At 41.8% G+C, this 143,261-nt stretch overlaps 8 protein-coding genes across 8 annotated transcripts in view; 4 read left to right on the forward strand and 4 right to left on the reverse strand.

Annotated features, from left to right (window-relative positions):
• The first annotated feature begins 3,368 nt into the window (after positions 1–3,368).
• On the forward strand, positions 3,369–37,774 carry ADCY4 (adenylate cyclase 4). Its single transcript, XM_063301491.1, has 25 exons — positions 3,369–3,803; positions 7,094–7,291; positions 8,551–8,712; positions 9,378–9,527; positions 12,002–12,156; positions 12,320–12,431; positions 13,037–13,164; positions 14,545–14,703; positions 15,815–15,947; positions 16,792–16,974; positions 17,759–17,790; positions 18,791–18,877; positions 19,969–20,038; positions 22,377–22,474; positions 23,055–23,139; positions 23,589–23,726; positions 24,500–24,607; positions 24,723–24,907; positions 28,149–28,233; positions 29,533–29,691; positions 30,307–30,453; positions 32,140–32,247; positions 33,123–33,237; positions 33,747–33,871; positions 35,818–37,774. The coding sequence occupies exons 1-25, from the start codon at positions 3,639–3,641 to the stop codon at positions 35,968–35,970; spliced, it is 3,240 nt and encodes a 1,079-aa protein (XP_063157561.1). The 5' UTR covers positions 3,369–3,638; the 3' UTR covers positions 35,971–37,774.
• Positions 37,775–39,065: 1,291 nt separating this feature from the next.
• Positions 39,066–41,180, reverse strand: LTB4R (leukotriene B4 receptor). The gene has a single exon (XM_063301492.1). The coding sequence runs from the start codon at positions 41,023–41,025 to the stop codon at positions 39,940–39,942; it is 1,086 nt and encodes a 361-aa protein (XP_063157562.1). The 5' UTR covers positions 41,026–41,180; the 3' UTR covers positions 39,066–39,939.
• Positions 41,181–50,660: 9,480 nt separating this feature from the next.
• On the reverse strand, positions 50,661–54,756 carry LTB4R2 (leukotriene B4 receptor 2). The gene is made up of 2 exons (XM_063301493.1): positions 54,304–54,756; positions 50,661–53,088 (listed from the first exon to the last, which is right to left on the reverse strand). Coding segments are annotated over exons 1-2 (1,140 nt in total). The 5' UTR covers positions 54,306–54,756; the 3' UTR covers positions 50,661–51,950.
• Positions 54,757–59,571: 4,815 nt separating this feature from the next.
• On the reverse strand, positions 59,572–68,340 carry LOC134497441 (uncharacterized). The gene is made up of 6 exons (XM_063303101.1): positions 68,251–68,340; positions 67,785–67,842; positions 66,856–66,894; positions 63,559–63,873; positions 60,439–60,729; positions 59,572–60,118 (listed from the first exon to the last, which is right to left on the reverse strand). The coding sequence occupies exons 2-6, from the start codon at positions 67,813–67,815 to the stop codon at positions 60,018–60,020; spliced, it is 777 nt and encodes a 258-aa protein (XP_063159171.1). The 5' UTR covers positions 67,816–67,842; positions 68,251–68,340; the 3' UTR covers positions 59,572–60,017.
• Positions 68,341–73,095: 4,755 nt separating this feature from the next.
• Positions 73,096–76,408, reverse strand: LOC134497442 (vomeronasal type-2 receptor 26-like). The gene is made up of 4 exons (XM_063303102.1): positions 75,614–76,408; positions 75,250–75,477; positions 74,433–74,559; positions 73,096–73,997 (listed from the first exon to the last, which is right to left on the reverse strand). The coding sequence occupies exons 1-4, from the start codon at positions 76,406–76,408 to the stop codon at positions 73,096–73,098; spliced, it is 2,052 nt and encodes a 683-aa protein (XP_063159172.1).
• A 37,160-nt stretch (positions 76,409–113,568) lies between these two features.
• Positions 113,569–120,524, forward strand: LOC134496906 (vomeronasal type-2 receptor 26-like). Its single transcript, XM_063302622.1, has 6 exons — positions 113,569–113,574; positions 114,431–114,703; positions 116,145–116,999; positions 117,843–118,070; positions 118,998–119,124; positions 119,623–120,524. The coding sequence occupies exons 1-6, from the start codon at positions 113,569–113,571 to the stop codon at positions 120,522–120,524; spliced, it is 2,391 nt and encodes a 796-aa protein (XP_063158692.1).
• Positions 120,525–130,294: 9,770 nt separating this feature from the next.
• LOC134496907 (vomeronasal type-2 receptor 26-like) lies at positions 130,295–137,624 on the forward strand. Its single transcript, XM_063302623.1, has 6 exons — positions 130,295–130,302; positions 132,643–132,928; positions 134,030–134,878; positions 135,710–135,937; positions 136,505–136,631; positions 136,723–137,624. Exons 1-6 carry the CDS (start codon positions 130,295–130,297, stop codon positions 137,622–137,624), a joined length of 2,400 nt encoding a protein of 799 aa, XP_063158693.1.
• A 5,009-nt stretch (positions 137,625–142,633) lies between these two features.
• The window catches only part of LOC134496909 (vomeronasal type-2 receptor 26-like), a 14,045-nt gene continuing 13,417 nt past the window's right edge, over positions 142,634–143,261 (forward strand). Inside the window, exon 1 of the mRNA XM_063302624.1 lies at positions 142,634–142,771. Coding sequence (XP_063158694.1) covers positions 142,634–142,771 — 138 coding nt within the window. The remainder of the gene's footprint in view (positions 142,772–143,261) is intronic.

The raw sequence follows: 143,261 nt of genomic DNA on the forward strand, positions 1-143,261 counted from the left end.
TCCATTATTCTGCCTCTTGCTCTCTGGAATGATGGAAAATTGGTCTTTGTCTTCTTTTGGGGACCACCTGTCAGAGATGTGAAGAGTGCTGGGACATCTCCCCTCATTCTTCTCAAGACTCAACATACCAGCTTCTTCAGTCTCACCTTTTCAGGTTTTGTTTCTAGGCTCCCTGATCATCCTCACTGTCCTTCTCTGGACCTGCTCAGTGTAGGAATCCACATTAAAACATTCCAGCCAGATGGTCATCCATCCTCCACCTGAACATATCCAGTGAAGAGGAGCCCACCACCACTTTGGAACTTTGGTTCCACCAATGAACTGCTTTTATGGTTAGGCAATTGTTTCTATTAGTCAATGGGATTCTGCTCTCTGCAGGGAAGGAGAAGGAGAGGGAGAGGGAGAAGGAAAGGGAGAGGGAGAAGGAGAAGGAGAAGGAGAAGGAGAAGGAGAAGGAGAAGGAGAAGATACACCAAGATTAAAACAGTTTCCTTTGCTCTAAGGCTGAGATTCTGTCCTTACAGTCTATATCAATAAGTTCCAGCATTTCTTGTGGAGTCTGACTCCTGACCTGGCCAACTCTGCAGGGCTGACACTTACCTCACAAGGTTGTTGTCCTGGGGGAAAAATAGGAGGAGAGAGCGCTATGTATGAGCTCCTGGACAAACAGTGGGATATACTGTACGTCCAACCGACTAAGAAATAATTGCACCTACTCTTGGATTTTGGAATGCCAAACTGAGAGCCAGGAGGGGGTGTCAGGAGCCAAGCCGTGAGCATCACCAATTTTGCTAGGAAGCTGGTGCTACGTTGCCTACTTGACCCTCCTGATTAGGGCATCCCTCTCGGGCCTCTCTTGCATCCGTTCCGGTTGCTGATGTCTCTCCAAGTGAGTAACTTTGACTCACTTTGGATAGTGTTGGGAGAAGAGGAAAGGCACTGCTTGAACTCTGGTACAGCCAAGGATGACTTGGTCGGTCTTGCTCCTGTTGGAAGTCCTGGCAAATCCAGCATGCCTCATTAGCATGTGAATTAGCATGTAAATTAAGTTGTCTCACAATGCAACTCTGAGGAAGCTGTTTGTTGCCACTCCCACTTCCTCTTTCTCTCTTTCCCCTTCTTCCACCCTTGCTGCTCTGCTCTCCATTCATCAGGGCCATGTGCTCGGGCCTTGATGAAGGATTCTGCCCCCTTTCTTCCACACAGCTCTTGGCAGCTGTAGGGCTGAGGGTTTAGGACAAACTAAGTATTTAGAAAGAAAAGAAGAACAAAGGAACTTCATCTTTTCCACCAAGATGGATGTAACAGAAGCAACAATAAAGTCAATAAAACTCTTTTTTACTTATCCTAACCTAATCTATCTAAGCGTGTTATTCTTTCTGCTTGGGAGGGCTGAATGTGTAAGATCCATAACCTGTATTTCTCTGGCATGCTCATTGAAGCTATCTAAGATAATTTTCTTTTTCTGTGCGAGCTTCTCAGTTGTGTTATAAGCTCTGCTCCATTTCAGTGGCTCTAGCAGGCCACTAAATTGGCTTCAGCTTCTGGGCTGGGGATGAGATGAAGGCAATAGTATGCAGACAGAGAAAAATAAAGGAACTGCCAGGGCATGTCTATGGAAAAAGGCCCTTTATGGGCTTATTCTGTACCTTCCTGCAAAATGCATGCACAGCCATTTCCAGTGTGAAAAACTGCAAAATATTCCTTTGGGCCCTTTGTTTGGCTTCTTCTACCTCCAAGCAAGTGTTCTTCATTCTCCATTTTAAAAGTAGTCAAAGACACTTATGAAGTGGAAAGAGATGTCTTCTTGGGTGGGAGGGGGAGAGAAACCCTGGGCTTTCAAACCTTAAAGATGAAAAACACTGTGTAAAGGACTGTTGGGGACAGTCTTTGTACTAGCACTGTAGAAGTAAGAAAGTATGAGAAAGAGGAAATAAATCAGGGGTTATTTGTCCACCATTGGGGTGTTAGAGATCAGATTGTGGATGACGCGGGAAGAGGCCTTGATTAGGATTTTCACCAATTTTTCTCTTTCTCTTACTTAGCAGGGCTATTGGAGGCTACAGCTCTGAAGGTGGGAGGGCTGTGATAAAAACATAATTAAAATAAGTGGTTATTTAGCAATGCAATTAAATCTAGCAAAGCAGTCTTTTAAATCTTTCTGTCTACTTCACACCCACACACCCTCACTCTGGGTGTTTCTGGCAATGGTAGGTACCTTCCTTCCTTACCTGTCCTCCCTCCCTCCTCCCCCTCCCCCTTCCCTCTCCCTCTCCCTTTCCCTTTCCCCTTCTCCTTCCTCTTCCCCTTCCCCTCCCTCCCTTCCTTTTGTGGAAAATGCTAGAACATTTGCTGAAAGGTTTTTGTTGGAGCATCTCCTTCTCTCCCACCCCAGCTGTGGTTGGAGAGGAAAAGGTTAAAGCCGGCAGGCACTTTTTAGTCTCAAATTCAGGGACTGGGTTGGGCTTTGGGGAAGGCAGACTTCCTGCAAGGGCAGAAAGAGAGAACAGGGTGCTGAGTAAAAGAAGGATTCTGGGCCGGCAGATGTGAGCACACCGTGCAAACAGGTGAGGTGCAGGGAAACAAGTTTCGGCTGGGAAAACCAATCCTGGGCATGGGGGGATTTGTGGCAAGGAAGGGAGGATCTGGACAGGGAGAAACCTTTGCCGGTTTCATCCTGGTGATGAAAAAAGTATTTGCTTACCAGAACACCAGGCAGTCAAAAGGAAAGCCTGGTGATTTATGCTAGGATGAAGCATAGGGTCTCCTGGAGACCACCCCGTCTGCCTGCATTTGTCTTGACTTAGCAAAGGGCTTTGATCTCCGAGAGAATGAGAGGGACAAAGGAGTGCCAGGGTATTTCAAGGCTGGTTGGTCCAACTAAGTGTGGGGAGATCTGAATTCAAGTCCTCCTTCAGATACAAAGTTCCATAGACAATCTACCTCACCATGCTGTGAAGAGCTTTAAAAAGGGGGGAAATTTATCAGAAGAAGTAGGAGAGAAATAGGATCGTCCATAATTTGGGAAGTGGGAAAGGAAAAAAATACATAGGATTCCTACTTTCAGATTATTTTTAATTTCACCTATCTGCCCTGCTTTGCCCTTTTATTTTTTTTTCCTTACTCAATGGTTATAACATAACTCTCTTCTTTCTATAACCAATCCTGTCTAATCATCAAAACCATAAATCCTAAGTTCATTTTTTTTCTGTTTCACACAGAAAATCTATAAGGGGTTAGATAAAGGAAAGAACTTCAAAGGCAGACTAAATTAATCTCTAATCACAGTCTCTCCTTCTGCTGTTTTCTTACCTAGTTCTTTCTGTTTCACGTTTTCAGCACTGAAGCTACCAATGTGTTTTTTGGCGTGGGTTTTTGTCACTGCTCCGTGTTATGACTACTTCTTATCATCTGGCTGAACTTTTTTCCCCCTCTTCTGTTCAGTTGAGTTTTTCCTCCTTCCTTGAAGAGTATACATCTGTTTCCCAGTTACTGGATGCCATGGCCTGGAATGGATGTAGGAGTTTTTCATATCTGATGGATCAAGAAGAGGATGCTTGTTCACCATGCTGACCTCCCGCAGATGAGGAGTGAGTGACACCTCTTCCAAAGTGGGACTTCACAGGAGCGAGTGAGCCATGCCCTGCCAGCGTCCGCGGGCAGCCAGTGACACCCCCCGAGAAGACCTCTTCTACCAAACCTATTACTGCTTAAGCCAACAATACCCTCTGATTCTCCTCCTCCTGGTCATCGTATTGAGCATCTGTGTGGCTCTCATTGCTACAACTTTTGGCAGTAGTAGGGTAAGTTTGCATATAGGGAGCAGGGGAAGGTGTGGTGTCTTTGGAAAGAACATCTGAAAGATCTGGTGTTTTAGAAGCAGAGCAAACCAGGAGAAGACCTTTCTTGAGGTCCAATCACCCATACAATCTGCATTTAGGAAGTCTTAGCTTCGATCCCTGGGAATCTCCACTAAAATGAGCAGGCAGCAAGTGATGGCAAAAATGTTTCCCTGTCTGGAAAACTGCTTCCAGTTTGTCCAGCCAGCTGTGGGCTGGGTGAATAAACAGGTCCAAGCCAGTTTCCCCAGCTTCCCCACCTTCTTCCTCAACCAAAAGATAGCAGCAAACAAATGGGGAAAAAAACAGAGATCAGCAGTTGGGATGACCAAGAAAAATCTGCCCATCAAGGAAAATGCAAATATTGGGGTCTTTAAAACAAATGCAGAGGCTGATCCAGAAGGATGGAATTGTACAGTTGGAGGGAACTCAAGGATTATCTAGTCCAGCTCTGCAATATGCAGGAGAACCAATTAACTCATCAGTGAGACGTGGTTGTTCAGCTTCTTCTTAAAAACCTTCATAGGTGGAGAACCTAGTCTCCATGAGTAGACTGTTCCGCCATTGTACAGAACTTCGGAAGGTTTTTCCTTATACCTGAATGAACTTTAGGTGGCTGTGAGTTATACCTTTATATTTCTGGTCCTTGTTTCTAGTTTCTATCTTCCCTTAGTTTTGCTTTATGTACCTGAACATGGCTAGCATATCTCCTCTCAGTCTTCTTTTCCCCAGACTGAACGCCTCCAGTTTCTTCACCTTGTCCTATCAGACGTTGTCCTGAAGTCCCTGTAAGCTCTTTGTTGCTCTCATCTAAACCCTACGGAAATGTACTGCCCACAATCATAGATAGTCCTCCAAATGTGGCCTCACTGGTGCCAAGCAGAGAGGAACGATGACCTCACATATCTTTGATACAATGCTTCTAATGCAGCCCAGAACTGTTAGCTCTTCTAACAGCTCTTGATAAACCTGAAGACAGCAGTGGGGGAAGTTTATAAAGTTATAAATGGCAAGGAGTCAGGCACCCAGTGGAATGGAAAAGAAATCAGGTGGAGTCTGGTAGTACGTTTTCCAACGTTGTTAATCAGAAAAGGTGCCACCAGACTCCTTCTGATGTTTTTTGCTACTGTAGACGAACATGACTCTTCTCCTGCAAGCACTTCAGTGGAATGGAGTCATCATCCATCTAAGGATAATGTTTCTTGGGAGTTCCAGCACTGTCAAAAGAAAGGGCTTTTCCACTCTCTCACTGGAAAAGGATTTTAAAAGAATTATCTAAATTAGTGAAATACTGTCTGAGGCTGTAGTGCTGAATGTGATCTTAGAATTGTTGCAGTTAATCCCTGGTCATCTCTAAAATCTGCCATTGAGCTGTAAGCTTTAATACATTTTTTTAAATACATGGAAGTTTTATTTCTTTCTTGGGCTTCTGTTTATATGCTGCCTCAGGCCAGCATATAAACAGCATATTAACGTTAGATTTAAATTTAATATAGTAATTAAACTGAAATTAAGCTTTCCAAGGGGGAGGCATCTATAACAATTCCTCTTTATTGGCTTTTACTGGATGGGCAAATTTCACTCAGAGCAGGCAATCTCATAGATAACTAGGTTTCAAGCAATCCTGAACTGCACCTGGAAATCAATTGAAAACCAAGGTAGCTTTCCCTGTAATGTTGTTATATAGTTAAATCAGTCTTGGTCCATAACCACATGGGCAGTTATACTTGGAACCAGCTGCGGGTTCTGAATGGTCTTCAAGGGCAGCCCATGCAGAGTGAATTACAGTAGTCTAGTTGTGAAGTACCAGGTGATAACTGCATAACTAAAACTTCCTGTTCTAAGAATGGCTGCAACTGGCACACCATCCAAAGCTGTGCAAAGTCTCTTTGGCCACAAAGTCCCCAAACAGTGGGCTTGTTCTCTGCAGGGGAGCATAATTCTATCTACAAAGTTAGAATGTTGATGGCATCAGGTTCTGAATCAACAATAATTTTGTCTTTTGGGAATTAAGACTTAGCCTTTGCCTTCCCATCCAGACACTTAAAGCTTGTAGATACCAAGTCAGGACTTTAATAACAGTTCTTGATTGGCCAGGGGTGGAGATATGCAACTGGGTGTCATCAGCATACTGATCCTGGTGGCCAGTGGATGATCTCCCCCAGCAGCTGCAGGTCGATATTCAACAATAAGGGAGAAAGGGCTGAGTCTCATGGAACCCTATGTTGGTGTGCCTAAGAACTCAACATCTCCTCCCCCTTGACCATAAACGCTCACTAAGGAAGGAGGAGAACTGTTGCCTCCAAGTGCCTCCAAGCTTCATTCTCTGCAGAAGGTGCAGCGGGATATCAGGACTGATGGCACTGATGGCCATTTAGAGGTCCTACAAGACTGAAAGGGACACCTTTCCCTACACAAGTCTCATAATTTATCTACAAGAGTGCCTATGTAACTTAATTCCCATCTTTGGGCCTGAATCCAGACTGAACCGGATTTAGAAAATTGCTTCTTCCAGGGTCCTTATTGTGTTCCCCTATCACCTTCTCAATAACTGTCCTCCAAAAGGGGAGATTGGAGACAAAGTGATAGTCTCCTAGAAGAGCTGGGTGAAAGGATGACATCTTGGGGAAGAAGGTGCACTGCCTCCTTCAAGGTGAATGCCGTAACCCCCTCCCTCAAGAAGCATTCATCACAACTCGAACCAGCCCCTCCTGATAGAACTCATTAAATTGTCTTTTAATTTCATTTACATTTAATCAAATTGAATTTCTTTGTCCTAAAAACATCTATTTTGAGAAGATCTACCACCATTTGGCACCACTATTGGAGAGATTTGGCCCCCGAGCTTTTGTAAAACTTCACATTGCTGGGGTAAGTCCCCTGGGGGATTTATGGTTCTGATTGGAGGCCTGAAGAGAGGTGCCAATTATTGGTTGCTGGGATGCCATCTGGACATTTAAAGAGCCACAATCCTAATTTCATTGGTCTGTGAAATAGCATTTTGTTGAACTAAAAAACTTCCTCCATTGGAGCTCTGATTCCTGGGTTGCTGTAATCCACATGAGGTTTTTGCGGTTCCTGCTGAGGATCTTCCCTGCCCTTTTATGTTCAGCCCTTTGGCTGTAGATACCAACCTCTGACCTTCTGTTTGCCAAGCCTATGCTTCTCACTGAGCATAGTTGGACCTTCCAGTGGCACATTAGGACAGGTGTTGCAACCCGATTAACAAAGGCCCTTTTTTCTCTCTTCCCCAGGATATCTCTTCCAACTTGGGCTTCCTGATTGCAATATTCATTGCTCTGCTTGTCTTCAGCCTCATCTTGGTCTTTGTGTGCACGGAAAGCATCTTCCAGCGATGCACCCGCCTCTTCTCAGCTGTGATTTGGACCTGCCTGATCACAATGGGTTACATATTTGTCTTTCTTGGTGGAGTGGTTTGTGCTTGGGACCAGGTGAGGTACCAAGGTTGGGTCACCTGCTGTCATGCCTGAACATAAAAATAGGAAATGGGGATTTACAGAAGAAAGCTTGTCACAACCGTTTTAGCATCAAAGCCAATATGCTGAATGATCCCAGGCATAGGCACCTGTGAAATGTATGTTGTGATATCATGACACAAGTTCTCCTCTTTTGTATCTGCATCACAATGAACAGAAATATGAAAGGGGCATCATGCAACATCATGATGCATGTCTTATCTCTGGTGCCATCCCCACCTTGCCTCACTATGTAGAGGCTCACAATTCCAGTGGTCCTCCAAGGACCTGGCAGTGCTTACCAAATACCAGATGTTCAGTATTTTGTCAAAAAATTGAATTTTTCTACAAATAGAGTCTGTATTTCTATTTGATGGGATAAAAGGAGAACAGATTCTCAGTTCTGACTTAGTCTATTATGGATAATTATTTTATTTGGTGATTTATACTGTGCTGACTAGGTTTCTTGAGATTTATCTTAGCTTCAGAGCTTAATAGCAATGTCTGGTCATTTAATGTGATATATTCAATCACTCATAATTAACTATTGATATAGTGGAGGAAAACCATAACTTCTTTGACATTTTTAGATCCCTTGTTTACTCCTTGGTACTTTATTCTTTTAATCGGTTTTCTATTTGTGTTGTGTTTTCTTAAAAAGAAGTTTAATGAAATAAATAAATTAAAGGGCTGGCTCAAACACACACACACACACATGCAAAATGCCAGATGTTGGTGCTACTTGGTTTTGGGTTTGCTGCTCTAGAATGCAACTACTATTCCATTTTTTTTTTTTTAATGAACAGAATGTCTTATATGTAAAAAGGCAAAATGCCTCTGTTTCACTGTTCTAGTCAACATCTTTCCCTGATCTCTCGTTTTCATTATTTTTAAGCATGGAGAAGTGTTCACCCCCACAGATAGAGGTTTATAGAGGGGTGTTTTTGGGGAAGTAACTCTGTGTGTGAGAGGGAAAAGGAGAGGGGAGACATCCAGATTTTCAGAAGGGAGGAAGGAACTTTCTGAAGAGCTGCCAAGTTTTTTGAGAAATTGGTGCTGAACATGGAAGAACCAGGTTCAATATAATGCATGTATTGGGAGCTGGATGCTTCCTTTGTTCTGTTCCAAAGTGGAATCTTTGAGGAATGGCTTCAGTTTGAATTTGTTCTATCCATACATTTTCATGATATGGCTCTTTATGGAAAGCTTACTGACATGGAGTGTTTTTCTCCAAGGTCTCCTTCTTCCTCTTCATAATCTTCATTGTCTACACCATGTTGCCTGTTGGCATGAAAGATGCAGTGGCTGCGGGTGTAGTCACCTCTCTCTCGCACATCATAGTTCTGAGTGTCTACCTCTCAATGGGCCACAGTTCACATTTACAACTGGCCGTGCAGGTAAGCCTTTCTATCCAATCCTTTCTGCCCAACTCATCTGGACTAATGGGATATCTATGATAAACGCTTTCAAACAAATTCTTCCTCTATCTATCCCAGTATTGTCTGATTCCTTCATTCAGATTCCTTGGGTTCTCTCCAGGAGATACCATCTTACATTAGCTTCATCACATTGCCTCCTTGTAAGCTCTGTCTTACCAAGGCCAGGTCTCATCATAAAGTTTGTGCTTCAAGTGAATGGAAACTCAGAGGCATCTAACTGAAATTTGCCCTAATTTTTGGTGCAATGATGTCACAGTGCAGAAACATCCTATCTGTCTGAACCTTAGCCAAGGTTCTTGTCCAGTGCAAGGCCCTTGTCCAAGTGCAAGAATCCAACCCTAGAGCCCCACAAGAGATGGCTGATCAGGTTTCCGAGTCATTTATTCAGTGAGGAAGAACCTTAATTTGCCCCAAGCTGTTGGATCCATTTGGCAAATTGCTGCTTCATCGATACGTTTCTTATAACATTCATCCAAGTGTGTCTCCCTGCAATTAAAGCCCATCCCATTTAACTTGGAGTTTGGAGCAGCAGAAAAGAGGAATAGTTCCTGGACTTTTTCCTACCTGAACTGCCACCATCCCATCACAATCATGACTCATTTTGTCTTTGTGTCTGCTTCCAGCAACTGGCTAATCTAATCATCTTTGTCTGTGGTAACTTGGTGGGTGCCTATCACAAGCATCTGATGGAGGTGGCCCTGGGGGAGACCTTCCATGAGACCTTCAACCTCATCCAATCTCGAGTTAAGCTAGAGTCAGAGAAGCGACACCAGGTGAGTGTGGAAGACAATATGGAGAGATACACAGTTACTCAGCTCTAGTCACCCTTGTTTGATTTTGAAAAAGCTAAGCAGGTTAGACTTACTACTTGAATGGAAGTTTAAAATCCCAGGGTATAGATTGGCTGGGAAGTTGAAAGAACATTCTGGATGAAACTGATGGCAAATCATTTCCATGTCGCTGCCAAGAAAACAGCTTGGATGTGTCTACATAGTTGCCAGAAACTGAGTTCAGCTCAAGGGAGACTACCTTTTCTACTATAGATTTATTTTTTTCAAGTAATTTTATTAAAGATTATAATTACAATAGTAAAAACTAATACAAACTAAAAGAAACGTAGAAAAAATGAAAGAAAGAGTAAAAGGTGCAAAGGGAAAAAAAGGAAAGTTGTAAAGAACAGAAAGAAAAAAGTATAGTAAATATACTTTCTTTTATTGTATATTTATAAAAGAAATATACTATAGTAAAGAAATATAAATATAGTAAAGAAAAAGAAATAAACATATATAAAGAAGTGACATTCAACCTTTATCACAACACGTATAAACAATTTTAATAACTTTTCACCTATGCTTAAATTACAACAAATGATCTCTTCTTCCCATGTCCCATCTCTTATCTATAAACAAATTCATAAAGCATCATCATTTCAGTCCTGGTGTCAGCAAAAGTTCCTTAGGTGTTACCAGAAATAACAACATATCTATGTTAACCTCAATCAAATAAACCAACTTCATATCCTTCCTCTTACTTCTAACAATCTTAATCTTTCGTCCATTCAATAATGTTGTAGAGCTTGATTTCTGTGCATTTCTTCTTTGTCCCTTCTCACAAGATTCTCCAAAGCTTTAACAAGTCTATTTTGTAAGTACAGTATAGAAAAATTATCCAGGTCACTTTCTTGGATTATTGTTTGCATGTCCCTTTTAATTATTAAAATATCAGATGGTTTATTTTGTTTGTCCAGTGTAACATCTTTTTCCATGTCATTCTTGTAGCCTGTCATTTGTAAATCTACTTTCACCTCAGTCTATGTCTTCTCAGGTAAAACTTGTTCTTCTTCTATAACATCTTTTAGACACAGTCTATCCATAGAGGCAGATATCACTGTCGACATTGTTAATATTAACTTCTGACTCCATTTTTCAAAAGACTCCTATAATATTTCTAGTGTTAGAATATTTTGTGCCATTCTGTAACTGTTAGTCAAATTTATGCCTTGTTCTCCTTTAACTGAAATCTTTAGTTCCCTCTAGTGTCTGATTTTTAAAATCTTATTATGTTTTTTTTTTTTTTTAAATCCAAAACAAAAGCATTTTCCCTTGGGAAGGATTCTTTATAATTAATTCTAAAACCATATTCCAAATTTATCTGGGCCCCTAGTCCATTTGTAGCTTTCTAAAATCAAAGTTTTAATAAACTTTTTGCTGTTTATTAAAAAAAAAAAGTTCTCAAGCTTGTAGTTAAAACTTTATTTCATTAAGAACAGAAGGCAAACTCACCTGGTGCTTTCAAACTTGTTGAGCCAAAGGTTTCTAATAGCTGAAAAGTAGTTAACAAGCAATTTCTGAAAGTGATTATAAAAGGAAGCATGCAAACTTAGTGGCCTTTCAAAGGCACTGACCACAGTTTGAGCAAGATAACTATTCCTTTGTCTCCCAGTGCTCAAAACCCACTGGAGACTGCTATCTTGCGGTCTCCTCACAAGGAGCAACTGCTGAGCGCTTGTGGGTCATCTCTCATCCTCTCCTTTGTCCAAAGATGTTCGAAGAGCCGGTCTACTTGCTGGCTCTTCAATCTTCACTGCAATTGTCAGCTCCACGTTTTGTGGAGCTCTCTTCAGTCCTCCATTCTTCCTCCAGAAGTCTCTAGTATAATTTACATACAGAAAATCACAGATTTAATTTCTAGAGCTGAGAGGTAGAACTAGGAACACCCACTTTCTAATCCTTCCAGTTATATTAGTAATAGTACTGAACTACATGGACCAATGATATGATTTGATAGAAGACAATGGGTGATATTCCTAATTAAATGAACCCTTTAATTATAATCAGGAAGACCAGGTGTTGGCTGTAGAGATAATGCTGATGCTGATGTTGATGATTTAATGACTGGGCTTTATATAAGGCAGCTTTCTATTGTTCCTATGAAGTAGATAGGGCCCCTCTAACCTATGTCTATTCCTCCAGACTTTAATTTAAACACAGATATGCATTGCATTTTGTGTGGTTGCCCTTTGAAGACAGATGGATACTCACATAACTTTTCTCCATCCAAAGAAGGGTTCTGTCAAACAGTGACTGAGAGATGTTCAAGATCTGAATGAACTGTAGTTTGAAAACAGCTCAGCAGCCAGTGGATTAAAGCTGGGGTCCACCTGAGTTTAGGTTCTACATTTGTGAGAAGGTTACACAACTCATTCCGTTGATGTTTTTTTTCTCCCCAATCTTCTTTTTACTCCTAGGAGCATTTGCTCCTCTCCATCCTTCCTGCTTACATTGCCTTGGAGATGAAGGCTGAGATCATCGAGCGGCTACGGGATGGAGGCCAGCCACAGCGCCAGCATGAAAGTACCAACAACTTCCACAATCTTTATGTCAAGAGGCACCAGAATGTCAGGTACTTGATTTGAAGGCCATCTGCCACATGGAGGATTGCTTGATGGGACTTTGTGGTTGGGGGCAGTGAAGAGTGGTGAATTTGGAGGACTTCCTAGTCCTCCCTGTATACAATGCTTTGAAACATCTCTTCCTCTCTTTCCTTCACCGTTTTGCTCCCACAGCATCCTCTATGCAGATATTGTTGGCTTCACACTTTTGGCCAGTGAATGCTCTCCCAAAGAGCTGGTCCTGATGCTCAATGAACTCTTTGGCAAGTTTGATCAGATTGCCAAGGTGAGTAAAAGTCCCTCTTTTACTCCCTCCAAATAATCGGGTAACTCACAAAGGTCATGCGTGTCTTGGTTACAACCTGTCTTGACTATCTTTGAAAAGTGTCTGTAAGTTGCTGTTGGTCCAAAATGTACCATCTGATTCTAATATCCTATGATGCCTGCAAAGCAAGTTCTGAACTGGATGCCAGTGGCTTCCTCAGCACAATTTCAGATATTGACTTTTAAGCAGTTTGGGCTTAACTACAGAATCATCTCTCCTGTTATGAGCCTGTACAATCATTAAGAACTTCAAGAGCAGCTGTTCTGTAGAGGCCCTCACTGTCTGAAGCCCATGACAGAAATGCACTTCTTCTAAAGCTCTGTTGGGCCTCCATTCTCTCAAATTTTAGAAAATCTTTAAATCTGGAGGCTTGTCATTCTTGGTGGTCTGTACAATGATTAATTTTAATGTGTTTTATCTTCTTAGATTCTATTTTCATTCTGAAAGCTTGTTTGCTGCCCTGAGTCTCTTCCGGAGTGGTCTATAAACCAAAATTGAATACCCCTCTTGCCAAGGTGACTGAGATGGTGGCTTTAGAGTGGCATTACTTTTCTGTCCCCCCGTAGGATAATGAATGCATGCGGATCAAGATCTTGGGTGATTGCTACTATTGCGTGTCTGGATTGCCTGTATCTTTGCCAAACCATGCCCAGAACTGTGTCAAGATGGGCCTTGACATGTGTCGGGCCATAAAGTGAGTATGAGAGTTCATGATTGGTAATGCTGCTTCTAGGAAGGACAATGTCTGGCTCTGTTGGTCTAGGAAAAGAACTTTGATGTTGGGGAGACTCAACTTGAAATTAAGCTGGGAATAGTTATTTTTAATTAGACAAAAATATTTTGCAAGGATGTGACATTGGAAGGGCTGTCCCAAGTATCAGAGGAAGGTCAAGTTGTAAACACAACAACAAAATCACACATTAAGTTAGAAACAACTTGCCATTTTTTTATGACAAAAGGGAGACATTATTCAATACATGGCAGGGGGTTAGCCATATTAACTATATTTAATTTAATTTAAGCACAAATGGAATAAAATCAAATTAAGCCTTCCACCTCACCCGACCCATTACTTTTTGGAATGTGGCTCTTCAACATCACTCAGAAGGCTACTTGTGGCTGTTGGCTCAGAAGAAGCTGTGCACACTTCCTGAACAGGAATGAAATCCTAAACATTTGGGCTGATATGTATGTATGTGTATACATATATTCATATGTACATATGTGCATATACACACATACACATATACATACAGTACATATACACATACATATTGAGAGCCAATTTAGTGTAGTGGTTAAGCCACTGGGCTAGAAACTGGGAGACTGTGACTCTAGATTAGCCAGCTGGGTGATTTTGGGCCAGACACTCTCTCTCAGCCCTAGGAAGCAGGCAATGACAAACCATTTCCGAAATCTTGCCAAGAAAACTGCAGGGACTAGTCCAGGCAGTTTCCAGGAGTCAACAATGACTCAAAGGTACATTCAGCCAGTGTTGTTATATCTTAATTCAGACTTCCTGTTTCCAAACAGGGATACAGAAGATTGCCTATCTTCAGTCCATGGGTTCTTCTTGCTGCTAATACCTGTAGAACATTATCTCTCTGTCTCTATATCTATTTACCTCCCTGACTACTTATCAGTCTAGATCAGTGTGTTTCAAACTTGGCAACGTTAAGGTGTTGGACTTCAACTCCTGGAATTCCCCAGTCAGCATGGGAGTTGAAGTCCACACATTTTAAAGCTGCCAAGTTTGAAAAACACTGATCTAGATGTATACAAGATAAGTGTCCTTTGAATCAGTGGTGATGATGTCATGGACAATTCCATGTTTTCATGTCAATAGTACAGGAGTAGTTTGCCATTGTCCTACTGTGGATTTATTTTCTATGTCTTATTCTAGCCTTCAGCCCTAGGATTTCCAATTATGAAGTCCAACTCTGCTTAGCTTTTGGAGATCAGCTTCGGTTGGCTGGGTGCTGTTATCTAGTGAGGCTTGGGCATATAACCTTTTTAGAAACTTGATTTAGACTTCTTAATGAAACAGAACAACTCTGAAACATTTTTCCCCCAGGAAACTGCGTGATGCCACCGGAGTGGACATCAATATGAGAGTTGGAGTCCATTCGGGAAATGTCCTCTGTGGGGTGATTGGTCTCCAAAAGTGGCAATATGATGTCTGGTCTGATGATGTGACATTAGCCAATCACATGGAAGCAGGAGGCGTGCCAGGGTGAGAGGAATCAGAGGGTGAGCTGGGTGCCCCCAAGTGTTACAGACAGTGTTTATGTTAACCCCTGCACATTCAGACTCAAATATAGGCCAGAAGTTACAAAATTATTATGTTTGTTTCTTGTGTAGCCCTGTATATATGCATTAATAGTGTTCTTAAACTAAAAATAAAGAACAAAGTGTACCTCTTTAATGTGAACTTGCCGAATTTGAAATATTTTTTTAAAATAAATCATGATCTCCCAGGGAAGCCCCATTGACCTCTCATGGAACCCAAGGTTCTACAGATCCCTGGTTGAGAAACCCTGGTCTTGCAAAATGACTAAGAAATCTCATCGGTATTTCTCAGAATATGGGCAGTGCTGCTCCCAAGAGGAGAAAAGAAGAATTACACAAGCAAATGTGCAAATATGTAAAATATATGTGCAATATATTTCAATTCAATCTCACAGAGATTTTATTTGGCAAACAGACAGAGGTAATCCAACCAGATCTCCAGATTTAATCATCTTCCCAGTGTGGATCATCAATTTGGATTGAATCCTTGAATTGGTCACCTCCACACTGATGTGATGATTTGATGTTTTTTGCTCATGCACAGAAAAACATTTTTATTTTATCGTACTGAATAAATTGACTTTCTGAACTGGATGGACCTACTTCAGCAGTCTAGTGACCCAAATCAACAATTTGATTTGGATCTGAGCTTTAGTGAAAAATGGATTCTGTACAGTGAGCAATCAGAGGGACGCGGTGGCGCTGCGGGTTAAACCGCTGAGCTGTCGATCGGAAGGTCGGCGGTTCGAAACCGCGCGGCGGGGTGAGCTCCCGTTGCTCGTCCCAGCTTCTGCACACCAAGCAGTTCGAAAACATGCAAATGTGAGTAGATTAATTGGTACCGCTTCGGCGGGAAGGTAACGGCGTTCCGTGAGTCATACTGGCCACATGACCCGGAAGTGTCTATGACAACGCCGGCTCCAAGGCTTTGAAACGGAGATGAGCACCGCCCCCTAGAGTCGGACACGACTGGACTTTACGTCAAGGGAAACCTTTACCTTTACCTACAGTGAGCAATAATTTGTGGTCTCACTACTACAACCTTTCTCTTTCAGGAGAGTTCATATCACAGAAGCCACCTTGTCACACCTGGGTGGAATGTACACGGTGGAGGAAGTTTGCTGTGTGCAGCGAGACTCTTACTTGAGGGAGAACCGCATCCAGACCTTCTTAGTTGTTGATCCCAGAGTAAGGAGCTTCCAAACGACATTGCAGCCTAGTAGACTAATTCCGTGTGATGATCATTTACAACTTGGTTGAAAGGTGCATGTTTTGTATGGAGAAGATCCCCATGTCATCTTTTGGTCCTTTCAAGAAGTCATAATGGGAAGAGCCTTAATGTCAGAGATCTGCTGTGGCATAATAATGGCCAGATGGGACCAGTATCAGATCCAGTGGAAAGCAAGTTCCTATTTACACAGGAAGTTCTCTTTCCCAATAGGCTTGAATATTTTCCTAATATAATTTGCATCTTCTGAGCACAGTCAAGATGAATCTAAGATAAGCCTCAATTTTTTATGAGCCGATCCATAACTCGGAGATGCAATACCTATTCCAAACCCTGCGATTTCCAAGTTGGCCTCTAGAGACTAGACGTTATTAAGTACAAATCCCAGAAACCCCAATCAGCCTGGTCAGTGATGAGGGATGCTGGGAATTGTAGTTCAAGAATTTTTTTTCAAGTCACACAGCCCAATCTTGAGTAAAATAATTAGGCAATAGGTGATGGGATAACAGCATTGTAAGGTCCCGGAGAAATATTAGGCTAGGTGAAACAAAAATGATCTGACCTTATGTATGGCACCTTCCTGGGAGATTCTGTCATAAGGGCCAGAAACTTCATTATGCAACAAAACCAGGCAAGGTTCTTGGGGCACTTTATCACCATCTCAGTGTTATAGCTTGCCCTTGCGCAGCATGACTATAGCACACAGAAATCCATGCAGGACTGTAAATAGATACACTTTCCCTAACTGGGTGGGATTTGCTATTCATGAGCCTTCCTTGCATTTCTGGTTCCTATGATGTTTAGGCTGAAGAAGAAAGCTCAAGTGACATTCTCTCACCTGTGCCAGGAGAGAGCTTCATGATGAGGGCATCTGTCCGGATGACTCGCTACCTGGAATCTTGGGGAGCTGCCAAACCCTTTGCCAACCTCAAGCATCTGGATGATCTCCCAGCAGACCCACCAGGATTTGTTCGGAACAACCACTCGGTATGTTTAGCAGGAGGAACACTGTTTTTGGCTACCCAACCTGATTGGTGTTCCACTCTCTGAGGCATAGTAGGATTGGAACAAAATGTAGGAAAACCTGATGTCTGTGAACTTCAGACTATTTCACATTTCAGTATACTCTTGGATACATTTAAATAAGAAATTAGTGGGTTGCATAATTTACAACAACTGTACGAGTAACATCCAAAAATATTAAGGCTAAATTGAGAATTTTATATTTTTTTGTGCTTTACTAACCACATATAAACACGTATCTGTAAAAACAAGTGAGGAATAAGAGAGGGGGAAGGAAGGAAGGAAGGAAGGAAGGAAGGAAGGAAGGAAGGAAGGAAGGAAGGGAAATTGTTATTATAAACCAAAGTACTTCAGTCAATCAATCAATTAATCAATTCATGACCATATTGTTCAAAAGTCTTTTTCTCTGCCCATTTGTCAAAAAATCTTAATTCAGATGTTTACAAATAACGCAGGTAAGCAATTATTACTGTAAATTAGAATGTGTGCTAAATTTGTGTTGATTTTAAACCAAACATGTTGTAGTAGTAGATAGGTCCAAGCAATACGTTCCAACTCCTAAATTAGTTCTTCAGAAACAAGGCAATTACAACCAATCCTTACTGAACATTTCTTGAATAGACATGAAGCAGTATTTTCCAGATTATTAATCTGGCATATGCTACCTAATTGTCAACTGTGTTCTTACATTATCATAAGTGAAAAATGTCTCTGATGCATTGTGGTCCCCTTTTTTGTCTTCTTGCAGGATATCTCTTTGGGGTCTTTGACTATGGAACGGTAAGAAAAAGTATTGGTTTTAAGCCAGACTTTTCCAGCCTGGTGCCCTTCAAATGCATTGGATATTCACCAATAACCTTTCCCAGCTAATGCAACATCTGGAGGACATCAAGTTAGAGAAGACTGCTTTACAGAGTGAAATGAAAAATGAATCAGTGAACCAAAAGATTGCTGAAAAAAGAAATTGAAGAAATATTAGGAAATCACACTCTTCATTTGTGTGGGTATCATGATGCTAGTAATTTGTAGATTCTAGAGATGGAAAAGCTGGCAAGCTCAGAGATATAAATCCAACAGTGACACAATGGAAAGTGTGTAGGAATTATAAAGGCTTTGTGGAATTGATAACAGGTATCTTGCAAGGCTTAGGTGTTGATAGGATGGTTCATGTTTGCCTAACTCAACAGCACAGAAGGCTCAAAAATCTGTAAATAAATTTTAGAAAGTTTAGTGGCCAACATCTGGATGGAAAAAACTAAATGAGCTAAGTTTTTTTTAGAGTGGAATCTGAGTTCTGTCATCTGCAACACTTGTGTCACTGTTAGATCATTCTGAACATGTTTCTTGAGACATTAAGAACCTTCTAAGACTTCTTCCCTTTCCATTTACTGTATTTATTTATTCAGTTCATATAGCCACCCATCTCAAATATATGACTGTAGCCATTTGGTTTATAACACATAGCATGTTCTCAATTATTTGATACCAGTGCCTAGTTAGATTTGGCTGATCTTAAAAAGTTGAGCAGGGTTGGATCTGATCAGTGCTTGGATGGGTTACCACCTGGAGATGGCAGAACTTTAACATAGACACACATACATCAGAATAAGACAATACCAACCTTTTTCTGCCTTGTTGCCAAAAAAATACATGGATATGTCCATAAAGTCACCAGGAGTTAAGCTCACTTTGAGGGAGTCGCCTTCTTTTACCTTGTTTGATTTAAATTCTCTTCTGTGTTCCTTAAATGGCCTAGTTTCTTTTCCACATTGGATTTCAGGTGCCGTGCCCCCAGGAGTCCAGATGAAGACTTGGAAGGTGTGGATGAGAAGTTCTTCCAATTGATTGAGCAGCTTAACTCCCAGAAGTGCGTTTTTGGGTCAATGGAAAGACAACCAAGAGCTTGGGTTGGTTGGGTAGAAATTAGATAGGAGGAAAGAACCTCCTTAGAGGATCCTTAGAGATGAGAAATGTCTCCACTTCCTACCAGAGGTGTCCATTGCAAAACAAGTAACACCAAAAGGCTTTGTGATCCATGACACACGCCCTACTCTCTTAACTTTGTGTGCAAGTTTGTAAGGGGTGAAGTTTGCATCACAATGTTGCAATGCACATTTCTTCACTGAGGTTGTCTATATTTCCCCTTCTGTGATTTAATTTCAAGACATTTTGGAGAGGAGCCTAGAGGAAGTTCTAGAAATTATCATGCTAAATTTTAGGCAAGGAATCTCCAAAACATCAAAACTGGAGATATAAAGTTTTGTGTGCTTGTTTACTTCCTTGGCAAGGGCAGGTTTTAAAACAATCAAGGATTATCTTTAGTAAATAGAGATGAAGAAACGGGAAGGGACAAGTACTGAGGAAGGGCAAGCCTCAAGAAAGTGACTGTTGGCATTTGGGTGTGATATTTGTACTTTTAGGCTATGGATTTAATGCACTTGAAATCCTACTGAGTTGAGCCTTCAAGAAGAATCCTATTGGGGAAAGCAAGTGCAGAAATGCTCAGCAGAAATGTCTCCTCAAAATTCTCAGCTCCATTTCTAGGCAGAGAAACTGGATGGTCCATTTCTCTGATTTTTTTCAGGGGAGGGGAGACTTTCTAACCATATCTCAAGGATAGGACGTGGATAAACGTACCACTGCTGGAAAAAACAAACAAACCAAAAAAAGTGAATGGAAGTGTGGGAGGCCCGGGAGATTGTAGGCTTCCAGAATGAGAACTGTCTAATCGAAGAGGGGACATTTGCAAATTTATACCCTTTAGCCATCTTGGCATAAAAGGAACACAGTAATACCACAGTCCACTTGTGAAAATTTCACGGAAGTCTCTTCTCATTCAAAGGGATTGAGAGAGCAGCTATTCTTTAATCAATGAAGGAGACCTAATAGAACTATTTATTGTTGTGGCAATAGGTGGAAATCTCACTCGTGATGTTCTTGTCCTCTTCACCTCCGTAGGCAATGGAAAAAATCCGAAGACTTCAATTGCATCACATTGTACTTCAAGGAGGAATCTCTGGAGAAGGAAGTAAACTATAAAGGGCTGGAGGGGGATTATTTCTTTTTTTATTTCTTTAATGGCATTGTTATAAGACAAGCATAATACATTATATTATTTTGATACAGCGATATATTTACAGTGTTGACTGGAGATCACTAGCACTTTGTTTAGATTTAGACCATTAAAGATAAAACGGGTATCATATCAGTATAAACTATGATTTAAAACATCAGTGTTAACAAGCATAAACTTATTTAGCTTTTACATCCAAAGCTGAATATAGCATTAAGAAGCAGCTGCAAATTACATCAAAGTATTTGTTACACAATAAAGGTGTAATGGTTGCCTATTCTAACATACTCAGGTCCACAAGTAGGTTCTGAATGAAAACTGATTTATTGAAAGAATAGTATGCAATACAGAGAAAGCTGAGAATGAGTAAAAGCGCGCCAAATACAAATTAAAAACCCTCGCTCCAAACCCGATCACGCCCCTCGCCCCAGCATAGCAACCACCCCCTCCCAGGTGTTGGTGAGCGTTAGACACTGGCCTGGGAAAGTAACCTTGAACACATGCAATAACCCAAACACACATTCCAGAGTAACAGTAAGGAGATTACAGCCCGGCACGGCTGAAATACTCCTCCCAGCAAATGACAGACACGGATCAAGAAACTGACATGCGAAACGTTACGATGGACCCAGAACATTGAAACGGTGAACATGACAAAAGGTTTCTGTCTTAAGCTGATTTCTTAAGACTAAGGTTTTCACTGTATTGTTACTTATGAGTATTTGTCCATGCTGAGAAGAAGAAAAAAAAAAGAATATAGACAAAGCAAAATAGGCAACAACTGGAAAAAAAAAAAAAAAGGGAAATAAGGCTATTTGATTCCTAATTTATTTATTTATTTCATTTATTTATTATTCACATTTTGTTACCACCCAACTCCCCCAAAAGAGGGACTCTGGGTGGTTTACAATAAAATTCCTACCATAACAATAAACATTAAAATACGATAAAAATAAAAACAAATTGCCAATATAAAATACAATATAAAATACAATTTCTCCCTTTTTGTGCTTCTGCCAATTTACAATGTTTATAAACAATTAGGTCCCCTTAGAAGCCAAACTGTGCTGTGTGATATATTGTATGTGTGGGAACCATTCTTGCTTAAATTGGTGAAGCTGCTGTTGTGAATACATACCGTTAGTTTTGTGGAGTCCTTGGTGCCCTTTGAGTGTTATTCATGGAAACTTGGCATTCAGACACATCAGCCATCAACAGACACATAGAGATAAACCACATTTACATACCATTCAAAGAGACAACAAAAAAGCTAAGAAGGAAACAAATAGGCCAGAACACTTCCTTTCCAGCAGCCTACACCCAGTTAAACAGGGATTAACAAAAGACAAACAATCAAGTAGAAAATACCCTAATCCAGGAGCTACCAAGGAGAAAACCACACACCCACCAACACTGGCAGAGCAAGCTATTGTATATAAACAGGGAGCAAACCCCACACTCCCTCGCACTGAAGATGTTACCTAATTGGGTAACGAAATGTCTGCAAGCAAACAACCAAGCTCAGAGAGCACCAAGGTCTACATAGTTTAACCCTGGAACTGTTAGTTTTGCCATTGCTGCATATTTCCCAAGTCTAAGTTCCCAATCAAATATTGTTGGAATTGTATCTTTCTTCCAGTGTTGGGCAAAATGTATTCTCGCTGCCATGAGCAGGTATCTCAGTAAATTAGGATATTTTTTGTTGACCTTTCCAGGGATTACACCTAGTAAGAAGAATTGTTACTTCAAATTTAATTTCCAAAGTTTTCTGCATTGTGTTATGTACAGTATATCTTTTCAGTACTTTTGAGGTTTTTTTTTAACATGTCCACCACAGGGTGGGATTATTTCTGTGCCTTGACCTGAAGCTCTTTTTTTGTGGGGAGGGAATATGTCTGTTCCTGGTGGGATCTGAGGCCCTAAAAATGTGCCTGCTTGCTTAGATATTCATACCTCCAGTTCCTACACCACCTGAGACCGTTTTCAATTTTTTTTTAGCTATTTAGTTATACATCACTATATCAATTTACCCTAAAAGTAGCAGCCGATAAATGCTGACAATAAATTTTGTTATGTATCCCTGCTTAAAGCAATTAATAAAACCATATAAAATTATAACAAAGCAAAACAAAGTGGTTGGAGAATGCCCCCCTTTTCAGCCAAAACAGCATAAACTAAAAGGGAAAAAGGGATTGTACTAGAAAGGCATTTCTCAGGATAACCTAGAACCAATGTTTCTGTTTGCTGATTATAGTTTCTTTAAATTTCTCTTCTGTTTGTTTTTGTTTTGCAGTACCGGCTTTCACCGCTCCCATCTTTTAACTACTATACAGCCTGCAGCTTCCTGGTCTTTGTTTCCAACTTTCTCATCCAGATCCTTGTTGTTTATAAGTAAGGAGGAATTGAGTGATGAGGGAGAGGGTGGTTAATCCAGGCAGGATGGCCCAAACTATAGATGATTCTACCTGTAGAGGTAGGAACATTCTGCTTAAAATGTAGTGAAGCTTATTCCCAGAAAGTGCACTAAGGCCAAAGCCTTAGACTTCCATAATTTTCTTTGGATCACAACTCTGAGAATCCCCCAGTCAGCGTGGCCATTGGAATCCTTTTAGTTCCAGTTTTTTGGAGGGAACCAGGTTGGAGATGTTTGGGGCAGAATATGTGGACTAAAAAGAGTAATAGGTTTGTTGTAAGGCATACTGGGACAAAATGATCAAAGGCCACTTTCTATTTGAAGATATATGAGGCAGCAGATATTTGAGACTGAAAATGAATGGGTTTCTAGTTCTCATGGGTGCTCAAGTAAATTTGAAAATGAATGCATAACTCTGGTAAGATTGAACCAGCATAGAACACCAGGAGATCATTATTTCAGACTGTGGTTGCTCTCCAAGATCAATAAAACCAAAATTAAACATTGAATTATGCAAATGTCAGCCAACTGGGTTCCTTATATATTCTTTCCATCCAGAACAGAAGCACTGGGGATATCCTATGGAATTTCTTTCTTCCTCTTTCTCCTCCTCCTTCTCACCTGCTTTGCTGCTCACCTGGCGGTAAGTCTCTGGAGGGGATATTTCAGAGGATAAACTTATGGGGACCTTTAATCAGACTATGAGCAGGGCCATCCTGAGATGATGTGGTTTTGTAGTCCTGGCTGGCTGAGTCACAGCTACTGCAGACAAATTTAAATGACGCTCCTATTCTTGTTGGAAGCTGTTTCTAGAATTGAATTTTGAAGTTGATTGTATTTATGGGTTTGGGCCATTATTTTTAATGTGAGCTCAGTTTTGTTTTGTTTTGTTTAATGAAAGGTAAAGTACAATTCCTATACATAAACAAATGATATACTATATTAAAATAGTATAAGCAATTTGGCTTTTGCTGTTGGGATTTTTTTTTAAAGACTTTCCAAGTTCAGGAGAACATTGGTGGAGTGGTAAGGGAAAGGAATCCAAGATTTTGGCTCCATGGATGCTCATATCTCTTTCTTTGCTGCACACAGAAGTGTTTCCTGAAAGGTCCCAAGGTCTTGTACTGGGTTCCATCCATCTTGGCCAATCTTTGCACTCAGCCATGGCTACGTGTCTCCTTGGGCATCATCACCATTCTTGTGGTTCTCACCATGTCAGTGTTGAACTTGGTATGTTGCTAGTGAATGGGAAGGAGAGAGAAAGAGAGAGAGAGACAGAAAGAAAGAGGATATTTTGGGGAGGAGGAGGAGGAAAAGTTCAAGATACATGGGAAGAACTCCTTGTAACCCAGGAGAGCCAAAACCATTTTAACTTTAATGCTGGATTCTTGAGAAGTTAATGAAAAAACCTGAATGTGTGGAACTGTCAGTCAGTGGTAACAGTCTTTGTGGATGAAAGAATGAATTGCATTAGCAGATTTTTCAAAAGCAAAGTTTCCTCCAAGCTGTGCTTGAGTCCTGGACATTATTTTTTGACATTGGGACAACAGTGATTTGCCCCTGCCTTATTTTAGGATGCTTCTTCAACTTCCCAGGCTAGCCAATATCTCTGGGACCTCCTGTTGGTCTCCCATTTAAGGATAACTTAGTCTGACCCTGTTTCAGCCAACATTGGCTAGATGTGCAATCAATTCATTCTGCATGGGGGTAAAAGTGTTGATTCCCAGCCTGACCTTTGTTCCTCTACTCCAAAAGCAAGAGGTACTGGAAGGGTTCAGGATGAAAGAGAGTGAAGTACTTCCTCTTCTCTGGCCATTGATGGGGGCTACTGTGGCATATTGCTCTTACTGCATTGGTGTTATTCCTGAGAAACAGAAAAGAGTCTCAGAATCTTTGGCTGATAGCCAAACCTAAGTCATGCTTCCCTTCTGCTTCCCAGTCCAGATCAGAGGAATTTCTAAACCTTCTTCCCTTCTAATATGCTGTCTAATTCTGCTTCCTAGTTCTTTATGCCAGAGACCTCATACTTTTTGAAACTTGAAAATTCTACCTTATCAGGCATGAATACTGTACAGGAATTCTCTCAGTTTAACTCCCTCTTCAGTGTGCCGGTAAGGTTGAGCTTTTTAATCAATACTCTCTTATGTTCTTTTGACTAGTGGGTCTATGAATCTCACCAAACAGCTTCTCTTCTTCCTCCTCCTGCTTTCTCTCTCTCTCCCTCAGTATTATATCTACTGCTGTGTCCTGGGATTCCTCTCATGTTCCCTTTTCCTCCACATGAACTTCGAGCTCAAGTTGACCATGCTGATACTCTGCCTCGTTGTCTACAATGTGCTGTTCCTTCACACCCATTCATGGCTCTCTGACTGCTATGTCTCTCAGCTCTACCATAACCAAACTGCGCTCAGGTAATTAGTCCTCATGGACTATATAACCTTCTCCCAGAATAAGAAGTAAAGACTACCAGTTATCCTTTTATGTTAGATTTCCCTCCTGGTTGCTAAGTTGGATGGACTTCCATTTTAATGCACCAGGATATAAGTGATGCAGAAAAGAATAACAAAAATGATCAAGGGGCTGTAGCAACTTCTTTCCAATGGTATTACCACCACCATCGCCAATTTAAAAAATAGTTACAGGAGGACTATTATGCTTTGCGAGATGTTTAAAGATTATGCCCATACTTATGTGGCTTTAAAGGGAAGATTAGATCAATGCTCAGATATCAGTTGAGGTCTTTATCTCTGAAGGTTTCATAGAAGGTCCTGGTCCAAAGAAGAGTACCATGAATACCCATTGTTGGAGGGTAATGACATAATTTTGTTGGCTCATTATCTGTTTAAGAGCTTCCCCAAAACATCTGGCTAGAGAACTTTTGGAAATCTGATTCTGGATTAGAAGGGCCTTTGGTCTCATCCAAGAAGTGTCTTCTTGTATTCCTATGTTTTTATGGGTGCTGTAGAACTGAAGCAAATACTCTTGAGATTATGTGATTTTGATGGTTCCTTCTGGATGCTCATCTTGCATGGATGTTGAAGGAACCATACTATCACATCCAAGAATTTAATTGCCGTACAATAAACATTTTGGCTATGTTTGGATGAAAAGTTACTTTCATATCAAAAGCTCCTAGCAGACATGGATCACCTGAAGTTGATTTCATTGAGGAGCAAATTCAGATGACCAGGAACTACTTAGACATTTAGTATATTATCACATCAGGTAGCTTTTAGCTGTACCTTTTGGGGTTTAGGTAATGCTAGATGTTCTTACTTTGTTCTTTATTAGATAAGAATTAAGGGAAATAGTAGTTCTTGAATATATTATTTGTTCCACACTTGGAAAGCTAATGAGCATGATTCATAGCCTTAAACTATTGTAGATTGGAATAGTTAACATTACTGTTTATATTGCTCATAAAATTGCAAAGGATACGTATTTTTGTGCTGTTGTTCTAAAAAACAAACAAAAACCCCCAAGTTTCCAGCAGAAACAACATGTGAAACAAACACTAATGAAACTGACACAGGGCAGAAATGTTTTGATCCATCTGGCCCTCATTTTCAGAAAAAAGGAGAAGTACAATTTCTTCTGTAAAATGGGCTATCTAAATTAAGGCAGTCACAAAACCCACAAATCCCAGTAAGAGACATATTTTTCCCTTTCACAGGGACTATGTAAGTTCTGCTTACAATGATAGGGAGTGAAGGTTGAATTACCTTGATGGGACCTTTAAAAAAAAAAGAGAGAGCATCATGCATGTTGCAGTGATGAAATGATTCTTGGTTCCTCCATTTTTCTTCTTCATACAATAATTAAATGTTTCATTGTATAACTTGGTAGTGATAGGATTTGGGTGTCCTTGTTGACCACAAGTTAAACATGAGCCAGCAGTGTGATGCAGTTGCTAAAAAGGCAAATGCTATCTCAGAGTCCATAGGAGCTTAGAGTCCAGATCACAGGAAGCCATTGTTCCAACTTTAGTCTGCTCTGGCCAAACTCCATTTGGAGTTCTGTGTCAAATTCTGGGCATGTTTAATCTATTAGAAAGATGACTGAAAGGAGCTTTGATGGTCATCTTCAACTAGCTAAAAGACTGTCAAACAGAAGGAGGAGTAGACTTACTCTCTGTTGCCCCGAGAGTAGGCTTAAAAGTGGGTTAAAAGTACAAGGAAATAGGTTCAGGCTAGATATCAGGAGTTCTCTTTGCCAGATGTCTTTAAAACAAAGCCTAGATGGTCATCGGTCAGAGATGCTCCAGAAAATCCTTCACTGAACAGGGAGGTGGTCTAGATGACTTTTATAGTACCTTTCAAGACTGATTCTATGATCCGCTGATTACAGGATGGTCAGATGACCATTCAATTTTATGTGGTTAGGTGATAATTGTAAAAAACTTAAAATAAAAAAAATGAAGGAACACAAGGAAAGAGACAATGCAGACATGGCCATGTTAAAGCTTTTACAAAAGAAAAAAAAAAAAGAACTACTGGCCACTGGAAAATGTACAGTGTTTTATTTGTTTATTTATTTATCTATCTAATTTGTCCCCACCCATCTCCTCCCATCGGGGGACTTTTGGTGGTTTACAGTAATCAATTAAAACAACAATAATAAAATTCACAATATAAAATTACAATAAAAAAATATAAATAAGAATAAAAAATAAAAAAGTCCAAGTGGCAAAAGAATCTAAAGCAGTCCAAGTGTGGGAGGAGTGGTCTATAGCAGCCATCCCCTATTCCCCTCTCTGCCCCAAGCGAGGCAGCAGAGCCAGGTCTTCAGACTCCTCCGAAAGGCCAGGAGCGATGGGGCCAATCTCACCTCCTGGGGCAGCATGTTCCATAGGGCGGGCGCCACTGCAGAGAAGCCCTGCTTCCTGGACCCCGCCAAACAAAGTTGTCTTAGAGACGGGGTCCGCAGCATGCCCTCTCTGCACGATCGGGTGGGATGGGCTGATGTAATGGGGAAGAGGCAGTCCCTCAGGTAACCTGGCCCCATGCCATGTAGGGCTTTAAAGGTAATAACCAACACCTTGAATTGGACCCGGAAGCAAACTGGTACCCAATGCAGCTCGCACAGCAGCGATGTTACATGTGCCTTCTGGGGGCACCAAAGACAGCTCGCGCGGCTGCATTCTGGACCAGCTGAAGCTTCCGGATACTTCCAGTTTTGTCCATCATCTTCCATTTGATTTTGGTCCCCCCTGCCAAATAAGGCAAAACTGAACAGGAGGCAATATTTAACACAGCACCAGTCTGAATAAGGACCCGATGTCATGAGTAAGGATGGTGAGCAGGGGGCTCCCATCCAGGCTGTAAAGCGCATGCGTAGTACTGAGGAATTAGGTAGCCATTCAAAGAGACACAGATCAGGCCCGCCTTAGCCTTTGGGGTTTATATGTCTGGGTTTTTCCCACGCTTCTTCAGTTTGTTAGGATTTTCTGTCATGTAGCAGTAATAAACATTAGAGACCTACTCCTCGTCTCAGCGTGATTTCTGACTGTTAGGACACCCAGCTTGTCTAGAAATGACTCCCCTTTACTCCAACAAAGATCACCTGAGCAATTTGTATTGCAACTCCAGATGAACATATTTGGGGGAATGGACCCGGAGTGATGCTCTCTTTTCTTCAACTCCATCCTTGCAGGCCTGGGGTGCTGAAGGAGCCCAAGGTGATGGGAGCATTCTCGTTCTTCGTCTTCTTCTTCACCCTCTTGGGTCTGGCTAGGCAGGTAATTTCCTTCCAGTTCCCACTCTGACTAAGCTTGTGAGACCTTCCTTTTTGTTTAGTGCCCTCCATGTCTCATAAACTTAGGGTTGGGTGACAAACCTATGCTTGCATTGGTAATACTAGGAAGTTCTCCACTATTACACATGAGAAATGGGGCAGGTTCTGTATTGTACCCACGAAATGCATCTTGGGGAAGTTGGTTTGGCTCAAACTGCAATGCAAATTTCCCATCACTCTTTCAAGGTCACCTCCTCACATCCTGCCTCCCTTTCGTCTTTATGGTTTGAGGCTTCGCAAATCTTTAGAAATGCTTATCCAGTAGAATGAGAAAAGCTGTTTAATGTGGTTAAAGCAGCGGTGTGTTACAGGAATCTAGCTTTGCCCTTGTTAGTTGTGAATGAGAGAGTTTTCATGCAGATTGTAGCTGATTTGGTGAAAAATAGAGCACAGCAGAAAAAATGTTCCAGATATGATCATGTTTAAACATTGGTTTATAAAACTACGAAGTTCTTAAGACTGTTTTTCCTGGAACTTAGACTTGTATATCATTGGGAAAAAAAGCATAACTCAACCCCCCTGTTTTTCCCCTGTAATCATTTTACCACTTAATAAAAACCGCAAGTTTGCCATATTATATACCACATTCGCAGTTCATACCACATTGGTGCAGCCTTGCTCTGGGTGTGTCTTCCCTGACACGAAACCTTGAAAAGGGGTAGAAGAGAATCGGGAAAAAAGTTTCCATTTGATGCAGTGGGACCATTTTCCCCCATGCAAAAAGCTGGCATGGAACCTCTGGATCAAGACTGCAGCCAGAGCAAAGAATTCATGTCTCCCTATACTGTCCTCCAAACTCACATATTCAGAGCCTCGAGTCTTACTTAGCTTTGTACTGAACTTTATATTAGTAGCTGATATAAACATTATAGGAAAGACATTGCTTTTCCTCCTGTGTTTGATTCTGAATGATTGGAAAGAGCTTATATTTCTATATTAAGAGTTACAGTACTTTTATGGAACTCATTTGATAACCACAAGCAGCCTTTCTATGGAGAGTCTCAACCCTTGCTTCTTCTTTTTTAACGACCTGAGATTATTTGTGGTGCAGAGTGGGGGAGGGATACGTGGCTTAAGTCCCTACTTTCCAGGAGTGTATGAGGTTTGAGAACTTGCTGATAACTTCCAAGAGTTTGTGACCTTGTATACTCCATCCTTAAAGTCGTTGGATAATGCTTAATATTTATTCATTGTTTACAAAAGAGAAGGTCCTCACTGCACGATCTAATCTTCTTGCCCTCAGAATGAGTACTACTGCCGCTTAGATTTTCTCTGGAAGAAGAAGTTCAAGAAAGAACGTGAAGAGATTGAAACCATGGAGAACCTCAATCGGGTCCTGCTGGAAAATGTTCTCCCAGCTGATGTAGCTCAGCAGTTCATTCGCCAAAACCGGCGCAATACGGTGAGCCTTGAAGCTTGACATCTCATTGGTGATGCCAGAGAGGGAGGTGAGGCAGAACCACACCTGACCCAGTGCTACCTGGCCAGGTTCTTGACACAGAGCCAACAGAGGTTGGAAGGGCAGGAAGGAAGATGGCAGAAGAAAGATTTTGCTCATCTATGAGAATTTTATCTGTCTCCCTGGGAAACCAATCAAACTAGGAGTGGCTGCCAAGGTTTGTACTGCAGAAACAAACTAAAAATCTTGTTGGTGGGTTGCCCATCCTGCTGTTCAGCATTTTCCCTACCTGAGCTGGTGAAGGTAGCTTCTTGGACTTCTCAGCTGCCATGACAGCCATGAGACTGTCCCAGAACATCACAGCCCAACATGTATTAAAAGACATTCTCTCAGGTTGGTTTTATGGATAAGACAACCATATCCAAAGACTTGGAACTTTTGTAGCTATGTTGCAATGGTTAAGCCGCCCTTCCTGATCTTCCAGGAAGGTGACAGGAAGTTGAAGATCCTTTCCTGTCCCTCTGTTTTTAGGAGGCAGAGTTTGAATATCTTTGGTGTGGGTTTTTAAGGGTTATGATTGCAGAATTTGGATGATCCTCACTCTTTCTCTGCCAGCAGGATCTATATCACCAGTCATATGACTGTGTCTGTGTTCTCTTCGCTTCTATTCCGGACTTCAAAGAATTTTATTCTGAATCCAACGTCAACCATGAAGGACTTGAGTGCCTTCGACTGCTCAACGAGATCATTGCTGACTTTGATGAGGTATTGGGATAAATATCATCTCATCTCATCTCATTTCATCTCATCTCATTATATCATATATCATATCATATCATATCATAATCATATATCTGCTCTTTCTTTCTTCTCCCTCTGTGTGTATGTGTGTTCATGTATTCTCACATACATGCAGCTAAATATATACACTTGCAGGATTTTTATACTGCTTTCCAACTGTTCTCAACTGCTCACACTTGTAAAAATGTCAGTAAAACAAACAGTAAAAAAGTCCCAACAAAGCAAACATCAGAATACATAAAATGCATCTTATTTTAGCAGAAATTCCATACAAAATGCAATAAAATGCGACGGTTAAATTAAATACAGATGGATGCAGAGAGGAGATGGGACAGATTTCTGAATAAGTGAAAGAATATCCTGACTCCCACTGACAGAAATCCCTCTCAATTGCTTTTTTTTTCTCCAGTTCACATAAAAAGTATTTGCAGTTCTGAGCAGCTTATACTTAATATATTCTCTCTTCCTTACCTGGCCTCTTCCTTTCTTAAGACAGAGAAATCATCATATAGACAATCAGAGTTAATCATGCCATGAGGGAAAACTGTACTTATAGGCAATGCCCTCACTCTAAATAAGCTGGTTTTGCCTTAATCTAATCAAAGCCAATAGGTGTCATGACAGCTCTGTTTATTTCTGAAGTAGAACGTTTAAATAAATAAATAATACTCAAGGGACCAAACATTAGCCAATCACAGCCAGCAGCCAATGATCATTAAAAGCATGAGTGGTCCACCTTTTGAGTCATCAAGGGTCACAGTTAACACCTGGTGGGGGGAGGGGTTGAGGGCCAAAAGCTTGTTGGAGCTGCATCACTTGTGGACCAGTCTGGAGTTTGAAAGGAAGTATTTGGGGGGGCAGGGATATTTTTTATTGTGATATTCCTTATTTTGGGCTTAAACTGTAATTTTCGTCTGTTTCCTACCTCAAAATGGAGGAAACTGTATTCCAGCAATGATGATCAAAGAGGGTTCTATAGACTGCAAAAAGCTGGCTTTTAGCCCCTGATTAAAAAAAATAAGATGTAGGATAGTGATGGGATTTAAGGAATCTATGATCTGGAGAAATTTTAGCACAACCCTAGGTTAGGAAGTAGAAACATACCATGTGGTTATACCATTCTGATTAGTATCAAATGGTTAGGGTAAGCATATATTCAGGATGAAAAGATGGGGAGGTAGAAATGTGCTAGGTGGAAAAAATTAAAGGGGCTAGAAGATACATTAAGAAAACTGGCTCAGTACAGTCCTTCTTCAACTGAACTGCTTCAGATTGCAAACAGAAAATGGCAGATTATTATTACCTTTTATGTGCAATACTACTTGTAGAAAGTTAATATTACTGTGGCTGAGATCTAGTTGGATGATCAATACAATGTTCATTTGGCTCTCAGAGCCAAATTTGGCTCTCATTTGTTGGAATGTTCATTTGGCTCTCAGAGTTGTGAGAAATATCCATGCTTGGAGATAACATCTGCCTGATTGGACCTCCATCGTACTTCAGATTCATGTTGTAAATTCCCTGAGTGCGTCTGACTAAATATCTTTCAGAGAAAAATTCTAGGCTAGATAAATGATTGATATGATCCTGCAAGAATGTCTTAGCTTTTGAACTACCAGAATAAACAATTTCCTGTCTCTCTTTTAACAGCTCCTCCTGAAACCCAAGTTCAGTGGGGTTGAGAAGATCAAAACCATTGGTAGCACTTACATGGCAGCTACTGGCTTAAATGTGGCAGCTGGCCAGGACAACCAACAGGTGGTGTCTTCCTTCAGGGTGACTCTACTCATCCCAAATCTATCAGTGGGACTGAGATTTAATGTCCTGTTTCCAAGGGGTGTGTGCCTACATTAGCTTCTTCAGGGCCATAGTATTGGTGCTTATTAGTTACATCTTTTTTGTATAAATTGTGTGGGCTACAGGATCCTTTAATTTTGGAACTGTTCCATAATTTTGCTCTTCAGGATCATGCTGTGTGTGTGTGTGAAAGAGTATATGCATATGAATGGGATGTGTATGGCAAGGAATCTGTAGAGGGAAGAAGGAATGGCCTTGAGGGACAGGAGGAAGAGCTGCTACCGAGGTAAGGGTCAGATTAGAGGTGGCTGAGTCCAGAGTTGGAATGTAACATGAGTAAATGTCTTGACTGGTCCTTCCCTAGTTCACATGAAGATAAAGGGAGGGAAAGGAGAAGCTTATTCAAACTTGCAAAATTCTGTTATTATAGTGCAAACTTGCAAGATTTAAAAGTAGCACTGAAATACATGGTTTGGTGGAGTCCTTGGTGCTCTCTGAGCCTTGTTTTCTTGCAGACGTTTCATTGCCAGACTAGGCAACATCTTCAGTGCAAAGAGGGAGTGGGCCTTGCTCTCAGTTTATAAGGACTCCACAGTTCAACCCTGAGCTACAATATTCGCTTTGATTGATACATGGTTTTGGTTTCCAAGTCTGATCTACCTTGAAGGGCTGACTTTGACTTTGCAGTAGGAGAATAAGGGGGAAAGAAACCTTTTCAGTTTGTGCTAAGTCACTTTCCTCTGATATTTACCTGTGCGTTTTTTTGCTCCTGTTCTTTACATTCTCTGTCCACTGGTTTGTGCTGATACATATATCTTTATGGATGATTTGTGCAGGACACCGAGCAGAGCTACACCCACCTGGGAACCATGGTGGAGTTTGCCATGGCTTTGGTGGCCAAATTGGACATTATCAACAAGCACTCTTTCAACACTTTCAAACTCCGTGTTGGTGAGTGCTAGCAGATTGAGCATGATCTAAGAAAAGTCCTCTCTGAAACATACTTCAGCTATTAATTCATTATATGATGAAAACATGACATTTTTAGAGAAAAAGGGGAGCTGGTGTCCAAATCTAATTATTTCCCTTCTGGGACTGAGCTATGAAAAATGCTGGTCCTTGCTCAACATGAATTTAATTTTTAGCTTTACAACATTTTTTTTTAAAGTCCTATGTTGCAATTGAATGAATAAAGTTTTAAAAATTCACATGGTGCTCTAGGGGAGCATCCTCCTCAAAGCATAGAAAAGACAGAAAGGCCAGATTCTTGGATCAGTGCTGGATTGCTGGTACGCATGCCTGTCGGTTCACTTTATGGAATGTAGTAATGAAAGAGATAGCAACAGGAACGTGAGAAGAGAATTGAACATAAGGAACTTGTATGAACTTTTGACCTAAACTATTTGTATCCTTGCTTAATTCCATCAATGGCCACTGTTAAGCTCTGGAAACTCTTGCAGGTATAAATCATGGACCAGTTGTTGCTGGGGTCATTGGAGCCCAGAAACCCCAATATGATATTTGGGGAAACACTGTGAATGTGGCCAGTCGAATGGAGAGCACAGGAGTTCTGGGGAAGATACAGGTAGATACAGAACCTTCCTGTCTGTATGGCCTCCTTTCTATGTGTTGTGTCCTAGCACTCCTGATTCTATCTCTGCAACCATCCAACAGATTTAAATGAATTACATCTATAGAAAGCAACTGCAGTTGGAAGTTGCTGAAAGGAACATTTGTCACGGCTCTTCCTCGTGATAGTAATATGGACAGGCAGTGCCCTTCTCTTTGTTTCTGGAATTCATACAAAAAGTGATGGGAGATAAAGACCTGCATGCATTTTTCCCAAAGACATCTGGCTGAACACTGGTGGAGACAGGATGCCAGGCTGTTGAAAATGTCTATCTTACACAATGAAATGGTGATAGGAAAATGATCTTGTTCTCCCTATCCTAAACCCGCTAGTGCTGGAGCTTGATTGTAGTAAGTGCAGTAAAACCTGGTGGAAGGATTTTTTTTTTCACCCTGTTGATTGATTTACCCATTAATTAATTTTTTGTGGAGTTCTTGGTACTCTCTGACATTGGTGGTTTACTTGCAGATGTTTCATTACCTAACTAGGTAACATCATCAGTGCCAAGTTCAAAGAATACCAAGAACCCTAAAGTAAACATTTTAATGTACCTTTTTGCAATATATGGCTATTTTTGTATGCCGTTTTCCCCTCATTCATGCTTTTGGTTCACAGTTTCTGAGCTGAATGCCAGTAGATTCCAGGAATGTTATGCCTGTTCACGCTGGGGCAGATTGCATCAAGTGGACCGCACCATTTGGCTAGGAGAGAAAATAATTTATGCCTGATTTTTCTGACATGCCTAGTAAGAGTCGCACACCCTCCTGGAATCACATATCAAGGGCCAGGACAGTTCCAGCTCCTGGCCTTGTTTGTGGCCTTCACTCATTTTTGCTGTGGCTCCAAATCAGAACTGTGTCAATTCCTTGCCATCATTTGACATCCTGCACAATAACCCAGATTCACTGTAGTTCTGGGGCACTTGTGGATAGACTGAAGGCTGTTTACCACATATCTGTGCTCATGCTTGCAAATGGTAGAAGATATGCAGAGAAAATACTGCAAAATGGTCTGCCTTTCAATTCAGATGAGAACAATATCTTTAGGAAAGTACCCCCCAAAAGAGATACATCTTCTGCAGAAAAAAATATGCCTTGTTTCCTGTTTGATACAGGGAAGACAAAAGAAGGACCTTGTCTGAAATGCATTGAAATTATTATTATTATTATTATTATTATTAATAATAATAGTTTTAGCAGTGTATCTAACACGCCCAAGTTCAATAGCTTTCCTTTCCCTTTTTCATTCAGTTCTAATTTAAACCAACAGCAATATATTTAAGTCACTCTTTGGTTGTCTTTGAAATCACAGTAGAGCCCCAGTCAATCTCTTGGTGGTTCTGGGGCTGCCCTTCATTTTGGGGAGAGGGGCAAAATCTTCAGAGATGATTCTGCATTATACATCAAGTTCAGGTCATGATTTTCCATTTTGAGCTTATCTTTAGCAACTGCTGCTGAAATTCAGTAGGGGGAGGTCAGAGGGGTTCTAGAGACTGCAGAAAGGTGACACAAGGGCCACCTATGGCTCTGGGACCAAATAGTTACCTACACTCTCCCACCCCACTGTAACAAATCAATTCGATTCTATGTCAGCTTTACCTTGTTTAATCTGGTTGAAACCAACCTAACAAAGAGAACAGCTATGTTGATGATTGTTCTAGGTAACATTTGGAATGCTGAGCCCCCTTTCATTTTTCTGTTAAGGCACTTCAGCTGAAACTTTCGAAGTCTTCTTGGGCCAAAAAAAAAAAAAATCCAAACTATCTTCTCCCATTAATAATATTATGCCATTCCTTTGGGAAAGGAACAGTAATAAATAAGTTAAAATTGGGGAACAAGGGAGGAAAAAAACCAGCTGTAGCTTATCAACCACCTTTATGCTCTCCTTCTTCCTTCGCACAGGTAACAGAAGAAACAGCTAAAGCTTTGGAGACATTAGGCTATACTTGCTCCCTGCGTGGGGTTATCAAGGTGAAGGGCAAAGGTGAACTGAGAACTTACTTTGTCTGTACGGAGACGGCCCGCTCTTGCTCCCAGGCACCGATGTTGAGCTAAATCTCTTGGAATGAAACTAAGACTCTTGAGGGCTGGGATTTTCACTGAAGAGTTACAGACTGCTGCTCCTGGCACTTGGGGGAGCAGGTGGCTTATTTTGATAAAGCCTTCTAGTTCTGTAGGAAGAGGCACATGCAGTGGGAATTGGGAGAAACAGAGCCTAAGGAGGCACCATTTTGTTTTCTATGAGAAAGCCTCTAGCTCCATCACCACAGCAAACCCATGTTATCCTGTCATTGCAAGGTTGGAATCTGAGCATTTGGTCTTGGTCTTGAGAAGAGGAGATAGAGCTTTCTCCTGATCTGCAGAAAGAAGGCTACAATTCATCAGTCAGCTTGGAGGTGATGGATCCTCCTTTGAGGAACTTCAGTGTTCAGAATGTTTACTCAGCTGCAGTGCTTGATGATGACTCATTTTCCACATTCTTTCAATCTGGGCTGTACTAATATTACCAATCCCCAACCATCATGTCCAAAAGACCCTTAAGCCCAAACCACTCTCAAGCAAAATTGAGGCTTGGCTTTATAGAGCCTCTGAAGATTGAGAGCATGAGATTGGTAATGTTATTGGTTGTGCAGATATCTCAACAGGCAGGTCATATCTAGAATTAAGGATAATTTGAGAATGAGGGCAGCAAAGAAGTCGTTGTACTGGTATTACTGGAGCATTCTCTAGTTGCATAGGGCTAGTTGGGTATTGACTCTCTCAGATATATCAATGGAAATAGGTTAAGTTGGCAACAGAAAATGCTACCGTTTCCTGCCATTCTTTCTAGGCCAACTTCCTGCTGGGTGATCAATTTCCACTTCTTCTTTCTGTTGTGGTTTGAGTGGTTTGCAATGCTGGCATATGCTCTGCCTGGCTAAGTTTAAAAGCTGGTTTCATGTGGTTAAAGGAGCTGAACAGCTACAGAGTCCCCCCACACCTCCTCTCTATCTCCCTTTTTCTTTCTGTCTCTCTGTTTCTTTTCTCAGTCACTGAACTCATGCCTGTCAATGGAGATTTAGGAAAAAGGGATGGCAAATGGGTTCTAAAAAAATGCAGCATAAACTTTACAAGAAGGTGAGCCTATGGCATTGAGACTTAACCTCTGCATTGTGATTTTAAAGCAGGAATGGAAAACCCATGAGCCTCCAGATGTTAATCTACAACTTCCAGCATCCTTTAGCCAAAGGGAAAAGGAAAACCTGGGAAAGGCATTGCCAGACAGTTGAGAGGTGCAACATTCAACACTTCCTACCTTTCTTCCCTAAAACATTGCATTTAATAAGTTAGGCCCATTCTGGGCATTAGAAAACTCTCTCTGCCACATTGCTAAGCTCATACTTTGCTTTGGTGTTGCCCTGAATGCAATTGGAGTAACTATTCCCTGAAATCCTCTTAGCTGAGATTTACAGTAATAGTAGGGCAATGAGTAAATGCAAAGCCTTGGTCAAAATCCTTTGTAAGTTTGCAGGGATTGATGGCATGCAGTGTCTTCTGCTGATGTAAAAGGAGGCCTTGCCAGAAGAAATGTTCCTCTTTTCTGTCTGCGTGTGCGCACGTGTGTGTGTGGGTAAGAAGGCTCCCCTTAACAGCCAAAGCTGGCATATTTAAATTCTTGCAAAAATAAACAGTGTTATCTATTTTATTTGTACATCATTAAGTCTCCCAAGGACTTCTTGGGTTGGTTTTGTGCTGCCTCTTTTCTGTTAACAATTGCATGGTTGCCAACATTTCTCCTGAGAACTGCAATTCCCTGCTGGTTGTTTCATCATTTATTGGCAAGAGTATAAAAGCGTTGCCTTTACCAGAAAAAAAGAGAGAGAGAGAGAGAAAACAACCCCTAAATGCTGCCTTAAAGAGGTACAAATGTGTTATATGAGAACCTGAAGTGTGCCAAAAGAAATACATTCCTGGAAAACCACTCTGAATTCAATATACCCGTGCAGGGTGAGGTGGTCCAGTATACACAGCCTTTGCATGAATTTCTGCTTGTTTCTTACCAGGAAGTTAATTTTGCAGTGGCCAGCTTCAAACATTCCTTCTGACAATCTCTTCTGATTACACAACCGCGACAGAATTACTCACCTGCTGATGAAGTTACGCACTGAATCTCTACTAATGTGCATGACTCACACAACAATCTGGGAGGTGCCAAAAAATATTCCCTTTTCCCCCTTTCAGAATCTACAAATTGTTAGTGCAGAAACAGATGCCAAATTTCAAAAGGGCCTCTTGTGTTAATTTAGACAGGAAAATAAACATTTCTTAGTTTTGATAAAATTGGAATGTGCTGCAGGCAAACTTGAGGGCTGTGCAGGGTTTGGAAATAATTTGGAAAGTATGTTTTGCAGTGCACAGGAATGGAAAGATAGGCCCTAACTGCAACTCTTGAATACAGATGTGTCTTTTCCAGGACTGCATAGCTACCTTCTGTGGCTGTCACATGATCCTGGGAAATGACACAGCTGCTTTCAAGAGTTGCATTACAGTATCTCTTTGTATTCTGAAGCACCTTTGTGGAATCAAAAATACTACTCAAGCCCAAAAGCACCCTTAGCCTCCTTGAAAGACTAAGAAGAGAGCTCTTATCCCTTTTGTTCAGGGAGTCAGGGCTGTCCTAAGGCCTGCTGCCAAGCAAAGAACAAGAAGGCAGTCCAAGCTGGTAAGCTGAACCATGTTTCAGTGGTCTTTATGGGACAGCATCCCTCCACTCCTCCCTGAGGACACTAATTTAGAAAGTGGAAAGATGGTAGATCTTGTGGCCTAAACAGATTTGTTCTCCAACCTTTTTGTCTCCTGCCCCTTCAAAAATTTAAATTACCATTAAGCAAACCTTCCTTTGATCGTAGTCATAACAAGCAAATGAAAAGTTTGTATATGAAAGTCCACCATAAGATCCCATTACAGTGCATCCCAAATTTCAAATGCATGTGGTGCCCAACATTTGCCCAACATATCACACATTTTAAACATTTGCCCTTGCACACAGTTCTATGGTCATGAGTTAATTATATATAAACGTCTTTATTGCAATGTCCTGCAATGAAATACAGGTTAAAATGCTGGACCGTTCCCTTCTCCCATTGGCCACAATAATGATTTCTTTTGAAGATATCAGGACTTTAGCCTGTTATGACCCCTCTTTCTCTGGCTAATCGCTTCCCAAAAGAAGCAAATTCCAAACCTCTTCATGGTATCTCAAAGCTCCTTTTTATCCCTACAAGCAGGGATATATATGAAAAAAAAAAGAAATGTGTATTTTTTCTTTTTTTCTTTTTCTGTTATTATCTAAAAAAGCAATAAAAATTAATAATAAAAAAAATGAAAAGATACAGGGCAACAAAACAGTTCAAGAATACTAACAGAAGTAGTTAAATGGAAAAAGAAAAGAGGAAAGTTTCAAGGGGGAATATCAGCGGTAAGCACATTTTTCTTCTCCCAAGACAATTGCAAATTGATGCATAAAAACAGAGAGGGGAGCTTTCTGCAAAGGCTTGTGTGAATTGATTTGAAAGGGGAAAAAGAGGAAATCCAGGGTTTCTGGGTACTAATAGTGAAACTGGACGAACCTTGCTCCGATTTTAGATATATAGAATTAGGTTGCATACAGATTGTATACAAGCCTGGTGTTTCATGGTTTCTAAATGTTGGCACTTAACGGACACAAAGTCATTGATTCATCTCACATGTTCAGCAAGGACTTCACAGTACTTGCAACAATCCTTGGGGATGCTTGCTAAACATAATGCCAAATAGTTTGTTCAAGGATAGGTAAAAGAAGTTCATATTTAGTCCCTGGAATTCTATGCCCCAAAGTCCAATCAAGTTGCAGAATGAAACTAGTGAGAAATGGAACTGCCTACCTCATACAAAAGGTCACTGAAGAGGATATAGAGAAAGGTAAGAGAGATCATTTCTACAGTGCTCTAGAAGACCTCAGAAGGCTGACAATAAAACTCTGAATGTTCACACTTGCCCATAGTTTCAAGCTGATGTGAGCAGCTTCAAAGATTTTCCACCTTCTTGAGCTGATCCACTGTCTGTTGGGTTAGTAGACATAGTTAACGACTCAGGTTTCCCATTATTTAAGGGTTCAGTCTTGACATCTCGGTCCCGGACGGTACCGTGTCTTAGGCTGGACACCTCTGAGGCTGTTCCTTCAAAGAGTTTGGCCATGAAACCAAAACCAAATGATCGGATAAAGGAGCCCCCACTGAAAGCATAAAGGATGGGGTTGACACTGCTACTGAAGAAGGCAAGAGCCACCAAAATGGGCCTAGCCATCTTCGCCACTTGTCCAACCTTTGAGGAGCCACTCCATAGAGCAATCACATCTAAAAGGTTGATGATATGGTAAGGAAGCCAGAAGAGAGCAAAAGCTACCACGATGAGGCTAATGAGTCGGCTTGTCCGGCGTTTCTGACGGAAACGGGTTTCCTTGAGTCGTTGGCTAATTGTCCCATAGCTGTAGACAACAATAACAAAAGGCAGCAGAAATCCAGTGATGGTTTCAAAGAGGTTGTGGAAGATCAGATCCTTTCTTTCTTCATGGCACAACTTGCAGTAAGCTACGCCATTATGAGCAACTACCTTCCGGTAGACGAGGGAAGGCGCGGCTAAGAAAAGACTTGAGACCCAAATAGTGAAAACCAAAAGCCGGATGGTGCGCCTGGTACGGATTTTCTGTGAGATGAAGGGTTTGGAAACAGCTAGGCAGCGGTCGAGGCTCATGAGGGCAATAAGGTAAACACTGGTGTACATGCTGACCCCACAGATATAATAGCAAATTTGGCAGATGGCCTCACCCATTTCCCATTTCTTGACACTTAGGAATCGCAGGAATATGGGGGCTGTGAGGAGCACTGCCAAGTCAGCAATGGCTAAGTGAAGGATGAGGAGGCAGGTGACTGTTCGCTTGCGGACCCAGCAGACTGCAGTCCACACTACAAAGGCGTTTCCAGGGAACCCCAGGATGAAGGCAAGCGAGAGTACCGCTATGCCTATTGATGCTCCTGGCAGAGGACCACTTGTGGAAGATGTTGCATTTTGGCTTTCAATACAACTATTCATGGTTTCGCTAGAAGTCAGAAGGTGGAGTAGTAACTGTGCCTAAAGAAGAGAAGCAGAAAACATTATTAGAATAAGATGTTCTTTGCCTCCATCTTAAAACCCTCAGAGTTCTTAGCTTGTCATCAACTAACATAAACCAGTCCTCTGCAATGGTAATTTTTGGGCTTCCTATCCAAGAGCCTTCAAAAGAAGCCTATGGTAGGAATAAGTCCAGCTGTCTTAATGAAGTGGGTCAAGACTTAACTAGAGGAGGAACTGAGAGAAGAAACAACAATGCCCCCCTCCCCAAAAAAATCAAGGTTCCTTCTTCTGCCCAATTATAATACTCTATTTTATTCTCCACCAACATTAAACCTTTGTTTGAACATGTGTAGGGCTTCTATGCTTTTCCTTGAAACCGCAAGGATAGAAGAGTCAGGGCCAACTCCAAGTGTGAGGAGCCCCTGAGATAGGCCTACCAGACCTAAACTGAAAAAATCTGGATGACCACCAGTTGGCAAAGAAAGAAAGACCCAAAAATCTTACTTTCCTAGCATCTAATGGCTGTCTGGATATTTGCAGCTCAGATCTGATAGTTCTCATTGAGTAAGATAACTTCTGGTGCGTCATATCTCTTCTTTGTAGGTTTTATAGGCTTATCAGATATTGGGGACAGACTACTGTGTCAAGAGCTACCATGTTAATTTCTCACAATTTTCTAGAGAGGCACCCCATCAAGGGAAATTAAAATGGTGCTAGACTCATTTGTTTGATACTGCTCAGAAGACCTAATTGGAGGGGAGAAAAAAAGTAAAAATGAAAAGAAGGGTTGGTAAGCTAAAAGTACTTATTGGGCAGCTCATGGAAAGCAAGTTCTGAGGTTACTCCTGGGCAAGAGGGGAAAGGGTGTTGAGATATTTGTAGGGATAAATGTCACGGTGGGTATAAACATCTGACCTTGAACATTAATCCTATTTATTATTTGGGAGTTAGAAATATCCAAGTTCTTAATCACATTCAACTGAATGTGTCTTAAAGCAAAGATATTCTTTTTAAAAATCCATTGTGCTATCAGTAAATTTGGATTTTGTTTGTAGCAGCATGAACAATAGTCTCCAAGTCTAGCAGTGGTCATCTTTCTGCAATAAAAAATCCTTTTTAAAAAAAGATACACTACTGAAAGTTACACACAAACAGTGGGAATTACATTTTCAATGACAGACTTACCGTGGGGGAATTTCCTTTTTAAAAGCCCACATCAGGGAAACGTGTGTCTCAAAGGGTGAAAGGAGGGCAATTTCCATACCAAGGCATTACATTATGGGAAGAGGGTTATAAAGCTTCTAAATGGAATGTGATGTAAATGTAACAGCAATAGCTACAATTTTCAATTAAACAAAAATCTGTAGAATGGGAAAAAAGCGAGGCCTTTATTTCTTTTTTATTTCTTTCATAATTATTGCACTGTATTTTTATTCTGTTTGGTTTTATTGTACGCTGCCCAGAGTCAGTTCAGAACTGGGTGGTGACTAAATTGAGGAAATGAAATGAAATGAATACTGTTCCACTGATGTAAAGAATAAAAAAATCAAAGATGCTTTCTAGCTGAACTTCTGTGATTTCATGGACAGATCTATGTAGTTCTCTTGGCAGCAATATACAAGTGGTTTGCTGTTCACTTCTTGTAGGGTGTCCCCACCCCATCATCCCAGTCTAGCATCCCAGCTTCAGTATTCCTGGTGGTTTCCCATGTAAGTACTAATCATGCCTGAACCTGCTTAACTTTCAAGACCAGACAAAGATAGACAGGAACTTCCATTTTTTGAGGTAATCAAAATATGGGCAGAATTTTTAGCAAGTTGTATGTCCCTAGCTCAAAGCATATGGAGGAGGAGGAGGAGGAGGAGGAGGAATTATTCTAGCACCAGTAAGTCGACCAGAGTGCTAATGAAGCTGCTTACTGGTTTCAGCTGTCACCTATGGATTCATCAGACAAAAAAATCATGCGGAACTGTTTTACTCAGCACTGTTAATTTGACTGCTTTTGTTCTACTTGTATGATACTATGGCCTGCTTTTAGTTTGTTCTTTCAGTCCTATTCTATCAGCAGATTCTCCATACAGGGTAGGCTTCATGTCCAAGTAGCAGTTTAGACTTATTTATTTATTTATTTAATTAATTCACCGCCCATCTCATTCAAGGAGCGCCTCTGGGCGGTTTACCAAAAAACAAACAAAACAAAACCCCAAGAATAAATAACGATTAAAATGCCACAGAACAATATTCTTACATAAAAGTATAAAAGTACCACCTAAGACAGAGGTGTTAAGAAGATCTTAATATATGGGGGCATCTTCAGGCAGCTAACCACCCCCAGGTATTATGATGAGCAGTGGCACCCAACCTCTCCTTGAGCTAAAAGTACAAAAACTTCTAGCTCCCCTATGCTGGTGGAGCAATTTCCTTTGCAGTTGTTACATAAATTGTGGCACAACAATTTAGTGATGGGGAAATAATGGGAAGCAGATCTATCGGTGAATTTTTACCTCCCAAACTGGAGAAGAGACTTTGGATATGAAATTTCTGCTCAGAAAGACATTCAATATTTCCTCCCTCCCTCCCTCCCTCCCTCCCTTCCTTCCTTCCATAAAGCAGGTAAAATCAAGTGGGAGGGGACACATTATGGTTTTGTGATTTCAACAAAAAGATGATGCATCCTTTCCCTTCAGTCAAGGTCAGAATAATAGGAACTGCATTTTTTTTTTTTTTAGGGCATGTAAAACCTTTGGTTTGTATCTTATTGTGGTTTTATGCTTGTGGAACAGATTGTTCTTCTGTTGCATAACCCAGCGATAAGCAACAACTCATCTGGGCTGCAACATCTGGACAAGTACTCGTCATCAGTGAAAAGATACCAAAAATTCTGCCTCTTTGTTGCCAACCAGTGGGCTTCTGGACAATTGAAGCCCTTGTAACCATAGGCAACCATAGGCAATGTAAGCTGCTTTTCATTAAAAAAAAGGGGTGGTGGGGTGGTGGGACAGGCAAAGGAAAGTTTGTGGAAAGAAAGCTTAGAATGAGGAGGAGGAATAGAACATAATAATAATAATAATAATAATAATACCATAATAATATCGGTTGCTTAATAATGGCAAATTCTGCACTTCGTGTTTCAATCTGTGGAACAGAATATGTACCAGCTAATGTAAAGAATTTTTAGTAGTACAACATTAGATTCTTGGCGGCATTGCGAAAGGAAAATACATCGTCCAAGGCTGAGGAATCTGCAGACTCCTTGTCTAAAATCAGCGAGGACATATATTTTGTTCCTTCGGAGCCCAATTTCCCTCCCATGCCCATTTATGTAGATTGAACAGATTATCTGCACAAAGCAAGCCAAGTAATTGCTGAATCAGAACAAAACTATCTTCTGTGGGAGAGCAGAAAAATCAGCTTTTCAAGTACTTTGCAAACTGCCTCATTTTGAAATTCTCCAACATTTCTGTGTGCAAAGAAAGCACCCCATTTTCTAGGGAATTGGAAGAAGTTTTCCAACAGTTTCTCAAAGATGGGGATCACCTCAGCCAAGAAAGAAAGACAGAAAGACAGACAGACAGACCTTTATGTTTTATTGGACCCCTAACAAATACTGTTCCTCATCCTTTCTATGTTGGAGATGTAACAAATTTGCTCTTTTAGCTATCAAATATAATAAAAACAAATCCAAACATGTCTCATGTCACTGGCTGAGCTCACTGTGAAGCCAAGAAGTCAAATCAATCTGAATTTGCAAATGTTTCCCTCAAAATCTCAGCTATGTGAACTTGGCTGTGGAAATGTAGAAACAAGGACAATTGCAGTGGAAGAAACAGGTCAAATCTTCCCTCACTTTGTAATCCACATGGACTTTCAGGATACCCTGGACTAATCTACCTCACAAAGTTGTCATGGGGTCAAATGAGAGAAGGCACCATGACTGATTCATAGCCTGCCACACATCCAGAGGAACGTTGTTGGTCATCCTTACGCATCTTCCAACAGCAGACAAGTCCTTGTTCAGGCTAAGCTTGGTTAGAAAGTCTTCCTCTGGGCTCATCCTTGCCTTCCCAACCAGGAACCCAGCACATGATCCAGGCTGCCACACCACTTCTTCAAATCGGGACGAGAATAGCACACTTACCTTCACCGGCTGCCAAATCCTTTTCTCAGGTACTCTTTCTGCTTCTGTCTCTGCCTTGAGACTAGCCTCTCTCTTCGCCTTGTTCTTTGAGGAGCTTCTTCTTCTTCTTTTTTTTTTTTGCTCGATCTCTTTTTTTGGTCATAGCACCTTCCACAATCTCAAAGAGGAAGTAATAGCAACTTTCAGAAAAGTTGGGTAAGAAATTTAAAAAAAAACAGTATGTTATCTGATGACTTGGGTTTGGCAATGTGAGCTACTGGGGTTGGCTGGTGTGTGTGTGTGTGTGTGTGTGTGTGTGTGTGTGAATGTGCACACATGCCTTGATGTTATCTTCTTTCTTGCCCTTGTTCGCTTCTGGATTTTATGCACTCACACTGCTTTTTTCTTTTTTTTCTTTTTAACTTTAAAGTGTATACAGATATATGAATCTAGATTGATAGAGATACTGCATATGTCCATTGCCCTCTTTAAACGTGCATCAACAGTAATCTGTTTTCATGGAGAAAATCTATCTATGTGGTCCTTAGAAGTCGAAAACAACTTGATGGCACATAATCAATTGCTCTGTGCTTGCTTTATTCTTATTCTCATTTAGTCTTATTATGATCTTTTTATTTTATTTAAAACAAAGGTATACTGTATTTTCAAGAAAGATGTTATCTATGAATAAACGGATCATTGCTGAGGTCATGCAATTATTACTCTTAATAATACTTAATTATTTAAAGTTATTATTATAACTTTAAAGTGTATACAGATATATGAATCTAGATTGATAGAGATACTGCATATGTCCATTGCCCTCTTTAAACGTGCATCAACAGTAATCTGTTTTCATGGAGAAAATCTATCTATGTGGTCCTTAGAAGTCGAAAACAACTTGATGGCACATAATCAATTGCTCTGTGCTTGCTTTATTCTTATTCTCATTTAGTCTTATTATGATCTTTTTATTTTATTTAAAACAAAGGTATACTGTATTTTCAAGAAAGATGTTATCTATGAATAAACGGATCATTGCTGAGGTCATGCAATTATTACTCAGTATGACAGCAGTAAAGGTTCCAAGCGGAGTATATTAAGTTATTTTCTGGATATCAAAAAGAAGTATACATTTTGAGTTTAATGCCAAAACCTCCACTATATTATTGTTTATAAATATGAAAAAGAAAAAGGAAAAGAAAAAACCCTTCAAAATAATATAAGTAAATACAGTATTTAATTTCTGACTTTCCCCTTTGTACTCCAACCAATTTCCAGTGCCTGTTGGTGTAAGCTTTAGAGACCATATTCTAAATATTTGTAGTGATCTTGCTGCGTAATATATAATTCATATGGAAGCCATTCTTGCTTAAATTTAGTTAAACTACTGTTATGTATATATACTGTAAGTTTTGCCATTGCTGCACATTCTCCAAGTTTCAATTCCCAGTCTGATATTGTCGGTACTATGTCTTTTTTCCAGTATTTTGCAAAATTTATCCAAAATTTATTAAGCATGTATCTTAATAAAGAATAGTACTTTTAAAAATATATGTTCTGGAATTATTTTTTGCTCTGTTTGAGACTGATGTCAGCATTGTCAGCTTTTAAGGGGTTGTGGGTGGCTGATCCTTATTATTCCATGATACTCTACAATGTTAGACTAGAGAGAACCATGTTTGAGTCTCCTGCCGCCTTTGGCTCTGTTGTGCTTTGAGGTGACACTTGGGATTTTGTTTCAGCATCTGTGATAGTTCTCCTTGTTCTGGATCCCTCTAGCTGAGTTGGGATTGGAACTTCTGTCTCCAAAGTATGCTTGTAGAAGGCTGATCTAGGCCATCAACAACATCTCAAGGTCTACTCCATAATGCATAGGATTTTAAAGTTGAAAGTGGAGGAAATCAGGGTAGAGAAGAATAAGACAGTCTAGTGCAGTGGTTAAGGTGAAGGATTGGGGCTGGAGAGAGCCAGGTTCAACTCAACCTATGAAAATGATGAGGAGATTTGGGCCACTTCTCTGTCTCTTAGCCTAATCTATCTCTATGGGTTGTTGGGATGATACAATGATGGAAGACTTCATGCATGCTACCTTGATTTCCTTAAAGCAGGGGTCCCCAACCCCCAGGCCGTGGACTGGTACCAGTCCGTGGCCTGTTAGGAACTGGGCCGCACAGCAGGAGGTGAGTGATGGGCGAGCGAGTGAATTTACAGCCTGTTTACAGCCGCTCCCCATTGCTCACATTACTGCCTGAGCTCCTCCTCCTGTCAGAGAAAGCAAGCCCATTGGCTATCTCCAAATGGCGCAAAGAAAAAAGAATAAAAGGTTAGGAAAAAGAGGAAGCACTTGAATCATCCCAAAACCATCCCCATCCCCCCCCACCCCACCCCACCCCGTCCCTGGAAAAATTGTCTTCCATGAAACTGGTCCCTGGTGCCAAAAAGGTTGGGAACTGCTGCCTTAAAGGACAGGCGAGGTATTAATGTAACGACTAAATATGCAGGTCCAACTTTACTGAGAACAATCTTTTCCTTAGAAGCTTCCTTTATCTGCAAGGGCCCCTGGTCCAAATTAATAAACCTGAGGAGGGAAACAAAGGGAAGAAAGTGGATTTGTGAATCCATGCTTAGAAGCAGAAGGGAGAAGCAAGCATCTCCACTGTTTTTGCCAATGTAGTTTGAGAAATTTGGAAATGAGTGTATTATATACTATATATAAACTAAATCTAGAAAATTAAGACATGCACAGTTGATGGACTCTGCATCCTTTTCCTTTTGCTTGTTTGAAGGGGAGAAGCCTGAATGGCAGAGAACATGGTTGCATAATTGACCAGGCTTTATATTCAAAAAGTCAAAGAGAACTGCAGACCCACGAGGCATCTTCTTCCAGGAACTGCAAGGCCAGGATTCCTCTTACACGAGAAGAAGGAAGGGACAGATGGCAGGAGAGAATGAGCAACATGATAACCACGGACATTGATCCTAGGGGCAGTGAAAGCCAGTGCTGTTAGTGGGATTTACCAGTCTAAAATATATGGGAGTAAATGGGAGTATATGGGGGAGGGGTGTTGTTTGGGGGGAGGTAGCAGAGAAGTCCCAATATGGACCACAGTGTGATTTCAGAATTAAAACCCAATCCTTTTCTTCCATGGTACAAGGCGTAGCTTGCATGGAATGAACAAGTGATCTCCTACAAGTTTCTACTTGGTTTTTCAAAGTGATGCCAGACAGGTCCTGACATTTGCAGCATAAGTGAGTGTGTGTGTAGTGCTGATGTGTTTGCCCTCTTTTTCAGCCGGGAGGAGCTGTTTAGCCTATCCGAGAAGCACAGTGTGGGTTATTTTATTTTTATGTTGTTGGCTTAGAAATCACCCTGCTTGTTTACAGTGCGATCTCTCTTCTTGTCATGCTGACCTTTTGACAGTGAAAGTAAGAAACCCATCTCCCTGGATGACCCAGGTCAGAAAATCCCTTACTGAACATCATGGAGCAGCTGGATTGTGACCAGTTCCCTCTGCTGGTGTCCTGTCACAGCTTGGCAGACTCATTTCCTGTTCTGGGGACAAGTCCCCCTATTGGTCTGGCACAGCAGACCTTCACAAAGAGCTTTATAGCACTTCAGGCCATCATGGAATCTGCGGTGGGCGCGCAGAGATGTGGGCCCTGTTGAAACGGCCCGGAGGGGTGCAGAAACTCAACCGAAAATGAAATGCAAAAAGTGCAGGCTGTGATCATTCCCTTCAAGTCAAAATATAGGCATTTATGCTGGCTGGAAAGAAAGAAACAGGCAAGAAGACCCAAATCAGGAAACGGCGGGAAAAGTAGATTTTTCTTCCAAACAAATCAGCTTGTTATCACCTAATGGTAGGGCAGAAACAGTGAGGTTTTTCTCTCCTACAGTATCTATCCCCCTCTTTTTAAAATTCATCCCCAGCAGCCTTTTTCTTCTTTACCAGCATTGCATATATGGATTAGAATAGGATTTGTGCAATGACAGTTCAATTAATTTAGGACAGTGTTTCTCAACCTTGGCAACTTCAAGATTCCCAGACTTCAGCTCCCAGAATTCCCCATCCAGCATGCTGACAGGGGAATTCTGGGAGTTGAAGTCCACACATCTTAAGGATGCTAAGGTTGATTTAGGAAATAGTTGTATGTTTGTAAGACCAGCATTCCAAATCACACAAAGTGCAGGTGCATTTGGGCAACTCACAAACATGGATAAAAAAGTGATTTCCTCTATTGCTGCTCCTACACAGCTGCTTCTTCAGCTCTGCTGCCTGTGATTCCAGAGTTTACAAGCAAACATCAGAATTAATAGTCGTGGCCTAATGGTCTATGAATTTTTCCAGATCCCCTTAAGACCAGCCAAATGGGAGGTTGTCTTAGCAGGTGACAGGATCTGGCTGACACCATCTGGGCCTGCAAGCGAAGCTGTGTTGGGTCTGGTTTCTACTTAGATGGTGGGCCCATTAGGGAATCCTAAACTAGACCAGAAAATTGATTTAAAAAAAAAATCAGAAGAAGGCAAGAATAAACCACATCCTTGTGACCAAGAAAACTACAGGCACTTGCTTATGAAGTCACCAGCTCAGTTTGATCATACCATTTAATTAGCCTTCTCTGAACTATACATCTAAGCAGGATTGACCAACTGAAAAGTCTAAGGAAGTTGACAAATTAGGGAGGGTCGTGTGTGCGCGGAGGTATGAATGCATTAATGAAATCCACAGGTGTCTCTCCCCATAATTAGGTAAGGTGAATTAGGGTTGAAGCACCCGATCAAGAAAGAAATCTTGCCTTATCTTGTCTGGACCTACAGTACTTTTAACAGACATTTTGGACAAATATCCCCATCATAAAAAAGGGTTGAATACTATTTTTTTTTTTTAAATACAGATCCCCTTGCAACAAAAGCATATATGTCAAATACAAGCATGCTGTAGGCTCCAGCCCTATTTTATTCATTTGGTTATTAGAATTTTCCCACTGGCTTTTCCTTAAAAGGACACAAGGACAGATATGGAGCAAGCACAATCATTTGTATATAATAAGTGGTTTATTATTTTAAACAACCCGAGACAAACATTGTCGGCCTGTTTACTTATACACTCTTGATTTTCAGCCGCACTTCCTCCATTCCTATTGGCTGCTGTATCACACAGGAAGAGGTTGAAATGAAAAGAGATTCCAATTTTGTTTTTTGCCCTTCTTCCTTTCCTCCTCCAACAACTCCTCCTCCTCCTCCTCTTCTCCTTCTCCTCCTCCTTCTCCTTCTCCTTCTCCTTCTCCCTCTCCCTTTCCTTCTCCTTCTCCTTCTCCTTCTCCCTCTCCCTTTCCTTCTCCTTCTCCTTCTCCTTCTCCTTCTCCCTTTCCTTCTCCTTCTCCTTCTCCTTCTCCTTCTCCCTTTCCTTCTCCTTCTCCTTCTCCTTCTCCTTCTCCTTCTCCTTCTCCTTCTCCTTCTCCTTCTCCTTCTCCCTTTCCTTCTCCTTCTCCTTCTCCTTCTCCTTTTCTAAGACAAGCGCTTTACTCTATTTTCAGAAAATGAGCATGTTGGAGGGATTATGCCTGCAAACAGATAACGAAGGAATTCACTGCAGAAATTCTTTGATCCCTTTTAGCTTATCAGAAGCAGGACTGCAAATATTCTGTGGTAATAACATAATACGGTCTCTTATCATAAACTTATAACAACCCCCTGCCACATGAAAGACTCAAAACCCAGCGCCACCCCTTACCGATCAAGAATGTATAAATTATCATGGGGAGGTATATGTACATATATATAATTTTTTTTTAAGCTATTCAATCATGTCCAGTTCTTGGAGACTGCCTGGACAAGTCCCTGTACTTTTCTTGGCAAGGTTTTTCAGAAGTGGTTTGCCATTGCCTCCTTCCTAGGGCTGAGAGAAAATGATTGGCCCAAGGTCACTCAGTTGGCTTTGTGCCTAAAGGCAGGACTAAAACTCACAGGTCTCCGGGTTTCTAGCCCGGGGCCTTAAAAATGGCTCTCCTATATCCAACTAGCTGCCTGGTTTTATAAGCATTGCATAGGCGACACACATAAAACATGTGCGATGACGCCCAGTGGACCTCCTCCCCCAAACTGTTGTTCCTCTTCATGGGTCATTACAGATGCCCCAAAATTCAGTGAATTTTCAAGAGTTTTGCTTTACTTTAACCTTAAGGTATTTGAGAAATTGCATTTATTTTTTAGTACCCAAATATTCCCTGAAAGGAACCTATGTATAATTGTTAAGGAGAGAGAGGCAGTGGATCCTGGCATCTAATCATTCATGGACAACTTATTTACTAGCAGGGACACACTCTGTACTGATCAACAGCAGACTCAACCTAAAGCCTAGCTATGAAAATAAAAACAGAACCAAAATCAGGGTATTGGATTTCTCCAAGTGGATGTGGCAACAGGGGAAAATGCAGCCATGAAAAAAACAACCAACCAACCAAGCAACAAACAACACTTGCAGTAATTTAGGTACAAAGGGAAAAGGGGAGGAGAGAAAAGAATAGTTGTGCATGTCATGTAGTGTAGAAGTGTTACTGATGCCTTTTCTTTGAACCTCAGTTTCACATGAAGGGCAGGCAAGTAGCACAGAGTCAGAATTCATACTTTGCATGCAAATGATCCTGGTTGCAATCCTTCACTTGGATAAGACCTCTGCATGATGTTCTGAAGAACATTTGCCCAGTCAGTATTGACAATCACATGCTGGAGGAGCTGGTCCAGCATAAGGCAGTTCTAGAGTTCCCCATGTTGTGACTCAGTCTAAGAAATGTTATATGTTGTGCCATCAATGACTCTGCAATCTGTGTCCTTCTCGACCCCATCACAATTTCCCAATGGTTGCTGGTCCAGGTTTACAGATGCCCCAGCTGCTGCTACTAAGACTTTGTCCAGGTTTTTCTGAGACTGAGACCTCCGTCCAAGCCCATCGGATGCTCCCTCGAAGAACTGGGCAATGAAATTGGCACCTGAAGTCTTGATGAGGTTCCCAGCAGCAAAGACATAGAGCACGGGATTGATGCTGCTGCTCAAGAATGCTAAGGCCGTGGCCCCTGCTCGCCCACTCTTCCAGGCCTGCCCCAGTCGCTCTGCTGCTTGCCCTGAGGTTAGATTGGAAGCCACCTGGATCATGTTGATGATGTGGTAGGGCATCCAGAGGACAGCAAAACAGATCACAATGGCAACAATCAATTTCTCGGTCCGAGCACCTTTTCTCTTCCGCACTCCCCTGAGGCGGATCAGAATGGCAGAGTAACAGCCAACAATAATGGTGAATGGAATCACAAAGGCCACCACTGTCTCCATGGTGAAGTGGAAGATGGCCAGGCTTGGCCTGGAGTGACAAGGCTCACAAATGTGATGTCCCAATGAGCGTTCCTTCAAAACCTGGCGGAAGAAGAAGGCTGGCAAAGATAACAAAATGGCCACCAGCCAAATCCCCACCAAGATCTTGACCACCAGATTCTTCTTCCGGATGGCTTGGGAATAATAGGGCTGGTTGACAGCCAAGCAGCGGTCTGCACTCATGAGGGTGATGATGAAGATGCTAGCAAACATGTTGATGCAACACAAATAGTACACCCCTTTGCAAATGGCCCAGCCAAACAGCCAGTTCTTGAAGACAAGGAAGAGGATGAAGAAAGGTGTCAGGAGAAGAACCAGTCCATCTGCCACTGCCAAGTTTAGGACAAGAAGGCAGGTGACTGAGCGATGGCTTGGCTTCATTTTCCAAAGGATGCTCCAAATCACAAAGAAGTTCCCAGGCAGCCCAATCAGGGCAGCCAGGAGGAGAAACACAATTCCGGTCATGCTGGAGGTTGAGGAACTCAGGAGGGTGCTGTTTCCTGATGTGAGGAGGCAATGATTGGTGGTAGCATTAGGCAGATGGAATGGGGACGCCCTGTTAGGAAGGAACACATGGAAAAGTTTGAGATGCAATGAGCTGTATTATGCCTGCACCCCACCACTAAAACTCAGTTTTGTTCAGCATGCTGCTACCTAGTTGCAATGGGTTAGAGGTGGACTTGAAATCACTGATTTCAAGAGGTCTAAGTCCTGCTGCACGTTGACCATATTCCTTTCTTGTTCTGTTTGCATTTCCAGTAACTGCTACCTCTCATATTGGCCTCCTTGCCCAAATGGGTGATCTTGGGTTGCTCCTTGAATTTTGCCTCCATTCCTTTTTAAAAATTCTGGCTATTGCATGTCCAGCAGCAGTGAGTTCCATGCCTCAGAAAGTACTGTGTGAGACAATAGGTACTCTGTTTTATCTCGCCTGATTATTTCTTTGCCAATCATTTGTGTTTGACAGCTGTCAAGTTCTTTGACCAGGGAGGAAAACACCTCACCCACCATTTTCTCTCTACTTTTTATTCACTTTGTCTACTTTCTTCACCATTTGACTAATATTATAAACCATACTAGATCTTCTTTCCAAAATCTCTTTAGTGTTCCCACCTATAAAAGACGATCCAGCAATTTTCTGAGCTGAATCCCTTTTGAAATAGAGTAATCAAAGAACAGCACAATATTCCACCACTTTATTATGTACCAAGCAGGTACATCCTTACTAATGCTGGTTATTTAATTTTCAGGTCCTTTCCTCCCAAAGCCTGAATCTTCCATTGAAATTTTCCACTGCAGTGGAATGTCAGTCTCTGTCTTTCTGCATCTGTCAGATGAAATGCACAAAATAAATGATAACTCTAACCAGAATCTAAAAAAAACATAGCTTTCTTTCTCCTTCTTTCCTTGCTTCCTTGCTTCCTTGCTTCCTTGCTTCCTTCCTTCCTTTTTTCTATCATCATCATCATCATCATCATGATCTTCATCTTCATCTATACAAGATTAATAGTGACACATTGGTTGCTTAGATAGCAGCATAGGCAGACAGATGTATAAATATTGTCCTGGGGTCTTATCATACATTTCTGCTAACTGCTTTCACTTCCAAATTCCCAAACAGAATGATTCAAGGATCCCCAAACATCTCATATAATGGAGCTGCTTCTCTACCTGCCTGAGTCCCCCTCTATTTCCAACTTGGACTCCTGAGAGCTGGCCCTCGAAGGCCACTTACAATCATCCCCCCCAGATCCAAAGAGAAAACACTTACATGGGGGAATAGCCATCCACTTCAGGTCACAGATGGGTCAGTGTCTCCTGCCTTTGCTGGATTAGTGCCTTCATACCCAGTCCTTTTCATGCAAAGTCTTTGCTTCTCTTACTGCTCTTTCTTTGCTTGTCTAGACTGGAAGCTGGAATGAGATTGAGAAATGGAAGAGCAGGGGAGTGGCAGACAGGCCGGCTCTGTTTGCATGCACAAACACACAACCTGGGTTTCTCCAGTCAACTTCCAAGTTGGGACTTGTTGGAGGAAGGAAGACCACACCCCTGGTTGTCCTTCCTCCAGCAAGTCCCAGCTTGGAGGTTGAGCATGCATTTGTATCCTTCTTTTTCTTTTCATTCTTCCTCCTCTCTCTTTCAGCCTTAGGCTTCTGCTCAGCTGTCAACCTTCCCTTCCTGTGTCATCGCTTCATTCACAGAAATCTCCCTCTGCCTTGCTTCAAAGGGAAGGGACTAAACCACAGGGCTTTGGCTGGGGGAAGCTGATAACTAAAACCATCAAGCATGCAGGCAAATATTTATCCGCCCTCCCCCCACTGTGCAGTTTACATGATGCAGCGGGTGACTTGCTAAGTTTTGTGCAAAGGACCAATACTTTTGTTTTTTGTCCTATAGATACAGCGACCATACTGTACGTCCTTTATTACAAAGGACAGTCCTCTATTTCAGAAAGCTGTCCTTTAGATTTATTTATTTATTCTTCAAAAACTCACTTTTGTCCTTTATTTTGGGCCCTTTCACTTTTATCATACAAAAGGTACCCCTTAATGGGTGTGTCTTTCCCATTCACGTGAAAAATATGGAAACTGAATTGTCTTTTTAAAATACATTTACGTATACTGTTTGATTTTAGATAATTTTATTAGAACATGCGTTTTTGTAAAGCGTTTCTTGGTTTTGCTCCTGAGCTTTCTTTTGTAAAGCAAAATTAGAAACATAAACCGTTATTATGATTTTTTTTTATCCTTATGAACCTCTTTCAGATCTATTTACTATTTTATTTATTTATTTATTACATTTTGCCACTGCCCAAAATGGGGACTCTGGGCGGTTTACAACAAGAAAACCCGTTTCAGGTTTGTCCATTATTTTTCAAGAAAATATGGTCAACATACCTATAGATGATGATGATGATGATGATGGCCACATGAAGATTTGAAGTCCCCTTAAAATCCACACTACCTCTGCTAAAAAAAAAAAACATGGCATATTTTGCTCCTATTTTGAGGTGGAAAAGGGAAAACATGGGAGGTGTAAGTAGGCCTGTCAGTGAAAAATAAAAATAAAAAGGATATGCCCATCTCTCATTTGCAGTATTAGCCCAGCTGTCATGTTGGATGTAGTAGTACCTTCCCATTTTGCCATCCTGCTCAGCAACACACACACACACCAATTTTAAATGCAGCCCTTAACTGCCAATAGTTTGCCACTCTTGCGCCAAGTCCCAGTTTGCTTAACTACTCTTTACCAAGTCACAACGGCTAGGTTTACCAACCGTTCTGAGTCAAAACGAAAGAAAATGAGTTCTCATTTAGCTCAATGTGTACCTTGACACACTGGGTTTCATGTGGGCCAGAAAAGAGTTGCTCTTCTTCTTCTAAATTTAGGGAAGGAATATGCAACTGCAAAAGGGAAAACTGTACGGGTTAACTTTCTGCCTGAGATGGCCACTAATGGGCTGAAAGTTTTGACGTCTCTTATTTCAAAGGTTGAGCCTGAATCTGATGGACGTTTCAGGAGTAGGAAGGGTATTATGTGTGTTTCATTTCCCTTTGCTGCTATTGTAGCTTGTGCTTTGCAGAGCTCTTGGTCCAAAAATGTTAACTTAGTGGTATGCATGAGGGAGGAAACAAGGCAGCCCCATCCCCCTTTGGAAACTACATCCTCTCCCCGGCATAGCATTAGCATCGTGCAGGGTTGCAGGGTGCATCCTAGCAAGGAACGGCAGCTACCCCCTGCCCCGGAAAGCTTCAGTTCTGCCAGCTGTGAACTTTCCTACCCCAACAAATTTACCCCTATCCTTGGAAAAAAAAAAATGCCCCAGTGCCATCCTCTTTGTTTTCCTGCTTGCAGTTAGGATGCAAAGGGCAGGTTTTACTTTGATACTAAACCCTGTACAATTTCCCCTAATGGTCATATTCAAGTCCATCGGATCCAGATTGGCCAACTTCCCCTTCCTCCCGGCAAAGCCTGTGAGCTTTCCAAGATGAAATCCACAATATTTTCACAATAGCGAATCTTACTGGAAACTAGTGCTTACAATGGCAACATCATGTTTTACAGCATAGATATATGTTGTTCTAACTCTGCACCCCTTTGCAGTTGGCTAAACTAATGTGTTAGCTTCTAGGGTAGGTGGATGTCATGCGCTGCCTACCGCTGAGTGAAACACAGACACTGATTCAGGGGAGATCAGGTTCAGGTTTATTTCAGCATAGTGCATAGCTAGAAAAAGCTGAGAGTGAAGGGAGCGCGCCGGTGCGGGGTTTAAATAGCCCGCGCCGGTCAGCGCCCCTCCCACTTTGGGTTGCGTCATCCCCCCCTAGTCCTGCATGCTTCCATGCCGATAGGTGAAGGATTGCGGGGCCCCTGCTGGTGCCCCGGGCTTCGCCCATAATCGGTTTCTTTCTCCGGCCGGTGATTGCTGTCAGCTGGGCGATCTCCGTTGCGCTTTGCTGACAGCTTCAGGTGTGCCTCGTGATCCGCCCTGTCTTTGTCTTTCCTTCTTCCTCTTTTGTGTCCTGATGGCTGGGTCATCCGGCCGGGGTCATTCCCTTCTCCTCGGGGTCTATGTCTGTTGTTGTGCGTGCTTTGCTTATCTTAAGTCCCTTCCTCTGCTTCCTAGGTATTGTCATGTGTGCCGTTGTGCTGATGCCTTCAGCTCAACGGTACTCATGACAGTGGATGAATGGATTTATGGATGGATGGATTTTTCAAGGATACTGATTGGTTGATGATGAGCCAATGGCAAAAGTGTTCTGCCCTCTCTCCTAGGGTAGGGCCACCCCATCATGTAAGATCCCTGGATCAGGGAAGGTGGTGGTGGAGATTGTCCAACCGGCATTAATGCAAATTAATATAAATAATTAATGAAGAAAGGCTCAGTGTTTGATTGTGGAAGACAAATTGCATTTATTAATGCTTTCACAGGAAGACATGCATTCAGACTAGGGGCAAACATCTCTAGGCATCTTAAAACATGACGGAATGGCCTAACTTTTGCGGACTGAATTCATTTCCTCACAAGGACACATACTGTATGCTTCAGTGAGGGAAACAAAACTCTGGTGATACAGGCAGCGATAGTTACCTTATTAAAGTGACCGTACACAATATCTCTGGGTGCTAAACAGAAAACTTTGCATAAGTAGTAATGACACTTACAATACGTTTAGAAAGCAAAGTGTTCCATTTGTGGAGAATGACTATTTTCCCCTAAATTAAAAGAACGGGTTAAATTAACTACAGTAGTATTGGTTCTTCTCCACCCCTTCCACTTGTCTCTTTATTTTGTCCACATTCACTAAAATGTGAACCAAAAAAAAAAAAAATCAAACAGGAGGATATTGAAAGGGAAACACCCTGATTTATTTAAAACAGCAACAGCAGCAACAGCAATTTGCAAAAGTCAGAACTTCTTGCTGAGGTTCTTAATATATTTCTGAGAAACTTCAAACTACAGAATAACCTCAGGTGAAAAGGCAGGACTGCAGAAATATCATGTTTTTTGGGTTATTTGAAGAGAGAAAGTTGTCATATTCTGCCAGTGTCTTGAGGGGACATCTAATATATTGGCTGAGCCACCTGATGAAGAGTATCAATTCAACAGCACATCAATCGAATAGAAGCTGATGAGGGTAGACCACGGTCAGATGGCTCTTCTGGTCTTCTGAAGAGGAGATCTGAAAATAATTTTTTAAAATAGCAATAGCCAAAGATTAGAGTTAGTTCATTTAAGGCAGCAAAATCATGATAGGGCAATGCTTTAGATCAGTTGGCAGCTTGAAGATGTGTGGACTCCCAGAACTCCCCAGTCCGCACATCTTCAAACTGCCAAGCTGAGAAACACTGATTTAGAAGTTTAGATAAAGACTGACAATAGATAATAGGGGAGGGGGGGAATCTTTCATAGATTTCCAGCCTGTGGAAAGCTCGCAGTCTAGGGGACCACCATTTCCTGTTGTTTGTCCACTATCTGGTTGGTGAACTATCCAAGATATACTATCTCTGAACATGGAGCTTCTATCTGGCTCCTCAACTCTGAGCCTGTAATAGAGTTTCCAGTTTTAAACCTTGTTCAAGGGGGCAGACTGTTGACAAGGGTTTTGCTCTTCCTCCTCCCCTGGACAGTCTGATCACAATTAAGATGGGCGGTGGCAAAATTCGAAAAATAAATAAATAAATAAATAAGTGAATCAACAGGTTGCAACACAACATCTGGGGTCATGCCCAGGGTCAAACAACCGCATCCAGTCTGTTGTATTGCAAAAATACCTAAACCCAGACAACTTATTCATTTTGCAAACTTAATCATCCAAGAAAAGGAGTGGGAGGGAAAGAGTGACCAAAGCCTCTCTATTACAGAACTCACTGCCAAGTCAGGGCAGGACAAGAACATACCTCCCAAGTGCTGATTGGCTGCAGCAGCCAAGTCTCACCTACTCCTACTTGCCAGGCCAATGGAGGGAGAGAGGGACTAAAGATGCCATGAAGACTTACCAGGAATCTGGCACAGGGGTTTAAAGAATATCAGCCTGTTCTTGGAAAAGTGGGTAAAGATTCCATAATCCCTCAACTAGGGATTCAAAACCCTGGCCAACAAAGAGAGGGCAGCAAGGAGGTAGAATTTTCTCTGCCTCTTTGGTGCCATCTACTGGCTATTTAGATTCTTGCAGCCTAGACCTTTTTGACCTAGTTCCTGTGATTGTGTCCTTCCAGTGGGCCACCAGTAGAGATCTGACTCAGTGAGTGGCTGAATGGGTTTAGATATTGTAGGAACAGGGGCATTGTCCCTGTACCACATCCTCTGTCATGCCATCAAGACCAGAAATTAAAAGCTTGACTAATTCTTTTTAAGGGCATGTTTCTAGTCTGAGTACATCATGGTATGCAAAAGAAGAAAAGTAGACCTTAAAATATTGTGGTCCTAGATTGCTAAAGGCAGCAGTGGGGAACTTGACTTCAGGATCACACACAGAATCTTGGGTGTGGCCCCTGACAGCCTTTTCCAACAGTTGATGGAGATTATCCAAGATGTAGGAAGTTATCACAGGGAACACATTTAATTTATTTTAATCATATCTAAGCTTTCATAGCTCCACCAGCATCCTCTGGCCTTTCTCACTTTTTTGGAATATACCAATCTTTGCAAAGGTCAAATTTAGCTCGTGGGTCAAGAAACTCATGCTTTAAGTCCTAAATGGGAAAAAGTGGCCCTTTAGATGTTGGCCTATAGTTCCCATCATCCTTAGCCATGGCTCATGATCAGATAATGGGAACTAGAGTCCTTGCTTATCAGGAACAAGACTCTGAAAATCGAGGCAAATATTTTGGAGATAAAACAAGATTTCTATGCTTGTCTTTCCCTCGGTGGGTGTATTAAGTCCCACCTTTATCAATATATCTTCTCAAAGGTATAGGGATAATGAAAACCCCAAATCTCTGAGATATTACCCTTCTACCATCCCTCCCCCCAAATCTGCCTTACCTTTGTCTTAAAAGAAGACAATGAAAGATTAAGAAGATGAGACCATTGATGCTGAAGAAAGACCCACCGACAGCCAACAATCGAACCCATCTGACACCTAAATATGAAGAGAGAAAAGAAGTGCTGATTGTTTTCTTAACACAAACTTGCCACATCCGTCTCTTCTTTCGATAAATAGGCAAGTATTCTTGTTCAGAATCAGATAACACTGATGGCTTTTCTACCAAAAAGTGCTTATACATCATTCAGAACACAGCTTTGATGTGCTCTGTGGTCTTCCTTTCATTCTTGATCTCACTGCAATCTATGAAATAGAACAGCTTCTCCTACACCTTCTAGGCCCCAAGTTTCCTGAGGCAACTTCTCAGCAGCATGTTGGAGGAAAATAGAACAAGGGAACCGTAGAAACAAGATTACCTTGCCCAAGGATGAGGACTGGATTGCTCATCTGGGAATTTACAGTTCTTCCATAGAGATGCTGACTGTAGGCACACCTGAATGTTCCCACAGTCTTGTCTTCCATGACGGTTAGGTTGTATCTATAGAAGCTACTGTGTGCAGCTATGACTAAGCCAGCCATTTTGTCTCCAATGAAGCGAAACTGCACAATTTCGTTAGCCTTAGGTGGAGCTAAGCATTCCAGGCTGACGGAGTCTCCCGGGTTGGAAAATGTGGAATTCATAGACAGCGATGGAGCTAATGGAGCCTCTGAAAGAGAAAGATAAATGTCCAGCATTGAAAGTCTTCCTTTTGCTTGCTCTTCAGCCTCTTCTCAACGCCCAAATAATGCTTCTATGTGTTTGTGTGTGGAGGGAAGGAATGAGATACCCATTTTTACTTTCAATTTCAGACACTAATTAAAACATCTTATGTGACCTGAATATATTATTCCTTTGGAATCCTTCCCAGAATTCACTGCCATGGTGGTTCCCACAGAAGAATTTGAGTTAATCCCTTGTTATGAAATCAATAAGGAACCGTTCTTGTCATACCTTAAACATTCCCTTGAAGCTAGACTTTTCTTATCACACAGGCAGGGCTAATGACACCAGAGCAAGCTTTGGTGTTATTTGTTACAAAACTCAGCAGCGCTTTTGTAAATAATCACTATTAGCAATTATCACCGTCTGCGCCTCTTCTCTCTGACCTTACATTTGCTACTCTACCTGCCTGCTGAAACATGAGTTGACATGCATATGTGCATACACAAACACACATGCAGATGTATGAAAACACCTTGTCTGAATGAAGGTATGTCTAGGTCCATGCTATTGTAGAAGGGGGTTCTATAGGAGACCTAGAACAGGATTCTGGGTTCTGGAATGAATCTGGATGACTGTTGGGATGAATAGGGGTGTTGATCTGATGGACTAGGAGCTTGCCTGTTAGGAAGATCTTGCTCTGTATGCTGTAACATCTATCCAACTGAGTTATCAGGTAAGAATGCTAAGACAGGCAGTCCTTGGAAGTAGCTGTTAGAGAATTTCCATTCCCTCCCTCCCTCCCTCCCTCCCTCCCTCCCTCCCTCCCTCCTTTCTTTCTTTCTTTCTTTCTTTCTTTCTTTCTTTCTTTCTTTCTTTCTTTCTTTCTTTCTTTCTTTCTTTCTTTCTTTCTTTCTTTCTTTCTTTCTTTCGACAGTTTGTTCCCAAATCTATCTATCATCTATTTCTCTATCTCTCTATCTCTCATCATCTCTCATCAGCCACCTTCCCAGCATGGCCCACATCTGAGGGATTCATAATCTCCCATCCAAGTGCTGATCCTCGTTGTGCTGACACTGACAGATTGTAATATCTCTTGAATGCTATTCGTATTTAATTTCTTTGTGTATTGTGCTTAACTGTTTTATTAATTACTTAATTATTATCATTATTATTAGGCACCCTGAATCACTGGTTTGAGATGGGCAGCTATACAAATTGAATGAATAAATAAATAAGCCCCGACCAGGTCAGCTTTCCCCAGTAGTAAGGGGGAAAAAAAAGTATGACATAAATTTGTAGTTTCCTGCCATCTTGTGCTCAGAATGTACTAGTACAACTTCATCTTTCTCACACACACTATATGTATATAGACACAATCATGTGTATATATCCACACACATAAATATACACACATGTGTATACTTATATACACACACACATATTTATACACACATGTACGCACACACACACACACACCAAATTTAGTTTTTTTAACCAGAAAGCTACTTGCTAATATAGCGACTTATCACTCAGAAAAGAAGTTACCCAACAGACAGATTTTTTTTTCTTGGCTGACTGGGGCATTCTCTTCAACTAAGTGCATTACAAGTCAGCATTTATCTTCTCTGCAGTATTTCCAGACTAGATCAGTTTATAGGGGGCTTTTAATATACTGTATTCTCCCCAAGCCTTTTAATCTATGAACATGTTTATTATTTTAAATGTGTATGCTGCAGCTAAGCTGTTTACACCAGTCTGTTTCTGCTGGGTATGTTCTTATTGTTTATAAGCTGTGTTTATAATTCAGTCCTCCCTTGCGTTTGGTTTTCTTAAAAAGAAGTAGTTTTTTTTTTTGTTTTTTTTTATCACCTTACAAAATGCCCTGGGAAACTTCCATCTTCAAGAGAAGGAAGACATCTAAAAAAAATAAATAAATACATCCCTGGCTAGCAGGCTTAGAAAGAAGGCAGTCTCTTCTTCACCCCAATTTTCACCCCCAGCTGCCTGGCTTCTCTCCAGTGCTGTTGCAGCAAGTGACTCAACAGCCCCAAGTTACTTCTGCAATTTTGGGTCTAGAGCCCCAGGCTGATCTTCAGATGCTTAGCAAGGTTGGAGCTGGTTAGGACTTGGAGGGGAGATCACAAGGAGACCTTAGGCTGCAGGCTTGGCTGGGAAATAAATAAACAAACAAGTAAAACCAAGAGATAAAACTAGATAAAAGCCATAAAGAGCCCAACCTCCTGCTCAGTGCAGAAACCCAGATAAAAACATCCCAGACAGCCTCTGTTTGAGCAACTCCACAACAGAGGAGAGCCTACCACCTCTCTGGTCACTGATTCTACCACTAACTATTCTTACTGTTAGTATTTGAATAACATTCAAGCAGAACCTACTTCTCTGGAACTGCATCATGGAAGCTGAATCTTTACTAAGCGTCCCTCCCTTTTTTTCTCTCTTTCTCTTTCTCTTCCTCTTCCTCTCTCTCTCTCTCTCACACACACACACATACACACCTATCTATATCTATAACAGGCACCAGGGTCTGTGGCCCAGCACTTGGTTGGAAAGGATGCTCAAGTGCCCAGGAAAGCAAACCATAGTAAAGGGACTTGGTGGTGCGGAGGGTGGCACGCAGCCAACAGACCTCCTGTGGCTTCTGGGAAACGGGCGCACTAACTCTGGCTGCTAAAATAGACAGCTTTCTCCTAGACTACAATAGGGGACCTGTCACAGTGCTGTAGCTCTTTAAATTTCCCCAGCTGGTGATGTGGAAATGGGAGAAGGGTTTCCCAGAGTCTTCCCTGTGCTCTCCGGGACCAGAAACATGCCCTACCATTCACTTGGATGCTGGTGGCTTTGCTTTGGGGCGACTGAACCTTCTTGCCTGCTTCTTCCAGCCAGTAAGCACAGCTGTAATTTCCAGTGTTGTTCATTTGTGCCCGAAAATCCATTTTGCCCTCTCCAGTAGGGTCTGGGGCCATTTGGAAGATTTGCTGCCCACCCTCTCGGAAGAATCGGTAACCTTGCACCGTCACGTTTTGAAGCACAGTCAGGTTTCGAAATGCCCAGCAGATAAGCCTGACTGTCTCGCCTTCAAAGTACTTCTGGTATGCGGGCTGCACGGAAAGTGTGGGTGCAAAGGGAGGCTCTGCAATTAAAAACAAGCCGACTGACAAATGAATACATACAAAATAGACGGGTCCAGAGGGCAGACCGTTGAGTAAGCAAGAGAGGAGACAATCTCAAAGCCAGCTTCAAAACTCAGCCTGAGATACAGTCAAAATAAAAATTATATTGTTTATATTTATATAGTGTTGGTGTTTAATGTTGCATGGTTTGGGGAGGTTAAGGGGTTTATTGTTTGTTTGCTTTTTGTGGTGTACCCAGAGTCACATTGTTTGAGTTGGGTGGCCTTATAAATCTTATAAATAAACAAACAAACTTGGGAAAATTCATGCATTATGCAGGAAGGGTGCATGGTACGGTAGTACAGGTTGTCCTCGTCTAGCAACTGCCTCGTTTAGTGACTGATACAACGGTGATGAAAAAGTAACTTTGTGACCAATCCTCACATTTACGACCTTTGCAGGTCTGTAAAGCAAAGGAAAGCTGAAGTCAGATCATAAGCACAGTTGCAGTTTCACTTAGTGACCACTTCACTTAATGACCAAGTTACTGGTCCCCATTGTGGTTGTTAAATGAGAACTACCTGTATGAGGCAAAATCTCACCTTGCTTTTGAAATGATAAAACTTACACATTGGTTTAATTAAAAAAAATAATAATAAAAATGCTCAGAGCGGTAGCTCGGAGCTAAAACTTAGGAAAAATCTGGGTGTCAATAAACAGAGCATGAGTTGCAAATCCAAGTAGGAAAGCTTACATAATGTAACAAATGGCCAGATTGGTAAACAGTTGAATTTGGTTCCTGACTCATCAGCAGTCTTATATTTTGGGGTATATGACATCTGATTATGACCATTGCTAGCGGAGCATTTTTTTCTCTTTTTCTCTCAGAAATTCCCACTACCTGAGATACATAGAAGATTGGGCAGACTCCAAGAATTCAAGTCTACGAATTCAAGCAGCCCTTCTATTTTCAAGCTTCCATGTGAAGCTGAAAAAAAAGTTAAGTCTGACTGAAGTGTTTCATGGCCTTTAATAAATCCATTCCTTAAAGCAGCCACATTCTCTTCCAAGGCTTGCAGAAGCCTAAAAGAAGACATAAGTAAAGGCAGAATGCTTGTGGAACACTAGAAGAACCTTCTGGATGCTTTTTCAAGCATGCACAACCCTTGGGTATGCCCTTGCCTTAGTGAATTCAGGAGCCCATACTGTGTGTCATTTCCACTCTTCTCATCCGGTGGAGAATTGGCTTTTGGTGTTGGTGATGGTGGTTTGTTTGGTTTACTGAACAAACAAAAGATCAAGAAAAAGCAAAAGATTGCAGAGTTAAAAGGAACAGCCCCACCCAGGGGTGAGGGGAATAAAGCAATGAGAAATGCATGCTATACACGCCATCTTAGAGAGATGAAAGCGTTCTAAAGTAAGGCTGTGCAGTGTTTTGGATTCAAAGATAAAAAGTGTGCAGGCAGGCAATTCCCACAACTCCTTAAAACAAACACATCTTTTCCTGGGTTTCAGGGCAATTGCAGTGTGCAATCCTCATCTACATATTTGTGTGTGTTGTGGTATAGCTTCTGATCTTTGGTCGTAATAAAGATTTGACTGAATCCAGTGATAAGGCCCAGCTCCTTTAAGGAGTTGCCAGCAAGGTCTCCATGAGACCTTCCTTGAGTATTTTGAAGCATATTTTGCCCATAAATTTGAAGCTTGTCGGTAAACAGCCATTTTCAATATTTTTAGCCTGAGCTGAGTTGGTATGACGTGGGTGAGGTATGCAGGGCTGCAACTACAGGGGGGAGGCAAGTGGGGCATGTGCCCTGGGCGCCGCGCTGGGGGGGGGTGCCAAAATGAGTGCTGGGAGGGGTGCCAAAATGGGCGCAGTATCCATGTTTGCCCCAAGTGACACAGACCCTAGTTACGGGCCTGGAGGTATAAGGGAAATATTGTTAACAAAGTAAGAACTGACCAGATTCAATCTATTTGTTAAATGTATTAAAACTCTTTGTTGTTTTAGGAATTAGAAATTAGGAATTAGAAATTATTAGAAATTAAGAATTAGAAAAGGTTTAGGAATTTTCTGTTGCACGGTGAGACTTTTTATACAGTGAAGAGAACTAAACTTTCTCTTCTTTTAAGTATAATGGTTGCATGATGCAGATACTGGAACATGTGAGATGATTTCCAGAAGATTATTAGCTACCAAGCAGCAATGAAACAAAAGAAATCAATAGCATGTCTGCAGAAATTACAGGAAGGGCTGGTTAGAAGACGGAAGGAAGAAGGAAACCAGAGATTCTTGCACATGTCAAGATTCTTTCCATTAATTGAAGAACGGTTTGATGAAAAAAAAAATTCTCCCTCCCCAACACGCCCTGCAGAAGTGCTGAGTCAGGTTCTGAAAAGAGCTGTTCGTGAAAAAGCTTTGCAAGTGTAATTGAGTGAAAACAGAAAGGAATAAGCCAACATTCCTATTCCCATTGATGCAAGAAACAGATCATTGGTTTTTGGAAAGGCTTGGTTTCTGTTACTGCACATAAAGATAGAGTAACCACTTACTGAGTCAAAGCAGCAATGATTTTTTCACCCTGGCGCATCACAAGTTGGATGATGTCGCAATCCATGAAACAAGCACCAGATGTTGGTGTTACTTGTCCACACAAACTCCTTTTACATGTCAATAGGATGACATGAAGCCCTGATGCCATTCATTGGCAAAGATAGGCACGGGTCAGAAAAATCTGAAGGGGCGGGGGCAACCCTGTTTCTCAGAACTGCATGTGACAAGCATACAACATGCTTTGTGTGAGATTAACGTGGCAGAGTAATAGTGAGTTAGTTTCGCTTTTATCTAATTCCCTGTCATTGGGAGGTTCTAAGGATAAAAAGTACATGGGGTGTGTTAGTAAATAGGTAGATGGGTATATACATAAGCTATTCATCCTTCACTCTGGTATATTATGGTATATTATGAGGGAGGAAGGAAAGGAGGAAGGGAGGAAGGTTACCTGAAGATGAGGGTACTTGGAACACAATATGAAGCAAAGCTACAAAAGAATAAGAAATATATAAGGATTCTTAATTAAGGATGACCAGTTTCACTGACTGCAGTCCTTTAAATATCTACTTAGAAATACATTCTTAGCTAAGTAATTGTTTAGTTTTTAAATAATGCATGTTAACGTGCTGCAACTAATTAAGAAAACTAGATATACATACAACAAAGTTAAGGAAACAGCATAGCTTCAGACATAACAATTATCATCATAAGTTAAAAAGAGAGGGGAAAAAAAAGGAGGGAGGAGAAAATGAGATGGTTCACTAATTATCTTTTAAATGGAATAACTCCAAAAAATTTTGTGGTATTGATCAAAAACTCATTGGTTAAAAAGCAAATCATTACAATTCCTCATCCCAAAATAATTCAGCTGATCCCTCCCAGTCCAACCCAGCCCTCCCAAAGGAATTCAAATATCGATATGCAACACATATCAACAATTCACTGCTGCAAATCTGTAGCTGAATTCAACATGTCTTCTTCTCTGTGTAGTTTGCATAGGAAATTGCAGCCTTCCTTTGCAGGTGTGTTGTATTTATTTGAAGATACACCATATAGGATTTTCACATATTACATATTTCACATTATCGCAGGTATAGAAGAGAAATGAATCTGCTTTCTGCTGTTAGCAAGGTTGTAACATCAGGTGCCTTGAAATTCTGGCGTAGATAAATATTTTACCTAAAGAAAATTCATCTAGGCAAGCTTCAAAGTAGGTGGGCTAAACCGTAGGGGGCTTTTTAAAGTCTTTTGTTCATAGAAAGGTAATAAAAATACATGGTTATCTGCAATTTTACATATTTCATTTCATTTCATTTAAAAACAAAAAACCCAGCAAGAGTTGAGGAAAATAAAAAGTTTGAGGAAACGATAACTTACTTAGCGTAGGGACCAGGCCAAAGACATCCATACTGAGTGGGATGAATCTTCTTCCAACCTTTGATTTGGAATTAACGTTTCTCAGAAATTACTGTTCTTCAGAAACTGTACTTAAGCATCTCTACTTCTAAAATGAACCTTCTCCTTTGAAACAGATAATCTAAATGCCTTCAATGGGAAGTCAAAACAGTTATCAAGGGAAGCCCACTCTTGCACAATCAGACTGCAGAAAAACACTACACTTCACAGGAACTCAGCCACAGATCTGTGGGATCTTGCTGCTAGAAACAGAAAGCTTAAATCAGAGGTCTCAGCAGGCATTTTGCATTGCTTACCACATAAACTTTTTTTTTAAATCATTATTTAATATCCCTTCTACCCTCAACAATAGGAAGAAAATGACACTTCTGTTTGTTATAATGGATGCTGGTTTAGAGCACCTCAGAATATCAAATATCAGACCCACCTGGTGCAGCACTGTGAGGGGTAGCTGGGGTGGGGTGGAGAGCCCTGGACATGATCCACCCTGGGGTCCATTTGGTGTAGGAATCTTACCCCCAAGGCGGCCACTTTCATCAGTTGCTACTCAATAGACGTGTCAGGAAAAATCGACAGAATAGCTGCTGTGAGTTTAACATGAGTCACACTTTGAGAGTAATACGAAGTGTTGAAAACACCACCAACTGCTCTCTAAGAAGGATGTTTTTGTTTTGTTAATGATTGTCATTGTATTTTTGTTTACGTTGCTTATAAGCTGCATTGGGAAGATAATTATCCTAAAGAAGTTGGTAAGAAATAATTCAGACAGCAATAGAAGAAATCACGCAATACAGGCATGTTTCCCAATCAGTATGCCACAAGTACTGAGGGAGCTACATCCTCCAAACATGTTTTCAGTAGTGCATGGAAGGTGTCACTGCTTGAAAGTTGTAAAATTTCTTCAAAAGTAGCCTTCAGGAGAATGGGTTGGAGCATGCATCATGTGTTTCGTCAGTAAGAAAGGCATCATTCTGACTGCAATATTTATGAAGGTCCATCCTACTTCTGTATCATTATGTAACTGGGAGAGGCTTGCGGGCAGCAATATTTCATCTAGCTTTTCTTAGCCTGGGTTGCTACAGACGTATTAGCTAATAGACCTTATTACATTTGTAGAGTCGTTGCTATACGAGATGGGCGGTGAAGAAAGATAGATAGATAGATAGATAGATAGATAGATAGATAGATAGATAGATAGATAGATAGATAGATATTCAAGAAACAGGTCAACAATCTTGCTGGCATAAGGTGACCTTGACGGTCCAGTCCCTGTGGAGAAACTAAGCTGGGAAAATGGAGCAATGGTTTTCTGCTTCTTGTAAAAAAGACTATATATGCTCAGGTGGCACAGTCAACATGACCCACAAATCTGGTCTACAGGTTGATTCTGGGCTTTTAGTGATGTGACTATGGAAAGTAAGCTCATGCCCAGATGCAGAGCGAGCACTTTAAAGCAACAGTTAACAAAAGTTCCAGTTAGAAACCTTTCAATAGCCCTTTAATTCGTAAACACCTACTTAGAAACTTTGTAGAAAGGGAACCCCAAGGATGTACAGGAAGGATGTGGTCACAGGAAATTGTAATAACCAAGGGTAGGACCTTAGGATGAAATATAAGGAGTCTCTTCCCTTCTTCCCCAAGAATCCTCTGGGTTTTACACACCCTGACCTGCTTTCCTGCCTTGCCATAGCAGTTTTGTGGTACTTGCTGCTATCCACTCCCCCCAACCCCGCCCGCCATCTCTAGTGTATAGGACAGGGAGGAAACCAACAGCCTGCACTCACAAATCACAGAAATACAAGAATGATAAAAATGGAGTAGGGCCTATCATGCCTCTTCCTGTAACTATACAGGTAGTCCTCAGTTAATGACTGCCCTGTTTAGTGGCCTTTTGAAGTTACAACAGTGCTGAAAAAGTAACTTTATGACTGGTCCTCGAACTTAAGACTGTTACAGCATCCTTCAGTCATGTGATTGCCATTTGCGAAACTCACAGCTGCCAAGCAAAGTCAATGGAGAATCGGGCAGTAAAATTGCAAGTTGTATAATGTGAGCTTGAGGGATGTGCTAAAAGAAAGACCTGCTTCCCGCTTTGGAGTCAAAACAGTATAACAAGTTGTACTGAGTTGTAAATTAAGTTTTATTATAAATAAGAAGAGAAGAAGATGTATAACTTACCTTTCCACTCTAAATAGCCCCTTGTGATAGCCGTAGTGTTTGGAGAAATTACTCCTAAGGTGTTGCTAAAATCAGAGGCGGTCTGTTAAAAATAATTTGCCGTAGAGTAGTTCAAAGGAGAAGTAAGATTGCAGGGCAGACCATGTGATGGTTTCCTAAGAGTGCAGAAATCATGAACTTCCAAGGTATGTAAAAAGTTGAGTGATACAAGTTCTCATGCTTGGGCAGAGAACAGGAAACTGCAGCCAGTTAGCATAAATACTGTACTAGTATCTCAGAGACCTTAAAGCATTTAAAGAATGAGAGACATTAAAATAAAGAATAAAATCTTGAATGAGAGTTTTAACTGGTTACCTATATTTACTGAAACAACAGGTCCTGGAGTTAGAAACATTGGTTCAATGTTATCTTGACTTGCTTACAGTTTTCTTGGAACACCCAAGGTTATGTTTTGAGACTCAGGAGACATGATAAAGCCCAACTACTGTCAACTTCTGCTTCAGGATCTTCTTTATGGCTCTTACCTCAGAGTTCTCTCCTTGTTCCTTTCCAAACTTGTGTTTTTAAATTGCCTACTTTTTCCTTTAGCGTGGGAAGTGGCTGAGATGCTTCAATTTGATCTTGCCTGGGCAAATTTGGACTTATCTCCTTGCCTGCCCCTAAGTTCCTGCCATTGCATGTTTGCTTAAATGAAGATGATAGAATCATAGGGTTGGAAAGGACCTTCGATGTCTACTTCCTCATACCATCTCAGACAAATGACTGTCCAACGTTTGCTTGAAAACTTCTAGTGATGGAACCCCCATGACTCCAGGAGGGAGACTGTCTCATTACTTTGTAGCTCTCTCAGTCAGGAAATTCCTCCTTAGTTCAGGTTGGGATTTCTCACTGAAAAGCTTCCACCCATTGGTTCTTGTCTTACCCTCAGGTGTTAAGGAGAATAAATCTATTCCTTCTTCCCTGTGACATCTCTTCATGTCCCAGAAGACTGCTATCATGTGTCCTCTTCTCTTCTTTAAGCTAAACATGCCAAGTTCCTTTAACTGGCCTTCATAGGATTTAGCCTCCAAGTCCTTCAATGTCTTTGTGGCTCTTTGCGCTCTTTCCAGTTTTTCAACATACTTTTTCTATTGTGAGGACCAGTACTGGACACAGTGTCCCAGGTGCAATTTGACCAGTGCAGCATGGAGCAGAACCATCTCTTGGGATGTTGATTCCATGTCATCAATCTTGAGATGGCTGAAGTGAGCAAAGTTAGTGAATGGGTGGAGGAATGCTTGACCATTCACTACAGAAAAAATGTAACTCTGTGTACACATCTAGTACATCACTGACACCTTGTGGCATTACTAGCATTTCATCACAACCTGTTACAGAGCCCAGCGTTTCTAGTCTACCTCCTAGCCAATATTACCATTCACCAGTTTTTGCTTGAACCTCTTCACTGTTTTACATGATATCAGATGAAGCATGAAAGTTTGTCAGGGATTGATGAATGCCACTGAGATGTTTTAACTACAGTATTGCAAAACTAGGCATTCCAGAGTAAATGTGGACCTCAAAAATGAGATCACAGACATGCCTTAGAGGAAAGGTGTTGGACATTATTGAGAGGCAACATAATGAAGGAGAAAATAACATTCAGTGGGGAAATATCATTCCATGGGCAACAAGCTTTTAAGACAATACATAGAGCTGAGGGAACAGCAATGAAATGTTATCAAAGATTTTTTTCAAAGATATAGAATTCTTTCCCATTCTGATTGCTTAAAAAAACACACTACCCCTTTTCTCCTGCATTCAAGGGGATCAGCACTGATGAGATCTGTAACCCAGTCAACCTTTCAACAGGACACCTATACTTTCTATCTCCCCAGAATGGATCTTTATCCCTATAGGCAACATTGGCATTAATTGTGAGCAAAGAATCCCATTTAAAAGTGTGTGTGCATGCATATGTGGATGTGTGTGTAGGGGGAAGTAAGATCACTGCCCTGTACTAACTCTGTGTAACTTCCCACCAAGTTGAGAAGGTTTCTCATCCTGTAGAAGCCCAAAATGGGGACGTATTGTCTCTCAGTACAAACATAAAGGAAGGGGAATTAAGATCAAATTGGGGGCTTCATTACATTGTTCAGATGTATTCAGAACTTGGCTTCCAGCATCTTGGGAAAAATGAATGAGGTTCCTGTGTGATTGCAACATACTATGAATGAAGATTGACTGAGCAGCCACAATAATGAAACACTTACTGTGGCTTTTCAGTCACCCTCCATTCACAGTACATCCCAATCACACATAAAGCTCATTCGTTCTTCCCGGGACATTTGTGGGTTACTCCTCCTCACTCCATATGATCCATAAGATGATGATAAGCTTATGATCACTGACCATGAGGTAGGAGTCTCAATCATGTAGCCGTTGTAGGGTCACTTCTGAATTGTGACTCTGGTTTACATGTTTGTTGGAGAAAAGAACAGAGTGGGATATGGTGCAGAAAATGTTACAGATGTGAAGGAGATGCCCCATCTACACAGAACCTCTTAGCTGATTTTGTCCTTTTATCTTTGCTCTCGGTTCTCCAACTTCCTACCACTGACTTCCCGTTTGAAGGATGGAAGAGAAGATTGATCAGCATTTTAACAGACCAGGTAGATTTATTCTTTACAAATCATCTCACAAATAAAAAGTAACCAGGAGGAAAATAGGATATTAAAAGGTATATCCTGAGGATTGTTATAGAAAGTGAAATATGGATAATAAATACAAATAATAAAACTGTAGAAAGATCTGCTATTACTTTTGCATGCAACATTCCCTGGTACACACTTTTGTATTGAATGTAGAGTGACCCTAAAAATACAGTTTGGTATAAATCTCTTAACATTCACTTAACTTATTACAACTGTTCCCAAAATATGCTCCTCTGCATTCAATTTCTGCACTATATATTTCTGTTAGCAAATTTCCCAGGGTATGAAATTTTGAAACTCAAAATGATAGAGAGTAGAAAAAGTTTATTCTGTGGTTCCACCCCAAGATGCTCAGTCTTCATCTAACGGGGAGAAAATATAATTCTTTTATACTGTACCATTCATTTCCTTTTCTTTATTAGATGCTCCCTGATATTCAGATCAGGTCTCAGTAAAATCACATAGCATTTGGGGAAAAAGATACAACTTAGCAAGCCAGTACTAGAGGTCAAGATAGAGAAGACCTCCACAATTACCATGTATTTTCCTTTGGTACTCATGTAGGTTGGAACAAAAGACAGCCAGACACTACAGAAGACCAACATGCTAAAGATGATGAACTTGGCTTCATTAAAACTGTCAGGTAAGTTTTTGGCTAAAAAGGCCACAAAGAAAGATACAATGGAAAGGAAGCCCATATATCCTAAAACACAATAAAACATTTTAGTTGAACCTTCATTACACTCCAGGACTATCTCTCTGTCCAATGTGTGCATGTCAACATCTGGGAATGGTGGTGAGGATCCCAGCCAGGTGGCCAAAATACCTGCTTGAACAAGGGAACAGGAAAAAACAATAAAAATTGTCAGTCTTCTCCCCACCCACTTACTCATCTTGGAATGGGGCTGGATGGCCAAGAAAGCCAGGATCACCGTGATGGTTTTTGCTAATATACACGAAATTGCCACTGAGAAGATGATGCCAAAGGATGTCTGTCGAAGAAGACAAGTTATTTGTATGGGCCGGTCAAAGAAGAAGAATGCACAAAGGAAGGAGAGGATGAGGGAGATAAGCAGACTGTAGCTGAGATTCTGGTTGTTGGCTTTGACGATGGGTGTATGCTGGTGCTTCATAAAAACTCCTAGCACAAAAGATGCAGTCAGTGAAAGGGTGATAGCAAATGAAGCCAACGTGATCCCCAAAGGTTCTTTATAGGAGAGAAAATGTATAACTTTAGGAGTGCATCCATTTCCTTCATCATTTGGATAGTGATCTTCTGGGCATTTGATACAATTATCCATATCTGTAAAAGGAAGAGGTGAAGAGTCTCAGTACTAAGTCATGGATCTTTTTGCAGTTGAGAGCCCTGAGATAGTTTGGTAGTTGGTTCTATCAGACACCGGAAAAGAAGATTTCTGTCTTAAAGTAAGAAGGTGGTGAGGGAAAGAAAGTCACCTCCATTTGTCACATGGTCAAAGTTTTATAGCCCCCCCCCCCCTCTGAAGCAGCCCTTAAAGAGCTCTTACTTAATCATATATGTCTCAGAAATTTTTACCCTTAATTCATTACCCTGCTTTTTCTCTTGCTGATGATTCTAAATTGACAAATAGACATTTTAAAAGTGAGAGTTAGTGAGTCTTCTGTTTCCACAATGAATACTGTACAAGGAGGAAGAGGCAGTCAAGCAATGATTGAATAGCTCTCAGTTTTGGCTTGCTTGAAACTGGGACAGACCTACCCATCAGAGAGGAAATCTTCCCTTCTTCACATGGAAGACAATCATAGCAGCAGAAGGGCTCAGCCTCCTTCTTGATCTTCTGAAAACCAGGCTGGCAGGGATCATTGCACAGAGAAGTAGGCGGTACCTGTCCAAAAACATTAGGATGGAGAAAATGTCCATTTTTTTTTCCATTTTATTAAGAATTTTATTCAATTTCAACATATATAGTGGCAATACAGTAAAAAAAAATATGGAAAGGCAAGAAAAGATAGCTAAAGAACAAAGAAGAGGCTATAAAAGTACAGGAACGAAAGATGTTTTCCGATTACTCCAATGCAGGTATAAATACAATCTGAGATATAATATCTTACCTGTAATTAGACTATATTAACATTGTTCCCTTCAAAGCAAACCCTTTAGTCACTAAAACCTACAATTAAAGCTTCATTTTTTTCCATCACACGCAAGTAGTCTAAAGGTGGTTGTCAAGTGGTGATTAATCCAGAGGAAGTATTCTCTCTTATTAAGGCTGTTAGCTTTGCCATTTTTTGATTTTCATCTCTCAGCTGCTGAGAATAATGGACTGAATGTTCTTGGCTCTAAGCATTTGCAGGGTTTTGCATGCAACTTCCTTGCTTCATTATCTATCTGCCTCCCCAAAATCCACTTACTGACTAATAATTTGCTCCTTAAAATATACTAGTGGGCACCTATAATGTATCTCAAAGTTCTTACAGCGATTTGAAACCTGCTTTTATTCTTCTGTTAATCTGAAAACTGCTGCTACTCAGTTCAACGGATAGCCCTTAGTTCAGCACTATGGTCTTTTTCCTACCCGAGTGAAATCTCCATGCCACTGGATTCTTTCCTCAGTCACCATTAATTCTTTCTCTAAAAGTGTCTTAGGGTTCAGTCTTCCCACTTTCACTCTGGTGTAGGAGTTATTTGGAAAAGTGATCAAGTTGATAAGATCAAATCCATCTATAACTTCTCCATGTTCATTCAAAGTAACTTTATCTCCAACACTGTTGTTGAAAGAGAGTTTTTGAAGAAATGAATGGAGCTTGGGGAAAAAATAGTCAATTATAAAGTCAATATAGTCAATTATTAACTTCTGTTAATAGTCAATTATTAACTTCTGTTAAGTAGCATAATAAACACTGCACTTCATAACAGTAAGGTTAGGAAGGAATTGTTACCTGCCAGGGTTCAATGTCTAGAGGCATTGGCACTGCCATAGCATTGTGGTTGGATGAGTACATCATATCTAAGGCATGTGCCATGGCATAGACTGCATTGTAAATGCTGTAGCTGTGGCCAGTCATGCTCATTTCAAAGGAAGGCGTAGGAAGATTCTGCAGCTTCTCTTCTCCAGTACATAGGCCTGTTGTGGCTGAGTTTGAAATTAAACAATTGAAAGCATTTTCCCAAAAATTGTTGATGAAACTGTCTTCATTTGCTGAAGAAGGCTTTACTTTCTGAAGAAATTCTTCGAAAGCTAAAATTCTCTTTGAGTGGATTGAGAAGGAAAGGGTGCCGTAGAAGATTGGTATACTGAAATGTGTCTGAAAAGCATTAAATATGAAATCAATTTGGGCTGTCATAATCCACACCTTTCCTGAAGAATTTTTGAACTTAGGTTCTGAAGCAAGTATGGGCATCCCAACGTCATTCCACCATAAAAGATCTGCCAGCCACAACAAGGTTACGCTTTCTCCATATACAACCACTGCATTGGCTCTGCTGTTTTGGAACATTGCAATATCACTGGGAAGATTTTCCAAAATGTCATGGATGTTGCACATTGGATGATCTTTTGGAACTCTTTTTGTGAAGGCTGAACATATTCCCTGCTGGGAAAGCATTGACTGGAAAACCTCCAAGAAATGGTCTCCACTTTTGTCATCAATACTGACGAGGCCAACCCATTTCCACCTGAAATACAGAAGTAACTGGACTATCCCCCAAAGTTGAAGGGCTTCATTTGGAACCATGCGATAAAAGGAAGGGAACTCAGTTTCACCATTCACTGTTGGTTCAAATGAACCATATGAAAGCTAAGGGAAAAAGACAAATGTTTCAAAGAGGAACGAAATGGAAAAATAAGAAAATGATGTGGAATAATAATAATAATAATAATAATAAGTTGTATCAGCTTGAATGGATCACAGTCCATTTCAACAGATGCCAAGAATATAGTCATCTTTAATAGTCATCTTGAATCAGGTATTATATATAAACACAAATATCCAAGACACACTGTTTTTGACATCAAGGTCCACAATTTCATAATGAAACAGTTGAGGTGGAATTTAATGGAATATTGAACACCAGATTAAAAAGAAGTGCAAAGGCAATTGTTCTACTACATATGTTGATGAGTTATTTGATGGAAAAATCCATTTGTTGTGGGTTGATGTTTTAGGTCTCATCAATTCAAGAGCAATTCTTTGTCTTATCATTCCTCACCATTACCCTCTTTCCACTGCTGCTGGACTAGGATCAGGGAGACTCAGATACCAGTCCTCCCTTAGGTATGGAAGCTGGATGGTGACTTGGGCCAGTCAGCCTCTCTCAATCCTAGACTGGAAGGACAAAGAGCAATTATCTAGCAACCTATACTGGACCAGTGTGATAGATTATAGTTCATAATCTTTAGTGAAGAAGACTTCATCCTGTAGTGCAACAGCAATAACAACTCAATCACAGACTTGCACTCCATGCATCTGGAGAATTGGAATGTAATTCATAAAAGATGGTCATGGCACAGAATTTGAGAAATATGGATACTTGAATAACTTCCCATCTTACATGCGTGTGTCTGTACTAGTCTGCTGTACCCATATAATAAAGTTTTCCATGTCACTTAATGACTCAAGAAATTCATGATGGAATAAGCTTTGTGAACTAAAGTTCATCAGTGGGTTGTAGTATAATTTATAAAATGTTATACTGTACTACTACTTTTTAAAGGCTTAAATATACCACAGAAGTGTCTTCATTGGTTGTAATTAAGGTAGAATTTCTCAATTACTGAGTATTTCTGCAAAAGGAATGAACCTGAACAAAAAAACACATATTCTAGGGGCCATGGTATACTTGTTTAAGTTCTTTATATTTCAAATCCTTTTTCTTAAATCATGCCTCCCTCAGATTCTTAATGGTCAATTTGTACCAGAAGGACATGAGAAGAAAGAATTAAGTGTCAGATTATGGGAAATATCATGGTGTCCATCCATAGATCTTACCTGGGGAAGCTTGTAAAGGGCTAAGACATCTGCCATACATGAGGAGGTATCAGCACTAAGTCCACCAATAACACCTATGAACTTTTCTTGGCTTCCACACTTGTAGTTGGGAAGAAACTGATGCAATCTGAAGAGCAGGTCCAAAGTCACATGGTAGGTTGTCCTTGAATCAGAGTAGCTATCATGGATGTGGAACCCAAGAGTAACATTGGGTAAGATCTTGGGATTCTCATTGATCTCAACAATGGCAAAGACGAAGGCTAGGATATGCTGGATGAACTTTGTGATCAATCTGTGAAGAAAGAGATTGGATTTGAAGACAGAAATCTAAAGCATATGAAATTATATTATGACAGAACTGGTTTATTTAGGATCTAAAGGGTTTAGCTGCATGAGCCGCATGTGTGAGCAAAATTGAAAGAATATATCATGTCTAATCCCCTTTGGAAACAATAAAATAGGTCCTAGATGACACTCAGGTGATTGCGTATATGAATTATGCTTATTAAATTAGAAAGTGCTCATGCAGCAGCCAAATCAGATTTATAATGCATGCACTTGAGCTACAGCATTTGAGGATTTAAATGGAAATTATGTTGAACTAACTTAATCCAGTACAAGCCCCATGTATTACATTCAATGCAAGAACAACCTGATAAATACACTTTATTCATTTCTTATCTCTGTGAGTTTAATTCAGACTTAATCATTCTTAAAAAATTAATGGAATTGAAATTAGTCCTGCTATCATTCCAAAGGGGCCATTCCAAGCATGACTAAATCTGGACCCAAATGGATGTCTTTAGCATTTCTGATTAAACTTTTAGTGTTCCTGATTGTGAAGTTAATTAACAGAACATAGGTATTTATTCATAAATCTGGAACAATTGGCTCTGTGAACTTTCACTCATTTGTTAGTTTCTGCTTGCCCCTCAAATTTAATGTTTGTTCAGCATTAGGCAGTACTATCTAGATTTTGTTCCATTTAGTCTTATCTTTGCTGAGTATATAGGTGGATCCCCAAAACTGTAATTTTATCTTGCCTACTGTTCTAATTTTACTCTTCTTTTGTTTTTTTGCTTGAAAGTAGCTTTTTGAGAATTGTATTTTTATGGCACACTTTGCAAAGAACTGTGTCAGATATAAGTCATCCATCTTCAGTTCTTCAAAACTGTAATAATATGCTAGACAGCTGGTAGAAGGGACATGAGAATCTCTCTCCAAGGCATTTCTCAGCCAGCTCTGGATCCAAAAATTCTCCAAGACACCAACTAGAAAGAAACTAGCGTGACAGAACATCTGTCTCAGTAGATATTAGATACTGGATAGTTCCAAATGATGCTATATTACCATTAGTTTGGTTGTCCTATGTGTATGTCTTACCTATGTATGTATGTGCTGGATAGGATTAATGCAAATTTTTACACATTTCTGTACTAGTTGCACTGGAGACATCCTCAATAAGCTTCAATCCATTGCTCTATTAATAAAAATACAGTTGGGATATTAAAGTAACTTCTTTTATCCAGGAATTTAAACAGCTGCTTTGTTATGAGTATAGCTCAGCATCTACAGTCAGCCTTGTCTAATAAAAATCTAGTAATGAAGGTCTGAAATTGAGAGATGAATTAAATGAAAGTGAGTTGTATATATTGAAAAGGTAGAAGGGATATGAGAAGCTCTCTCCAAGGCACTTCTGCTTCAGCCCTGGGTTTGAAAGCTCTCCAAGGCACCAACTAGAAGAAATTAGGATGACAGAACCTCTGTCTCAGTAGAGATTAGATGCTGGACAGATCCAGATTTTTTTAAAAAGACTTTTTATTCTGCCTTTATTATTTCTATAAATAACTCAAGGCAGCAAACATACCTAATACTCCTTCCTCCTCCTATTTCCCCCACAACAACAACCGTGTGAGGTGAGTTGGGCTGAGAGGCACTGGCCCAAGATCACCCAGCCGGCTTTTGTGTCTCAGGCGGGACTAGAACTCACAGTCTTCTAGTTTCTACCCTGATGCCTTAACCACTAGACCAAATGTTGCTATGTTACCATTATTTTGGTTGCCCCTTTCTACTCTTTTCCAGCTTTATAGTGTTATTTTAAGCCCAGAAATCATCAGAATGGAATGCAATTTCCCAGATGAGATTTCAACACAGCTTTTGTACAAAAGCATTGTATAGTATTATTTCAGATGCCTGGTACAGAAACAACAACAACAAAAAAACTTTTTCACAGATACCACATAGTAAAATATATATTTCCATTGAAGCTATCCAAGATTGATTCCTTAACTACTTATTCCTTTCAATTTGTTAGGACTGGGTGTCTCTTTTAAGCTATTTTCCCATCTCAGTTCTGGGGAATCTTTTGGACCAACTGAAATTTTGGGGGGGATGTCTACTATTAGAGGAGGGGAAATGAAATACATTCTGCCCCTCCAAGGAATTAATGTTTAGAGGGATTGCTGATTTCCCATTCCTTTTTTTGAACCCCATAATGTTGCAACAGGTGAACAGCCTTGTGTTGATTCTTCTTTCAGGAAAGGACAAGAACTGGTAGAGATAAATCCGGATGGCTTAGGCCTACCAGAACTAGGGTGCGTGAATCTAGATGTCCACTAGATTACTTCAGGTACAGAAAACTCTTCTTGCCATGTAGTGATCCTGGGCTTTGCTTTTTGAAAGCATTGATAGGAGTAGGAAGAGGTTACAGAGGACAAAGTCAGAATAATTGGCCCATGACATATTATTTCAGTTTAGCTATTTAGTGAATGTCTGGCAATATCAAGTTCTTTTCTCTGATACTTTGGGATTTCAATGCAATGCAGTCCTGAGTATTATGCATGCCACCTCGAGTTGTCCAAAATGATGCAGGATATACATCAGAATTAAATAAACAAATGGGAGAGCCTCCAGCCTTCAATGCAGAAGGATAGACTTGGTGAGGAGAGGAGAACATAATTTTCTTACATTGGAGCCTCAAGGAAGCTTCGTAAAAGGCATCTCAGATAAAAGAGGGATGATGTGAGATGTAACCCCACCAATGAAGATGTCGCCTGGCTCATGCCACTCATGCAGGACACGCTGAGGTTCACTTTTGGTACATTGAAGGGAACCTGCTTTGCCCACTGTGTTAGGAAGCAGCAGCAGCAGGGCTGCCAACACTACAAACCTCCCCATTTCTAATGCTAAAACCTCATCTAAGATGCCGTTTTTCCCATGTCTGTTTACTAGATCAGCCCAGTTTCTAAAACAAGCTGGTCTGGTCTGCTAAGAGATGCATTATAGTGGGAAATTAAAATTATGAAAGCATGCACTGAAAGGTATTCAGGGGAGAGCTATCTTAAGCATAACTGTAATATCAGCAGGACAAACTGTCATGAGTTCATGGCAGACTCCTGCTATACTTAGTCCCTAATTGCAGTTCTCCATGGTCTTGTTTGGTTTATATTGACATTTCTGCTCCTTCCCTCCAGAATCCTTTAGCATCTTCTGCAAGGCCACCAGAACCCTGCCCAGACAAACTGATAACGCTAGTGATTTCCATAATTATAATAATTACTTTAGGAAAGTTTTAAAAACATTGAAGCAAACAAGTTCACCACAGCAATGCTTGCATCAGTTGTTACACTGATTGATATTCCAGTGACCGAGAGATACCCACATCTTAAAGTACTTTAGCTCCCTTTAGAATTGGACATACACATCTGGTCACTTTTGCACTTGCTGTGGTTGCTGGGAAGCTCAGCTCTAATCACTTTCATAAAGGTATAATTTATACATTTCTAGCATCAACCATGCTTGTCTCCATGTTGTATTGTCCCTCTAAGAAAGACTGTACGGGCAGGAATCTTGCATCAGTTAGGAGTAGGACCAAGGATCTTGCTGCTCATGCTTTACTTTGGGGAATTCAATTTCCAATGTGTCCTGAAATGTAATTTAATCTAAAAAGTTAACCTCTTCCAGTATGAAAAGACTAGGCATTCTGGTAAAATAGAATTGTCTTCCCATGTGCTAAGTCATCACTTGGGTCAGGAATCACCATGAGATTCCTTTAAGAATCTAACCCTTTAACAGAGTCATTCTTGAGCCTAGATGGGAAACAAGGTCAGGTCCTGGATTATCCTCACCCCAAGAACTTGACAAATGAAGGGGCTTCCTTACATGTCATCTAACCCTAACCATGATTTGTGTGTCCTTACTGCTGCCTTCTTCTAACGCCAGCTAGTCCCAGCTATGACATGGGAAAGTGCCATAAGAACACCTCTTCCCTCACTAGTTACTATTCTCTGTCACTGCATTGACATTTTGCAGCAGTACCCAATTGGTCATATGTGGGAATGACTGAGGGAAGGGCTGATGGTGGCAAGGTACCAAGGTACTTTGGCTGCAGAAAAGAAGGATATTCCAAGAATGGGGACTAGATGGGAATTCTCACCAATGGGAAACCACCTTCCCTCAGCCCCAGGGCAAAATTGACCTTGCAGCATTTCCTCTGGGCCAGGATCTGAACCAATGAGTAGCTGGCAGAGTTTCCCAATCCCTAAGTAAGATCCATGTGAAACCTTTAAGACAAACCAGGTCAGGACAGGCATCACAAGAAGTACTAAACTTCTACTTTAATGACATAGCCTGTAATAACAGAATCTTGAAAGCCTGATGGAGTTTCTCTCTCCCTTCCTCTTACACCCAAGAGAGTCAAGTCAAGCCAATCTTGAGCTTCTTCCTTACCCCTTCCTGTTTTCTGGTCTAAGCTGATATTTCTGTAATGGCTGACACATATTTTCTTTAAGGCCATCTCCATGGTGTTCTACACTCCATGACATTCTAGGGACACAGGCTGACTTCATACTGAAACACATCCTGCAGGTGGAAGACACTGTTCAAAAACCCCATAGAACGTCTTTTTTCCCTTGTATCCTTCCATCTAGCTAATTCTTAGAAGTATGGTTTCACCATGCTAAATGAAATGATTGATGCATTTCTTCCTGAGTATGCTGAAAGTTAAATAACCATTGCATCTTTTAATTGTAAAGGTCACAGTGGATGGATTCTCCGCTTCATCAGTCCATGTGTCTCTCACAAGGTGCTTGGCTCTTCAAATTACCTTTCTATTCCACACCAGAAGCCTCTCTTTCTAGTTCCTATTTGCCTTGCCTTGCCTTTCTTTTGCTCAACCCTCTTTCATGTCTTTATGTCTCAATAGAAGATATACCCTATCTACTACCATCAAGCTTCATTCTGCAGTGAGCTTCCAACCACAATCTCATTTGGAAGGAAAACGTGATCTTGAAACAAATCTGCATATATCAGAACATGCCAGGCTTTCAAGATTGATGTCAGCCTTTTGAGATAGTCCAGGTCAAGAAATGTCCTCCACAAGAAACATTGGAACTCTGTTTCACTGATATGGGTTATTGTGAAAAAAATATTAAAAGTCTGATAGCATTTTCCCATATACCAAAGACAGTCAAGGCAAGGTCACTTTCTAATTAGTTTCTTTCTAATAAATTCATTATTTCTCTGAAGTTAATATATGTGTTCCAAACTGCCTCATTCCTTCTCCAAGGTCCTCTCTGTGGTTCTTTATATCTTGCCTATTGTTAGCTAAATGAGTCTTGGATATAAGAGACAAAAGGCAACTTCCTCTCTTTCCTTCTTGAAGATATAATATAGATAGGAATGAGGCTTTCCTGCCCTGTGTGTCTCTTAATAAATCTAATCTACTCAAACCTCCAACAGATTGCATTTCATTCTCTCCAGTAAAGCTATTGATTCAGCAAAAGTCTGCCTAAATTCAGTTGCTTGCTTATACTTTTTTTGGTATTTAAATACTACTGTCTATTTGGTTTACTGGCAGATTACAGAAGTAAACACTACTCACTTCTCATCCCCATAACATTCTCCAGCAAAACTCCATGTGTATTAATTTCCAGAAGACCATTAGGGAAAGTCCCAACCTGACCTCAGAGGAGGCTATTCCATACAATGGAGGCCTCAATAGAAAAGCATTGAATGCCAGACCACCTCAAACCTATCTTGTTTTTGTTCAATTTGTTTTGTCACATCTAGGCCCCAACCAACTACAGACACAATCTCAAGACTTCCAAAGCATCTGGGTCTTAGCCTGGTTGCATAATGGAAAGCTGTGCATCATGTATTTAATACATTTCTATATGTATTGACCTTATGAATTTTAATGAGAACATTCCATAATGCAAGTACTGTCATAGGGAGGGACTTTCTGTACTTTTCAGCACATGCAGGGCCTCTTCTTAGGGATTCTTATCTCATGGATTGACCAGGTCTACAACAGTGAAGGTAATCTGCTAGGTGTCCAGGTCAGAGGTGTCCCTGGGGAGAAAGGGGTCAATGATATCAAAATAGTGGGTGTGTCTGAGTGATTGAAGCCCTGCTACTTTATACATGTGTGCAATGCATACAATGCATGTTAAAAAGGGGTAGGGTTTTTCATTGCCTGGTTGCAACCACCATTTTGATGTTCCTGACCCATCCACCATTTTGATGTTCTTGCACCCACCACTGCAGATGCCCCTGGCCCTGATTCCAAATTCCCACTGTCAATGTTCCATTGTTTGAAGTGTATAATCACCCTTTAGTTTGGATACTCAATAAGTTATGGTATTTAAGATAGAGAGATCTTTTATTTCACATATCAAAGTATATGGTCTAGCATGTATTTAGTTCTTTATCCTCTCCATGGAATCAGTTGTCTGACTTCTTTCTACTCTTCAGTTCCTTTCTGCACAGTTGGCTTGAAGCTTTTCATTGCATTACATGCTCAGATAGGCCAGTTGCCTTTTATACTCAGACAGGTCTTCAATTCCTTCGATCAGGGTCAACTGCCTCCTGACCCCTATGCCTAATGCATAATTAGCAGCTTCTCTGCTCTGCTCTGCTGTTGCCTTCTATTCTTTGAACATGCAAGCAAGATGTGCTGCTTGTGATTGAGGACTGAAATGCCAAAGTTGGAAACATGACAGAGGAAAATGTAATTGGATTGTATGGCTTAGGAAATTGAATCAGATTGACTATATTATTGCTTAAAGGTGGTAGAGGAGCTCAATTAGAGCATCAAAGACATGGCCAGTTGCTGACTATGGAACAGATTACGAACTGCTCATGTGCAAGCTCTAAGTTAAGGTAACAAAGAGGGAGAAAGCCTTCAGAACGTTTCCACAATATGAATGTGGAATGTTCTTGAATGTATATCCACCATTTTCAAGGAGAACATAGGTATTGCTTTGAAGTTGTGAACCTCATTGATAGAGAACCAGAGGGATTATGGAATGAACTTAAAATAGTTGTTAAAGATGAATGTGAACAGAGACTGCCAAAAATGAAAAAAAAAACAAAAAACCTGGATGTCAGAACAAACCATGGAAATTGCCAAAAAGAAAAGAGAAGCCAAAGCCAAGAAAGACAAAAATCTCAGAAAAAAAACTTAACGAAGAGTTCCAGAGAGATGTTAGAAAAGACAAGAAGCAATATTACAACAACATCTGTAAAAACACTGAAGATGGAAACAGACATGGAAAAACAAAGAAAGCCTTTCAAAGATCTCTGAACTCAGAAGGAGGTTCCAATCTCAAATTGATGTGCTAAAGAACTCCAATGGATTCAAAGGAGATCAAAGGAAGATGGAAGGAGTATACTGAAACACTGTAGAGTAGAGATGTCAACATCCAAGATACCTTAGAAGATATTCCCTACTTATAAGATCTAGAAGATGAGGTTAGATCAGCACTCTGGTTATTACCAAGTCAGAAGGCTGCAGGAACTGATGGAATACTCACTGAAATATGGCAAACAACAGAAGAAGACTCACTCAAGGTTCTAAGCAAGCTATTCCAGCAAATCTGGAGAATGACACAATGGCCAACCAATTGGAAGAGGTCAATCTATATTCCAATATGAAAAAAAAAAGAGACTTAACAGACTGTACAAACTATCATACAATATCCTTAATTTCACATGTTAGCAAAACAATTCTTAGGATCATCCATTCCCTGCATGGAAAAAGAGATGCCAGATGTTCAAACTGGTTTTAGAAAAGGCCAAGGGACATGAGACATTATTGCTGGTGCATGTTGGATAACTGAAAAAGCCAAAGAACAACACAAAAGAAGTCACTATGTTTTTCATCAATTACAGAAAGGCCTTTGATTGTATTGATCATGTCAAGCTGTGGAAAGTGCTCAGAAAAATGGGAATCCCAGAACATCTCATTATCCTCATGAGAAACTTCTGTACAGATCAGGAAGCAACTATACAGAAGCAATATGGTGAAACAGACTGGCTGTAGCTTGGCAAAGGAGCGCAACAAGGCTGCATACTCTTCCCTTATTTATTTCACCTATATATATAATAAGGGAAGCTGGATTGGAAGAAGATGAACATGGTTCTAAAATCGGAGGAAGAAGCATCAATAAACTGTGCTATCTTGATGACACTACCCTGATAGCTGAAAATGCAAAGGATCTTCAAACCCTAGTACTGAAAGTCAAAGAGCACTGTGAAAAAATGGGACTAAACTTAAACGAAGACCAAACTAATGAGAACAGGTAGAACAACCAGCCTTAGAACTGACAATGAAGATATCAAAGTGTTGGATAGCTTCTGCCTTTTATGATCAACCATCTACAGTGAAGGAACATTGCTCCTGGCCTTTCGGAGAAACTTGAAGACCTGGCTCTGCCAGCTGGCCTGGGGCAGGGAGGAGAGGAGTCATGCCTGGGGTTGGCTAATGCCTTGAAGTACCCCTTCCATGAGAGGACTGAATGAGATACAGCCCTCTGGACTTGATTTTTATTTATATTATTACTACTATGTAATTTTATAATGTATTTTATATATTTATTGTTTCACTGAGTATCTTGTTGTAAACCGCCCAGAGTCCCTCCAGTGGGAGGAGATGGGCGGTGACAAATTTGATAGATAAATAAATAAATAAATAAAAACAAGCAGTCAAGAAATACTAGCCGTAGACCAGCACTTGGTAGAGTGTCCATGAAGGCCTTGGAAAAGATATTCAAATGCTGTGATGTGTCTATACCTACAAAGATCAGAATTGTGCTAGACATGGTATTCCCTCTGACACTCTGAGGAAGTGAAAGTTGAACTTTAAAGAAGCAGGATAGGAAGAGTATTAACACTTTTGAACTTTGGCATTGGAGAAGACTCCTGAGAATACTGTGGACAGTCAAGAAAACAAACCAATGGATCATCAAACAAATCAACCCAGAGTTCTCACTCAAGGCACAAATGACCAGGCTCAAATTATGCTATTTCAGACACATTATGTGAAGACCCAGCTCTCTGGAAAAGTTTCTAATGCTGGGAAAGGTAGAAGGAAAGGGAAGAAGAGGATAACTAGCAGTAAGGTGGATGGACTCTTGAGTGGGAGACTTTAAAGAACAGGTTAAGGATAGTTCACCTTGGAGAAAAAATCTATCTTTGTGGTCAAAAATGATATGATGATACACAATCATCATCAAGCAATCATCTTTTCTTTACTTTTTACCTTAAGGCTGTTCTTCTCAACTGCCTTCACCAATTATTTCTTCCCTTCCTTCCTCTTCATATTATTAAGGCATCCACTCTTGAATGGCTCTGGGTAGCTTACAAAAAACATAAACAAAATTACACGATCTGTATTAAAAAAAACAACAACAACTCTAAAAGTTATGAATGAAAAGGTAATCCTTGCTGGTAAAGGCAAGTCTTATTTCTGTTGGCAGTTTGTTATACAATATAGATTTATGTCAGAAAAAAGCAGAATGAATTCTAGATTCTTAACTGATTATGATAGAACCTGCCCTAGATGACCCTGAGAAAATAGTGGATCTTCAACTTCAGTGATGTTGCACTAATTGGGCCTAAGCCATATAAAAGTTTGTATGTTGAGATAAGCAACATGACCAGGTTCAGAAAGCAACCATAAGTTGTTTCAGCAGAAACAGACCTTCCACCCTGCAGAAGTACCTCCCACTACCCACATGACCCCATTTTGAGTCAGTGAACTAAAATGTTTTATGCTGAAACAGACTGGTTTTAAATCTTCACATACCTAGAAACTAGGAAAAGAGATGGGAGAAGTCTATCACTGGCAAGGTGCATTGTCAATAATCAGTTAATAAATTAAATAGATTACTTTCTGACAAAGGAAGTTTTCTTTCAATAAAATACTTTGAAAACTTATTATTCAATGTATGTGCTTGAGGGAAATGTTTTGAAAGACTGTTTTTGCCCCTGAAGACCTTCTCTCATGGCAGGTGATTTGAGCAAATATGTTTTGTGTTAGTCATAATACACAAGTTTTTGAATTTTTAAAATGGAAAACTCTAGATATGTGATTATCTACTCTGTAATTATAACATTAGCTATAATAATCATTTTTTCTGCTCCAAATCCCCAAGGGAATCATAGTAACAAAGGTATAAGATATACCAAATGATACATGCCTAATGCTGCCTCAAAATGTTCAGGGATTCAGTTCAGGCAATGCTATCTGAGAAAAAAAACAAAACAAAACTAAAGCTAATGTTCAGTCAGGTCCATTTGTATCTGGAACTAAGACTTTCATTCAAGACTGGTACATTCATGCTATTTTTATTAGCAGCAATTGCTCATATAACATGCAAGGAAACTACTGTTAACTGTGCCATTAGAAAGCCTCTCCCTATTCTTCACAAGTATTTGCAGTCTGGAGATCTCATTATTGCTGGCATTCTTTCTCAGGTCTACACCTTTTCTAATCCCATTTTCTTCAACCAACACCCTTCTGTGGAACTTCTAGATGAGTTTGTGTAAGCCCTGTTTCACTGATTTATAAAACCTTGCCTTTTAATCAAGTCAGTCTCAAAAAGGTCTAGTGAAGGCCATGATAATACAACCTTCTCCTCCACATCTCCACCCAAGTAAACCAGGACTTCTCCATCTCATTTTTCAACAAATTTCGGCATTCTGATCACAAATCAAGGCAAAAATTCTTATAACAATTCTAATCCAACTATATATACTAGAGACCTTGCAGATGTGTTATTGACTGAATTGCCACTGAAATATATGGGTACTAAACCAGAACTCACTTTTCATTAACTGGATCAAAAAGGTTTTTTTTAAAAAAAAAAATTCCGATCAATCAAATGTCTAGGAAGCTGCTCTGGGATTTTGTGGGTATATGCATGCTTGCTCTAAATAAATGTTAGCTTTACAAACAATGTTAAAGTTGGTCTAGTGTTTGAAAAGTAAATGGCCAGCGGGTAATTTTGCTTTACCCTTCCCTGGATCAAAACTATATCATATCATGTTAGTCTAATATTTTGTTAAAATTAGGTTGCATTGATGTGTAGCAAATAACATATGCTACAGCAGATGCAGCTGAACAGATTGTGTTACTTTTATTGCAGGGTAGTGACCCAAAATTATCAGCAAATCTTGGCCTTGGTATTTGCCATAAAGGAGATCAACAAAAGTCCCCAGATCTTGCCCAACGTTTCCCTAGGCTTCCAAATTTTTAATGGTCACTTCAGTCCAAGCTGGACCTATCTTGCCTCTATGGAACTTCTCTTCACCCAAGACAGATTCATCCCAAACTACAAGTGTGATGTAAGGAACATTATTGTAGCAGCTATTGGGGGACCTGACATTTGCCTGCACATGGCAACCATACTGTGCATCTACAAAATTCCACAGGTGAGACATGTGTATGGGACACAGGAATTAAGCAAAAAATATTTGTGGAAAAGGGCATGGTGGGATTATTGATGTGTTTATTAGATTTATGTCCCATTTTTTTCTCCTCAATTTTTTTCTATACAATAACAATCCTATAGGTTGGTTTGATTCAGAGATAGTGATTGGCCCAGTCACCCAATGAATGCACTAAGTTACCTTCAGATTTCTTTACCTTAAGCCAACATCTTGACAGCTCCAATACTTGCAGAATATAGGATTTTTAAAAAACTGTTTTATTATATTATTATAAAACATAAAGGTGAAGGTGAAAGGTCCCCTGTGCAAGCACTGAGTCATGTCTGACCCTTTGGGGGGATGCCACTTTTGTGATGTTTTCTTGGCAGACTATAGTGGGGTGGTTTGCCATTGCCTTCCCTAGTCGTCACCTTCCCCAGCAAGCTGGGTGCTCATTTTACCAACCTCAGAAGGATGGAAGGCTGAGTTGACCTGAGCTGGCTACCCGAGAGAGAATCCAGCTTCCGCTGGGATCAAACTCAGGTCATGGGGAGAGTTTCGGTTGCAATACTGCCACCTACCACTCTGCGCCACACGAGGCTCATAAGACATACAACACATTATATTATTTCATTACAGTGGTATTTATACAGTATTGACTAGAGGCTATTAACACTCTAATGTTTAAATAATTTAAACCATTAAAGAAAAAGAAGAGGTTTATATCAGTGTTAACTGTGAGTTGAAATGTCAGTATTAATAAGCATAAAGTTGTTTGAATTTTACATCCAAAGCTAAATATACCATTAATAAACAACTGCAAATTACATCAAAATATTTGTTGTACAATAAATGTTTCTGTCTTAAGCTGATTATTTAATACTAAGATCTTGCCTGTATTTTTACTTGTTACTTGTGCATGTTAAAGAAAGAAAATAGACAAAGAAAATAAACAACAGCAAAAAGGAAAAAAAAAAAACCCACACAAAAATCCCAAGGTTATTAAGTTTCTAACTTCCCCATTTTTGTGCTTCTATTAATCTGTGGTGTTTATAAACATTTAAGCCCCTTAGAAGCTAAACTATGTTTATATTTGCTGTGCTACATAATATATTGTATGCATGGGAACCATTCTTGTTAAATTTGGTTCAACTGTTGTGAATATATACTTTTGATTTTGTCATTGCTGCATATTCTCCAAACTTAAGTTCCTAATCAGATATTGTTGAAATTGTATCTTTCTTCCAGTGTTGGGCAAAATTTATTCTCACAATAAATTATGATATTTCTTGTTGATATTTTCTGGGATTATACCTAGTAAGAAAAACTGTGATTTCATTTCAAATTTAATTTCCAAAATGTCCTGCATTGCACTATGTATATCTTTCCAGTACTTTTGAGGTTTTTTTTTACATGTCCACCACATGTGATAAAATGTTCCTTCTGTTTCATGGCATTTCCAACATTTATTCCTGTATGATTTATGTATCTTGGAGATTATTGATGGAGTTGTATACCATGTTTAAAACATTTTGAAGCAATTTTCTTTTAAGTTGTAGCTGGGAGTAAATGTTATGGATTTGATCTATAATTCTTCCCATTCTATTGTGACTGTTTCTGTGAAATTTTGTATCCATTTTATCATACAGTTTTTTATTTGTTCTGTCTCTATTGTATTTAAATAGCAGTTTATATATGCTCCCTAACAAACGGTATTGGTTTTGTATAAGTACTTCAGATTCTTTTTTCTTAATGTCCCTCCTTCATTCTTAAGATCAGATTTTATCCTTCCAGCAATTTGTAAATATATCAGCCATGGCATATTCTGACCATCACTGACTAATTCTTGCTGTGTCTTTAATCTGTTCATTGAATCTGAGTGGACTATGTCTGCGTATGTAATTACATTTTTCTTACTGTAATTATCTCCAACATGGAAAGCATTTGAAGAAGTTAATGGTGAAATTGTTGAGTGTATTTTCCCTTGTAGAATTCCATGCTTTTATCAAACTTAGTCTTAAAATATGTCCTTTTCAATATTTATCCTCCTTTGTGTCTCTGTACTATAAATACCTATGAAGTCAGTTAGCAAGGCCAGCTTCTTCCAGTGTTGATATGATTTGGGAATTTTATCCACTGTTATCCATGACAAGCAGCTTGCTTGATGATATGGGTTAAAATTTGGAAGGGCAAGAATACCTTTATCTATTGAATCTTGTAAAATGTTTAATTTAAGTTTGTTTTTTTTCCCACACCATACAAATTTGGTGACAATTTCTTGCCATTCTTGTAAAGTGCTCTCTGAGATTGTAATTGGCACCATTGTTTTAACCTTTTCTCCTATAAGCTCTTTATGTGTCTTGATGAATTAAGAAGCCCAATTTCTTAATATTAAGTCCAATTTCACTATATTTTCATATTTTTCACAGATGCAGGTAATATCCAGAGCATATTTTTCTATTCTCTATCTCCAATATATTTATTTATGGGTGACTTCTATATTTCCATGTTCTTAATCCCTCCATTGTAGCTCTCTGTAGAGCTATATTCATTTTTCTTCAGAATCAGCCTGTCTTTTATATTTGTTTTTAGTTTCTGCTTTCTATTTCTGTTCTGTCAAAGTCTTTTCTTTTTCTTCATTTTCTTTGCTTGTGTGTTCCTGGCTGGGCTTCTTAATTCATCTCCTCTTCTGAATCTTGACTCCACCTGAGGGAAATGCTTGAAGAACTTTTCCCTCATGCCAGTCTGAGGGGAGGAAATAAACGCCTCTCCCTCTCCTTGTTTCTCAGCTGCTGCCTCCTTTCCGGCTGCCTCTGCTCAACAGGGCCATCTGTCTTTCAGTTTGCCTCTTTTCTTTGAGTCCTGGGCTTTGGCTCTCTTTATTCAGCCACTTTATCATGAGGCCTGTGGATGCAGACATCTTGTCCTCCCTCTTCTCCCCCAACCTGCCCGATGCTGTTATTTGATTGGCAGCTGGGTTGTCCTGACAATGGGGGCAGGCCAAGAAGGGAGGGGGAGGAAGAAGCACAAATGCTCATAATCTGCTCAGCCAGTCTCAGTGCTCAGGCATTTTATTCACTTAAATACAGATTAAAACTTTGATTGGATCTCAGCTGAAATTTGGAACAAGCATTGCATTTTGGAAATACAGCAATATGCTGGTTCACATCCAGCTCTTGTGCTGATTCTGTCTTCATTTTATTTAGCTGACATATGGCTCTGCTCCAATTATGGATAAGAAGACCCAAGGTATTTTCTTTAAAAAAATGTTCCCAAATGAGTCTCACCAGTATAGGGGAATCCTTCAATTGTTGCTGCATTTTAGGTGGACATGGATCGGAGTTCTTTCAGTGAATGATGACAACGGAGAGAAATTTATAGAAGTTGTGCTCCCCATGTTTTCCCAGCATGGCATTTGTGTTGACTTCATAAGAAGATTCCCAACAATAAGTTTTTACACTGACTTTACAGATGTGATGGATGAAGGACTCAAAATATACAGAATTATCATGAGAAGCACAGCCAGTGTGATGGTATTATATGGTGAAATTCAAACAATGACATTTCTGAGAATGTTGCTCCAGTTTTCAGAAATGGAGATGATTTCAAAGAAGACAAAAATATGGGTTATGCCAGCCCAAATGGATTACACATCCATTTCCATGCATAGATTTTGGGACTTAGATTTCCTCCATGATGCTTTATCCCTTGCAGTCCACTCAAAAGAAGTCCTTGGATTCCAGGAATTTCTTCGTTTTAGACACCTGCACTCAGATGAACATGATGGTTTTATTAGGGATTTCTGGAAACATGCATTCCATTGTTTATTTCCCAACTCTCAAAAAGATGAAGAGACTAATAAAATCTGTTCCGGAAAGGAGAAACTGGAGATCCTTCCTGCATCTGTGTTTGAAGTCAAGATGATTGGCCACAGCTACAGTGTATACAATGCTGTCTATGCTGTGGCACATGCTTTGCAGGCAATGTGTTCATCCAGATCCAAGCAAAGAACAGTGGGGGATGGCAAGAGACAGAACCTTCAGCATCTGCAGTTGTGGCAGGTAATAACCAGAGCAGATAGATATAGGAAAAATCACTGTATCTTTAGTTGCAACATCAAATCATTGATGTATATAAAGCTAACTCTGTAAGAAAGTTGTATTTAGAACTGGAATCACAAATTATACTTTGAAATCTACCCACTGCTACATTTGGATAATTTAAGTCCCTTATAATGTAATCCTATCCTTACTTGGTTTAAACCAAGTCATGCTCTGAAACAAACATTTGGACATTGATGCACAAGTATGTCATGAATAATTTGAGTCCTGCTGGTTTCAGTTGAACTTCATTTTATACAGGATTAAACATGAATCAAATCCAATACTTTCTCAGCTTTGGAGGGGAGAAATACAAACATGGCAGAAAAGCAATGAAATCTACCCCTAGCATTGTAATTGTCCTGCAGGCAGAGTTGATGCTGACATGGATACTGTACATATCTTACAGTCATTGCACCAACACAGTGGAAGATAATTCTTTGATGTTCCCATTTCACTAGAGATAGGGTCACAGCAATAGCTCTGCTACTGCTGGTATCTAGACTGCCTTACAGACAGATATTCAAAGCTCCTTATTCTTCCCATAATTATTCCTAGGGACCACAATATTCAAAGAAAGGAAAGGAATGCCCTCATTGCTCAGCAACCATATAACTTTCTGAGCAGAAGACTTTCAGAGATGAAATAGCTCTCTCCTGAACTAGGGTTTGAGACTTACAAAGCAGGAATGGCAACCACAGATACTCACCAACAATAGCATCCTAAGAGAGCTCATCCCACAGAGTGTGGAGTGGGGAGCAAGACTTGGACATTTGTGCCTCTCTAGGTCCAAGGAGTTCTAGAGGTGATGGACTCGTCCCTGGGGGAGCTGGGGGTGTTGACGACTGACAGGAAGCTCTGGCGTGGGCTGGTCCATGAAGTCACGAAGAGTCAGAAGCGACTAAACGAATAAACAACAAGGTCCAAGGAGAGTATTCACTTGTATTCACTTATTCATTCAAATGTCTAGGTTAAAGGAAGTGTGGAGAAAATGGTTTGTGGTATAGAAAATTGGTAGAGAAAAATAAACGTGAAATTTCCTTTAGGCATAAGGGTGGTTTTACAAATTTTCAGACTGAAGTAGAAATGGGATGGAAATAATTAAGGACTGAACATATATGTGAAAGTGACAGTCCCAGATGCAGAATGATTTATCTATCTGAATTTTAAATTTCCTTCCTTCCTTCCTTCCTTCCTTCCTTCCTTCCTTCCTTCCTTCCTTCCTTCCTTCCTTCCTTCCTTTTAGCTGCATTACTTCCTGAGCAGTGCTTCATTCAACAATAGTTTGGGAGAACATATCTCCTTTGATCAAAATGGAGAATCAGTTGGTGGATTTGATATTATTAACTGGGTCACATTCCCAAACTGGTCCTTCCTCAGAGTCATAGTTGGAAGGCTAAATCCCATGGCTCCCCTAGACAAATTCTTTAGCATTTGTGAGGATTCAATCATGTGGCCCAGAAGCTTTAATCAGGTAAGGACTTTCTGTATCAATACTAGTTTAAAAAAAAAAAAAAAACTTAAGAAAAGGCTTCTCTGCTCATATGCATATAAGATTGAGCTATAAATATTCACTTGGGAAGACACTAAAATTCACTGCAAGTGAATTATTTTGGCAGGTATCAAAGATTATTAACCTGTAAAACCTATTTTAGTGTATTGAAGAATAAGAGTGCTTTATCAATCAAAGACTGCATGTGTCATGCGCTGCCTACCTCCGAGTAACACACAGACACTGATTCCGTTGAAGCAGGCTCTGGTTTATTCGCAGTGTAGATACAGTGGTAGAAAAAAGCTGAGAGTGACAGGAGCGCGCCGGTGCGGGGTTTAAATACCCCGCGCTGGTCAGCGCCCCCTCACTCGCGGTTACGTCACCCCCCTTTGTCCAGCATGCTGTCTTGCCGGTAGGTGAGGGGTTGCGAGGCCCCGCTGGCGCTCCGGGATCGCCCATCATCGGTTTCCCTATTCCTCCAGTGATTGCTGTCAGCTGGGCAATCTCCGTTGCGCTAGTGCTAACAGCTTGGGTGTGCCTCGCGATCCGTTTAGCCATTGTCTCTTGTTCTTGAGTCTTTGTAAGTTGATGGCTACTTATCTTGAGCCCCTTCCCCTGTTTCCTTGTTATTGTCATGTGTGCCATTGCGCTGATGTCTTCAGCTCAACGGCACTCATGACATACTGCCCCCTGTCCGAATAGTGCCCCCCCCCGGCTTTCCGGTTTTTTACCAGGAGAGCTGTCAAAATGGTTTTTTTGTTTTTGTTTTTGTTTTAATTTCCCGCCGGAGTGTTTTCGCCCCACCCTTTGTTCTGCCCTCTACCACGTGTCCCTCTAGGGTGTGTTCTTAGTGCGCATGCCCCGGTCACACCCTGGGCGTGCGCATGCTCCGGCCACACCCTGTTTGTTTGGCTCGGTTCGACGAGGAGAGAGGCGTGGCTGGTCGGGTGCTTATCAGCTCCAGGTAGGGCCCTTATTTTTATTCTAAGTGCGTTGCCTTTGTTATGTGTGCTCCTGGGCGTTGCCCCCAGGATGCACTGTTGACTTGATTGCCACTCCCCCGTGGGCCCGGGGCGGGGGGAGGGTGCTGGCGACCGCTTGTCACTGCCTCGTGGGCCTGGGGCGGGGGGGGTGAGTCCCAGGGGGGGGAGGTCCACCCAAGTCACGGGCTTGGGGGGGCCCTTTCCCTTGGGGCACGGTAGGCGGGGGGGGCCCGCGGGGGAGGGGTTATGCAGGTGTCGGTTTCCTAGTCTTGCTTTAGGCTTGTCGGGGTACGCCCGGTGAAAAGCCCGGGTCAGGTCAGGCGCGTTAACGTTGTGCACTGCCACCCATTCTGGGTGGGGGAAGTGTTTCCACCTGACCAAATAGTGTAAAGTTCCCCATTGCCTGAGGGAGTCGAGTATGTCCCTTACGTCAAAGTGATGTTGCCCGTCGATCATCACCGGTGAGGGCAGTGGCGTGCTTGGGTGCCATCGAGAGGTGGTTGCCGGTTTCAGGAGGCTGGTGTGGAACACCGGGTGGAGTCTCCGTAGGTTGTGTGGCAGGTCCAAGCGTATTGCCACCGGGTTCACTATCTGCGTGACTCGGAACGGCCCGATGTACTTAGGCCCCAGTTTTTTCGAGGGTTGGGGTGACTTTAGGAATTTGGTGGATAGGTAGACCATATCCCCCACCTGGAACGTCGGTTGTTGGCGCCGGTGCTTGTCGGCCTGCTCCTTGTAGGCCGCCTGTGCATCCTTCAGCGCTGCCGTGATTATTGGCCACGATTGCGCAATCTTCCGTCCCCAGTTGCTAGCGTCCACCTGGGGTTCCGGGGGTTGTGGTAGCTCCGGTATGGGGACGAAGTCGCGCCCCGAGACTACCTCGAACGGAGTTTTCCCCGTGCTCGTGTGAACGGCGTTGTTGTATGCGACTTCGGCGAACGGGAGCAGTTCGGCCCAGTTGTTTTGATGATAGTTGGTGTATGAGCGTATGAATTGTTCTAGGGTGGCATTGAGGACCTCTGTGGCTCCGTCCGTCTGGGGGTGCCAGGCAGTGGATAGGGCCTGTTGGGTCCCCGTCAGCTTTAGGAAGGCCCGCCAGAATTTAGAAGTGAATTGTGTGCCCCTGTCGGTCACCACACGTGCGGGACATCCGTGTAACCTGTACACGTGGATGAGGAAGAGTTTGGCTAGTTGTTGTGCGGACGGGACCGACGTGCAGGGGATGAAGTGGGCCTGTTTCGAAAAATAGTCTTTCACCACCCAAATGGCCGTTTTCTTCTGGCTGGGTGGGAGGTCCACTATAAAATCCATGGAGATTTCCTCCCATGGGCGGGAGGGTTCTGCCACCTGTTGTAAAAGCCCCGCGGGTTTGCCTGGTGCCCGTTTGGCTCTGGCGCATGTTGGGCAGGACGCTACGTAAGCTTTCACGTCCCGTCTTAGCGCGGGCCACCAGAATTGACGCCTTGTTAGGTGCAGGGTCTTAAGGAACCCAAAGTGTCCCGCTTGCTTGGTGTCGTGGGATCTATGCAAGATCGCTTGGCGTTGCGAGTCCGGGACATAGATTCTGCCTTCCCCCCATGCCAGGTCCTGTGCCATCGTTACCTTGTCGGGGTTTGCCAGGAACCAGGGGTCGGTTTTGAGGGCGGCGGCGAGGTCCGTGCGTATCCCCCCTGGTAGTTGCGGTTGGCATCGTCTGGTCACCGGTTGTCCCGCCGTCGGTTGCGCCGTAGAGTCGAGCTGCCTCCGAGCGCCGCTCCGGGTGGTCACGGCCATCCCCAGTTGAGAAGCGGATAGGACCGTCCCAATGGTGTCTGGGGCGGGCTCTTCGTCTTGGGGCAGTCGGGAAAGGGCGTCAGCCAGGAAGTTCTTTTTACCCGGCATGAACTTCAGCTGGAAGTTGAAGCGGCTGAAGAATTGGGCCCATCGGACCTGTTTTGGGCTGAGGCGTCTGGGCGTTCGGAGGGCCTCGAGGTTCCGGTGGTCGGTCCAGACCTCGAATGGTTGGGTGGCTCCCTCGAGTAGGTGTCTCCATGTTTCTAGTGCCGATTTTACCGCGAAGGCTTCCTTCTCCCAGACGTGCCATCGCCTTTCTGTCTCGGAGAATTTCCTCGACAGGTAGGCGCATGGTTTCAGGAGTCCTGTGGGGTCCTTTTGGAGTAGGATGGCCCCCAGGGAGAAGTCTGAGGTGTCGGCTTGGACCACGAACGGCCGTTCTGGGTCCGGGTGCGCGAGGATTGGCTCCGTGGTGAACAGCGCTTTCAACTTGTTGAATGCGGTCTGGCACGCGGGAGTCCAATTCAATACTGTGCCCGGGTTCTTGGCGCGTCGGGTGTCCCCCACCCCTTTGGTTTTGAGGAGGTCCGTTAGGGGGAGGGCTATCTCTGCGAACCCCCGGGCGAATGATCTGTAAAAATTCGCGAAGCCGAGGAAGCTCTGGAGTTGGCGTCTGTTGCGGGGGCGTTCCCAGTTCAGCACCGCCTCGACTTTTGCGGGGTCCATTTCTATGCCGTCTCCGGAGATTCGGTACCCCAGGTAGTCTAGGCGCGCTTTATGGAATTCGCACTTTGTGGGTTTGGCATAGAGCTGCGCCCTTCTAAGCTTATCGAGGACTTCTCTGACTAGGGTCACATGTTCCTCGTGCGTTTTAGTGTAGATAAGGACGTCGTCTATGTAGACGAGGACCCCTTTGAACAGGTGTTCATGTAGGACCTCATTGATGAGCTGCATAAACACCCCCGGGGCCCCCGCGAGTCCGAACGGCAGCACTTTGTACTGGAAGGCGCCTAGGGGGCAGTTGAACGCAGTCTTCCATTCGTCCCCCTCCCTGATTCAGATGCGGTAGTACGCCTCGCGAAGGTCCAGTTTGGAGAAGACCTTGCCCGTGGACAGGTGGGCGAGCATGTCTTTCACCAGGGGTAAGGGGTATTTGTTGGACAGGGAAGCTGCGTTTAGGCCCCGGTAGTCGGTGCAGAGCCGTAGGGTGCCGTCTTTCTTCTCCCGGAATAAGACGGGGGCTCCGACCGGTGAGCATGCTGGCTCTATGAATCCCCTCTCTAGGTTTTTATCGATGAACTCCCGGAGGGTTGCCATCTCCTTCGGGGTCATCGAGTAGATCTTCGGTCTAGGTAAGGGGACGTCGGGCAGCAGGTCGATCCGACAGTCCATCTTGCGGTGGGGGGGTAGTTGGTCAGCTTCCGCCTCTCCGAAGACCTCGGAGAAGTCGGCGTATTGTTCCGGTAGGTCTGTTGTGGTAGCTGCATTGTCCTGTGTAGTCGCCTCTGCTCGTCCCACAGTGGGGTTGGTTCTGCCCGCCGGAACTGGTGCCCGATACTCGCCGTCGCCAAATGTGAAGGTGCGGGTCTCCCAGTCGATGCGCGGGTTGTTTGTCGTGAGCCATGGCATTCCCAGGACTGCAATGGGTCGTCCGATGTGGGTGACGACGAACGATGTGCATTCGGTGTGAGTGCCCATTTGCAGGGTGACCGGCTCAGTCTGCATCGTGGCTGGTTTCCCTCCCGCTGTTGAGCCGTCCAGCTGGTGGAATGCCAGCAGCGTGGGGAGGGGGGAGCAGCGGAGGTCGAGTTTGGCGACTAAGTCGGGGTGGATGAGGTTTTTCGAGCACCCCGAGTCCACTAGTGCCGCGGCCGTGGTGGCTCCGTTGCCGGCAGAGAGTTTGATTGCCGCCATTATAACGGAGCTTTCGCCGTTCCGTCGAGGTGGTCCGCGCTGCTGTCCCACCGCCTGCCTCGCAACGCATTTCAGGGCAGGCGGGGAGCGTTTCCCGCCAGCTGGTCTGGGTCTACGGCGTCCTCTTCCCCCCAGTAGGCATCCCAGCCTTCCTCTGGTGTCTCTGTGGCTCCGGTCATTCGGTGGTGAGGGGGCGGCGGCGGGTTAGGTGGTTTGGGGCTAGTTTTCGGGGCGGTTTTAGGCACACTGGTCGGCGGTCGGTTGGCGAAGCAGTCTGCCGTCTTGTGCCCCAGTTTCCCGCACCTCCCGCAGGGCCTGCGATTAAATTTCATCCTTGGGTATGTGGGGCCGGCCGTCCTCACATGTGGTGCGGGTACCTTTTTGCAGGTGTTGGTCGTGTCTTCCGTAGTTGTCATGAGGAAGGTGTGGTGTGCGTGTTCTGCTTTCCCCGCGAGGTGGATCCACCCGTGTAGAGTCTCTGGGTCGTCGCGGTAGAGGGCCCATTGAAGTACGTCACGGTTGAGCCCCCTTTTGAACATTTCCAGCAGGGTGGTCTCGGACCAGTCGTTGACCTTCCCCGCGAGGGCTTTGAACTCGAGGGCGTAGTCCGGGACAGTGCGTGTGCCCTGTTTAAGTCTTTGGAGTGCACTTTTCGCCCTCACTTTGGCTAGTGGGTCCTCAAAGTAGCTCTTCATCTCGTTGATGAAGGCGGGGAAGTTGGCGAGGGCGGGGGAGCTGGACTCGTACAGTTGGACGTACCAGTCCGCCGCCCGGTCTTGTAGTTTGATCGCCACGGCTGCGATCTTGTCCGCTTCGGAGTCATAGGAGTGTCCGTGCCTCCCCATGAACTCCCTGGCGTTCGTGATGAAGAACGACAGTTTCGCGGGGTTCCCATCAAAGAAGATGGGGAAGTCCTCTGGGGCCCGGGCGTTTTGTGAGCCCCTTCCTCTCGCTTCCCGGCCTGTGGCGTCGTCCGCCTGGGCCGTTTGTTGACCTTCATCTGGCCCGTGGGAGTTCGGCGCTTCGCTCGGGTTGTGGACCTGTGCGGGGACGTCGTTGGGCGGCGCGGGGGGCATCAACGACTGAAGCATGGTCCGGAGTTCCTTCAGTTGGGTCTCCATGGCCGCGAGTCTAGCTTGTGCGTCCTCGTCCGCGATCCACGCCGCCGCTGGGGCCGGTTCCATCGGTGTGTCGGCGGGGGTGGGTTGCCGGTGGGGTTCAGGCCCTCCCGACCGTTGGTCCGCTTCCTCCGCCGTCAGCTGGGTTGCTTCTTCGTCCTCCCCCATGCTTACCGCCGTTGGGCTGCCGCTCCATGCCCGTGGCTGGGGTGCGATGTGGGGCGCGGGGTTCTCCGCTGGTCTCGGGAGGTATGTTGCTCCCTCCCGTGGCCGGGTTGCCTCCGTCACCATCTCCCCTTGGGGTTGGAGCTGAGGCTCGGGTTGGGCCGGGTGGGCATCCATGGCTCCGGGAGTCCGCGTTGCCTCTGGCCTCGATCGGTCCTCCTCTGCTTCTTGCCGTGCGGCTCGCCCCCCTTGTCCGCGTCGTGCCGGCCTCATCATTCCTGGTCTTCTTGCCGTCTACTCCTCCCGCGGCTCGTTATCGTCCGGTGGGGCTCGGCGAGGCTGAGTTTATGACTCTCAGCTTTATGTCATGCGCTGCCTACCTCCGAGTAACACACAGACACTGATTCCGTTGAAGCAGGCTCTGGTTTATTCGCAGTGTAGATACAGTGGTAGAAAAAAGCTGAGAGTGACAGGAGCGCGCCGGTGCGGGGTTTAAATACCCCGCGCCGGTCAGCGCCCCCTCACTCGCGGTTACGTCACCCCCCTTTGTCCAGCATGCTGTCTTGCCGGTAGGTGAGGGGTTGCGAGGCCCCGCTGGCACTCCGGGATCGCCCATCATCGGTTTCCCTATTCCTCCGGTGATTGCTGTCAGCTGGGCGATCTCCGTTGCGCTAGCGCTAACAGCTTGGGTGTGCCTCGCGATCCGTTTAGCCATTGTCTCTTGTTCTTGAGTCTTTGTAAGTTGATGGCTACTTATCTTGAGCCCCTTCCCCTGTTTCCTTGTTATTGTCATGTGTGCCATTGCGCTGATGTCTTCAGCTCAACGGCACTCATGACAGCATGGTTGGGAAGATAATGCTTATTTTTCTTTATTTTATTACTTCAGTTTGTAGTATCTCCCCTCACCAAGCAACTCTGGGAAGCTAATAGAGGGTTAAAAACTTCAGAGTATAATAAACAAAACAGAACACTGCACTGGATGCAATAACTCACACTGCTTATACTAAAATGGGTTCACACAGCATTCTGACTCTCTCTTTGGGAAAGAACCTGGTCAGCGTCATCTGAATCTTTATGGGAATGTGTATAAGACAGGTGCAGTGACAGAGAAGTCAAAAGTAAAACAATATTATGGCAAAATATAATTGACTGTGCTTTGAATGATATTTTTAGATGGTCTAGATTCCATATATAGACAAACCAGATGCTAGTTGTCTGCAAGAAAATGAACAGCTTTAAAGAGCCTGCTTCTTTCATTCAAGGTACCATGCTGATCTAATTGCCAGTTGTACCATGGCCCCAAGAATGAGGGAATAGAGGAGCACCTGTCCTCTATCACTAAGGGCCAATATATTGTTTCTTCTATTTCTTGGTGTGTTATAATCAGTACCAGAAATCATTTGATTGAAAGGTAGGGGTATGAACCTTTAAAATAAATATCAACATAATACTTAACCATTATCTTTAATATGTGCCTAATCACCTCCCTGAATGGTGGACCAAGAGTGCACTAAGTGATCTTTGCAAATGAAGGCATTATATTATGCCAGCTCGGGTCATGGCTTGATTTCTAAATTACTGGTTCTGAGACAAAGTATAGATTTAAAAAATGCTTTTTTCTTTTCTCCATGTTAAAATATTCTCTTTTCGTTTATGAATTGGCCCAACCCATTTCTATGTGTAACAACCATTGCTGGAGAGGATATAGCAAAATGAAGAAGGAAGGGAAACCATTTTGCTGCTATGATTGCCTCCCATGTCCAGAATGGAAGATTTCGAACCAGGAGGGTGAGATGTGCCATATATAAAGTTTACAAATGTATTTTCTTGTAAGCTAATATGTAGATATTCAATTTCTTTTATGTTTACACAATGTTATATTCCAGAAAGAAGTAATTACACATAATAATTTGACTGAGATGGATATCCATAGTTTTTTTCTATATCCATAGTTTCTGGATGTCCATAGTTTTTTGAACTACATCCTTTTACATGGAGACTGGACAGCTGAACAGCAGGAATGGATTTTCTGCATCCTTCTTATAAATAAAAGACGTGTCCTTCAACACATAAAGATAAATGCATGGCCCCAATTACACAATGAATTAAAGACCTGATGTTACGAACAAGTTGTTTACATATGTATATTCTGTATGGATGATTAAAATGAAATATGGCTGTCCTTTATTGAATGCTTTGTGTAAAACTTTGTATACATATAAAAATGCATACACATGTATGAGTGCATTGAAAATGCTCTATGTCTGTAAGATACACAGCATGTGATTATATCTATGCCTATATACACACGTATATCTTATACAGACATATAGAGCTTCTTTTCTTTCCATTTCTTATAATATTTACAAATTCAGATAGCAAGATTGAGGATGAACGCAAATATTATGTACTGGAACACAGCAAACCTTGCAAGTAGTATATTAAAACATGGTAAAAGTACAGATAATACAAAAAGTGTAGTATCAAAACACAGATTAGCTTTGTGCTCCCTTTCATCACTGATGTTAGCTTTCTTTTTGATTAATGTCGAGCATGGCTTCATAGAAATATAACTGGGTGTTGTTGTTTATTCGTTTAGTCGCTTCCGACTCTTCGTGACTTCATGGACCAGCCCACGCCAGAGCTTCCTGTCGGTCATCAACACCCCCAGCTCCCCCAGGGACGAGTCCGTCACCTCTAGAATATCATCCATCCATCTTGCCCTTGGTCGGCCCCTCTTCCTTTTGCCTTCCACTCTCCCTAGCATCAGCATCTTCTCCAGGGTGTCCTGTCTTCTCATTATGTGGCCAAAGTATTTCAGTGTTGCCTTTAATATCATTCCCTCAAGTGAGCAGTCTGGCTTTATTTCCTGGAGGATGGACTGGTTGGATCTTCTTGCAGTCCAAGGCACTCTCAGAATTTTCCTCCAACACCACAGTTCAAAAGCATCGATCTTCCTTCTCTCAGCCTTCCTTATGGTCCAGCTCTCGCAGCCATATGTTACTACAGGGAACACCATTGCTTTAACTATGCGGGCCTTTGTTGTCAGTGTGATGTCTCTGCTCTTAACTATTTTATCGAGATTTGTCATTGCTCTTCTTCCAAGGATTAAGCGTCTTCTGATTTCCTGACTGCAGTCAGCATCTGCAGTAATCTTTGCACCTAGGAATACAAAGTCTTTCACTGCTTCTACATTTTCTCCCTCTATTTGCCAGTTATCAATCAAGCTGGTTGCCATAATCTTGGTTTTTTTGAGGTTTAGCTGCAAACCAGCTTTTGCACTTTCTTCTTTCACCTTCATCATAAGGCTCCTCAGTTCCTCTTCACTTTCAGCCATCAAAGTGGTATCATCTGCATATCTGAGATTGTTAATGTTTCTTCCAGAGATTTTAACTCCAGCCTTGGATTCCTCAAGGCCAGCTTGTCGCATGATGTGTTCTGCATACAAGTTGAATAGGTAGGGTGAGAGTATACAGCCCTGCCGTACTCCTTTCCCAATCTTAAACCAGTCTGTTGTTCCGTGGTCTGTTCTTACTGTTGCTACTTGGTCGTTATACAGATTCTTCAGGAGGCATACAAGATGACTTGGTATCCCCATACCACTAAGAACTTGCCACAATTTGTTATGGTCCACACAGTCAAAGGCTTTAGAATAGTCAATAAAACAGAAATAGATGTTTTTCTGAAACTCCCTGGCTTTTTCCATTATCCAGCGGATATTGGCAATTTGGTCTCTAGTTCCTCTGCCTTTTCTAAACCCAGCTTGTACATCTGGCAATTCTCGCTCCATGAACTGCTGAAGTCTACCTTGCAGGATCTTGAGCATTACCTTACTGGCATGTGAAATGAGTGCCACTGTTCGATAGTTTGAACATTCTTTATGGTTTCCCTTTTTTGGTATGGGGATATAAGTTGATTTTTTCCACTCTGATGGCCATTCTTGTGTTTTCCAAATTTGCTGGCATATAGCATGCATTACCTTGACAGCATCATCTTGCAAGATTTTGAACAGTTCAGCTGGGATGCCGTCGTCTCCTGTTGCCTTGTTATTAGCAATGCTTCTTAAGGCCCACTCAACCTCACTCTTCAGGATGTCTGGCTCTAGCTCACCGACCACACCGTCAAAGCTATCCCCGATATTGTTATCCTTCCTATACAGGTTTTCTGTATATTCTTGCCACCTTTTCTTGATCTCTTCTTCTTCTGTTAGGTCCTTGCCATCTTTGTTTTTGATCATACCCATTTTGGCCTGGAATTTACCTCCAATGTTTCTAATTTTCTGGAAGAGGTCTCTTGTCCTTCCTATTCTATTGTCTTCTTCCACTTCCACGCATTGCTTGTTTAAAAATAATTCCTTATCTCTTCTGGCTAACCTCTGGAATTTTGCATTTAATTGGGCATATCTCCCCCTATCACTGTTGCCTTTTGCTTTCCTTCTTTCTTGGGCTACTTCTAGTGTCTCAGCAGACAGCCATTTTGCCTTCTTGGTTTTCTCTTTCTTTGGGATGTATTTTGTTGCCGCCTCCTGAACAATGCTGCCAACTTCTATCCAGAGTTCTTCCGGGACCCTATCTACTAAGTCCAGTCCCTTAAATCGATTCTTCACCTCCAGTGCATATTCCTTAGGAATATTAGTGAGCTCATATCTAGCTGATCTGTGGGTCTTCCCTAATCTCTTTAGTCTGATCCTAAATCGTGCAAGAAGAAGTTCGTGATCTGAACTACAGTCAGCTCCAGGCCTTGTTTTTACCGACTGTACAGATGTCCGCCACCTTTGGCTGCAAAGGATGTAATCAATCTGATTTCGGTGTTGTCCATCTGGTGAAGTCCATGTATAAAGCCGTCTCTTAGGTTGTTGGAAGAGAGTGTTTGTTATGCAGAGTGAATTGTCTTGGCAAAATTCTATCAGCCTGTGTCCTGCTTCGTTTTGTTCTCCCAGGCCATACTTACCTGTAATTCGAGGTGTCATTTGACTGCCCACCTTAGCATTCCAGTCTCCTGTGATGAAAATAACATCTCTTTTAGGCGTGTTGTCCAGTAGGTGCTGCAGATCCTCATAGAACTGCTCTACTTCAGCTTCTTCAGCATTTGTGGTTGGGGCGTATATTTGGATCACTGTGATGTTAGATGGCTTGCCCTGAATTCGAATTGAGATCATTCTGTCGTTTTTTGGGTTGTATCCAAGCACTGCTTTAGCCACTTTACTATTAATTATGAAGGCTACTCCATTTCTTCTGTGGTCCTCTTGTCCGCAGTAGTAGATCTGGTGGTCATTTGATGTGAAGTGGCCCATTCCAGTCCATTTCAGTTCACTGACGCCCAAAATGTCTATCTTTAATCTTGACATCTCACCAATAACCACATCCAATTTGCCCTGGCTCATAGATCTTACATTCCAGGTTCCGATGGTGTGTTGATCCTTAGATCATCGGATTCGCCGTTCACCACCAGCACCGTCGGCCGCTAGCCGTCCTTTCGGCTTTGAGCTAGCTGCGTCATCACGTCTGGGGCTAGTTGATCTCATCCTCTGTTCCTCCCCAGTAGCATTTTGACCATCTTCCGACCTGGGGGTCTCATCTTCCGATGGTATACCGACATATCTCTGGTTGTACTGATCCATTTAGTTTTCACGGCAAGAATACTGAGGTGGGTTGCCATTACCTTCCCCAGGGATCGCATTTAGTCTGACCTCTCTGTCATGACCTTCCCGTCTTGGGTGGCCCTTCACGGTTTAGCTCATGGCATCATTGAGGTGCTCAAGCTCCAGCACCACGACAAGGTAACGATCCTTTGCTGAAGATAACTGGGTGAGAAAGGTGGAAATCTATATTTTGTGTTTCCCTTGTGGTCTCTGCTTCAGAACTAACACTCTGCCATGTTCTTTTTCAGACCAAGATGATTGTTATCAATGTCCAAAAGACCATTATCCAAATCAGAAACAGGATCAATGCATTCCAAAAGAAATCACTTTCTTAACATATGAGGAACCCATGGGGATCAGCTTGGTTATTTCTGCTCTTTTCTTTTCCTTCATCACAGCTTTGGTGCTTTGGATCTTCATTAATTACAGAAATACTCCCATTGTCAAAGCCAACAATCGGAACCTTACAATCACACTTCTCATCACCCTCTTGTTCTGCTTCCTTTGTGTTCTGTTTTTCATTGGGCAGCCTAATCAGATCACATGTACCTTTCAACAACCAGCTTTTGGCATCATCTTTTCAGTGGCAGTTTCTTGTGTATTAGCCAAAACCATTGTTGTTGTGGTAGCATTCAGGGCTACTAGACCTTCATCCAAGATGAGGAAATGGATGGGGAAAAGGTTGGTTAGCTCCATTGTTCTTTCCTGCTTTCTTACTCAAAGCACAATCTGTGCAGTGTGGTTGGCAACGTTTCCACCATTCCCAGACCTTAATGCACATTCAATGTCCAAAGAAATTGTACTGGAATGTAATGACGGGTCAGTCATCATGTTCTGCTGTGTATTGAGCTATATGGGATTTTTGGCAATTGTAAGCTTCTCTGCAGCTTTCTATGCTAGGAAGTTACCTGACAATTTCAATGAAGCCAAATTTATTACATTTAGTATGTTGGTTTTCTGCAGTGTTTGGGTGTCTTTTGTTCCAACTTATCTGAGTACCAAAGGAAAATACATGGTGGCTGTGGAGATCTTTTCCATCTTGTCCTCTAGTGCTAGCTTGTTGGGCTTTAACTTTTTTCCCAAATGCTTTATCATTGTACTGAAACTTGAGCTGAACAACAGGCAGCAAATAATGACCAAAAATAAAAATAAAACAACTGAAGGAAAGCCTGTTCCCTTTCTGTAGCATTTGCAACCATTTACTAAGAACAATAATGTCCTCCTGCATCATATTTGTCTCAGTTCATGTCCCTTTGTAATCTCTCCATGTCTTCTTGTTATGGACAATACAGGTAGCCCTGTTTAGTGACAGTTTGAATTTATGAAGGTTCTGAAAAAGTAGCTTTATGACTGGTCCTCAAACTTAGGATTATCACAGCATCCCAGTGGTCATGTGATTGCCATTTGGGCACTTTGCAACTGGCACACATTTATGATGGTCACAATATCCTGCAGTCATGTGACTGCCATTTCACAACTGGCTTCTGGCAAGCAAAGTCAGTAGAGAAGCCAGCAGTAAGTTGCAAATCACGGATGTCACATTTAATGACTGTGGGTGATTTGCTTAATGACCACAGCAGAACTGATGTCATAAGTCTGGCATGGTCATGTGATGTTTCATTTAATGACTGTGTCACTTAGCAACAGAGTTGCCAGTCCCAATTGCTGTCATTAAGTGAGGACCTACCTATAATTTAATTTATTTGTGAGCTATTGAATATCTATCATCTATCCATCTATAACTATCTATCATCTACCTTGTGGATTAGTCACACTGCTAGATCTGGGCATTGGGTCAAAACTGCCGGGTTTTGCCATCTCTCCTCCAAATTTCTTGTTTGATAAAAAGAATGGTTTAGGAGCTTTATGTCAAATAATTTTACTGCAGAATTATGGAGTTTTGCACTTAACTAGGTGCAAAGTGCTTAAATGTAAATAAATGCAGGATAATTTAATATAGTTGGGTGATGCATTATTTCTAAATATGCAATTTCCTTCATATCCAAGGTCGGGTTATTAACAATCCTTGGATGACTTACTATTCCACTCATCACCTTCTGCTGCAGTTCTGCATTCAGACCATTAGAGGGTCAAGGTCAATTGTAGCTCTATAAGAGGAAACATAAAATGGGGTTGACCTGGATATAACTGAGTGGAACTTTCATCTCAAAAATGGTGGGAGAAAAGGTGTGAGAACGGTGGTCTGGGAAGCACAGTGAGATCTACCCAGGGCTGTATCAACACAAACAGCATCACTGATTAATTACATTATGAACTATAGCTGTGATAATCATCTGCATCACAGTATGTCAGCTGAGAAATCTCTAAGTTCATCAGTAGTTAACTTCTTTAATATATGAGGGCTCTTAGTATAAGTATGGGGGCAAAGTAGACATCTAGGTTTGTTGCAAGTTCTGGTTTCCATGTCAGCGACGTTGTCCTGTTGTTTCTTCTTGCTTGTAAAAATTTGCTTCAGGCTGGGTAGTTGTCAGCAAGCAAGTATGGGCTTGGCACCCAATGCCTGAGGAAGTGCAATGTCATTGTACTTGCATTGTATGGGCTGTGATATTCATTGCTCTGATTTTTTGTAATCAGTCTTTTAATAGGCCCTCCCTGGTATTAATCTGGATCTATTGATTTGTCTATTGATTTTGTTGGGTAGCTAGCTCAGCCTCTTGAATGCTTGCTTTAATTCCATCAGATGAGTAGCTCTCTCAAGTGGGCTAGAACAAATGCAGTTGTAGCGTATCACCTGGATATAGATTATATATTTAGTGGTGTATTCTGGATGGAAGTTGAAAACATGTAGGTATGCATATAGGTATGCATGGCAATCTGTAGGATTCCTGTATAAAGGGGTGTTTATGTGTCCACTGTGTAGTTCTACTGTGACATCAAGGAGATAGACTTGCTCAGGAGATATATACGTTAAGGCTAAGGCTGATGATGGTGGGGTGGACATGGTTGAGATCATGCTAGAATTTGATGAAAGATTTATTTCTTGTGTTCAAATGCTGAAAATGCCATCAATAAATCTCAAGTAAAGGAAGAGTTTCAAGGGTAAGAATAAAGAAAGCATTGTGGGTCTGCCATGAAGAAGTTGGCATATTGTGGAGCCATGTGTGTGCCCATCGCTTTGCAACTGATTTTTAAGAATACATGATTGTGAAAGATAAAGCAGTTATGACTGAGTACAAAGTCACACAGATTCTACTCAGACGCATTCTGATTTTTGACTGACATAGAATAACGTAACAGAAACAGTGTTGGTTTCTAAATGTTCTTTTCCTACTGTCATGAATAGAAACTCCTTTTTGCCTTGTATAATGAGAATTATGACTCAGGTCATCTTGATACATGGAGAGAAAACTGTTTTGCTGCTATGATTGTTTTTCATGTACAGACATGCAAGAAAACATCCTAGAATGGGAAGTGTTTATATGGACATGAATTGCACCATTTCTCCATACGGATATTCTTAGTATTCGATTTTCTACATTTTCTTTCTTCACAATTATAGTGACTTTAGGATGAATCATAGACACACTCCCACTGCCAGAGTGTATATTAAGGATGTTTACATTATAAGAAGCAGGTGTTTGGGAAAGCTGCATAAGAGAACAGATGTAGAAGTGGATTTAAACAATGATTTGAACAAATCTAATTCATAATAAGAAAGACAAGTAAGTTGGAAGGTAGATAGAAAAGTGGATAATAGAATGGATGGATGGATGGATAGATGATAGATAAACATATAGATGGGTAACAATACAGCAAATGCTAAGCCTTTTGGAGGTTGTAGTATTTAACTTTTGACATTATCCAAATGTCATCTTTGTGACTTCTGGTGGGGACAATGGTGGCTTGAGCAGGTTTTTTCCACTATCTGGGGACCGATCTGTCAGCGCAGCAATTTTAGAGTCCAGAAGTGTTGTCTGAAGCAAGAGGAACCTCAAGAATCACCCCTTGTGTCCTCTGGACAGCTGGTTGCAGCCAGAAGACCGCAAAACAGAATTTTGCGATCAACTGGTGAGTGATCAGCTGGGAGGTGGGGCTGTCATCTTTGCCCAAGCCACACTGAAGACAAAAATGGACTCTAAAACTGACCACCCCATTTCTATAACACCATCTTTTTTTTTTTAATTTGTTACCAAAGAGAGGCTTTTTACAGCAAAGAAATGCAGAATCTCTTGGTGACTTTCATTATTTTTGGAATTTATTAATTTGGTAAGTTGGCTTCTTTTGATATATAATCTGTAATGCTGAGGGCTAAATAATTTTATCTTTTTATTGTTGCTCTTTTTAATAAAGTTAGTTTTGAGGTATATAAAATATTTCTCCTACTTCACTGAATCTGCAGATTGGAATTCTGCCAATTCTAATGGAATAGAGCCAGTTTGGTCTAGTGGTTAAAGCAATGGGCTAGAAATGAGGAGACTGAGAGTTCTAGTCCCTCCTTAGGCATGAAAGCTGGCTGGGTGACCTTGGGCCAGTCACTCTCTCTCAGCCCAACCCACCTCACAGGGTTGTTGTTGTGGGGAAAATAGGAGGAGGAAGGAGCATTAGGTACGTTTGCTGCCTTAAGTTATTTATAAAAATAATAAAGATGGGATAAAAATAAACAAATAAATAAATAAATAGAAATATATAAAGAAGTGACTTACAACCTTCATCACAACAAGTATAAACCATTGTGGATCCCTTGGTGCTCTCTAAGCCTTCTTGTTTTCTTGCAGATGTTTCATTCCCAGTTTTTTCTAAATATTTCTAAAATATAAAAATAATTTATAAAAATATTAAAGGCAGGATAGAAAATAAATAAATAAATAAATAAATAAAAATTAATTCTGACCTACTGTATTTGCTTTCACTTTCCTGTGTGAATAGTCCTTGTTACTACTTTCTATCTTCACAATTGATTACTTTGAAGATAATGAGCTGGATAAAATTTAGAAATTTTTAGACTTTCCTGAAGCACTAGAGGGCACCATAACTTACTGTGGAGAGAGAATGGAGGAAATTAAAACAATTTTTAAAGACTTTTACCTTGAAGTCACCCAAGTTCTGGATCATCTCTCAGAACCTGTAGAGTCCAAACTGTGCCAACAACTGAGAGAAGCTGACAAGGCTGAAAATTACCCTAAGTATAAAGTGACTTCCCTAAAGAAGAAGATGAGGATTGGTGGCTTGGACTCAAAAAGTGAAGGGAAGAAAACTGAGTTGTGGAAATTTGAAGAAGAAAGAGTTTTGGACCTAAAAAGAGGGATGGGAAAGGCTGTGCTGCTGTCATATCAGGATCAAGAAAGAATTAGGCTTCAAAGGCTGGAAGGTTTTTGAAGAATATTTGGACTTTTAAAGGCAGGCTGTAAAATTTGAGACTGACAAGAGGAATGCTCTGTGTATAATACTGAGATATGTAAATGTCCACTTTGAAGTGGGATAATTGTTTAAATATGTTTATTAGGACAGTCTTCTAAAGATTTAAATAGATGCTCTGTCATGTTCCACGTTTCAATGATCTGTGCACATCGTAACGTTTCACATGTCAAACCTGTTTACGTGTATATTCACATTCGTTCATGCTGCTCTTTTCCATTCCTGCCCTCCTCTTTATTTTCCAACATTGGAATGTATGTTTGGGTTTGCGAGCCTGGTCAAGGTTACTTTCCCAGGCGCAGCTAACGGTTGCTAGCACCTGGGAGGGGGGCTGGCTGTCATGCATTCGGGGCGGGACTGGGTTTGAACACAAGGCTTTTAAGTTTGTATTTGGCGCGCTTTTGCTCATTCTCAGCTTTCTCTGTATTTGCATACTAGTCCTTTAATAAATCAGTTATCTTTAAGCCCGAGCTTGTGAGACTGAGTATGTGGGATTAGGCAACCATTACATGCTCTTGCTGTTTGGATAATACTTTTATTTTTGGTAAAAGGGTATTAATAAAGTTACTTTCCTACATATACAATAACAATAAGATGTTGGCAGGTTACTTTCTTTTAGTTTAAATGCTTTGGTTTACCTTGATAATTGTTTAAAAATGTTTTCCAGGATGATTTTTTAAGAGTTTAGATGGATGCCATTTTTTGGATAATATCTTTATATATAAATAATAGTAATAAGATGTAGTTTGGTTATTTTTTGTTAGTTTAGCTGGCAGATAGGAGTAAATTATATTGAAGAAGGATAATGTTTTTTAGTTTATTAGGTGAAAAATATGTTTGAAGGGTTTTTTTAAGTTTTCTTTTAACTGGGAGGGAAAAATTGTTTTAGAAGGGAATGTTATACTGAGAATTGAGATGTTTTATAGAAATAATGTTTATTATAGTTTAAATTGGAGTAGGAGCTTGATATTGATTTATGTATATCTGCTGTAGAAAGTCAGCAGTAGTTTTCTTTGTACTTTCACACTTCTTTAGTTTTCTTTTTTTTCTTTGTAGGCTTTTTTATCCTTTTTAGTTTTTATCTATTTGTCAAACAACAGCAACAAATAATAAAGTTTCTAAATTACAAAAAAAACCAAAAACAAAATGTCATTTTTATATTGGTAGGTGGATGTTTTCAAAAAAATCATTTTTTTTCCACATTGAAGGGTTCTGTTAACATTCTTATTATTGTGGGCTTTATCTTTCCCAGATCCACAGCAAATAAAACATTTCCATTGTTTCTTCTTTAAGGCAAGACTGAATGAAAAACTCTCAGTATGTGATTATCCACTGTACATTGTAATTATCCAATTAGACATAATTGTCTCCACTTCTTTTCCAAATCCTTGAGAATATCAGAGTGGAAAACATGAACAAAGGCAAAGGATGCTATTAATATTCCCCCAAATGTTCAGAGCTGGGGCTGCAGGCAGACAGGTGTTTCTCCCTTTGATCATTGATGTGTTACATTGTCCAGTTTGGTCTTCAAAACAATTGAGAGAATCATGGCAGGCCCTGCAATTTGGAAATATGCACTTGCCAAAGTGGAAACAGGTGTATTTGTATACCGAAGGAAGACTTCTAGGCAATATGGTGGTATTTATTGTTTCATTATTAGTATCAATGCCTGGGTGGTGTGTAAGGTCCCCAATCATAATTGCAATATTAGTAAACCTCTCCCTATTCATCATAAGTACCTTCAGTCTGGAGATCTCAGAATTGCCAGCATTATTTCTCAGCTCTATGTCTTTTCCAGTCCTGTTACTTTCATTCAACACCCTTCTTTGGACCTTCTTGATGATTTTGTGTAAGTCTTGTACATTCACCCCAGTGTTGAATCAAATGATTCTCAAGGCAATCACCACTATAGCTACCATCACCCAGTAATAAATGGGGTGCTTTAATCTTTTAAACTATTTTTTTTTAACCATTATCATTCTGATGTGGAAACTCTGTCAATACTGGCATTCGTCTGTTGAATGAATGAATGGTATGAAAATACCTTGATTATAATATTCATAGAATAACCACTAAGGAGAAAAATCAAGGGATAGCACAAGGGCCCAGACTGTGTTTGACTTAAATTTATGTACAGGTCTAAGTTAGCTAAGATTAGCTATGATTTCTTTTTTGCATTATTGGCGTCAGAAGCAACTGTCTTACCTCTTAGTTCCCATCCACTGTTATGAAGCTGGTTTGTGATACTGTGAATTCTATATACTTGTGCAATGCAAATTGTATTGCCTGAAACAAAGCCAATGCTTCCTTATTCAGAAAAGTCCAAAGGAGAGGGGGTTTTGCATTTGCTCATATGATAATCAAATAGTGTATTTTTATACAATTTATTAAATATTTAGCATTAAAGTGAATATAAGCATAAATTCAGGAAATACTGTTGGAACCATTTACTTTAAAAGCAGCATGCAGTTTTCATTGCAGGGTATTGTTCCAGAGTTACCAACACATCCTGGCCTTAGTTTTTGCTATAAAGGAGATCAATGAAAATCCCCAGATTTTACCCAATGTCACCGTGGGATTCAGCATCTATAATAGCTACTTCAGTCCAAGCTGGACCTACCTTGCCTCAATGGAGCTTCTCTTTGCTCAAAATAGATTCATCCCTAATTTTAAGTGTGGTGTCCAAAACAATCCAGCTGCAGTCATTGGGGGACATGACATCTGTCTCCACATGGCAACCATACTGGACATCTACAAAATTCCCCAGGTAAAGTGTGCTAGTGACATATAACAACTGAACAAGCCATTTACTGTTCTTGTGATTATTTGGATGCAATTTTGTGGCTGCGGGTTGGGAAAGGGTACGATTGAAATAGAAAGCTTACATTATGCTGGAAGAGGAAAATCTTGATTAAAAATAAACAAAATTTCAGTTTTGCGAAACAGACTTGTAATTTGCATTCATTTACAGATATGGACATTACCTGGTTTTTGTTTTAGGCTTCATCCATCTAATGGCTTCATTCCAGAATCTGTTTCTGGATCACAAAGTAATACATCATTTTAGTCTGAAGGTCACTGCTTAAAGTTATGAGTGATTCTTCCCAAATGCAAATGTTTCCTCTAAAGCTAAAAGACATCCATTTTTAGGAAAAAGCTTTAACTCAGACCTTTGACTGGTTTTTGATTGATGGCATAATCAGTGTTCATACTTGGCAAGGAGAGGAATCTTTGTGAAACCAGAAGACAGGTTGCTATATATTCATATGTGTATATATTTAAGTGTTATCCTTTTGCATTCAATTACCAAAAGTCTTGGCCACTCAGAGAATTTTGGAGCAGTGTGCTAATATGTGTGGAAGAATATCAACCTAAGCACACAATCAGAAATTCCATGATTAAATTTTTGTTGACACAAAAGTGTGTCCAGTCTGGATCTAGGTTCTGTTGTATGGGGTTTTAAGCCTTTGAAACCCTATTACATTTTTATGCTTATTGTGTTCTTTGGAGAAAAGTTTTCCAATGATTTTAATGCACCCCAGTGCAAAAGCCTTCATGCATCAGTAATGCCAGGGCTGTGTACTGGAACATCCCCTGAAATTTGGTTCTTATTTTTCAAAAGACTCTCCCCTTCAATTGTTAAGTTTTTTTTTTTTTTTTTATGTTGTACTTCCATATTCACCCTTGAGCAACAGAGTTTCCTCCTAAGGCCAATAGGCTTTAGTTCTTGTCCAGATGTTTTCTACATTTGGACACATTTAAAATGCTCTCATGTTCACAATACATGAGAAAAAATTGAAATAGTCCAATTTGTTCATAACCACCATAGTCACACATGGAAATCCATGACACATCTCAACTAATGTTTGAAAATAATCATTTTAAGTTAGAAAGTGTAACACTATTCAGAGAGCCAATTTGGTGTAGTGGTTAATGCACTGGGCTAGAAAGCAGGAGACCAGGAGTTCTAGTCCCACCTTAGGAGTGAAGCCAGCTGGGTGACCCTGAGCCAGTCATTCTTGCTGAGCCCTAGGAAGCAGGCAATGGCAAACCAATTCCAAAAAACCTTTCCAAGGAAACCACAGGCACTCGCCAGGATAAACAATGACTCCAAGGGACCAAAAAAAAAAAAAATCACCCCCCCTCCAAAACACCAGGATGAAAAACAGCCTTACACATTCTTCATTCTTCCCCTTCATTTCTCTTAGCTGACGTATGGCTCTGCTCCACTCATGCATAAAGCAGCTCAAGCTATTTTCATCCAACAAATGTTTCCAGATGAATCCCACCAACACAGGGGCCTCCTCCAGCTATTGCTGTATTTTAGGTGGACATGGATTGGAGTTCTTGCTGTGAATGATGCCAAAGGAGAGACGTTTGTACAGGAGGTGCTCCCCGTGTTTTCCCAGCATGGCATCTGCTTTGATTTCATAGGAGACTTCCCAAATGTAGCTTTTTACAGTGGCTTTACGGATGTGATGGATGAAACGTACAAAACCTTCTATATTATTGTAAAGAGCACAGCCAAGGTGATAGTCTTATATGGTGCAATGGAGTCCATGAACTTTTTGAAAATGTTAATGCAGTATTCAGAAGTGGAGGACATATCAATGAAGACAAAGGTCTGGATCATGACTGCTGAAATGGATTTCACATCCATTTCTCGTCAAAGAGATTGGGATATAAATTTCCTCCAAGGTGCTTTATCTTTTGCAGTTCATTCAAGGGAGGTGCCAGGCTTCCGGGAATTTCTTCTGATCAGAAATCCAACCATAGCAGAACATGATGTGTTTCTAAGGCATTTCTGGGCACATGCATTCAGGTGTTTGTTTCACCACTCTGATCCAAATAATCAGTATGGCACAATCTGTACAAGGAAGGAGAAGATGGCAACCCTTCCTGCATCTGTGTTTGAACTTAGTATGACTGGCCAGAGCTACAATGTATATAATGCTGTCTATGCTGTAGTGCATGCTTTGGAGGCAATGCGTTCATCAAAAATCAAGCACAACACTATTGTGGGTAGAAGCGTGCCGAAGCTTCAGAACCAACCATTGTGGCAGGTAATGTTCAGAGCAGGGTAATGTTCACAGCAGAGATACGCAGGAGATCTGCAAGTTCAGGCCACACAGAAGGCTCATTCCAAAGGAAGTTGGGGCATCTAAGTGCCATGTCTACCCCCAATTCCATTCTTATACCATATTAGGACCACAGAGGACATAAGAAGCAATTGTATATTGACATTATGCATCATAGATATACATCATAGTCTCCTTATATAGAGAAGACCCTTGGTTTGGTCAAATTTTGAGAGAAACAATGGAAGACATCCCCTGCATTTATTACTTCTCCAGTGCCCTCCAGACAAGGACTATCCTGATGCCCATTGCTAGATGTGGCTCACACACTGAAGGAGAAAATGAACTCATAATAATAGGGATACATCATTACATAAAAAGCTTTGGAATTGATGCTACGGCGTTCCCTTTGCATCATCTCCAGTGCTAGAGCTGTTCATGACCTTGCTAGAGATGGTGTCCTAGAATCAGGCATCCATATTCTCCTATGATTCTCCTATCCAATATTCCTCACTATTGCTCAGAAAAATGAAAACAGAAACCCCATGAATACTTCCTGAGAAGGATACCTGCTGGAAACAAATACCTCCCTCTAGGGACACAGGTTGAACCTCATCAAGGGACGAAAAATATTTTAAACAATCAGGATGCCCCCTTTCCTCATGTATTAATATTAACATCTGCCAAGGCCCTCTATTACAGAACAATACATGTTTATCTGTTCATGTGCTTAAGAAACTCACAGATTAATAATGAAATACAACAGAACAATCTAATAGACTGATTCTTACATGTTTTATCTTCCCTCCCTCTCTCTTTTCAATTTAGCTTCATCCATTCCTGAGAAGGGTCTCATTCAACAACAGTGCTGGGGAAAAGATTTCATTTGACAAAGATGGGGAACTAATTGGTGGATTTGATATTAATAACTGGGTCACATTCCCAAACCAGTCATTTTTGAGGATCCAGGTTGGTCGGATAGACCCAATGGCTTCCCCAGACAAGTTCTTCAACATATATGGGGATTCCATCATGTGGCCAAAAAGCTTTAACCAGGTGGGGTCTGTATAGCTGTGTTTTCTTTCATTTGAACAACATTAAAAACTATGATTTCCTAGGAAGTAGTTAGAAACTAAACATTTTACAAATGGCTACAATTTACATTATCAAATAAACTTCATTTTGATTCTGAGTTTTTCTTAGTCAAGGGACTCTGAGACCTTGGTTTTGAAATTTAGGCTGCAATCTTATATACTAGTTCTCTTCAAACTGTTATCCCCTATATATTCAGATTGGTATCCCCTATACATGTCAGCATGTAGGTCCCATCACCCCTATTGAACTCAGCCACTGTCTTCCTGGATGGGGATGATACATAATATTCTCCAATTCATTTAAATCAATGTTTTTTTTTTAACTTTACAACTTTAAGTTGTACACACTTCAACTCCCAAAATTCCCTGTAATTTGTTCTTTAAGTTGTCACTTCACAAATAGTACTTTAGAGCAGTTTCTTTTTCTGAATTCATTATCAGGCTGCCATCCTAACAATGCATAAAAGGCAAAAAACAGAGTAGATAATGGACTGAACAGTAAAAAAATACAGTTTTTAGAAATAAACAGAAAACAAAATATGTATGAAGACCTGAAGAGGTGCTTTTTCTCAGTGAAGCTTCAAATGAAACTTGCTTTCAGATGGCTCAAAGAAGCAAAGAGTCCCCTCACTTGTAACAGCAAAGCAAAGTGACCATGTGTTTCACCTTCTCTGTTTGGGGGTTCCTCTCAGCTTTTTCCCCCAAAACTCAAATGTCAGGAGAGGCTGAAAGGAATCTTCTGCCTCCTCAGTTCTGGCTGATACACTTCTAGGTTTGGTGAGGCACCAGAGAGTGCTGCTTAGTAATTTGACAGTTGAGCAAGATCAGAATTGCTCAAATACTTTTTTTTTTTTTAATGTTAACAGTATTCTCCTTAATTTCTGGATAGGCACATCCTCTTTCCTTGTGTAATGATCCTTGCCAAACAGGGTATAGCAAGACCAAGAAGGAAGATAAACCATTTTGTTGCTATGATTGCCACCCATGTCCAGAAGGGAAAATTTCAAATAAAGAAGGTAAATATTTTTGAGAAATAATGGGATAAGCCACCACACAAACAGGGTTATATATTTATTTGGTTTATTAATTTATTTAGATTATTTATATGAATACCCATCTCACATAAGTGAATCTGGGTAGTGTACAAGGATTAAAAACACAAGCTCCCCATATATACCATATGTGCGTTCATTCCCTTGCACTTAAAGCTGTTCACAGTGAAAAGGATTATGAGAATACATTGGATGCAGATTTATACCCAAGAATGATATACAAATAATACATATTATGGGATACCCAAGATAGAATGAAATATATAACAGGTAAAGGCTTTGGGTATGGGCCAAAATTTCTGGCCCTAGATTTCTCCCTGGTCCTCAGTGAGTATGGCTTCAAATTAGAATGGTTAAATACTCAGTGTCAATGTCGATACTAGTTTCTCTCTCAGTGCTGTGCAACACTAAGGCTTGATGGCTGAAAGGCACTGTACACAGAATTGCTGTTTTCTTTTTCAGACATGGAAGACTGTTCTCATTGTCCAAAAGATCATTATCCAAACCACAACAAAGATACATGCATTCCAAAACTCATAACGTTCTTATCCTATGAAGAGCCAATGGGGATCAGTTTGGCTATTTGTGCTCTTTCTTTTTCTTTGATCACAGCTCTGGTGCTTGGGATCTTCATTAAACACAAATACACTCCCATTGTCAAAGCCAACAACCGGAATCTCACCTACACTCTCCTGGTTTCCCTCCTCTTCTCTTTCCTTTGTGTATTTCTATTTATTGGGAGACCTGATAAGATTGTGTGTCTCCTTCGACAACCAGCTTTTGGCATCATCTTCTCTCTGGCTGTTTCTTGTGTATTGGCCAAAACCTTTGTTGTGGTTCTAGCATTCATGGCCACCAAACCTGGTTCCAGATTGAGGAAATGGCTGGGTAGAAGCATGGTCAGTTTCATTCTTCTTTCCTGTTCCCTTGTTCAAGCCAGCTTTTGTGCTGCATGGCTGATAATGTCCCCACCATACCCAGATTTTGATGTGCACTCCATGTCTGAAGAAGTCATCATGGAGTGCAGTGAGGGGTCCGTCACCATGTTCTACTGTGTCTTGGGCTTTCTGGGTTTCTTGGCTGTGGTCAGCTTCTCTGCTGCTTTTCTAGCTAGGAAGTTACCTGACAATTTCAACGAAGCCAAATTCATCACCTTCAGCATGTTGGTCTTCTGCAGTGTTTGGCTGTGCTTTGTTCCAACCTATCTAAGTACAAGGGGGAAATACATGTTGGCTGTGGAGATCTTCTCTATGATCTCCTCTGGTGCTGGCTTATTGGCATGCATCTTTTTTCCCAAGTGTTTTATCATTGTGATGAGACCTGAACTGAACAATAAGCATCAGCTAATGAAAAGAAAGATTTAAAAATCTGTCTCTTTGCCTCCAACCCTTTGCACGTACATGTCAGAGAATTTTTCCCAGTGTACACTTAAGCTGGAAAGTGGAATTCAATTTCATTGAGCTTTTCCATTGTTGTCCTACCTTATGGAACCACCTTCCCCCTGATATGTGGATGGACCTAATGCTTTTTGCCTTCTGAAAGGCTTCCAGGACTCAGCTTTTCTTCCATGTGTTAGCCCTGGAACATTAGGATCTGTTTGGTCATGAGTTTATTATATAGTGCCTTGGGTTTTTTCTCTGTATTTGATTATTTTGACTTTGTTTATAGTTGTTGTTTTTTGTAGGTTGGTGGCTAGCTGCCCAGAGTTATATATTTGCAAAGGGGGGCATATAAATGTTATAAGTAAATAAATAAATAAATAACCACATCCCCACCCCCCTGACAGCAACAATACATTTATTGATATCTTTTAGTATGGCGCAAAGAGAAAGTGGAGGATTTACTAGCTCTTTTTATAGACCTATGTATTTTCTTCTTCTTTATTTGATTTGTTACAACAATGAGCTATATACAGCACTCATTCACTTAATTGGATATATTTAATGTGAATAGTAAGTTTGACTTTACTGATTGGGATTTATTCATATGCAGATCGGAATGTGTAAAATGGAGTGGAGATGATATACAGAGAAGATTTTCATTTGAACAAAGGTGCCTATGTATTTTTCCTGAAAAAATCAGACACTGGAAATTCTCAGGTATATATCTTGTCATGTGATCACCCACAAAGAGGGAGGTAAATTGAAACAATCTTCCAGTTGGCCACCTGGCTGACCTTCCAGGACAGAAATTATATTGGAGTTTTTGAATCTCTAAAGCTATCAGTCTGGGTCTTTTAGACTACCACTTGCCTTTCTGCTACCAACCATTCCCAGATCTGGGTTTCCATCTCCACTGCAGGTTCCAACTCTCACATTGTCCAGTGCAGAACTGCTTCCTTTAATTTAGTATGTACATTAGAACCTTACCTAGAACAATGGACTGGTTTGATAGCAGAGGGGTTGAGAGCAGAGTAATGCTGGAGAGCAGTTCAGAAATTGGTTTGATAATCCCTAGGGTATTCTTCCAGTCCTTGGATGACCTTCTGTATTTTGGAGCAGTTGGGTTCTCAAGTGCCATACCTGTGATCAATGCTAAAAGATGATTTTTATAGTCATAGCATTTTTCTTTTATTGCTGGACATTGTGTCCTGGGATTTGTAGGTAGGAAGCATTTTGGCAATTTTCAGCTCTTGATGAAATGGAATGGAAATATTTAAATTAACTTCCCAGTCTTGACTCATTTATATTCCTCCACACAAACAGTACAGTCAGTCTGTTAATTGGACCTTATGGATATCTGTGGCTCATTGATCAATAAGTAACATGTAGTTCTTTCCTCCTTTCCCAGCTTTCACTAATGCATCATACACATCACTCACAATGGGAAGACATAATTTACCTCTGTCTGGAGGCTGCTAAGCTCTGGATGGGGAGCAAAGGTTGAAATTAAACCCTGGCAAGATGAAATGGCTCTTGGTTTGGAGCTCTTTGGTTCATGGAAAATTGCCATCTTTGGTCTTTGATGGAGTTGCACTATCCCAGATGAACCCACTGTGTAATTTGGGGGTTCTCTTGGACTTGCAACTTCTGCCCAAGAGTGTCATGAGTGCCGTTGAGCTGAAGACATCAGCACAACGGCACACATGACAATAATGAGGAAGCAGAGGAAGGGGCTCAAGATGAGCATAGCACGCACAACAACAGCCACAGACCCTAGCCAGAGGATGCAGCCATCAGAACACAAAAGAGAAAGAAGGAAAGACAAAGGCTAGGTGGATCGTGAGGCACACCCAAGCTGTTAGCACAAGCGCAACGGAGATCGCCCAGGTGACAGCAATCACCGGCTGAATGAGGAAACTGATGATGGGTGATCCTGGGGCACCAGCTGGGGCCTCGCAACCCTTCACCTACTGGCAAGACAGCATGCAGGACAAAGGGGGGATGACGTAACCCAGGGTGAGGGGGCGCTGACCGGCGCGGGGTATTTAAAGCCCGTACCGGCGTGCTCCCCTCACTCTCAGCTTTTTTCGCAACTGACACTACGTACGAAATAAACCGGAACCTGCTCTCCTTTGAATCAGCGTCTGTGTTTTACTCTGCGGTAGGCAGTGCATGACATAAAGCTGAGAGTGACAAACTCAGCCTCGCCGAGCCCCACCGGACAACGAGCCGCGGGAGGAATAGACGGCGAGAAGACCACGAGCGATGAGGCCGACGCGTCGCGGCCAAAGCGGGCGAACTGCACGGCAAGAAGCGGAGGAGGACCGATCGAGGCCAGAGGCACCGCAGACCCCAGGAGCCACGGAGACCCGCCCAGCCCACCCCGAGCCTCAGCTCCAACCCCAGAGGGAGACGGCGGCGGAGGTGACCCGGCCACGGGAGGGAGCAACATACCTCCTGAGACCAGCGGAGACCCCCCCGCCCCACATCGCACCCCAGCCACGGGCGTGGAGCATCAGCCCAACTGTGGCAAGCACGGTGGAGGACGGAGAGGCAACCCAGCCGACGCACTCCCAAATGGAGGAAGCGGACCAGCGGATGGGACTGCCTGAACCCCACCAGCGGCTCAACCCGGCGGACACACCGATAGACCCGACCCCAGCTGCGGCACGGATTTTGGACGGGGAAACTCAAGCCAGACTCGCAGCCATGGAGGCCCAGCTACAGGACCTCAGGACCATGCTGCAATCGCTGATGTCCCTGGCGCCGCCCAACGACGTTCCCGTGCAGGCCCACACCCCGAGCGGGTCGTCGCACCCCCATGGGCCAAATGGTAATCAACAAGCGGCCCAAGCGGATGAAGCCAGGAGTCAGGAAGCGAGAGGAGGGGACTCACAGAACGCCCGGGCCCCAAAGGACTTCCCCATTTTCTTCGACGGGAACCCCGCGAAACTGTCGTTCTTCATTACGAATGCCAGGGAGTTCATGGGGTGGCACGGACACTCCTTTAACTCTGAAGCGGACAAGATCGCAGCCGTGGCGATCAAACTACAAGACCGGGCGGCGGACTGGTACGTCCAAATGTACGAGTCCAACTCCCCCGCCCTCTCTGACTTCCATGCTTTCATTACCGAGATGAAGCGCTACTTTGAGGACCCACTAGCCAAAGAGAGGGCTAAAAGCACACTCCAAAGCCTCAAACAGGGCGCACGCACTGTCCCGGACTACGCCCTCAAATTTAAAGCCCTAGCAGGGAAGATCAACGACTGGTCCAAGACCACCCTGCTAGAAATGTTTAAAAGGGGGCTCAACCACGAAGTACTTCAATGGGCTCTCTACCGGGATGATCCGGAGACTCTGCACGGCTGGATCCACCTCGCAGGGAAAGCAGAACACGCGCACCGTACCTTCCTAATGGCAATGACGGAAGACAAAACCAACACCTACCCAAAGGTACCCGCGCCACACGTGGGGACGGCCGGTCCCACATATCCAAGGAAGAAATTCACTCGCGGGCCCTGCGGGAGGTGTGGGAAAATGGGGCACAAAACGGCAGATTGCTTCTCCAACCGAACCCCAGCGAGCGCTCCTAAACCCGCACTGAAACCTAACCTCAAACCAACTAACCCGCCGCCACACCCCCACCGCCGAATGACCGGAGCCACAGCGACACCGGACGAAGGCTGGGATGCTTACTGGGGGGGAGAGGACGCCGTAGACCCAGACCAGCTGGCGGGAAATGCTCCCTGCCTGCCTTAAAACGCGCCGCGAGGCAGGTGGTGGGACAGAGGCACGGATCACTTCGACAGAGCGGCGAAAGCTCCGTAATAATGGCGGCAATCAAGCTCTCTGGGGGCAACGGAGCCACCACGGCCGCGGCACTAGTGGACTCGGGGTGCTCAAAAAACCTGATCCACCCCGACATAGTCGCAAAACTCACCCTACGCTGCCTCCCCCTCCCCACGCTGCTGGCATTTCACCAGCTGGACGGCTCAACAGCGGGTGAGACACCAGCCACGATGCAGACCGAGCCGGTTACCCTACAAATGGGTACCCACACTGAACGAACATCATTCGTGGTAACCCACATAGGACAGCCCATCGTAGTCTTGGGGATACCATGGCTCGCAACAAACAACCCGCGCATCGACTGGGCGACCCGCACCTTCCGATTCAACGACGGCGAGTACCGAGCACCAGTTCCAGCGGGCAGAACCAACCCCACGGAGGGATGAGCAGAGGCGGCAACCCAGGACAACACAACTACCCCAGAAGACCTACAGGAGCAATACGGTGACTTCTCAGAGGTCTTCGGAGAGGCGGAAGCTGATCAACTACCCCCCCACCGCAAGACGGACTGCAGGATTGACCTGCTGCCCAATGTCCCCTTACCTAGGCCGAAGATTTACTCAATGACCCCGAAGGAGATGGCAACCCTCCGGGAGTTCATCGACAAAAACCTAGAGAGGGGATTCATAGAGCCGGCATGCTCACCGGTCGGAGCGCCCGTCTTATTTCGAGAGAAAAAAGACGGCACCCTACAGCTCTGCACCGACTACTGGGGCCTCAATGCAGCTTCCCTATCCAATAAATACCCCTTACCCCTCGTGAAAGACATGCTCGCCCACCTGTCCACGGGCAGAGTATTCTCCAAGCTGGACCTTCGCGAGGCGTACTACCAAATCCAAATCAGGGAGGGGGACGAATGGAAAATGGCGTTCAACTGCCCCCTAGGCGCCTTTCAGTACAAAGTGCTGCCATTTGGACTAGCAGGGGCCCCGGGGGGATTCATGCAGCTCATCAATGAGGTTCTGCATGAGCACCTGTTCAAAGGGGTCCTGGTCTACATAGATGACGTCCTTATCTACTCCAAAACGCACGAGGAACACGTGACCCTAGTCAGACAAGTCCTCGACAAGCTAAAACGGGCGAAACTCTATGCCAAACCCTCAAAGTGCGAATTCCATAAAGCACGCCTAGACTACCTGGGGTACCGAATCTCCAGAGAAGGCATAGAGATGGACCCCGCAAACGTCGAGGCGGTGGTGAACTGGGAACGCCCCTGTAACAGGCGCCAACTCCAGAGCTTCCTCGGCTTCGCAAATTTTTACAGGTCATTCGCATGGGGGTTCGCGGAGATAGCCCTCCCCCTAGCAGACCTCCTCAAGACTAAAGGGGTGGGGGACACACGACGCACCAAGAACCCGGGCACAGTACTAAATTGGACTCCCGCGTGCCAAACTGCATTCAACAGGCTGAAAGCGCTGTTCACCACGGAGCCAATCCTCGCGCACCCGGACCCAGAACGGCCGTTCGTGGTCCAAGCCGACGCCTCAGACTTCTCCCTGGGGGCCATCCTACTCCAAAAGGACCCCACAGGAGTCCTGAAACCATGCGCCTACCTGTCGAGGAAATTCTCTGAGACAGAAAGGCGCTGGCACGTCTGGGAGAAGGAAGCCTTCGCGGTGAAATCAGCATTGGAAACATGGAGGCACCTACTGGAAGGTGCCACCCAACCATTCGAGGTCTGGGCAGACAACCGGAACCTCGAGGCCCTCCGAACGCCCAGACGCCTCAGCCCAAAACAGGTCAGATGGGCCCAATTCTTCAGCCGCTTCAACTTTCAGCTGAAGTTCATGCCGGGCAAAAAGAACTTCCTAGCTGATGCCCTCTCCCGACTGCCCCAAGACGAGGAGCCCGCCCCAGACATGATCGGGACAGTCCTATCCGCTTCCCAGCTGAGGATGGCGGTGACCACCCGGAGCGGCGCTCGGAGGCAGCCCAACCCCACGGCACAACCGACGGTGGGGCAACCAGTAACCAGAGGGCGCCAACCGCGACTGCCAGGGGGGATACGCGCAGACCTCACTGCCGCCCTCAAAACCGAGACTTGGCTCCTAGCAAACCCCGACAAGGTGATGATGGCACAGGACCTGGCATGGGGGGAAGGCAGAATATATGTCCCAGACTCGCAACGCCAGGCAATCTTGCGCAGATCCCACGACGCCAAGCAAGTGGGACACTTCGGGTTCCTGAAGACCCTGCACCACACACGACGCCAATTCTGGTGGCCCGCGCTGAGACGGGACGTGAAAGCCTATGTAGCATCCTGCCCGACATGCGCCAGGGCCAAACGGGCACCAGGTAAGCCCACGGGACTTTTACAAAAGGTGGCAGAGCCCTCCCGCTCATGGGAGGAAATCTCCATGGATTTCATAGTAGATCTCCCACCCAGCCAGAAGAAAATGGCCATTTGGGTGGTGAAAGACTACTTTTCGAAACAAGCCCACTTCATCCCCTGCTCATCGGTCCCATCCGCCCAACAACTAGCCAAACTCTTCCTGATACACGTGTACAGGTTACACGGATGTCCCGCACGCGTGGTGACCGACAGGGGCACACAATTCACTTCGAAATTCTGGCGGGCCTTCCTAAAGCTGACGGGGACCCAACAAGCCCTATCCACTGCCTGGCACCCCCAGACGGACGGAGCCACAGAGGTCCTCAATGCCACCCTAGAACAATTCATACGCTCATACACAAACTGCCACCAAGACGACTGGGTCGAACTGCTCCCGTTTGCAGAAGTCGCATATAATAACGCCGTCCACACGAGCACGGGGAAAACCCCGTTCGAAGTAGTCTCAGGGCGCGACTTCATCCCCATACCGGAGCTGCCGCAACCCCCGGGACCCCAAGTAGATGCTAGTGACTGGGGATGGAAGATTGCGGAATCGTGGCCAATAATCACGGTAGTGCTGAAGGAAGCACAGGCGGCCTACAAAGAGCAGGCCGACAAGCACCGGCACCAGCAACCGACGCTCCAGGCAGGGGATATGGTCTACCTATCCACCAAATTCCTAAAGTCGCCCCAACCCTCGAAAAAACTGGGGCCTAAGTATATCGGGCCGCTTCGAGTAACCCAGATAGTGAACCCGGTGGCAATACGCCTGGACCTGCCGCACAATCTACGGAGACTGCACCCGGTATTTCACACCAGCCTCCTGAAACCTTCAACCACCTCTCGATGGCACCCGAGCACGCCACTGCCCTCCCCAGTGATGATCGACGGCCAACAACATTTCGAAGTAAGAGACATACTCGACTCTCGCCGTCAGCGGGGAATATTACACTATTTAGTAAGGTGGAAACACTTCCCCCACCCAGAATGGGTGGCGGCGCAACACGTCAAGGTGCCAGACTTGACCCGGGCATTCCACCGGACGTACCCCGACAAGCCAAAGGGGCAACAAGCCGAACTGGCCCCTGAACACCATTTTCCCCGCGGGCCCCCCCCACCAGCCGCGCCCCCAGGGGAAAGGGCCCCCTAAGCCCGCGACATGGGTAGACCTCCCCCCCCCCGGGACTCACCCTCCCCCCGCCCCGGGCCCATGAGGGAGTGACATTGGTCACCTGTGCATGCCTGGGGGCAACGCCCAGGATGCACACATAACAATGACGACGCACTTGAAAAAAAAAATAAGGGCCCTACCTGGAGCTGAAAAGCACCCGACCAGCCACGCCTCTTTCCTCGCCGAACTGAGCCAAACAAGCAGGGTGTGGCCGGAGCATGCGCACGCCCAGGGTGTGGTCGGGGCATGCGCACTGGGAACACACCCTAGATGGACACGAGGTAGAAGGCGGAGCAAAGGGAGGGGTGAAAACACTCTGGCGGGAAATTTAAAAAAAAAAATAAAAAAAATAAAACCATTTTGACAGCTCTCCTGGTAAAAAACCGGAAGGCCGGGGTGGGGCACTATTCGGACAGGGGGCAGTATGTCATGAGTGCCGTTGAGCTGAAGACATCAGCACAACGGCACACATGACAATAATGAGGAAGCAGAGGAAGGGGCTCAAGATAAGCATAGCACGCACAACAACAGCCACAGACCCTAGCCGGAGGATGCAGCCATCAGAACACAAAACAGAAAGAAGGAAAGACAAAGGCTAGGCGGATCAAGAGGCACACCCAAGCTGTTAGCACAAGCGCAACGCAGATCGCCCAGCTGACAGCAATCACCGGCTGAATGAGGAAACCGATGATGGGCGATCCCGGGGCACCAGCTGGGGCCTCGCAACCCTTCACCTACCGGCAAGACAGCATGCAGGACAAAGGGGGGATGACGTAACCCAGGGTGAGGGGGCGCTGACCGGCGCGGGGTATTTAAAGCCCGTACCGGCGCGCTCCCCTCACTCTCAGCTTTTTTTGCAACTGACACTACGTACGAAATAAACTGGAACCTGCTCTCCTTTGAATCAGCGTCTGTGTTTTACTCTGCGGTAGGCAGTGCATGACAAAGAGGCAGGTACCAGTCATGGCCAGGAGGGCCTTGTGCAACTATGGGTTGTGTGCCAGTAATACCCTTTCCTGGATCAAAAGGCCCTGCTTACAGTTACCCACACCATAGCCACCTCCTGGCTTGACTACTGTAACACGCTCTACATGGGGCTGCCCTTGAAAAGTACCTGGAAGCTTCAGTTGGTTCAAAATGCGGCAGCTCACATGGTTCTTTGCAAGTCCAGATTTGCACATGTGTCACCTCACTTGTGGGAGCTGCATTCATTGCCAATTTGCTTCTGGGTCCAATTCAAGGTGCTGGTTACCACCTTTAAAACTCAACATGGCTTGGGGCCAGGTTATTTGAAGGACTGCCTTTTCCCAGTCACATCTACCCAGCCTACCAGATCAGGGAAGCAGGGTATGTTACAGTTCCACACCATTAAGGAGGTCCATATAGTGGGACTGAGAAGAAGGGCCTTCTCTGTGGTGGCTCCTTCCCTGTGGAACATCATCCTTGCAGAGATAAGATTGGCCCCCACCTTAATACTCTTCAGAAAGGTCCTGAAGACATGGTTTTGCCAGCAGGCCTGGGGATCCCAGGTTGATGCAGAGCCCATCAAGTGGTTTGTTTGAATTATATTGTTGCTGTCAGGGGGGTGGGGATGTAGTAGGTTTTGTAGTTGGGCTTTTATTTTTATAAGCTGCCTGGAGTCACCATGAGTTGGGTGGCCATATAAATCTCCTCAATAAATAACTAATAAATAAATTAATCCAGCAGTCGCTGCTATGTCTGCCTGCAGCATAACCACCACTGGTCCCATCTCCCCCATTGTCCCAGACTGCCTACACCACCATCTCTGCTAACGCAGCATTTTGTTTTGGACTACCAACCACCTCCACACTCCATCAATAACATACTCAGGGCAACCAATAAGGGGGAGCCCACAGCATACTCATCTACTGCAGTGCCATCATGAAACAAATAATTAATTTCAAACCAAATTGTTCTACTGAAGATGGATTGAAACAGCAGAATAATAAAAAATATAATTTGACCCTAAGGGCAGATATAAGAATTGCTGAGGCCTGTCAGGTATAATATCTCTGAAGATGAAAGTCAGCTGGACAATGTTAGAAGCTAGAAGAGGTCATTGGAGAGAAAGTGGGAGGAGGAGTTGAATGAAGAGCTGAACCAGCTTCCTTTTCTTCTGCCTCTTATTGTGCTATTCAACTGAATGATATGCTGGACTCTCACTGGCAAGTTTCATTTTGATCACATCTGAACGTGGTGACAGCTTCACTCCCTTACTCCTTTTTAAGTTGCATATGTTTCCTTCTGATCTGTGCATGTTATCCTCAGACAGCAAAATTCCATGTTGTCCATATAATAAAAGATGCCTTCTGAGATTTGATCCAAAAGTCTTAATTCTCATGTCTTCCCAGCCATTCCATGCCCGTCTTTCATCCAACCATGGCGATGTAGAACAGAATGGTTCCCTGTTCATATCTCGTGACCACTTTTACTAGTCATGTTTCCAAATGTATAATCCTAGCATTAAGTGGATCATTACATATGTAATAAGCAATAATTAAATATCTCTAATTTGAAATAAAGCAATATTCACTATATTTATTTTCTGGTCAAATGTAAGGTGTTGAACCAGGTTTGTTCAAACTTTATGTGTTGGTCTTACAATAGTCCAGGTAACATTCGAAAACAATAAAGTTGTTGCCAAGAAAACTACATGTAAACATGAGTGAGATTTGATGCTAAAGACTTTAATTTTATTATACAAAAAGAACTCATATTTGTTTGCCTCTTTGTTTAAGTGCAAGTACTTATGTCTCTGTATCTGCCTTTACTTTTCCTTCTGTTCACTGCTGTATCTCTCTGTCCTCTCTCTCTCTTTCTCTCTCATTGAATCAGTTTTGTGAATTGGTTAAGGCACCAGCTTCACAACTTGGAGTCCATGAGGTCTAATCCAGACTTGGGCACAAACCTCAGTGACCTTGCTCCAGTCAATCTCTGCCCTAGGAACAAGGCAATGGAAAACACTTTCCCAAAATCTTGCCAAGAAAACTGCAGGGATTCATCCAGGCAATTGCCAGGAGTCAACACTGACTCAAAGGAACCAAAAGTAAAGTAAGTAAGTAAGTAAGTAAGTAAGTAAGTAAGTAAGTAAGTAAATAGATAGATAGATAGATAGATAATAAAATAAATAAAATAAAATAAAATAAAATCTACATCAATGCCTATACATGTACATATTGTTGTTGTTTATTCATTTAGTCGCTTCCGACTCTTCGTGACTTCATGGACCAGCCCATGCCAGAACTTCCTGTCAGTCGTCAACACCCCCAGCTCCCCCAGGGATGAGTCCATCACCTCTAGAATATCATCCATCCATCTTGCCCTTGGTCGACCCCTCTTCCTTTTGCCCTCCACTCTCCCTAGCATCAGCATCTTCTCCAGGGTGTCCTGTCTTTTCATTATGTGGCCAAAGTATTTCAGTTTTGCCTTGAAATGTACATATTTTACATATTTTATGTAGATATATGTACATTTTATAAATGTACATATATCTACATCAATTTGTATCTTGATTTATGGATATAATGACTTTGCTGTCTTATGGCTAATGTCTTCCTGCCTCAGGAGGACCTCACATGTTTTCTTTGGAGTTGTGAACACTGAAACTCTTTACATACTGTCTCACTATCATTATGAAATTAGCCAGTTTGTTTCTTCCAAATCCTATGGGACTCCAAGGAAAAAAGTATGAACTCACCCTGAAGGATGCTATTAATGTTCCCTGTGATATTCAAACCCAGGGCTGGAAGCCCCAAAGTTCTGTGAGTTGATTTGATAGTATGTTGCACTGTCAATTTTTGTCTGAAAAACACCTGAAGAAGTCTGATCAGTCTGATCTACTTCAAGGATCTTGTTGCAGACAAGGGCATTTGTATACAGAACAAAGACTTTCATGGAAGATGCTAGTATTCATGGAGTCACTGCTAATAGTAATGTCCCAAGTGATCTGCAGGAATCCTAGCATTCAATGTGACTTTTATGAACCTCTTCCTATTTTTCACAGATATCATCAGTTTGGAGATGTTAATATTGCTGGCATTATTTCTGTGTTCTCCACATTTTCTGATCCCATTGATTTCAGTCAACATCCTTCTCAGGAACTTCAAGATGGAGTTATGTAAATACTTCTTTCATTTATAATCAAGCTCTGTATCTCGTTCAATCACATGACATTCAAAATATTTTCCTGACAGCTATAATAAAAACAGTGCCTGAAACATCCCTTGATGCCTTGATCTATGTTCAAGCTACATTTCAGTTTCTACATGAAGTGGACAAAGAGGCCAAAGCCCTATTAAGACTAATCATATCCAATTATCTCTAAATAGAATGTGGGTACAGATTAATTTATGAAGATATAACTACCACTAAAATCGATGGGACCTATATTAGGCATGATTTGTTTTTTTTCAGTTGATTTTACTGGTAAAAATGCAGCTTTCTTCATCTGGATATAATGGGGTTTGCTACTGGGCATTTCTCATGCATTACAAAATAACACTTCCAACCTCAAGCCAGTGTTTGTCTCGTATTAAAAAAAAAAAAAAAACTGGTTCTGGAGCGGTATACTGTATATGTGCTACTTTTTGTTTAGCATTTTCTAAGATCCTAACAGAATAGTAAACATATTGCAGTAAAATACATTCAACAAAATATGTTGTACTGTGTTGCAGATGCCGGATTCTAAAGCAGCCCGTTCTTAATATATTATGTAACATTTCTTACAGAGTATCCTTTCAGAATTACCAGCACATCCTTGCCTTAGTGTTTACTCTAAAGGAGATCAGTGAAAACCCCCAGATGCTGCCCAATGTCACACTGGGCTTCCACATTTATAATAGCAACTTCAGTCCAAGTTGGACGTACCTTGCCTCAATGGTGCTTCTCTTCACCCAAGGCAGATTTGTCCCTAACTATAAGTGTGGGGTCCCAAAAACCTTGGCTGCAGTCATTGGGGGAGCTGACATCTGTCTCTACATGGCAACTGTACTCAGCATCTACAAAGTTCCTCAGGTAAGATGTGTTGAAGATGTATGGCACTATCTGAACAAGCCTAGAGTGTTTTTGCTTTTATGATAAAGAGCATGTTTCAGACTGTATACACCCTTTTGATAGATACTCAGAAAGGAAGCTTTCAAGATGGCTGATGGTTGGCACACAACCATCCATTTCTTGTAATTCAGTGAACATTTATAACCACAGATGAAGACATGGAATCCAGACAGTCAAATATCTTCTTGGGTTAATAGCAAAAGTACAAGATGTTCTAATGATCTAGCTTGAATTAATCCATTTAATTTCAAACTCCAAATAAAGGTAAAAGTTAATCAAAAATAGAAAAAAGCAAGAATACATGTTGACTGAAAGAGGATATGGAGAGGATGGAAACAGGAATGCCCCTTGAAGACCAAACAGAGATTTGAAATGATCAGATTTCCTGAAGGTCCCAATAATTTTTCTAGATTGTAGATAGAGAGAAGACAGCCTCAATGCATATCCCAGGATAACAAAAAGAATGTAAGATGGATGAGCCCAGCATTTAGGGATCTTTCTCCTACTGCTATATGGTCCCTTTGTTCTCTGAGCCTTGGGAAACTTTCCTTCACTTTTAGTCCAGCAACTCTGTATACTCCTCCAGGAGAAAAACACAGAGTTTTGGCTTTTTAGAGATCAAAACAGCTAGGGTGTTTTAGGTGTCTTGGGCTTCTGTGGATGTTTTTCTCTCTAGGACAGCAGTGTCTCCAAAATATTCTGAAAACTTTAAAGGGGGTAGAAAGGAGAGAGTTTTGGGATTATCAGATATTCATTTCTGCTTGATTGGATTAGCACAGAACCACAAGTAATGGTAAGTATGGCCAGACAGTGGGGATGTTTGGGAGAGCAAAATATTCCCCAATCCCAGGCACTGAATAAAGGCTCAAGCTTAATCTTTCCTTTTCTAGAACATATATATATTTCTTGACTTCTAAGATTGAAACCTGGGTAGCCATTTGGAAACTATTTAGACAACATTTCAGTATACGAGCTCAAAAACATCCAAAAACTCAATTCATGTACATATGTTCATAGGCTCATGTGGACCTTTGCAATTGCATATGTTTTTGCTCTCTTTAGTTGACCTACGGCTCTGCTCCAGTCATGGATAAAGCAACTCAAGCTGTTTTCTTCCAACAAATGTTTCCAGATGACTCCCACCAACACAGGGGTCTCCTCCAGCTATTGCTGTATTTTAGGTGGACGTGGGTTGGAGTTCTTGCTGTGAACGATGACAAAGGAGAGAAATTTGTACAGGAGGTGCTCCCCGTGTTTTCCCAGCATGGCATCTGCTTTGATTTCGTACAAGAGTTCTCTAATGTAGCTTTTTACATTGATTTTAATGATCTAGTAGGACAAGGAATCCAAATATATCAAGTTCTCATGAACAGCACAGCCAATATCATAGTCTTATATGGTGAAATTGAGTCCATATCAATTCTGAGAACCTTCCTGCAATTATCAGAAGTAGAGGATATACCAAAGAAGACAAAAATCTGGGTTACAACAGCTCAGACAGATTACACTTCAAATTCCTTTCATAAATCTTGGGGCATCCATTTCCTGCAAGGTTCTTTATCCTTTGCAGTTCACACAAAGGAGGTCCAAGACTTCCAGGAATTTCTTGAAAGCATAAATCCAATCAACAATAAGTATGATAATTTTAGAAAAGATTTCTGGGAACAGGCATTCAATTGTTTCTTCCCCAACTCTAAAACACAGAACACTGAGAACAAATGTACTGGATGGGAGAGTCTTGAGACCCTTCCTACAGCTGTGTTTGAAACACGCATGAGTGGCCATAGCTACAATATTTACAATGCAGTCTATGCTGTGGCACATGCTTTGCAATCTCTGTATTTATCTAAGTCCAGGCAAAGAAGAGTATTGAAAGGAAGGCAACAGTTTCAGAATCAAGTGTTGTGGCAGGTAAGATCTTAAGCAGAGAAATGCAGAAACCTTTGCATACATGCATTGGTAACATTTGTTCATAAATTTTAATGAACAATATTCTCTAACTGACATTTGATCTAAAAGTGAAATGTAGTAACAGCTTAACTAATTCAAACATTTATATGCTCATACTACAATTACAAAAGGCATTCTTCCAAATTATAACCACATCTCTTAGAATATGGTTCATGAAATTAACTGTCATAAATTCAGTCTGTAAGTAAATGGAAGGAGGTGATCTGTACTGTAGCAGTCTTTTGTTCTAGATGCTTTGCTTGGAATGTTTGCATTGAATTTGATTAAATAGATTCAATTTCCTTTTAGAAATCTAAGGTTCCATAAGACTTGGCCTCAGATAAAAAAATAAATAAAAAACCAGTGGCACATATCTGTTTGATTATTTGATTATTATTATTATTATTATTATTATTATTATTATTATTATTATTTGATTATTCAAAGTACCTTCATGCCCACTTTTCAATACATTTCTTGATTAGGTTGTTCTCAAGCAAACGTTGAATGGAGGAGACAGGACTGATAATAATAATGAGAGATCCTTACTCAAGAAAGACACAGGATCCTGGAATTCTACCTTTTTCAAACTTGTCCATTTCAAAGAATAAATCGTTTCTTAGATAGTTCTCCAATTGTCATCCCCAAAGTCAGTGATGAGTCAGATTGATGAAGATTGCAATTGACAAGGATTGTTATTTGTTTGATGCTGGTCTAGAAACCAGAATAAAAGCAAACAAAGAAATATCCTTCCCTCCTTCCCCCCGATCTCTCTGTGCCTCTGTATTTTAGCTTCATTCATTTCTGAGAAGTATCACATTCAACAACAGTGTTGGTGAAAAGATCTCCTTTGATGAAAATGGAGAATTCATTGGTGGATTTGATATTATCAACTGGATCACATTCCCAAACCAGTCCTTTCTTAGAGTCAAAGTTGGAGTGATAGATCCCACCGTTCCACCAAACAAGTTCTTCAGTATCTCTGTGGATTCCATCACATGGCCAGTAGGCTTTCATCAGGTTAAATATATGAATCTAGATATGTCTGCCTTCATTTATATAGCATAAAATATTATCTTTATTGATGAAAGTCCCATAGTATTACTCCTGAGCTAACCTAAGTACAAATGACCTAGGAAAGAAAAAAATGCCTATAGGAATGCTCATATTTCAAACACTTGGCATAGAATATTGCACCATTTACTTTGCCCCACTGTGTGCTCTAAATTAGTTATGGACAATGAAAACCATGATTCTGATGTAAAAGCTCAAGTCGTATCCACTAGATTTCATCAATTTGGTAATATATAAATTAAGAAGAAGATAACACCATTTCATTCCCTACCCAGCACACAAACTTTCTTTTTGAGAGTGCAGATGATGGCTATAGAAGGCCATAGATTCCGATAATGGTAGATGTTTAATGAGTGAGTTGCAGACCAATTATGTCTCAAAGTAATGTCTTCATACTATTTCAAGCTTGCTTATCAATTTTTTCTTAATCTGTTGATTCCCCAGTAACAGTATCTCTTCAAACATTTTCTTTCTCTTCTATATCTTAAAATATGCTTCTTTATTTATGGATAGGCACCACCTTTTTCTTTGTGTAATGATCCTTGTGAGGCAGGGTACAGCAAGGCCAAAAAAGAAGGGGAGCCATTTTGCTGCTATGATTGCCTTCTGTGTCCTGAGAGGAAAATATCAAAGGAGAAGGGTAGGAACATTCCAGATATAATGGGATTAAGCCATTTGATATAACACTGTGTATAATCCACTATCCCCACTCCTATTGTCTTCTTTTTCAGACATGGATGACTGCTTTCTGTGTCCATATGATCATTATCCAAACCCTGATAGAAATAAATGCATTCCAAAGTGGATCACCTTTTTGTCCTATGAAGAACCCATGGGGATCAGTCTGACTGTTCTTTCACAGTGCTTTTCTTTAATGACAATTTTGGTGCTCACAATCTTCATTAAACACAAAGACACTCCAATTGTCAAAGCCAACAACCAGAATCTCACCTACACTCTCCTTGTTTCCCTCCTCCTCTCTTTCCTTTGTGTGTTTCTATTTATTGGGAGACCTGATAAGATTGTGTGTCTCCTTCGACAACCAGCTTTTGGCATCATCTTCTCTGTGGCGGTGTCTTGTGTATTGGCCAAAACCTTTGTTGTGGTTCTAGCATTCATGGCCACCAAACCTGGTTCCAGAATGAGGAAATGGGTGGGTAGAAGAACGGTCAGTTTCATTCTTCTTTCCTGTTCCCTTGTTCAAGCCAGCTTTTGTGCTGCATGGCTGATAATGTCCCCACCATACCCAGATTTTGATGTGCACTCATTGTCTGAAGAAGTCATCATGGAGTGCAGTGAGGGGTCCGTCACCATGTTCTACTGTGTCTTGGGCTTTATGGGTTTCCTGGCTGTGATCAGCTTCTCTGCTGCTTTTCTAGCTAGGAAGTTACCTGACAGTTTCAACGAAGCCAAATTCATCACCTTCAGCATGTTGGTCTTCTGCAGTGTTTGGCTGTGCTTTGTTCCAACCTATCTAAGTACAAGGGGGAAATACATGTTGGCTGTGGAGATCTTCTCTATGATCTCCTCTGGTGCTGGCTTATTAGTGTGTATTTTTTCCCCGAAGTGTTTTATCATTGTGATGAGACCTGAACTGAACAATAAGCATCAGTTAATGAAAAGCAAGTTTTAAAAAAAAATCTCTGTTTTCCTGGTATCCTTCATGTGTACATGTTGGAGAACTTTCCCATTTGCACATTTAAGCCAGGGAGCAATGTGCAATTAGATTGGCCTTCTATGTTGCAATGACTGCCCTTCCCCCCCTGAGATTTGGATGGCTCTGACCTTTTCTTTCCTTTTGAAAGGCAAATATTAATGGGGGCCATATACAAGGAATAAATAAATGAATAAAAGAATAGCACAAATTGGTTTATTGACATATTTCATTATGGGAGTATATAGAGAGACTTAAAGAGTGGAGTGGTTATTAGTCCTCTTTATAGACCAATGGAAATTGTTCTTCCTTATTTAATTGCTTACAATTTTGCTATACATCACTGTTTACACTATATATACATATTTAATGTGAATTATAAATTTCTTTTTACTGGTCATATTAATTCATATGCACACTAGAATGTGTAAAAAGGAGTGGAGATTATATACAAAAGAGCTTTTCATTTAAACAGAGAGGGCCTATGAATTGTTTCTGAAGTAATCAGGCATTAGAAATGTCTGGTGTATGTCATGAGAGGTGGTTACCTACAGAAAGGGGGGTACATTCAAAATACTTTCCAATTGGCCACCTGGCTGGCCTTCTGCCTTGTCCTCAGTAACAAAGACAAGTAAAATCTCATGCAAAAAAACATTTTTTTTTGGCAAATCCAAATAAATTCTATCAGAGATCCAGCACATGTTAGTATCCAATTTACATAAGAGTCCCTTTCTAGTAAATTGACTTGAATATGTTCACTGTATAGAACAGCATGTTCCATGGTCATAGGTCTGTTTGGAATATATATGACATTGCAGCACTTGATTTAGAGGGCAGACGGTGATTCTAAGTGCTAGTTGATGAAATCATTCTGTCTTCCATCCTATCAGCTGACTATGCATAATTAGCATAGTATATGTATATGTTTAACCTTATTTTTATTTGCTTGCTGATTGGATGGTACAAGAAAGAATTTTAGCAATCGAGCAAGCCGAGTTAAGGTCAGGTTTTTCTATGGCGGATCAGTGATGACTCTGCACCATCTCTCTGCAAAGTAGATTAACCTTCCTAGAGGTGCTTTCTATGATGTTTTCATAGATCTGAAAATAGCATTTGATTCAATGCCCCATGAAAGGTTGTGGCAAACATTAGCTGTTCCTGCAGCAATTAAAATGTTTCAAGCCAAAGTGTTAAATGTTTTGCTGTGCACAGTGTTGCACTTAGAAAGACATCTGTACTTCACAAGCTGTGCCATCTCAGTTCTGAGATATTTAGTCTAAGTTCCCATTCTGTTGCTCACGTGCTTCTGTGGCTGAATCTCAGTTGAGGCTTGATTAAGACTCTGCCAGTTAAGACTGTGAATTCCAATCCTGCCTAAGGTACAAATGAACTCAGGGATCTTGGTCCACTCACTCACTCTCATCCCTAGGAAGAAGGCAAAACCCTTCCCAAAAGCTTGCCAAGAAAACTGTAAGGATTCATCCAGGGAGGGATAAGGAGTCATCACTGACCTGAAGGCATGAACAGAACAGAACAGAACAGAACAGGAATAAAATCTATCTTTAGTATTTAACTATATCAGTTCCTATACTCATACATATATCTACATAAATTTGTATCTTGATATATGAATATAATGATTTTCATTGTTTGTTTTGTGGCTCATGCCTCCTGCCTCAGGAGGCCCTCATATGTTTTGAAGACCTTTACATAGGTGACTGTTTCACTATTATTATGAAATTGGCTAGTTTGCCTCTTCCAAATCCCATAGGGCTCCAAGGCAAAAGGATGGACCAACCCTGAAGGATACTATTAATATTCCCCATGAAATTCAAACCCCAAAGCCCCAAAGCTCTGTGAGTTGATTCTACAGTATAGTATGTTGCACTCTCTTTTCTGTCTGAAAAACACCTGAAAAAGTTAGATCAGCCTGATCTACTTGGAGACATTCAAGGATCATGTGCAGACAGGAGCATTTGTATACAGAAAGAAGACATTCATGGAAGATCTCAATATTCGTGGAGTCACTGTTGGTATTAATGCCTCAAGTGATGTGCAAGGACCCCAAACTTCAATGTGACCTTGATGAGCCTCTTACTATTCATCATACATATCATCAACAAGGAGAATTGCTGGAATTATTTCTGTCCTCTTGACATTTTCTAATGTGGGAAAACCCAGTCATATAAACCCCGCAGGTTAAGGCGGTCCCAATCTGTGCCTCTTGGAATGGCTCACCAATTCCTCAGTGCTACGCATGTGCTTAACAGTCTGGAAGGGAGCCCCCTGCTCACCATCCTTACTCATGACAACTTCTCCTCGATTTCATCTGCCCATCCTACCAGATCCAGCAGAGAGGGCATGTTATGGGTCCCGTTGCCTAAGGAGCTACATTTGGAGGTCCTAGGTGGTGGAATTTTTCTGCATGGCGCATGGCTGTTGAAAATTTCCCCCTCTGAGATGACATTGACCTTGTCACTGTTGAGCTTCCAAAGGTCCCTCAAGACCAGGTTACGCCAGCAGGCCCCAGGGGACGGGTGACCCAGTAAGGTGGCTCCATTTTTAACATCCCTTCGTTTATTATTCTTTATTTTAGTTTGGTTCTTTTGTACTTTTTATGTATTAATTGACAGTTTTCAGCTTTGTTGTAGACCTCTCAGAGTCACTTGTTTGTGAGATAGGTAGCTATATAAATTGGTTTAATTAATAAATGAATGAATAATTTTTTTTAAAAAGCCAGTGTCAGGAGTCTCAACCTCCAGTGCATGATTTCCTCATCTATTATTAGGACAGAAATTAGATTGGAATTATTGAATCTCTAAAGCTAGCAGCCCATTACAATTGATCAGGCTCTTTTAGCCTACCACTTGCCTTTCTGCTACCAACCATTCCCAAATGTGGGTTCCCATTTCCACTACATCTTCCAACTCTCAAGGTGTCCAGTGCAGAAGTGCTTCCTTCAATATAGTATGCACATTAGAATCATACCTAGAACGAAGGACCAGGTTGAGACCAGAGGGACAAACTAAGGTACAAGGTAAGACTGTGGTACAAACAAGCTCAAGGACCTTTGTCCACTCAAACTCTCTCATCCCTAGGGAGAAGGCAAAACCCTTCTCTACAGCTTGCCAAGAAAACTGCAGAGACTCATCCATGGAGGGATCAGAAGCCAAAACTGACTTGAAGGCATTAAAATAAAATAATAAATTAAAATAAATTAAAATAAAACAGTAAAAACCAATAAAATAAAATAATAAAATCAATCTTTAGTTTCTATATTAATGCCTCTATTCACATTATCCACATAAATCTGTATCTTGATTTAAGACATAACGATTTTCATTGTTTGTCGTCTGGCTCATGCTTTCCTGCTTCAGGAGGCCCTCACATGATTTGAAGACCTTTTCATAGGTAACTGTCTCACTGTCATTATGAAATTAGCCGGTTTGCCTCTTCCAAATCCCATAGGGCTCCAAGGCAAAAGAATGGACCAAGCCTGAAGGATACTATTAATATTCCCCATGAAATTCAAACCCCAAAGCCCCAAAGCTCAGTGAGTTGATTGTATAGTATGTTGCACTCTCTACTTCTGTTTGAAAAGACCTGAAAAAGTCAGATCAGCCTGATCTACTTGGAGGCGTTCAAGGATCATGTGCAAACAGGGGCATTTGTATACAGAAAGAAGACATCCATGGAAGATGTTAGTATTCATGGAGTCACTGTTGGTATTAATGCCTCAAGTGAAGTGCAAGGATCCCAGACTTCAGTGTGACCTTGATGAGCCTCTTCCTATTCATCACACCTACCATCAACAGGGACAAGTTAGCATTGCTGGCATTCTTTCTGTAGTCTCAACATATTCTGATCCCATTGATTTCAGTCAACATCAGTCTCAGGGACTTCAAGATGGACTTGTGTAAGTACATCATCAATTAATTTCAAGCTCTGGACTTTGCTGTAGAACCATATAATGCTCAAAATATTTTCCTGTAATGACAGAAGCTCCAGAAACCAACTTCTTAAATAGGATGTCTAGATTTATTGTCAATCTAAGTTTCAGTTTCCATGTGTGGGATCAACACAGGACTCAAAGCCAAAATAATCAAGGCTCCCTGCATTCTTTATCTTGAGTTACTTTCTGCCCTACTTGTCTGCTCTGAAGAAGGCCATTGTCTAAGTGGCAACCAGGGAAGGAGCAAACTTCTTGAATACAGAGAATCACGGGTTGCTATGGGAATGTCCTGATACAATTTAGCAAAATTTGCAGAAGCTGGTGTGAGATACTTTTCAAGGTTGTTGCCACATTCCATTATGTTTCAGTTTGGTTTAAACAGGACCATTTATCTGAAAACGTACTGTTCTGACACGAGTAAAGTTGAAAAAAAAAGTCCGAATCTCAATTACAACAAAACCCATCTAATTATCTGTAAATATAGATCAAGGTATAGATTAATTTATGAGGATGTAGCTACCACTAAAATATTATCCATGATAACTTTTTAAAATTTTGATATCCCTGTTACCAAAATTCAGCTATTTTCTTCTGGATATAAGCCATTCTTTAAAGCTGGGATTTGATATTGGGCCTTTCTCATGTATTACAGAATAATACTTCCAATTTCAAGACAGGGTTTGTCTTGTATTAAAAATAACTCCACGTTCTGGGGTATTATATATGTTCCTTTGTTAAGAATTTTGCGTTTTCCAGGGCCCTAGCCAAATAGTAAATATTTTGCACTAAAATACATTGACATATTATAGTACTAAAATATTGAAGATGCCATATTCCGAAGCAGACCCTTTTATGAGGATGATGATGATGATGCAATTTTCGTTACAGAGTATTGTTTCAGAGTTACCAGCACATCCTTGCCTTAGCATTTGCTCTCAAAGAGATCAATGGAAATCCCCAGATCCTGCCTAATGTCACGCTGGGCTTCCAGATTTATAATAGCAATTTCAGTCCAAGGTGGACTTACCTTGCCTCCATGGTGCTTCTCTTCACCCAGAGCAGATTCATCCCTAACTACAAGTGTGGGGTCCCAAAACATCTGGCTGCAGTCATTGGGGGACCTGACATCTGCCTCCATATGGCAACTGTCCTGGGCATCTACAAAGTTCCTCAGGTAAGATGTGATTTAGAGGTATAGTATTAACTGAAGAAGGTTGGAATGTTGCCTTTTATGATAAAGAGCGAGATTCAGATGGTATACAACCTTTTGACAGATACTCAGTAAGGAAGCTTTAACGATGGCTGATAATTCATGTGAATGAACTGAACCCAGCTGGCACACAACCATCCATTTCTTGTAATTCAGTGAAGATTTATTACCAGAGATAAAAACATGGAATCCAAGAAGTCAAATATTTTGCTGCATTACTAGCAAAGATGCAAGATATTCTATTGATCTAACTTGGGCAAGTAATCCATTTAATTCAAAATTCCAGATAAAGGTTAAACAAAAAAGAGAAAAAGCAAGAATACATATTTACTGAAACAAGATATAGAGAGGATGAAAAGAAGAATGTTCCTTGATGACCAAACAAAGGTTTAAAATTATCATGCTTTCCCAAAGTCCCAATAATTCAGATAGTAGATAGAGAGAAGAATAAGCC

The sequence above is a fragment of the Candoia aspera genome, chromosome 4 (assembly GCF_035149785.1).
Source record: "Candoia aspera isolate rCanAsp1 chromosome 4, rCanAsp1.hap2, whole genome shotgun sequence".
Lineage (NCBI taxonomy): Eukaryota > Metazoa > Chordata > Lepidosauria > Squamata > Boidae > Candoia > Candoia aspera.

What these genes read in the sequence shown, in the direction of transcription:
- LOC134496907 (XM_063302623.1), top strand. An exon ending in GCATCTACAAAGTTCCTCAG is followed by an intron (nt 132,929 to 134,029) that starts GTAAGATGTGTT and finishes TGCTCTCTTTAG; the next exon opens with TTGACCTACGGCTCTGCTCC. An exon ending in GAAAATATCAAAGGAGAAGG is followed by an intron (nt 136,632 to 136,722) that starts GTAGGAACATTC and finishes CTTCTTTTTCAG; the next exon opens with ACATGGATGACTGCTTTCTG.
- LOC134496906 (XM_063302622.1), top strand. An exon ending in AGAACCAACCATTGTGGCAG is followed by an intron (nt 117,000 to 117,842) that starts GTAATGTTCAGA and finishes TTTTCAATTTAG; the next exon opens with CTTCATCCATTCCTGAGAAG. An exon ending in GAAAATTTCAAATAAAGAAG is followed by an intron (nt 119,125 to 119,622) that starts GTAAATATTTTT and finishes TTTCTTTTTCAG; the next exon opens with ACATGGAAGACTGTTCTCAT.
- LOC134497442 (XM_063303102.1), bottom strand. Translation starts at nt 76,408, where the DNA reads ATGGTTCCAAATGAAGCCCTTCAACTTTGGGGGATAGTCCAGTTACTT. An exon ending in TAGACATTGAACCCTGGCAG is followed by an intron (nt 75,478 to 75,613) that starts GTAACAATTCCT and finishes TTTTTCCCCAAG; the next exon opens with CTCCATTCATTTCTTCAAAA. An exon ending in GAAGATTTCCTCTCTGATGG is followed by an intron (nt 73,998 to 74,432) that starts GTAGGTCTGTCC and finishes TTCCTTTTACAG; the next exon opens with ATATGGATAATTGTATCAAA.
- LTB4R (XM_063301492.1), bottom strand. Translation starts at nt 41,025, where the DNA reads ATGAATAGTTGTATTGAAAGCCAAAATGCAACATCTTCCACAAGTGGT.
- ADCY4 (XM_063301491.1), top strand. Translation starts at nt 3,639, where the DNA reads ATGCCCTGCCAGCGTCCGCGGGCAGCCAGTGACACCCCCCGAGAAGAC. An exon ending in GAGCAGCTTAACTCCCAGAA is followed by an intron (nt 18,878 to 19,968) that starts GTGCGTTTTTGG and finishes TCACCTCCGTAG; the next exon opens with GCAATGGAAAAAATCCGAAG. An exon ending in CTGGCCAGGACAACCAACAG is followed by an intron (nt 32,248 to 33,122) that starts GTGGTGTCTTCC and finishes TGATTTGTGCAG; the next exon opens with GACACCGAGCAGAGCTACAC.
- LOC134497441 (XM_063303101.1), bottom strand. Translation starts at nt 67,815, where the DNA reads ATGGATGTCTTTGGCCTGGTCCCTACGCTAA. An exon ending in CCAAGTACCCTCATCTTCAG is followed by an intron (nt 63,874 to 66,855) that starts GTAACCTTCCTC and finishes TTTTAATTGCAG; the next exon opens with AGCCTCCCTTTGCACCCACA. An exon ending in CACCAGCATCCAAGTGAATG is followed by an intron (nt 60,730 to 63,558) that starts GTAGGGCATGTT and finishes TTTCTCTTTCAG; the next exon opens with AGGCTCCATTAGCTCCATCG.